Raw genomic sequence first — 142,510 nt, 5'->3', positions numbered from 1 at the left:
GCCAGCAGGAGCAGGGAGGTCATTCTGCCCCTGTACACTGCACTGGTTAGGCCACACCTCGAGTCCTGTGTCCAGTTCTGGGCCCCTCAGTTTAGGAAGGAGGTTGACTTGCTGGAACGAGTCCAGAGAAGGGCAACAAAGTTGGTGAGGGGTTTGGAACACAGCCCTATGAGGAGAGGCTGAGGGAGCTGGGGTTGCTTAGCTTGGAGGAGACTCAGGGGTGACCTTCTTGCTGTCTACAACTACCTGAAGGGAGGTTATAGACAGGCAGAGGTTGGTCTCTTCTCCCAGGCAACCAGTACCAGAACAAGAGGACACAGTCTCAGGCTGCACCAGGGGAGGTTTAGACTGGAGGTTAGGAGGAATTTCTACACAGAGTGATTGCCCATTGGAATGGGCTGCCTGAGGAGGTGGTGGAGTCACCATCATTGGAGGTGTTCAAGAGATTTGATAGATTGTGCATGGTTTAGTTGGCTGGGTGGTGTTGGATGATAGGTTGGACACTATGATCTTGAGGGTCTCTTCCAACCTGGTCTGGTCTATTCTACTCTATTCTACTCTACTCTATTCTATTCTAAATTCCCAGCAGCATCACCCATTTGAGCAACAGAGAGTACAGTCAACAAAACAAACAGAATAGAATACAGAATTAACCAGGTTGGAAAAGCCCTTTGGGATGATCCAGCCCGACCTATCACCCAACGCCATCTAACCAACCAAACCACGGCACCAAGTGCCTCATCCTCAACCTCTGGGTGGATTTACAGCAATGAAATCAACAGGGTGAACACGTAACCTTTAGGAGCAATCTGCTAAATATTTTATTGTGGTTTTCTTCAAGAATAATTGTGGTGTTTACTCAAGAAAGAAGATGTCAATGCGGAGAAGTTACAGCCATTCTTGCACAGCTCAGATTCCTAGAGCAGGGAAACACTGCGGAACACAGAGGATTCGCCACGTTTTCATCGCTGTGTGCAGTCAAACCAGCGTTGCTAATTTATTCAGATGCTTTCATGCATAATTACTAGAAAACACAAATCTGTTAGTCTGCCATCAGGAAGGGAGAAGCTATCCAGTGCAAATTTTTTTCAGTGGGGCTGGGGGATAAATAATTGTAAGTGTTAAATTATTAACCGTGACACGAGTACAGCATCTGAAGTGCCACTTTCATTTTCTTCATGTTTTCTTTTTTTCTTGGTTTTTCCTTTTTTTTTTTTTCTTCTTTCTATTTAGGCTGAGAGTGGGACTGGAAGGCCTGATGTCAAGCTTTGCCTACGCCACAGCAGATGACTTCTGGCACAGCAAGGCTTTCCCGGGATGCGACAGCGTGGAGATTGTAACGCCGTTGAGAAAGCAAAAGCCCTTTCTGAAGGACGTGCTCGGACTGCAGACCTGCACTCTTACTTCTAAAAGCTTGGGGCTTTGTTTTGGTTTGTTTTTCAAGGTGGGAGAGAGGTGCTGTTAGGTTTGCTGCATTGGTACAAAGCACCGCTTCCCTGTATTGACTCAAGAGAGCCAGCAGAACACACCTGCTTCTGTATCGGCAAAGGACCCTCCGGCTCCCAGGTGGTTTGTATCTCTTTTCTCAATATGTGTGAGCTAGATCTAATAAATGTTTCACTTCCCAAAAGGACTGCTTCCTCTCTTCCTCAGTGGGCTTTCACTGTTTTGATTCCAAGCCAAGGTCCTTGCAACTAGTAAGCAGTGTGTTCGCCACACAAAACAAACCACAACAAAAAGCGAAGGAGCATTAAAACCACAACAAAAAAGCAAAGGAGCATTAAGCTATGGGCCTGGTTTAGTCGTTACTAAATCAGCATTGATTTAAAATTCGATGATTATTAAACCATTTATTCAATTATTATATCATGTTATATATATTATTAATTCAAATGTAAATTATTCCACTTTCTGCTACACCCCACAAAAATCTCAGTGGAAAACCCACCTGCATTACAAATACCCTAGGAGGTGACTCCACTTGCTAGCAAAACGTTTCCATTTATAGCAACGGGAAGAAATCAGAGCTGTAGCCATAAAACATGACCAGAAAATGATGGAATTCATCAGCAATTGTTCCTGTTGCCAGTGCTGTGGTTTCCAGAGCTGACCCACTGCAAAGGGGGTATCTCCAGTCTCCTTTATAAGCTTCTCCCTTCAGAATATAAATGGCATTCGGAAGCTTGAAACCAAAACGGGGTTTTTTTTCCTTACCAAATGCTATTTTCCTTCATCCTATGCTGGGAATGAATGGCTCTTCTTGAACATTCAGCTGCTAAAGAAAAGAAAAAAAAAAAAAGAGCATGTATCAAATTTTCATTCTGTCCACTTTGACAAAGGCTTTCTCAGAGTCAGGATTAAAGGGAAAACAAAGATGCTAAACCTCAAAACACAGGTGCAGCCGGGCTGGCTCCCTCTACCTGCGCAGGTTCAGGATTAACTCCTTTCTAATGGATTTCTTGAGAGAAATGAGGTAAAGGAGAAATTATGCAGATGCATAAAGAGCAGAGTATACCACAGGGAAAATACTGGTAGGATAATGAGAGTTGGGATCCGAGCACACTCCTGTTTTGAATGTATTTTTTTGCCATGCCTGTCTTCAGCGACATCCCAGTCAACAACCGAACCCGGGACTGCTTCCTCAGCTGGCGTGTCACTGGGGATCGTCACCAGCGCCTAAGAGGTAAATTACCCTGAAGAAAAAGATTTAAAGCAGTTGTGCAAAACTTCCAATCACTTCTCTGGTTGTTTGGGTTTTTTTCTGGATGTAAAAATTCTCAGTAATATTATGGCTTGCTGAAATAAAACTGAGACATGAAAGCTACCTTGGATACGGAATATTCTGTTTCGTACCTGGCAACGGCACTTACCCGAAAGTACTCTAGGAAAAACAGATCACAAGGATGTCAGAGATAAGCTTATTACAGCTAAAACCAGTTTTAAGAGAGCACTTGAACCTTGGGCAAACTGCTTAGCTGGGCAGCCTTCCCTAAAGACGTGTCCACCACCTTAGGCTAGGTGTTTCCTATGAAACATCGTCGCGCTGAGCATTGGAAGTTTATGTAGAGAAACCACATTTTAGAGGCATTCAGTACTGCACGTGTTTTATTGGAGAAGGGATGAATGGATGAAAAACAGCCTCGCTAACTAAGCTGCTCTGGAAATAGTCATCAAGTGGAATTTTCAGGTGTTGAAGCAGGGCAGAGATTATAAAATGCGCTTCAGAAGTACCTTTAAGCTGACGTCGTTTCGTATGCATAGCTTTTAATCAAGTTCTGAAGCGCTTTGGGAGCTACTTTCTGAGTGTCTTCTCCGCACCACTGTTAACTATTGTGCAGAAGGAAAAAGAAAGGTAAAACTTCAAGCACTCTTTTACGGAAGGGGATTTTAAGAGCAAATGATGCATTGTACACAACACCAAAGCATTCACAAGCCGGTCAGCCGCCGCAGAAGAACGCTACCGGGCACAACACTGACGCATGCTAATTGTTACACCCTAACGAATGCACAAGAAGTAAGCAAAAGGCAGAAATCATTTTCAAGTAGCCGTCACCAAGTCTCTACTAAACTTCTGCTACATTTTCTACGATACAAAAATAACAATCTTTAAAATAACAGGTGTAGTACAACGGTTACACTCGTTCACTATACAAATACTCAGTCCATTGGTGAGAGAGGAGCGAATCAAGTCCTTGCCCCTCTTCACACAGCAGCTCTATAAACGCGTGGCTGTTATGCTAACACACCACGGAGAAATGTTTTCACTGTAGTTGCTTTCAAGTGTCTGTGAAACAAAACCCAGCAAACTGCCCAAGAAACCTCTTGGCTTGTACATATATTATCTGTTATGTTACAGGAGCGTCTGAAAGCGTGGATGGCGCTCTGCTTCCTCTTGGCACTGCACAAATGAAGTGTAAGCTGATAACCTCTGAGATGACCAACAGAACAAAGCACACTGCATAGCTATTGTGAATTCCAGCTTCTTACAGCAGCTATCTTGCATACACCAAGGACGAACGGTTTGCATAGTTGCACAGCAAGTTACTCACACCGGGGGTGGGGGGTGGGTGGTGGGTGTTTCACGCTGCTCTTAAAACATGGGCAGCAAACATTCAGACCAGCAGCCTGCTTTTTGAGAATCCACAGACTCAATTCATACACTGTTAATCAGATATTGCTCATACAGTTAAGCTTACAGCAGGAGGCACAGGCTATCACTTAACTTACATTACTTGCAAAATATGCTGACTTAATCAAAACATTGATTGTACTTAAGAATGCTTCCTCTTTTTTCACTTTTGAGGGTGAATGTACAAAACTCCGTTGCTGCTATTGAACAAAGCCAATTTAAAGCAACAGAACGTTAGTCTGGACCCAACTTGGGCTGCTCGCTTTTGCCTAAAGTTGCACGGAGAGAAAAATGCACTCGATTAATGCCGATGCCCAAAACACATTGTATTTCTTTTGATACTTTAAGGACTACTTTGTATTTATGAGCTCTCACCGAAGCTGTATATCTGTGAGAAAACTGTCACTTTTTGAAAGCAAAAGGACTAAGCCAGCAATTCTTAAGAGATGCTCAAGAGCTTCAAGTAACACAGACCATGGAAAAAAAGCTCCACAGATAGACTGATAGATACCGATTCACATCACACTTTCGCAGCTGGTGTGGTTTGGTTTTTGTTTTTTCTTCATTAAGAAGCTACAAATGGATTAGAAAAAGTGCATTAATTATTGGAGGCCATTGGAAGGCTCTTGCTAACCTTTTTCATTATGTCATCAGTTGCGTACTGAATGATGCATTTTTGATGTCTCCCTTTTGGCATGCTTTATCTATGTACAAGTAAATGCATTCCCAAGCAAGTAATAAGCAGAAGACACAATACTGAAATACACCTGGTTATAAACTTTTAAAGATAAATGTAAAGTTCCATCGAGTTACTTGATGCACTTCACCACAGAACCTCACAAGTACCAAGAGCTTCAAATGAAACAGTAAAAGCACTCGGTCGGTCCTGCGCTGATTCACAAGCCTGAAGCTCACCAACCACACGACTGAGCTGCAATTGATTCAGTTCAGAACATGAAGATATTTTGTGTTATATATATATATATAAATTCAATTCAGGTAAAATTTTCTTTAACTTACAAACTCTACAATGCAATTTGAATTTTTTATTTGGTAGAGAAGACCTTATGAAAATTCTACCAGCTGGTACCTTCCCAGCAGCTGCCTCAACGTTGTGCAGTCGGGTTTGAGAGCAGGCTGTGCCAAGGGAACCTGCTCTCCACGCTGATCCATGTAATTCCCCTACCATAGCCCACAAAAACCGTCAAGTATTTATGTCTTTAAAATACACAATTGTACAAAAAGATTTAGTCAGATCACTACTGCAGGGCTATTACTTCAGAGACTGGAAGTTATCCACATTCTTAGATGTCCGTAACGGCTCTCATGGAACAGCAAACTTCCAACACAACAGTTCCTGTAAGACTGTTTATTAAATTCAGCAGTTCCAGATGGGAGTTTAGATCCAGTCTGTATAGAAAAAAAACCCACCTCTCTCTTTTCAAGTAAACTGCAATCAAAACCAATTTTACAAAAGAGTAAGGGACTTACTGAGGTTGGAAGTTTCCTAACATGTAAAACTATATGTAAAGCATTTGTGCATGCTCACTCTTCGATTTCCTCCTTCGTAATGGAAGAGCTGCTAAAAGGAGTTCCTCTGTCGTTTTGCTTTGTTTAAATCTCAGGGGTGGTCTATGAAATGCAATTGCTGTCATCACAGTTCGGATATACAAGGTCAAAACTGGCACACAGGGACATGTATTTTTTTTCCCCCATCCCCCCACAAAATTTGAGGCAGCTTTTGTTGAATGGTGTGTGCATTGGTAATATTGGGTTTTTTTGTATAACATATAAACTCTGCTGGCTTTGGAGCATCAGAGAGAAGAGTTTGTGGTTTGTATTTTTGTTGTTGCTCCCACTGAGATCTTGGAAAAAAAATATTCTCACAAGTTCAGACTTGAGGGCAGGGAGGAAAAGCAGCAGCAGCTTGTTTCCTACACCATGTGCAGCTGCCCAGCGACTCAAAACAAAAATGAACTTGACATCACAGGGAGGCATATCCCCCCTCAAGTTATACACACGTCCGAGGTTGCTCCAAGAGGGGGAAGCAAGCACGAGGATAAAGCATTAAGTCTACTTTTCATGCATAGCTACTGTGCGCTGCGCCGGCTCCGCGGCGCTTCGTCAGACGTCGGAGTTGGAGCTGAGGTTTGTTAACCTGGGGTCTGCATTGATCTCGTATCTGTAGTGGTAGCCCTCCATGTGATCCCTACAGGCATCTCTGATGTTGTGCATCCACTTTTTGATTCCTTTCCGGTTCAAGTACAAAACCAGGAGGAAAATGGCCCCGATGAGAGCCAAGACTATCCCTAGGAAGACATAAGAAGTCTGTAGCTGGGAAGGCAAGTCTATGGGCTCGGAGCAGTTAAGGTCCGAGCCATTGATCTTCAGCAAAGTTTTGCCCAACACCTTGTCAGGGTGGGCACAGGTCAGGGCTTCTTTGCCCTCCCCTTGATCACTCTCCTTGAGCCAGGCCACCAGGTCCTCGACGGTGCAGTCGCAGACCCATGTGTTGCGGCCCAGGCCAACACGCCGGAGAGCAGGCAGACCGTGGACCTGGGCCAAGCTGCGGTTCCTCAGCACACCCAGGGAGCTGTCGCTGAGGTTGAGGCTCTGCAGCTGGCCCAGCCCCTGGAAGGAGACGTTTTGCAGGCCCACCAGAGAACTGTTGCCAAGGTCCAGCTGCCGCAGCGCGAGCAGAGTGGCAAACATGCCGGAGGGCAGCAACAGCAGCCCGTTGTCAGCCAGCTCCAGGTGGCTGAGGTTGCGCAGGACCCCAGACTGCAGCATGGCAGCCACGCTGAGGAGGACACCGTGGTCGCGCAGGGCTCCCCGGAGGGCCAGCTCCTCCAGTGGGCTGCCGTCCTCCCCGAAGGCCTGCGGGCTGAGGGACACCAAGGGGTTGCCGCTGAGGTCCAGCTGTCGCAGGGCGGGCAGGGCGGCGAGGGCGCCGGCCTCCACGGCCCGCAGGTGGTTGCCGCTGAGGTTGAGGGCGCTCAGGTCGGGCAGGCGCTGGGCAGGGAAGGCGCCGGGCGGCAGGCGGGCCAGGCGGTTGCCGGTGATGAAGAGGTTGCGCACGTAGGACGGCAGGTTGGGCGGCACCGCTGTCAGGTTCCTGTTCACGCACTTCACCGTCTTGGCTGCCTCCGAGCACTCGCAAGCGGCCGGGCAGCCGCCGGGCTGCTGCACCGAGCTGCAGCCCAGCAGGACGTGCAGCAGCAGCCCCAGGCACAGCGCGCCGCGCCCCGGCATCGCGCCCGGCCCGGTCCCGCACGCAACTTTCCCCTCCGGGCTCCTTCGGCTCTGGGCGGCGCGGAGAGGCGGGCGGCGGCTTCCGCCGGGGCACTGCCCACGCTGGGCAGCCCCTTCTCCGGTGGCAGGCGTTTCCCTCTGGCGCTGGCTCCGCTCCCCGCAGCGAGACCTGCGGCAGGGAGGAAAGAGAGAGGGCAGCGGCAGGGCGGCGCAGCTCTGCCCGCCCGCGCCCACCCACCTTCTCCCGGCTCCAGGGCTCGCCCCCAGCCCCCGACACGTGGCTCGGCCGGGCGGCCCCAGGCCCGCAGCTGCTCCGGGGAGCCCGCCGAGGAAGTTTTCCCCCACTTCCAGCACACGCTGCGCCTCCCCACCTGGCCGGGGGCTCCTATGCTGCAGAGGAGAGGAGAGGGGAGGGAAGGGTCTAACCCGCCGCGTCCCGCAGCTCCCCGCTTGCCACCCCCCGCTCCGGGGTTCTCCGCTTCGCACCACGACGCCTGCAAACTCCCGCCCGGAAAACCCACCGCTGAGCCTAGCCCTGCCCTGGTCCTCGTCCCTTACCTCCCGACCCGCGTCCAGAGCAAACTCCGCTGGAGAGAACCGCCGACTGCCCCCGGCCCCGCCGCCAACTCCGCGCCCACCCTCGCCGCGCCTGGCCCTGCCTCCGCTGACAGGAGAAACCAACGGCCACCCCGGCCGGGGGGAGCCGCCGGCTGCCCCTGCCCCGAGGGGCGGTGCCGTCACCGCCCGCGCCCCGCCCGGCTCCCGCCTGCCACCCCCGCACCCCTGCTTCCCCGCGGCCGCAGCCGCGAGGGTTTTGTCGGCTACGCGCTCCCCGCTGCCCTGGTGGTGCTTCCGCAGGTTCACCTTGCCGCTGAGCCGAGCCGAGCCGAGCCGCTCCATGTGGAGCTCTCTTCAGCGCAGCCGAGGAGGCAGAGCGCAGCTCGCTCGGCGCGGAGCGGTTCCAGACCGCCCCGCCACGGGAGAGCCGGGGGCCGGTGCTTCCGGAGCACAGTGCCCCGCTCCCCGCCTCTGCTGCGCCCTACCTGTGCTCGCCTCGACGGAGCCTGGCTGCTGGCTGCCGCTTTCCACAGTTTTCCCCGCTCGGCGCACTCAGACCGGCAGGACTGGGAAATCCCGAGGGATTTCCAGAGCGTCCCCCGCCCAGCGCAGACCCGCCCGAAGCCCGCCCTCCACCCGGGTGCGCAGAGGAGGCGAGGGGTCCGCGGACCCCGGCAGGTCTCGGTGTGGAGGTAGTGGGGTGAGGAGGCAAGGCTGGCATCTTCCCCGATCCATTCGTCCAGGGCAAGCGTTTTGGTGGCGGAGGGAGAAGAACCAGCAGCAAAATACACCGAACAAGCTCCGAAACTAAAGCGAAGATGCAGCAAATCAACGGGGATATCTTGAGAGGTCCTAAGATACTTAATTTTCGGGGGCGGGAGGAGGGGAGGAGGGGAAGGGGAAATAAAAGGAGCCGTAAATTGACAAGTCTGAGGTGCAAACATCTATCTGTATGGTTACCAGATTAAGTCACTATGGTTGTATTAGAACTGCCCAGGCATGGCTCAACAACCTGGGCAGTTCAAACGCCGTTTTGTAGATTAGTGACTCGCTTAGGATACTTGAGGAGGAGGTAGCAGTGGGAGCTATCATGGGGCCTGTATTGGACCACTGGCCCCTGTGAAGTGATTGAGATAGTTAAATATGATCCAATTAGTGCAGGAGACACTCCAATATATTCAAATAGGCACGGTTTCAGCAATGTGAAACACTTTGGGTCTGTGACTCCTTTGGACTTTCTTTACCCTTCTGATGACTGCTTAGAACAGATTTCCTTCTTCCTGTATGTCACAGTTGCACTCCTGCTTTCCTCATCAACTAGGTTTGTTCTTTTTGTTCTCTTGTCTTTCTCTTTTTTTTTCCACCTGAAGTCAGCAGAAATTGTGCAGCTGTCAAAAGCCATGAGGGCAATGAACAGATGAATCCAGGGTGAAGTCTTGAGAAAATCGACCCCAGAAGCTAGCTAAAGCACTGATTTCTGTAGGATTGCCCTCCCCTCTCTGGCCTGACAGTGCTATTATGTTGCAGAAAAGCCTGGTGGTGGGGTGGCAGGCAGGGGCTGCCCAGCTGATAGACCAGCATGCTCTCTATGAAGGTTATGAAGAAAAACAAACATGGACTGGCTGTACTAATAGCATTATGTGGCACACACGGGCCAGCAGTGTGCCCAGGTGGCCAAGGCAGCCGACAGCATCCTAGCCTGTATCAAGCATAGCGTGGCCAGCAGGACCAGCAAAGTGACTGTGCTCCTGTACTTGGCACTGGTTTTAGTCCCCTCTCTACAAGAGTGCTGGAGCGTGTCCAGAGAAGGGCAACAAAGCTGGTGAAGAATCTAGAGAGCAAGTCATGTGTTGAGTGGCTGAGACAACTGAGATTGTTTAGCCTGGAGAAGAAGAGGCTGAGGAGTGACCTTATTGCCCTCTACAACTACCTGACAGAATTCACACAGAATTCACATAATCAACCAGGTTGGAAGAGAACTCCAAGATCATCAAGTCCAACAGATCACCCAACCCTATCTAACCAACTAGACCATGGCACTAAGTGCCTCATCCAGGCTTTTCTTAAACACCTCCAGTGATGGTGACTCCACCACCTCCCGGGGCAGATGATTCCAGTGAGGTTGTAGTGGGTGTTGGTCTCTTCTCCCTTGTATCAGGTAATAGAATGAGAAGAAATGGCCACAAACTGCATCAGGGAAGGTTTAGACTGGGCATTAGGAAAAATGTCTTTACTGAAAGGGTGCTCAGGCATTGGAACAGGCTGCCCAGCAAGTGGTGGAGTCATCATCCTTGGAGGTGTTAAAACAGTAAATGTGTAGACATGGCACTTTGGGACATATTTTAAAGGCCATGGTGGTGTTAGGTCGATTGTTGACCTTAAAGGCTTTTTCCAACTGAAAGTATCCTATGATTCTATGAGATCGTGGACTCACAAGAAGTTCCAGAAACTTGGGAGGTTATTGCTTTGATGTTGAACTGGAAAACCAGTGGCATTATTCTGCAGGAGCTTTGAGTTTGTTACATGTATTTGTATTCCAGATCCAGGCACTTGTCTTAGAATAATCACAGAATCACCAACCTCTTGAACACCTCCAGGGATGGGGACTCCACCACCTCCCTGGGCAGCACATTCCAATGCCTAACGACTCTCTCAGTGAAGAACTTCCTCCTCACCTTGAGCCTAAACTTCCCCTGGCACAGCTTGAGACTGTGTCCTCTTGTTCTGGTGCTGCTTTGACAAGTAGAATTTTGCAAGAGAAAGAGATGTTCTCCTAGCCTATTCAAATTCTTTTATTATGTCAAAAGTGGGGGGGGGGGGGGAAAGGCACAAAGTTGGCCTGCTAGACCACAGTGAAATTTGGTGATCAGTTAAAGGTAGTTTCCAATAGGAGACAGCTTTTAAAAGTAAGTAACTGCAAATATTAATAAATAATGTGTGATAAATCAGAGAAAAAATACTTATTGAGCATACCCATAGCAACAGGCATCAGTACAGGTTAGGGGCTGCCCTGCTGGAATGCAGCTCCATGGAAAAAGACCTTGGAGTGCTGCTGGACAGCAAGTTCTGCATGGGACAGCAATGTGCCCTCGTGGCCAAGACAGCCAATGGGATCCTGGGGTGCAGCAAGAAAAGTGTGGCCAGCAGGGCTAGGGAGGTTCTTCTCCCCCTCTACTCTGCCCTGCTGAGAACACACCTGCAGCACTGTGTCCAGTTTTGGGCCTCCCAGTTCCAGAGAGACAGAGACCTGATGGAGAGAATCCAACAGAGAGCTACGAGGATGATTGGGGGACTTAAGCACTCCCTTATCAAGAAAGACTGAGAGCCCTGGGGCTGTTTAGTGTTGAGAAGAGAAGACTGAGAGAGGATCTGATCAATGTCTATCTGTATCTGAGGGGTGGGTGTCAAGTGGAGGGGGCCAAGCTCTTTTCAGTGGTGCATAGTAATAAGACAAGGAGCAATGAATTAGAATAGAATAGAATAGGAATAGAATAGACCAGACCAGACCAGATCAGACTGGGTTGGAAGAGACCTTCAAGATCATCATGTCCAACCTACCATCCAACACCACCCAACCAACTAAACCATGCAACCAAGCACCCTCTCAAGTCTCCTCCTGAACACCTCCAGTGATGGTGACTCCACCACCTCCCTGGGCAGCCCATTCCAATGGGCAATCACTCCCTCTGTGTAGAACTTCCTCCTAACCTCCAGCCTAAACCTCCCCTGGCGCAGCCTGAGATGGTGTCTTCTTGTTCTGGTACTGCTTGGCTGGGAGAAGAGACCAACCTCTGCCAGTCTACAATCCCCCTTCAGGTAGTTTTAGAGAGCAATAAGGTCACCCCTAAGTCTCCTCCAGGCTAAGCAACCCCAGCTCCCTCAGCCTCTCCTCATAGGGCTTGTGCTCCAAGCCCCTCACCAACTTTGTTGCCCTTCTCTGGACACGCTCCAGCAAGTCAACCTCCTTCCTAAACCGAGGAGCCAAACTTGTACATAGAAGGTTTCACAGTATCACAGTATCACAGTATAACTAAGGTTGGAAGAGACCCCAAGGATCATCAAGTCCAACCTGTTCCAACAGACCTCACAACTAGACCATGGCACCAAGTGCCACGTCCAATCTCCCCTTGAACACCTCCAGGGACGGTGACTCCACCACCTCCCTGGGCAGCACATTCCAATGACGAACGACTCGCTCAGTAAAGAACTTTTTCCTCACCTCGAGTCTAAACCTCCCCTGGCACAGCTTGAGACTGTGTCCCCTTGTTCTGGTGCTGGTTGCCTGGGAGACAGGCAACCTCATGTTCATGGTGAACCTCATGTTCACCTCAACATGAGAAGAAATTCTTCCCAGTGAGGGTGACAGAGCCCTGGAACAGGCTGCTCAGAGAGGTTGTGGAGTCTCCTTCTCTGGACATATTCATAACCCACCTGGATGCATTCCTGTGCAGACTCCCCTGGGTGATCCTGCTTTGCCAGGGGGGTTGGACCGAATGATCTCTGGAGGTCCCTTCCAACCTCTAATGTCCTGTGATACTGTGCTAACCATTTGTAATCAAATGTTTAGAGATAATGCCATTTTTAATGGAATAATACAATTAAGAATAATCACACTGACCTTCTTGTCATGCTGACCAAAGTTATCCTACTAGCTCCTGGCTCTCTGTGGCTGTTTAAATGGGTCTGGGCCACTTACCCTTTGGGCTGGGAGCCTGCTTTTGTTCTGTTTTTCCGGAGGGCTCCCTGACAGGTGCTTATATGTAACACAAATAGTGTTACGTACACAAATATGCAACACAAATAGTAAATAACAAATATTTCCTTGCCGCTTCCTTTTGTTTGGGTTGGAAATTGCACCTGCTAAGCCTGCTTAAGCTTGCAAGAGGAATATAAACACTTGCTAATCTGCTCTCTTCTCTTCTTGTTTAAATAAAACAACTTTTCTCAGAGGCATGCTCCAGAATGGAAACACTACTTTCTGGTGAATACTCTTATGCTGAGTGCATCTCCTGGAGGTGTTTGTAATCTGTTCTAGGAAAATGAGGTACAAAAAAAACCCCTGGGTGTATTTTCCGGTCAGTTTTGTTTATGATGATTGATTGATTTGTGGATTTGCATTGCCACAGGCTGTAGGCTCTCACCTCAGATGGGTTTTTTGCATAAGGTTTATGCAAAATGTCTTAGTTAATATGTAGTATTAAAATCAATGTCTTGTCTGGGCTAAAGGACTCAAATGGGAAGAGATCCTGGGCTGCATCAAGAGGAGTGTGGCCAGCAGGCCGAGGGAGGTGATTCTCCCTCTCTACACTGCTAAGGTGAGACCCCACCTGGAGTACTGTGCCCAGCTCTGGAGCCCCTATTACAGGAAAGATCTGGAGGTGCTGGAAGGTGTCCAGAGAAAGGCCACAAGGATGATCAGAGGGCTGGAGCTCCTCTACTATGGAGACAGACTGAGGGAGTTGGGGCTGTTCAGTCTGAAGAAGGTCTGCAGGAGACCTTCTTGTGGCCTTCCAGTACCTGAAGGGGGCTACAAGAAAGCTGGGGAGGGACTTTATAGGGTGTCAGGGAGTGATAGGACTGGGGGGAATGGAGCAATACTAGAAATGGGTAGATTCAGATTGAATGTTAGGAAGAAGTTCTTCCCCATGAGGGTGGTGAGACACTGGCACAGGTTGCCCAGGGAGGTGGTGAAAGCCTCATCCCTAGAGGTTTTTAAGGCTGGATGTGTCTGTGAGCAACCTGCTGTAGTGTGAGGTGTCCCTGCCCATGGCAGGTGGGGTTGGAAGTGGATGATCCTTGAGGTCACTTCCAGCCCTGACAATTCTTTGATTCTGTGATAAGGACATTGTTTTGTGGCTGATATCCCTAGGGGCTGACTGAGAAACTCATTGGGGTGGTGATGTCGAGGCAATGCTTCAGTCTTTTGGTGTCTTTTCTGCTCCAAGTCGAAGCTGGATAACATGGTGGTCATCTGTAATCATGAAGGAAACTTCTGCCTGTCTTCCTTCAGAAGATTAAAGCTTTCTTCATGTGACAGTTTGCTTTTGAAAGCCAGTACCCCATAATTTAAGTGCCCTCAAAGGGAAAATGTGACATCTACCTCAAGAACTGCAGAGTCATAGGGGCAACCTGTGAGAACTACACTGCTCAACATGTTTGGAGTTGCTCTACCCCTCTTAAGATTCTCACTTTTGCAAGCAATAATGTGGCATTTATTCTTGTGTCACTCCACTCACTGTCCTTAGGAAAACCTGGAAGAGGATTGTATTAAGGCATTTATTTATTTACTGAGAGGGATCCCATCCTGAATAACCTGGAAGATGATTTTATTAAGGCACTTATATACTTATTGAGATGGATCCCATCCTGAATAACCTGGAAGATGATTTTAGTGAGGCATTGGTTTATTTATTTAGGTAGATAGTTAATTATTGAGATAGATCCCATCCTAAATAATCTTCCCAAAGCCCCTCAGTCAGATGCTAAACAATGCTGGATGCCTCCCATAAAATTCTGAGTGGCCAGCTGATGTCTAAGCAGGTGGAATAGTGTAGAGTAGGACTCCATGCATCAGCTATCATCTTTTAAAAACATGTATTTTTTCCTTTACTGGCAGGGAAATCCATGTTTCTTAGGTGAAATGTCTCAATATTGCATGAAGGCACTCAGCACTTCCCAGGAAGTGCCCTTGGAAGGCTATTTATGGTGTGCTAAAGAGTATACACCAAGTGAGCAATAGTGCTGAGACCAGAATTCTTCTCTATTACCAAAAATATCTCCCCACAAAAGTGGAAGAACATGCTGCAAGTTCCATCTGCTTCCTCACATGGAGAGATCCAGCAGGTCCTCCAGAGGACACCTTCTGTTTCCTTTGGGCCTGGGCTTCATCTGAAGAAACACGTTTTGAAATTCTTAGGCTGGTGCCATAAAAATACTTAAGGCAACCAAATGCTGCCTTGAATTCTTGTTTGAGTGTTTTATTCAGCACTGACACCTTCACACCCATAAACAGTCCTGTGCTGGTTCTCCTCTTAGGTGCACTTAAACTTATGTGATAGCTTGAAATTCTTATAGAAGATGAAGCTGTACAGATGGCAATCTTTAACTAACTTGTATATCTATATATCATAGCAGCAGTAAGGTTGGAAAAGGCCTCAGAGATCATCAGATCCAGCCTGTCACCCAACACCTCGTGACTAACTAAACCATGGCTTCAAGTGCCACAACCAATGCCCTCTTGAACACCTCCAGGGACAGTGACTCCACCACCTCCCTGGGCAGCACATCCCAATGGCAAATTAATCCTTCTGTGAAGAGCTTTCTCCTCATTTCCAGCCTAAACCTCCCCTGGCACAACTCGAGACTGTGTCCTCTTGTTCTGGTGCTGATTGCCTGGGGGAAGAGACCAACCCCCACCTGGCTACAACCTCCCTTCAGGGAGTTGTGGACAGCAAGAAGGTCTCCAATGAGCCTCCTTTTCTCCAGGCTAAAAAACCCCAGCTCCCTCAGCCTCTCCTCACAGGGCTGTGCTCCAGACCCCTCCCCAGCTTTGTTGCCCTTCTCTGGACACCTTCCAGCATCTCAACATCTTTCCTAAATTGAGGGCCCAGAACTGGACACAGGACTCAAGGTGTGGCCTAACCAGTGCTGAGTACAGGGCAGAATGACCTCCCTGCTCCTGCTGGCCATGCCATTTCTGATGCAGGCCAGGATGTATCTCCATATATATATAGTAATTGTGTTGAAGTTCCATTGTGCACAAAGGCACCTGGTTGGTGTCTGGGTCCAGAGAGGGAAAGAGACTCAGTTCTTTTGAATATTCCTGTATCATGGAATTAGAGGCACAAACAAGGCCAAAATATCAACAGTGAGGCTGTTTATTACACAAATAAAGTGGATGGATCAGAAGGGGGGAGGGAGAAAATAGAGGGAGAGAGAAGAGGAGAGGAATTATATTACCACACACCTCACCCCCCAGGACAGTTTGAGTCTGTGGAGGAAAGGTGCTGCAGCTTTGGTTGTAGAAGAGATGATGTCCTCTGGGCAGCCTACTCAGCTCCATGAGTTGCAGCAGGCGGAACTTGGAGTCACCATCCCTGGAGGTATTCAAGAGGGGATTGGATGTGGCACTTGGTGCCATGGTCTAGTAGTCATGAGGTGCTGGGTGGCAGGTTGGACATGATGATCTTTGAGGTCTTTTCAACCTTATTGATTCTATGAACTTAGGACACAGATAAAGGGTTTCTCTTTGTCTACTTCTTCCAGGCTCCATGGTGATGTCTCTGTCCTCGTATTCTCTGTTTTTCCTTCTCAGCAGCATTGCCCCAGTCTTTTCCTTCTACTGAGCCAGTAGTTGCTCAGATCTTTTACACAGTTTTTAGGTATGCATAGGCCAGAGAGTATGGATAGCAGTGGCTTCTGTGCATTATTTCCAGGGCAGCTGCAGTCTGGTGAGCAATCCTTATCTATGCACCTTCCCGAGAGTCGTTCCAGTGGCGTCTGCCCAATACACATCAGCTGTTGTCTGGGCAAGCAGCAAAGGTGATTTTATCTTTGTTGAGTCACATCAAGGGAGACAAGCTTTAGTCTCACACAGTTGGGTGAAGGTGCTGGGCTCCAGCTCACATCTCCTCACGGTTTCTGGAGGGCTTCTAGAAGATAACATAGGTTAGGGCAGTTGCCTAGCTGCAGTGAGGGCAGGCAGGCAGCGCTGAAACACATCGCTTTCCCTCCCGGCTCCGGAAAGCAGAAACCCAGATCTGCAGGGAATCTGGGCCAATGTGTTCCTCACACTCCAGACGCCAGTCCCACTCATTCCTCGCTCTGCAGGCTGTGCTGAGGTTTCACAGCCACTCCTGGTGCCAAGGGTGTTTCCCGGTTTGCCCTGCTTCCCTGGTGCCTAAGAGCGGCTGGCTCCAGCAGGCAGGGCTGGGGGAGCTGGAGCCACGGAGAAGTGCAACTTGGGAGTATTTCCATGCAAAGCTTGGGGTTTTTTTATTCCCCCTACAAAACCACGTTCATCTGTTCATCTTTGCAAGCAAAACTTGGATTTGATGAATTCCCCATTAAAAAAAAACAACATATATAAGAGAAGCATATAAAAGGCTCAGCAGATTTGAGAACATATGGGGTTTGGATCTCCACTGTCTTACACATTGTGCTGTTGTTTATGAGTTGACAAAGCAGATGTAAAATGCAACCTCGCTGCCTGGTTAGGCTTTGCCTCCACTAAGTTACAAGTATGAGTGAATACACAAGGTTAAAGAGCCTGATGAATCAGTTCCCTGCTTCTTTTCCTCCATGATCATGATGCTTTGGTTGCTTGCTTTTGATCACTGTGGCACATGGAGGTTTATCTAAGTCCCCCAGGACTGAACTCTTCCTCTCTTGCTTTGCCTTCCCAGCTTTCTCCTGCTTATCTCAGGTCCTTGCAGCTTTCTGGGTTACTGCGTCCAAGGGGTTTGGAAACAGGTCTGCCCTGAGAAGAGGAGGCTCAGAGGAGACCTTATTGCTGCCTACAACTACCTGAAGGGAGGTTGTAGCCAGGTGGGGACTGGACTCTTCTCCCAGACAACCAGCACCAGAACAAGAGGACACAGTCTCAAGCTGTGCCAGGGGAAGTTTAGGCTTGAGGTGAGGAGAAAGTTCTTCCCAGAAAGAGTAATTGACCATCGGAATGTGCTGGCCAGGGAGGTGGTAGAGACCCCATCCCTGGAGGTGTCCAAAAAAGGATTGGACCTGGCACTGGAAGCCATGGTTTAGTTGTCATGAGGTATTAGGTAATAGGTTGGACTTGAAGATCTCTGAGTTTTCTTCCAACCTGGTTGATTCTATGACATGTGTGCATAGACATTAGAAGAAGGTGGAAAGAATAAGGGAGAAGGTGATATACTTATTTTTTGTGTGGGTTACACAATCTCTCAGCAAAGGAGGAAGATGATACTCTTCCTCCCCCTTAGCACCAGTTATTACTGTAAACTGGGAACTGATCACACTGGGTGTAGAGGCCTTTGGTGCATTTAAGCTGGGCTAAATCACAAAGCACAGAAACATTCAGGGTGGAAAAGACCCTCAGGATCACCAAGTCCAAACAACAACCCTACTCTACAAGGGTCACCCCTAAACCATAGCCCCAAACACCACATCCAAACCACCTTAAACACAGCCAGGCTTGGGGACTCAACCACCTTCAGCCCCAGTGAGGAAGCCCAGCCAGCACCCATGGATGATATTGGAGTGGTCATCAGTCATTGCCCTAACAACCGGGGGGCCACCAGGCCCCCCGGCCTTTGTTGTCACCACCACCAGCACCCAGTGATGTGCACCAGGGGCACTCACCAGTGATGAGAGGAGGATCCTCAGCCCAGATGGGCTCAGCTTAGGGCTGCTGCCTTTCCTGGGGAGGATTAAAAAGGGGAGTGGGTGGGGAGGGCCAAGTGGCCACACCTGGGGTGGGAGGAGACTCCAATAGAGCCCAGGTGCTCTGGGTTTGAGGGGAAAAAGGGGGGAAATGGGCTAGGTGGGGGACTCTTAAGGTGTGAGGACATTGGGTTAGATGTGTTAAATTTCCACTTCCCCCCCCCTTTCAGTATTTTATTTAATCCTCACTGTCAACTTATTCTTTTTGGTATGCTTGGACAAACTTTAAATTCCTGTACCTTTGCAGAGCTGCTGCAAGGCTGCAAACGGCACCAGAAGAGACAAGAGGAAAGAAAAAAGGGGCAAAATGCCTTCATTTGTTCCTCCCAGTGTCTTCAGCTGGAACTCAAAGAGTATTGCAGCAATAATAATCTCTTGCTTTTACATAAAGTAGAGGCATCCTTTATATATGCCATGACAGCTCCAGTCAGCTGGCATTTTGTCCAGCATCTAGTATCAGTTTGAAATATGCCTTCACTTTGCCAGCCTCACATTGCCAAGTCACAGAACAACAAAGGCAAATTCAATAGCTGGAAAACTACAAGAGAGAGAGGAAAAAAGAAAAGGCTGGCTTTGGACAAGATTTTATTTAATGGTGCTAGGAGCTCTAGGGCTGGTTAGAACTGTTTCAAAAACCTCTATTCTGCTCTTCCCTCAGGAAATGATTTGTTGGTGTACCTCAAACCCAGCAGAGCCACCCAAAGGAAAGCTAACTATGTGATGCACACACTGCCAGATGCTTGTAGCTGTGGTTGGAGCTACAAGTTTCTCAGTTAAGCTGCTCTGCCATAAGTCAGGTATTTCCAATCTTAAAGTGAAATCTGCAGTACAAAGCCCTTCTAAGTTTTGTCTCCAGAAGGGACTGATACTAAGAGGCCCAACTTTCCCAGCGTGGTGGGTTGAAATTACCTCCCAACATAAAATTTCCACACCAGCTCAGTTAGAAAGGAAATGAAGCTGTAATTGGAATGGAATGGAATGGAATGGAATGGAATGGAATGGAATGGAATAGAATAGAATAGAATAGAATAGAATAGAATAGAATAGAATAGAATAGAATAGAATAGAATTAACCAGATTGGAAGAGACCTTTGAGATCATCAAGTCCAACCTATTACTCAACACCATCTAATCAACCAAACCATGGCACCAAGCACCCCATCCAGTCTCTTCCTAAACACCTCCAGTGATGGTGACTCCACCACCTCCCTGGGCAGCACATTCCAATGGCCAATCTCTCTTTCTGGCAAGAACTTCTTCCTAACATCCAGCCTAAACCTCCCCTGGCACAGCTTGAGACTGTGTCCTCTTGTTCTGTAAGGACACATTTATTTTTAGCTTGCATGCAGGATGTATGCTTTTAAGGTGCAAACTCTGATATTTCCAGAACACATCCATTACTCTCATTGACACAGGTCTTAGAATCATAGAATAGGTTTGGGTTGGAAGGGACCCCAATGATCATCTAGTTTCAACCCTCCTGCCCTGGGCTGGAATACCTTCCAGCAGACCATATGTATATTGCTCAAAGTCCCATCCAACTTGGCCTTGACTGGTCTCTTCTCCCAGGCAACCAGCAACAGAACAAGAGGACACAATCTCAAGTTGTGCCAGGGGAGGTTTAGGCTGGATGTTAGGAAGAAGTTCTTCCCAGAAAGAGAGATTGGCCATTGCAATGTGCTGCCCAGGGAGGTGGTGGAGTGACCATCACTGGAGGTGTTTAGGAAGAGCCTGGATGAGGCACTTGGTGCCATGGTTTAGTTGATTAGATGGTGTTGGGTGATAGGTGTTGTAGTTTGAGCTGGGTGCCCCCCTGGTGCATTCACTTCCTGTGTCCAGAAGTCCAGCCCAGAGGGATGGACACAGGAAATTGTGTATTTCCTACCATAATTCTTTGCACCACTATAAGATCCAGTGCGGAGTCTGGCACTTCCTCTTTCCTTCCCTCTCCGAGACTTGGTAACTGGGGGAGAGATCTCCCGGCCATGGGCCTGATTAGGCCCAAGGCCACAGGGGGATGGGCAGTCTCAGGCCTGGCCAGCTGAGACTAGCCCAGCAGAGGGAGGGGGAAGAAGGAGCCCTGGGGGTTTTGCATGCACCCTCAGGTGGGGATGGGATCTTTCTTTGTCACTGCGCTTTGGGTTTTCTGTAACATTCACTGCTTTCTATTTAAACTTTCATCACCTTTGCAATCCGTTTGCCTGAGTCGTTATTTCTGCCTGTGGTGGGGAGGGGACCTACCCCAACCCATTACAATAGGTCAGACTTGAGGATGTCAAAGGTCTTTTTCAACCTAGTTAATCCTATCCTATCCTATCCTATCCTATCCTATCCTATCCTATCCTATCCTATCCTATCCTATCCTATCCTATCCTATCCTATCCTATCCTATTTCACCATCACTGGAGGTGTTCAGGAGGAGACTTGATAGGGTGCTTGGTGCCATGGTTTAGTTGATTAGATGGTGTTGGATGATAGGTTGGACGCGATGATCTTGAAGGTCTCTTCCAACCTGGTCTGGTCTATTCTATTCTATTCTATTCTATTCTATTCTATTCTATTCTGTTCTGTTCTGTTCTGTTCTGTTCTGTTCTTATTCTATTTCCAGGGATGGGGCATCCACAATGTCTGAGCAACATCTTCCAGGGTCTCACTGCTCTCACAGTAAGGAATTTCTTCCTTACATTTAATCTAAATCTACCCTCTTTTAGTTTAAAGCCATTACCCTTCATTGTGTCACGAAATGCCCTTGTAAAAAGTCCCTTTCCAGCTTCCTTGTAGGTCCCTTTCAGGTCCTGGGAGGCTTTTCTAAGTCTTTTCAAAACTCTCCTTTGTCCATACATCTCTATGATTTTGCAGATTCTTTGCATCATTCAAAAGATTCCTTTCTCCTATGTAAAGTTAATAAAGGGCTTCAGAAGCAGACACAGACTCAAACTTGGATCTTCTGGACTCAGTGTAGAAGTTTAAGTACCGTTAACATCACCCATGATGAACAGAGCTAAAAATCTCTCTTTAATATACAGCCAACAGAAAAAAATGTTGACTGTGTCATCATGGACCCTTTCTGGCTATGTATTGTCTGTGTTAGTGAATTTGTGACAGCAAGCAAATATAGCTTGCAACTCTTAGCCAGGTTCATTGTCTATATCTGCCTGAGAAGCACTGCAGTTCCTTGGGCATTTTGACAGCGAGAAGAGAAGAGAAGAGAAGAGAAGAGAAGAGAAGAGAAGAGAAGAGAAGAGAAGAGAAGAGAAGAGAAGAGAAGAGAAGAGAAGAGAAGAGAAGAGAAGAGAAGAGAAGAGAAGAGAAGAGAAGAGAAGAGAAGAGAAGAGAAGAGAAGAGAAGAGAAGAGAAGAGAAGCGAGGAGAGGAGAGGAGAGGAGAGGAGAGGAGAGGAGAGGAGAGGAGAGGAGAGGAGAGGAGAGGAGAGGAGAGGAGAGGAGAGGAGAGGAGAGGAGAGGAGAGGAGAGGAGAGGAGAGGAGAGGAGAGGAGAGGAGAGGAGAGGAGAGGAGAGGAGAGGAGAGGAGAGGAGAAGAGAGGAGAGGAGAGGAGAGGAGAGGAGAAGAGAAGAGAAGAGAAGAGAAGAGAAGAGAAGAGAAGAGAAGAGAAGAGAAGAGAAGAGAAGAGAAGAGAAGAGAAGAGAAGAGAAGAGAAGAGAAGAGAAGAGAAGAGAAGAGAAGAGAAGAGAAGAGAATTAACGAGAAGAGAATTAACCAGGTTGGAAGAGACCTCCAAGATCATTGAGTCCAACCTATCATCCAACACCATCTAATCAATTAAACCATGGCACCAAGTGCCTCATCCAGGCTCTTCCTAAACACCTCCAGTCATGGTGACTCCACCACCTCCCTGGGCAGCACATCCCAATGGCCAATCTCTCTTTCTGGGAAGAACTTCTTCCTAACATCCAGCCTAAACCTCCCCTGGTGCAGCTTGAGACTGTGACTTGGCAGGCAGTAACAGTTCCCCAAAATCACTGAAGCTTGTGCCCTGCCTTAACTCTCAGCACAGAATCACAGAATCAACCAGGTTGGAAAATACCTCAGAGATCATCAAGTTTAACCTGTTACCTAATACCTAGCATCTCATGACAACTAAACCATGGCTCCAAGTGCCACATCCAATCCTTTTTTGAACACCTCCAGGGATGGTGATTCCACGACCTCCCTGGGCAGCACATTCCAATGGCCAGTCTCTCTTTCTCCAAAGAACTTTCTCCTCACCTCCAGCCTAAACTTTCCCTGGTGCAGCTTGAGACTGTGTCCTCTTGTTCTGGTGCTGGTTGCCTGGGAGAAGAGACCAATCCCCACCTGGTGACAACCTCCCTTCAGGTAGTTACAGACAGCAATGAGGTCTCCCCTGAGCCTCCTCTTCTCCAGGCTAAGCAACCCCAGCTCCCTCAGCCTCTCCTCACAGGGCTGTGCTCCAGACCTCTCCCCAGCCTCATTGCCCTTCTCTGGACACGTTCAAATACATCATTTGGGATCTCCTAAATCGTTGGGGGAGGTGGGGGGAGGAAAGCAAACAAACCCTGGCTGTATGCTGCTTCCTTAAATATTTACCCTGGATGGTGTGTGATTATTTTTAGCAAGAGTTGGCCAGTGCAGAAAATGAGCCTGTGTGGGCAAAGGAAAACATGTGTTGAAAAACTCTCAAGGAAGGCCAGGACCAGCATTTTAACTGAGATTCTATGCTTCTGTGAGCATGAGACAGAAAATGCAATGAAGTCGTGGAAGCCATGGGTAATGTGACACTCTGCAGCTGGGTTCAATGGGAGCAGAAGCTCTTCAGAAGTGTTTGCAGCTGATGGCACAATTGCATAGGCTGCAGGCTCAGAATTAAACAGCTTTCCAATTCTGAGAGGACAAAGCCATTCCCAGCTGGGTTTTAGAATTGCTGTTTACACTGCTAGAGACATGAACATGAAAACTACAACAATCCTTTTCACAGTACAGTATCACAGTACCTTGGAGGTTGGAAGGGACCTCCAGAGATCATCCAGTCCAACCCCCCTGCCATGGGCAGGGACACCTCACACTACAGCAGGTTGCTCACAGCCACATCCAGCCTGGTCTTCAAAACCTCCAGGGATGAGGCTTCCACCACCTCCCTGGGCAACCTGTGCCGGTGTCTCACCACTCTCAAGGGGAAGAACTTCTTCCTAACATCCAATCTGAATCTACCCATTTCTAGTTTTTTTTCCACTCCCCCAGGGTAGTCTGCCCAGGAATTCATCCAGGTTGGTTTGGAAAGCCTCCAGAGAAGGAGACTCCACAACCTCTCTGGGCAGCCTGCTCCAGGGCTCTGTCACCCTCACTGGAAAGAAGTTTTTCCTCATGTTGAGGGGAAACCTTCTATGTTCAAGTCTGTATCCATTGCTCCTTGTCTTATTACTGTGCACCACTGAAAAGAGCTTGGCCCCCTCCACTTGACACCCACCCCTCAGATATTGATAGACATTGATCAGATCCCCTCTCAGTCTTCTCCAGACTAAACAGCCCCAGGGCTCTCAGTCTCTCTTCGCAGGGGAGATGCTCAAGTCCCCTAATCAATCTCGTGGCTCTTCATTGGACTCTCTCCAGCAGGTCTCTGTCTCTCTTGAACTGGGGAGCCCCAAACTGGACACAGTATTGCAGCTGTGTTCTCAGCAGGGCAGAGTAGAGGGGGAGAAGAACCTCCCTAGCCCTGCTGGCCACACTTTTCTTGCTGCACCCCAGGATCCCATTGGCTCTCTTGGCCATGAGGGCACATTGCTGTCCCATGCAGAACTAGCTGTCCAGCAGCACTCCAAGGTCTTTCCCCATGGAGCTGCATTCCAGCAGGGCAGCCCCTAGCCTGTCCTGGTGCCTGCTGTTACTCCTCCCCAGATGCAGGTCTTTATTGAACTTCCTGAGGTCTTCCTGCACCCAGCTCTCAGCCTGTCCAGATCTCACTTTGTTGTCTGCACCCTTTTTCAGCATTCTGAAAGGCATGTTAACTCATTTCATCATTTATTCTTCAGTTAAGGATTTTTATTTCCTTTGGGTTAATTGATAATAAGATAATGAATAAACCATCAGCATGTGAATTCAGATTCTGAGTGTGTATGAAGAGATGAATCCCTTCATTCAGAACCCTCCTCCCTCCCAACTTGAGCAAATGTGAGTCTCCTTGTGGTTCCAGGCATTTAATTTATTCATTTTAAAGTAATTAAATTCTCAAGTCAGGGCACTTTTTATGGCTTCTGGGGATTTTTTTGGCTACAGAGATATTCTCATCACCAACAGTCACAGCTGGTGCCTCTACAAGGTAAATTACCAAGCTAGTGGCAGGAGTTATCTGTTAGAGGGTAGAAGGGCTCTGCAGAGGGACCTGGACAGGCTGGGGAGATGGGCAGAGTCCAAGGGCAGGAGATTGAACACATCCAAGTGCCGGGTTCTGCACATTGGCCACAGCAACCCCATGCAGAGCTACAGGCTGGGGTCAGAGTGGCTGAGAACAGCCAGGCAGAGAGGGACCTGGGGGTGCTGGTTGATAGGAGGCTGAACATGAGCCAGTGGTGTGCCCAGGTGGCCAAGAAGGCCAATGGCATCCTGGCCTGTATCAGAAATAGTGTGGCCAGCAGGAGCAGGGAGGTCATTCTGCCCCTGTACTCAGCACTGGTTAGGCCACACCTTGAGTCCTGTGTCCAGTTCTGGGCTCCTCAATTTAAGAAGGACATTGAGACACTTGAATGTGTCCAGAGAAGGGCAAAGAGGCTGGGGAGGGGTCTGGAGCACAGCCCTGTGAGGAGAGGCTGAGGGAGCTGGGGTTGTTTAGCCTGGAGAAGAGGAGGCTCAGGGGAGACCTTCTTGCTCTCTCCAACTCACTGAAGGGAGGTTGTAGCCAGGTGGGGGTTGGTCTCTTCTCCCAGGCAACCAGCACCAGAACAAGAGGACACAGTCTCAAACTGCACCAGGGAAGGCTTATGCTTCAGGTGAGGAGAAAGTTTTTCACTGAGAGAGTTGTTAGCCATTGGAATGTGCTGCCCAGGGAGGTGGTGGAGTCACCGTCCCTGGAGGTATTCAAGAGGGGATTGGATGAGGGACTTGGAACCATGGCTTAGTTAGTCATGAGGGTGACAGGTTGGACTTGATGATCTCTGAGGTCTTTTCCAACCTTATTGATTCTATGATTCTATGATCCGTTCAGGTATTGGAAGGCAGCTGTAAGGTTCCCCCAGAGTCTTCTCTTCTCTAGGCTGCAAGATTTAAACCAACCCGGACTCTTCCATTGTATTCACCATTCATCACTTATGCTGGCTCCATGCCTCCTATACTGTTTGTTCCTTACCAACCTGCTGCAGCTATTTGCATAGCTTTTTCATACTAGGTTGCTTTGATTGTGCTAATATGCTGACACCCACGATTTTGAGAGGAGTGGAGTCATATTTTTCTTTTGCCTTGTGCTATCAAGAAGCCATAAAATGCCTGGCAGCCTGAGAACCCCAGAGATGCATTATGTGCAGTAAGTAAAAACCTGCTGTTGTTGCAATGGGTGGAAATCATTTCAGGTGCAGTGCTAAGTTGGACTTAGAGAGTGTGCTCTTCTGCTTGCAAGACAGTCTTTGTATAAACACAATCATGGGGAAATCAAGGGAAATGGTTATTTTGACAGCCCAAATGACTTGCTCCCTGTTTCCTTGTGAGAATTTAATATCCTTGGATATTTTTCACTTGTGTTGAGGCAGGTTTTAGCATGTTCTTTCATGGTTTTGGGTGTTTTGTGGGGTTTTTTTTTAATAGCACTTCTCCCACTTCAGCTCTGGCTCCAATTACAGTTACGATGAGGCTTAATTATAGAAAGGGAATAACTCTGCTGGGCTGGAATGGATTTGAAATTACAGAAGCTGCTTGACCAAATTTCAATGCTGGGTCTACAAACAGCTCCATATGTTCCATTTCCGTGCCTAGCTGAGCTCCTGCACTCCAAGCTGGGCACCAGAGGCAGGGAGGAGATCAGCCCTCTATTGGCTTTTGCACAAGCTGAAATATTTCTGCTTCCTTGTTATTCAGTGGAAGAGCAAAAGCACTCCAGATTCTTGGGATAATGCAGTGCTTATTTCTCACCCCATGAGAAAATTCCCTTTGGGAGTATGGGGATGGCTTTATAGGAAAGCTATCCTGCTTTGTTCCTCTGGAAGACACTGATTTCCATTCCAGCTGAGTTAGTGCTAACACTGATTTCCATTCCAACTGAGAGTTAGTGCTAAGCTCTCTTATAGAATCATAGAATTGTCAGGGTTGGAAGGGACCTCAAGGATCAGCCAGTTCCAACCCCCCTGCCATGGGCAAGGACACCTCACACTACAGCAGGTTGCTCACAGCCACATCCAGCCTGGCTGCAAAAACCTCCAGGGATGAGGCTTCCACCACCTCCCTGGGCAACCTGTGCCAGGCTCTCACCACCCTCACGGGGAACAACTTCTTTCTAACATCCAATCTGAATCTACCCACTTCTAGTTTTGCTCCATTCCCCCCAGTCCTATCACTGCCTGCACCTTAAAAATTCCCTCCACAGCTTTGTTGTATCCTCCTTCAGATACTGGAAGGCCACACTAAGGTCCCCTTGGAGCCTTTTCTTCTCCAGACTGAACAGCCCCAGCTCCCTCAGTCTGTCCTCATAGGAGAGGAGCTCCAGCCCTCTGCTCATCCCCATGGCCCTTCTCTGGACACCTTGCAGCACGTCCAGATCCTTCCTGTAACAGAGGCTCCAGAACTGGACACAGTACTCCAGGTGTGGTCTCACCAGAGTAGAGTAGAGAGGGAGAATCACCTCCCTCATCCTGCTGGCTCTGCTTCTCTTGCTGCAGCCCAGGCTCTGGTTGGCTTTCTGTGCTACAAGTGCACATAGGTGGCTCATGTTGAGCTTCTCATCCACCAGCACCTCCAGGTCCTTTTCTTTAGGGCTGCTCTCAAGCCAGTCCCTGCCCAGCCTCTGTTGGTGCTTGGGATTGCTCCAACCCAGCTGCAGGTCCTTGCACTCGGTGTTGTGGAACCTCATGAGGCTGTCATGGTTCCATTCCTGTCCTTTACTAGTTTCTACCTTCTATTTCTGGGAGCCTGATTAAAGCTATCCACCAGATCGCACTAGGCCACATCATTAGGTCACTGATCTTCCTCTTTGGTGCTTTGGCTTCCCAAATGTGTTTAGAACGTTCCTGGCTGATACTCCCCTCGTGGAACAAAGTAGCTCCTCAGCTGTTGAAAATGTAGATCATTGTGATGGGTTGAAATTCCACCCCATAACACAAACTACCACAACCATCCTGGAGATGTCCAATGCTTTCCTTTAACTCACCATAAAGAGCAGCCTCTGGGCAGGGTAACAGATGCATTAAGTATTAAAACTTTAACTGTAATCAACAGATTTATGAAGCAAGCTGAATCACTTCTCATTATTATCAGCACTTCTCACAGGGTAGCTTCAAAACCTACATTTGGAGCGAGCTGGAAGCTCTTGTGCAAACTTTTCTTCTCCTTTCTTTCATTTTTATCTAAACCTTTCATGTGGAGCATTGAGATTTATGTGTTTGTATGTATAATATAGAGTTGGGCATGGGAGAGAGATGTAACAGGAAACAAAAGAAGCATTCTGAGGCTTGTGAATGGCTGCAATACTTTGAGCTAGCCCAGCTGTTTCGCTGCATGTAGGAAGTCTGACTAGCAGGGGTGCATAGGATTATAAGATGTATGTATGTATGCCTGAACTCTGCTTGAACACAGATTTCACCTCAACATGAGGAGAAACTTCTTTACAGTGAGGGCCAAGAGAGCCAATGGGATCCTGGGGTGCAGCAAGAAAAGTGTGGCCAGCAGGGCTAGGGAGGTTCATCTCCCCCTCTAATCTGCCCTGGAATACTGTGTCCAGTTCTAGGCTCCCCGGTTCAAGAGAGACAGAGACCTGCTGGAGAGAATCCAAGGGAGAGCCACAAGGATGCTTAGGGGACTTGAGCATCTCCCCTGTGAAGAGAGACTAAGAGCCCTGGGGCTGTTTAGTCTGGAGAAGGGAAGACTGAGAGGGGATCTGATCAGTGTCTATCAATATCTGAGGGGTGGGTGTCAAGTGGAGGGGGCCAAGCTCTTTTCAGTGGTGCATAGTAATAAGACAAGGAGCAATGGATACAAACTTGTACATAAAAGGTTTCACTTCAACTTCTTTCCAGTGAGGGTGACAGAGCCCTGGAACAGGCTGCCCAGGGGTGTGTGGAATCTCCTCTGGAGACATTCCAAACCCACCTGGATGCATTCCTGTTCACACTACCCTGAGTGATCCTGCTTTGGCAGGGGGTGTGTGATGATCTCTGGAGGTCCCTTCAAACCTTCAATGTACTGTGATACTGTGATACTGTGATGCACAAACTCCATAAATACCTACTGCTGCCTGATTTTAGTACACATAGTGGTAAAAAAGGCCAATTGGACACACTGCAGAGCCACAGACCTGAACGTTTTCCAGCAGCTGTAGCTGTACGGGGAGGCTGTCACGTCCCCCAGGAGGCAGAGGACAGCAAAGGAACATTTTCCTCTCTCCTCACACAGGGAGCACAGGCAGCTGTTGACAGCCTGGCTGCTCTGTTCAGGAGCATTAATCTTTGCAGTACTTGTCTTGCAGCATAAAAGGTGCACTGGGAGGTGTTCTGTCTTGGGGTGAAAGAAGAAATTACCTCCCTACCAGCTTTTCAGGTGCATGAGGCAGGTGCCTAGTGTTGCAGTTATATTGTTGTAGGCATTGCTGTGCTTGCTGTCCATCAGTAAATACTGACAGGTGCCATGTGTGGTGGGTTGAAATTATGCCCCCCCCCCATACTAAAATTGCCAGACTAGCTCAGGGGGAAGCAAATGAAGCTGCATTTACAAGCAAAACTAGAATCTAAAATACAAAGTGCAATGAATACAGGTTGGACTTGATGATCTTTGAGGTCTCTTCCAAGCTTGGGGATTCTGTGATTCTGTGAATATGTACAACATATACAATATTTACAATTTATAAACAACACAAGAACCCCACCTGGACAAAGCCAGGGGGTTGCCAACAGCTTCCCCTTCTCTGCTCCCTTCCCCCCTGTACAATATCATAGTATCATAGTATCAGTCAGGGTTGGAAGGGACCACAAGGATCATCCAGTTCCAACCCCCCTGCCATGGGCAGGGACACCCCACACTAGATCAGGCTGGCCAGAGCCTCATCCAGCCTGGGCTTAAACACCTCCAGGGATGGGGCCTCAACCACCTCCCTGGACAACCCATTCCAGGGCTTTACCACTCTCATGGGGAAGAACTTCCTCCTCATGTCCAGCCTGAATCTCTCCACCTCCAGCTTCATTCCATTCCCCCTAGTCCTATCACTACCTGATGGCCTGAGAAGTCCCTCCCCAGCCTTCTTGTAGCCCCCTTCACATACTGGAAGGCCACAATTAGGTCACCTCAGAGTCTTCTCTTCTCCAGACTGAACAGCCTCAATGAGAGAGGAGAGCAGAGAGTAGCTTGTTAGTTCTTAGCCACAACAAGAATGCAGCCAAGGTCAGCAACAGCCATGCAAAAGCAACCAGCTGGTGTCTGCTAGAGTGAGGAAGCTGAAAGAAGGAAAGAATCATAGAATGAACCAGGTTGGAAAAGACTTCAGAGATCATCAAGTCCAACCTATTACCCAGCACCTCCTGACAACTAAACCGTGGCTCCAAGTGCCACGTCCAATCCTTTCTGTGAAGGACGACTTGAAGTTTGCACAACTAACTTTATGTTAGTCATCAGACCGCTGGGACTGTTTAGGCCTTGTCACTATTTCCCCTTTGACATCCAGTGGTAATTTATTCACATTCTACCACTTCCCTCCTGGATCTGTGGAGAATTTGCCTGGGCATCAGCCTGAAAGCACCGCACCACGTTAGCCTGCTGTCGAATGAATCACTCTGCGCTCTGCTGAACAGTCAGAGGATGACATCGGTTCAGAAGCTTCCCAGGGAAAAAAATAACCAACCCTGAAAACATTTCAATGGACTTCTCTTTTTTTTTTGTTATTATTATTTTTTCATTGCACACCTACATTTTGGGATCTGAGAAAAGCAATTATAGATGAAGTGTCTGGTTTTTTTTTGTTTCCCTGCTTCCTTGACTGATGGGAGAATAATAGTTTTGTTTGTCTTCTGCTGTCTCAGGCAGCTGGTAATTCCTATTCTCCTTTTCCCTCTAGATTGTTTTCTCTTCCCCCCCCTCTCCCCCCCAACCTTCTGCAGGGCCAAATTGGAACCACAGACCTAATCTTCTCCTACTTTATATCCCATGCAGCCACTTCCAGGTGTGTGCGTAGTGTCACCTTACCAAAACGGCAACGCTTTACAGAGGGATAAATGAGAAGGTACAGGCAATATAAGGAGCAAGATAGGAGATAATCAAGTCTCAGAGAGAGAGAGAGTGAGAGAGGGGAACTATGTTTAAGTGTTATACCATCTGGACATGACTTTTTGTTGAGTGCTGATGAGTTTAAAATATCTGTAGGTTCAGTGGCATGTGCCGTTTCTATGCGAGGAGCAGCTGAGTCCCAGATCAGAGATTTATAGCTGTTAAAGGGAGACACTCCTTAAGAGACAAATGAAGCCTCTCCCTTTGCAGACCCTGCCTCTGTAAGGAGAAGTTGCTTGTTATTTTCTTCCCCTCCAGCCTGTCCTTTGCATAAAGCTCTGCCTGCTTTGGTGTTTGGCTACGGGAGAGGACAGGGACAACGTGGGTGTGCAAGGATATTGCCTGTACTGGTTGTACAGAGCTCTTTGTTGGAAGGAGTTGAGAAAAAGCTGACTGTAATCTGCTCAGGCTGAAAAAGGCTGAGCACAAAGCTTTAAGTCATATAAAAGGAGACTGCAGAAAGAAAAGGACCCTGAGGAGAGCTTGTAACAGCAATGTCCTACAGAGTAACCAGTGAATCATCATGTTGACTACCTAATATCATTAAATCTCATCTATTTGGGCCTGTTCATTACAAAAAAATTGGGTGTTGTGTCTCATCCCTTTCACAGCTGGGCAACACCACTCACATGAAAATTCCTTGATGGGTCTCTAATCTCAGAATACCACCTCTGAGTATCTTTTGCCCCAGCCTTGTTTTCACTTGCTTTAGTGGAAGGATAGACTAATGCCACTTCGTGGAAAATGTGCCTTCACTGGTGAGAATCACAGAATTGTCAGGGTTGGAAGAGACCTCAAGGATCATCCAGTTCCAACCCCCCTGCCATGGGCAGGGGCACCTCACACTACAGCAGGTTGCTCACAGCCACATCCAGCCTGGCCTCAAAACCCTCCAGGGATGAGGCTTCCACCACCTCCCTGGGCAACCTGTGCCAGTGTCTCACCACCCTCAAGGGGAAGAACTTCTTCCTAACATCCAATCTGAATCTACCCATTTCTAGTTTTGTTCCATTCCCCCCAGTCCTATCACTCCTTGACACCCTAAAAAGTCCCTCCCCAGCTTTCCTGTAGCCCCCTTAAGATCCTGGAAGGCCACAATTAGGTCTCCTCAGAGCCTTCTCTTCTCCAGTCTGAACAACCCCAACTCCCTCAGTCTGTCCTCATAGGAGAGCAGCTCCAGCCCTCTGCTCATCCTCGTGGCCCTTCTCTGGACACCTTCCAGCACCTGCAGATCCTTCCTGTAATAGGGGCTCCAGAGAACATCATAAAGGTTTTGTTCTGCTGCCATATAGCCAAGCCAAGCCATAAGACAATGCTGAGGTGAGACATTGCTGTGAACCCTTTACTAAGGCAACTAAAAGGTAGGCAAAAAACAATCCCTCACAGGTCAGCTCATTAAGGATGCTACTGCAGTATGGGGAAAAACAGGCTCCTGAGGTCTTTTTTTTTTTTTCCCCCTTTCCTTTTCTCTTTTCTCCTTTTTTTTTTCTTTTCTTTTTTCCTTTTTTCTTGTGAGCTGAACCAAATTTGCTTAATGAGCTTTGGCATGAAAAATGATCTTTATTTCTTTCTTCCTACTATTTTCTATAAAAAGTAGAGCTGAGGGAGCGCAGAAGAGTACCTGGCAAACAAATAGAGAGAAATGACAGTTAGTGGGGATTGAAAAGTGCCAGAATAGCTCTTCCAGCTCAGCCCAACCCCCTCCTGGAGATAAGGCAAATGTCAGGGCACAGCAGGGATGTGGGCCAGGGCAGCAGGGGCACCCCTGGAATGAGCAGGGTCTTGAAGCAAGGGATCCCACTGTTTAAGCCAGCAAGAAGAGCAGACCCTTGGGGGGTTCACAGTTTCTCAGCTGGCATTACAGGGTCACAGGATGTTAAGGGTTGGAAGGGACCTACAAAGCTCATCAAGTCCTACCCCCCTGCCAGAGCAGGACTAGAGAATCTAGCACAGGAACACATCCAGATGGGTCTTGAAAGTCTGCAGGAAAGGAGGCTTCACAACCTCTCTGGGCAGCCTGTTCCACTGCTCTGGGACCCTCACAGTGAAGAAGTTCCTCTTCATGTTGAGGTGAAACCTCTTGTGCTGTAGTTTATATCCATGGCCCCTCATCAGGGTGCAAGTGAGCAGAGCCTGTCCCCTCTTGACCCTCAGCTCTCAGATATTTATACACATTTATTAAATCCCCTCTCAGTCTTGTCTTCTCCATCCTAAAAAGCCCCAGGGCTCTCAGCCTCTCCTCAGTAGGGCAATGTGCTCCATTTCAGGTCAGTTTCCTTGTTCTTGTAAGCTGCCTGCGCCAGGAGACAGTCCGGTGGCCTGCAGGTATCTTGGCAGGAGCGAAGCAATATTTAGCTCAAGGATAGCTGTTTAGATAACCACCAGACCAAACAAATGCAAGGAGCGTATGGACACATTCTGTGTCAGAAGGAGAGCTACATGTGACCAAGGGCTGATTTCAGCTTTCAAGGTCTAGAAACAGGATTGCACATTTGCTCTAGTCCAAATCAGATATCTGTGTGGAGACCTCACAACACCTTCAGGGCAATGAGAGACTTCTTATTCTCTTAGGTATTAGGAAACAAAGGGGGAAGAATGGTTCATCTTGTGGCTTCCTTTCTTTTTCTCCTGGCTGTTGCTTTTTAGCTGGTCGGTTTCAGCGTTCAAGGTCTAGAAACAGGGTTGAAAATTTGCTCTAGTCTCAATCAGATATCTGTGTGGAGACCTCATAATACCTTCAGGGCAATGAGAGACTTCTTATTCTCTTAGGTATTAGGAAACAAAGGGGGAAGAATGGTTCATCTTGTGGCTTCCTTTCTTTTTCTCCTGGCTGTTGTTTTTTAGCTGGTTGATTTTAGCTTTCAAGATCTAGGCACAGGATTGCAAATTTGCTCTAGTCCCAATCAGATATCTGTGTGGAAACCTCATAATACCTTCAGGGCAATGAGAGACTTCTTATTCTCTTAGGTATTAGGAAACAAAGGGGGAAGAATGGTTCATCTTGTGGCTTCCTTTCTCTTTCTCCTGGCTGTTGGTCTGTAGGTGTCTTCCACGTGAGAGGGAATAGCTGAGCAAGGACAGCATACACTCCCAGAGAAGAGGAAATTGGCAAAATGGGAAGAACTATTATTTTTTCCTGGGCAAATTAACTAGGAATCTCACACACTACCTTCTCTCCCTAATGCTGATTCCACAGCACCGGAACAGGCTTGTGATTAGGTGAAAGACATTCACTCTGTCTCTAAATGGTACCATAACTATTTAAAACAGCTAAATGCAAATGATCTCATTTACTTGCAATAGCCTGAAGAGATTTCTCCCCTCCCCCGGTTCTGCTTCAGGAAACTATACCACACTCGCTCGAATTTTTTTCTTCTTCAATTGTATTCTCTCCTCATGTTTTAAGAATAAGGCTTTCCGACATGCTGCTAGCTCGCCGTTGTTCAAATCTGGTTCTCCCCAGACCTTTGCAGCAGCAGGAGGATGAACAAACAAATGTATCTCGACAGTGTCATCTAGTGGCAAAACACCTGCCAGGCCCTTGAGAGGGCAGCAGCAGCTGAGCTGGCATGGGCTGAGCTGGCTGGAGCCAGCCCTTCCTTCGGCACGCTGATTAATGGCTGATCCACAGCTTTGTACTTTGTTGGAGGCCACCCTGCTGGCAACTTGAAGACATTTTCAATCCAGAACAGATGAGAGAGTGTTTATCTCAGTTTACAGAGGAGATCACAGAATCACAGAACGTTGGTTGGAAAAGGAACTCCAGAGTCCAACCCCCTGCCAAAGCAGGATCACCCAGGGTAGTCTGCACAGGAGTGCATCCAGGTGGGTTTGGAATGTCTCCAGAGGAGATTCCACACACCCCTGGGCAGCCTGCTCCAGGGCTCTGTCACCCTCACTGTGAAGAAGTTTCTCCTCATGTTGAGCTGAAATCTTCTATGTTCAAGTTTGTATCCATTGCTCCTTGTCTTATTACTGTGCATCACCCAAAAGAGCTTGGCTCCCTCCCCATACAGCTACAGCTGCTGGAAAACGTTCAGGTCTGTGGCTCTGCAGTGTGTCCAATTGGCCTTTTTTACCACTATGTGTACTAAAATCAGGCAGCAGTAGGTATTTATGGAGTTTGTGCATCACAGTATCACAGTACATTAAAGGTTTGAAGGGACCTCCAGAGATCATCACCCCCCCCTGCCAAAGCAGGATCACTCAGGGTAGTGTGAACAGGAATGCATCCAGGTGGGTTTGGAATGTCTCCAGAGGAGATTCCACACACCCCTGGGCAGCCTGTTCCAGGGCTCTGTCACCCTCACTGGAAAGAAGTTGAAGTGAAACCTTTTATGTACAAGTTTGTATCCATTGCTCCTTGTCTTATTACTATGCACCACTGAAAAGAGCTTGGCCCCCTCCACTTGACACCCACCCCTCAGATATTGATCGACACTGATCAGATCCCCTCTCAGTCTTCCCTTCTCCAGACTAAACAGCCCCAGGGCTCTCAGTCTCTCTTCACAGGGGAGATGCTCAAGTCCCCTAAGCATCCTTGTGGCTCTCTGTTGGATTCTCTCCAGCAGGTCTCTGTCTCTCTTGAACTGGGGAGCCCAGAACTGGACACAGTATTGCAGGTGTGGTCTCAGTAGGGCAGAGCAGAGGGGGAGAAGAACCTCCCCAGCCTTGCTGGCCACACTTTTCTTGCTGCACCCCAGGATCCCATTAGCTCTCTTGGCCACAAGGGCACATTGCTGTCCCATGCAGAACTTGCTGTCCACCATCACTCCAAGGTCTTTCTCTGTGGAGCTGCTTTCCAGCATGGAAGCCCCTAACCTGTCCTGGTGCCTGTTGTTATTCCTCCCCAGGTGCAGGTCTCTGCACTTGTGTTGTTTATAAATTGCAAATGCATGTAAATATTGTATATTTTGTACATATTCACTGCATTTCATAGTTCTAGATTGTAGTTTTGCTTGTAAATATATCTTCATTTCCTTCCATCCCACTGAGTTGGTCTGGCAATTTTATTTTGGGGGTAATTGTCTCCAAATTGGTTGGGGGAGGTAATTTCAACCCACCACAATCTGGAAGTAATTTAAGTGATTATCAGAAACAAGAGGGAATGGCCTCAAGCTATGACTGGGTAGGTTTAGACTGGACATTAGGAAACATTTTTTCATGGCAGGAGTGGTCAGGCCTTGGAATGTGTTGCTGAGGGAGGAGGTTGGGTCACCTTTACAAAACTTAAGCTCAAACTTTAAGCACTGAAATAATTACCTTTACAAAACTTAAGCTCAAACTTTAAGCACTGAAGCATTTACCTTTACAAAACTCAATCTCAAAGGTTAAGCACTGAAATATTTACTTCTTCTTAACCAGTCTTCCATTCACAGGTTTCCACACACTTTGGAGAGCCCCCTTCCCTCCTATTTTGCAGGGGCATCAGAAACAGCTTCATACAAGGAACAACTGAAAGCAGGCAAATCAAGTTGCTGTTTTTCCAGCAATCCCAGTAGATCTTTATTCTGATTAGGTATGGAGACAGACCATGCTAGGAGTGAGGAAGGAGGAGTATTCTCCCCACTGCCACTAGTTCACTGCCTCAGCCTGCACTTCACAGCTTCTGAGTGTGGAGAAACCTGCAGTTTGGTGCAGAAATGCCTTGCTAAGGCTGCTAGCAGATAACCAACCCACACTGTGGTGTCATCTGTGTGCCGGCAGAGGTTTTCGACTCTAGATGGCACTGCAAGATAAGTGCAAAGGTGTGCTTCCTAGCTTCTGAAGCTGGTTTTTTGTCTCCCAAACACACTAAATTTGACAGCAAGGTTAAAAAAAGCCTCCAGAGAGGCTTTTCATGACCCGTAGAAGACCTAGAAAGAAGTAAAGAAAGGCCAAAGGAAAGCTGTCTGTGGCTGATATAAAAGGAATGCCATGCTATCCTTGCCCACATACTATTTAATGCAGGGCTATCCCCATTTTGGGAACCAACCCCTCCCACAACAGTGAATAGAAGAGAAGAAGAGAACAGAATTAACCAGGTTGGAAAAGACCTTTGAGATCATCGAGTCCAACCTATCATCCAGCATCATCTAATCAACTAAACCATGGCACCAAGCACCCCATCCAGTCTCTTCCTAAACACCTCCAGTGATGGTGACTGGTAAGGCACTGCAGAGATGGACAGGATTGGTGGATGCAGCTGCTCCTGGCATCCCTGGATCATGCAGCTGGAGCAAGACAGCTGGCAAGTACCCTGGCATCACTTCAGCTGGACCACAAACTGCTGAGAGCATGACAAAAGACAGAGAGCACTCAGAGAGACAGGCAACCTCCTAGGGTGCCCAGAGCTGTGAAGGGCATCCTGACCCATGGCATGCAGCAGTTGCTGGGCACCCTTTGCCACCCAGGCTGACTGAGGTTTTTGCAACCTTTCCCTTAGTCTCATGCCTACTCAATCCCACAGACTGAATAGACAGGGGCAGAATGTAAGTAAATTACCATTGGATGTCAAAGGGAAAATCATCATAAGGGCTAAATAATCCCAGTGGTCTGAAAACCAACATCAAGTTAGTTGTGTAGACTAACTGTCTTTTCAGCTTCTTCACTCTAGCAGATACTACCTGGTTGCTTTTGCTGACCTTGGCTGCACTTTTGTTGTGGCTAAGTACTAACAATCTTCTCTCTGCTCTTCTCTCTCTTTTACTTTGTACAGGGAGAAGGGAGCAGAGAAGGGGAAGCTGTTGGTAACCCCTCTGGTTTTGTCCAGGGAGGTTCTTGTGTTGTTTATAAAATGCAAATGTATGTAAATATTGTGCATTTTGTACACATTCATTGCATTGAATATTTCCAGATTTTAGTGTGCTTGTAAATACAGCTTCATTTGCTTTCAACTGAGCTGGTCTGGCAATTTTGTTTTGGGGGTAATTTCAACCCACTACAAGGTGTTACACTGAATCTTCATGCATTACAGAATACATAATTAACCAGGTTGGAAAAGACCTTGGAGATCATCAAGTCCAACCTATCACCCAACACCATCTAATCAACTAAACCATGGCACCAAGCACCCCATCCAGTCTTTTCCTAAACACCTCCAGTGATGGTGACTCCACCACCTCCCTGGGCAGCCCATTCCAATGGCCAATCTCTCTTGCTGGGAAGAACTTCTTCCTAACATCCAGCCTAAACCTCCCCCAGTGCAGCTTGAGACTGTGTCCTCTTCTTCTGTCACAGGTTGCCTGGGAGAAGAGACCAACCCCCACCTGGCTACAACCTCCCTTCAGCTAGTTAGAATCATAGAATCAGTCAGGGTTGGAAGGGACCACAAGGATCATCTAGTTCCAATCCCCCTGGCATGGGCAGCAGCACCTCACAATAGATCAGCCTGGCCAGAGCCTCATCCAGCCTGGGCTTAAACACCTCCAGGGACGGTGCCCCAACCACCTCCCTGGGCAACCCATTCCAGGGCTTCACCACTCTCATGGGGAAGAACTTCCTCCTCATGTCCAGCCTGAATCTCCCCACCTCCAGCTTCATTCCATTCCCCCTAGTCCTATCACTACCTGAGATCCTGACAAGTCCCTCCCCAGCCCTCTTGTAGCCCCCTTCAGATACTGGAAGGCCACAATTAGGTCACCTCTGAGCCTTCTTTTCTCCAGACTGAACAGCCCCAACTCCTTCAGTCTGTCCTCATAGGAGAGGTGCTCCAGCCCTCCGCTCATCCTCATGGTCCTAGTTGTAGATGGCAATAATGTCTGCCCTGAGCCTCCTCCTCTCCAGGCTAACACCCCTAGCTCCCTCAGCTGCTCCTCACAGGGCTCTGCTCCAGACCCCTCACCCAATGATGTCAGTAATAGAAATTTCCCAGTATTTTATATACATTTTTCTCAGGTTCATTAACCCAAAGTACCATGAGGAACTTCCTTAGTATCAGGAGAAGGCTAAACCTGAAGCTGATTAATTTTTACTTCATTGTTACTGCTGCCAGTAAGAATTATTACTCAAGGCTCCAGAGGACACTTTTAATAATTAGGCTGGCTAAGGCTGCTAAGTAGAAATTTGAAGGGGGTAAATCTGTCACTTGACACAGTAGAGCTGAAATGGGGGGGGTGGGAATTAATTATTTCCACTTTTGATATATAGACTGAACTTTTGGATTGAATGAAGTAATTATTGAAGCACTTGATGAAGTAATTACCATCTATTTTCCAACATTTGGAATCAATTTCAGAAATGTGCAATGAGATGGTTGCAGTGATAGCATAGAATGCAGAGTACATTTTTTTCCTTGCTGTTGCTTATATCTTTTCCTCTAGTTCCTCTAATAGCCTAAGATTGGTGCAGCAGACAAGGCATGGACCTTTACCTCAATATTTCTGCAGACCACTCTGGATGGATAGAGGGAGGGATAGGTTCCATAGGCTGACAGAAAGCTACCTAATGGGGTAATGTCCTCACTATAGCCTAGATTTATCTTCTCCTAAGCTTAAAACCTTCTGCTAACCTTGGCCTGGGTGGCCAAGAAGGCCTGTGGCATCCTGGCCTGCATTAGGAAGAGTGTGGCCAGCAGGAGCAGGGAGGTCATTCTGCCCTGTACTCAGCACTGGTTAGGCCACACCTTGAGTCCTGTGTCCAGTTCTGGGCTCCTCAATTTAGGAAAGATGTTGAGTTGCTGGAACATGTCCAGAGAAGGGCAACAAAGCTGGGGAGGGGTTTTTAGCACAGCCCTGTGAGGAGAGGCTGAGGGAGCTGGGGTTGATTAGCCTGGAGAAGAGGAGGCACAGGGGAGACCTTCTTGCTCTCTACAACTCCCTGAAGGGAGGTTGTAGCCAGGTGGGGTTTGTCTCTTCTCCCAGGCAACCAGCACCAGAACAAGAGGACACAGTCCAAGATGCGCCAGGGGAGGTTTAGGCTGGATGTTAGGAAGAAGTTGTTCCCAGAAAGAGAAATTTGCCTTTGGCATGTGCTGCCCAGGGAGGTGGTGGAGTCACCATCACTGGAGGTGTTTAGGAAGAGACTGGATGGGGTGCTTGGTGCCATGGTTTAGTTGATTAGATGGTGTTGGGTGATAGGTTGGACTTGATGATCTCTGAGGTCTTTTCCAACCTGGTTAATTGTATTCTATTCTATTCTATTCTATTCTATTCTATTCTATTCTATTCTATTCTATTCTATTCTATTCTATTCCATTCCATTCCATTCCATTCCATTCCATTCCATTCCATTCCATTCTAAATGACTACACATTTGGAGCACAGTCAATCTATAACCCTTCAACAGTCAAATAATGGCATACTTAGACAAAAGATACACTTTCTAGGCTAATTAAGCCTCTCAAATTTGCTGTTCCTCCTCAAGTTCTGAAGTACACTGTTTTTCATTTAAAAGTGATTATTTTTTGGGTTTTGCACTTTTTGAGGGGTTTCTGACTTGGAGTCTAGAGCTGCAATAAAAAGTATGAAAAAATGGTGGTCAGATACAATATTTTCCCCCCTATAAGATAATTACATGTTGATTTGCAATAATTCAGACCATTTCACCACCACTTGAAAAAGCAAAGATGTACAGTCCCTAATTGTCAAGCGTGCACTACATGCTCCAGGACTTCACAGATCATAGAATGATAGAATCATAGAATCAATAAGGTTGGGAAAAGACCTCAAAGATCATCAAGTCCAACCTGTTACCCAACACCTCGTGACTACTAAAACATGGCACCAAGTGCCACATCCAATCCCCTCTTGAACACCTCTATGGATGCTGACTCCACCTCCTCCCTGGGCAGCACATTCCAACAGCTAACAAATCTCGCTGTGAAGAACTTTCTCCTCACCTCCAGCCTAAACCTCCCCTAGTGCAGTTCCCTCCTGTCTACAATTTCCCATCAGGTAGCTGCAGAGAGCAATAAGGTCTCCCCTGAGCCTCCTCTTCTCCAGGCTAAGCAACCCCAGCTCCCTCAGCCTCTCCTCACAGGGCTTGTGCTTGAGGCCTCTCCCTAGCCTTGTTGCCCTTCTCTGGACACATTCAGGAGTCTCAATGTCCTTCTTAAACTGAGGAGCCCAGAACTGGACTCAGATCTGGCTCTTGGACTACCCAATTATACAAAACTTTTCAGTGACTTGTTACTGGCTGTGTCTGCTGCCTGTGATTTCTTCTGAAAGGCTTAAAAGAATGTATTTTCTCACAATGATGTTGTCATTTCCCACTGGTAAAAAAACAACAAACCACACTTAACCAAACCCAGTAATTTAAAGAGAGGCTCAAGTTAACCTGTTTTGAGCTATTTTTGTTTGACACTGTTGCCTCATCACCTCGACATCTCTGCAAATCAAACCTTGCCATCCTGGTTCTGTGAAGGGCATTCATTAGTTTGCTGCTTTTGCAGAGGCTGCACAAGACAGCAGGAAGTTCTTTCACTGACCTAATACAGGGGGACAATTAAAAAAGCCTGGACAATAAATAATAGGTAAATAGTTAATAGTCCTGCCAAGGAGATGAGAGTCTTGCACAAAGCCTGGAGAGCTGTGGCTAAAAGCTTTTGGTTACTCTGTCAAGGTTTTGGTTGACTCAAACTCCATCAGGTCCTATTCATGACTCAATATTATTTTCCATCTTTTCTGTGTCCCTTGCTGCAGTTTCCAATGCATTACAAAAGTCTTTTTTTCACTGAAGAGCTCAGGCAGTTCAGCTTCCTAAAAGTTACTTTTCTCATACAGAATGTATTGTTGTCGTGGACCTTATTCTATTTTAAGCCTCTTGACCTTTCCACCGTGCTGTTTACCTCTCCAAAGGACGCCTGTCCTGGCTAGTCACTTGAATTCATTACTGTACAACAAAGCATTGTTTATGACTGACTTCAGCTGTATTTGGACCTCCTTATCTCCCCAGATGGTCGTTACTGTTGTTAGGCCAGCTGGCAGCATACTTGAAGGAAGGCCACCTCTGAGGTATGCTCATGACTGAAGCAGAAAGAAGGGATCAGAGGGAAAGCACGCAGGGTTAGTTGCAATGGTGAATGGCTGCTGCCAAACCTTACAGTAACTGGGCCAGATGGTACAGGTAAGATTTTATTTAGATCCACCTACATACAGCTTCTGCTCAGTCTTCCCCAAATTGAGCTGCTGCTGAAGGACACAAGTAACTTCTTTCAACTTCAGAAGTTTTGTGGCTTAAAAAACAGTGGAGTTGTTTAAAGTCTTTCAGTGCTTATACAACACAAGGGATAAACTGCAGCTTTAAAAAGCAAACACACAGAAACTGGCCATTAACATCACAGAATCACAGAATGTTAGGGGTTGGAAGGGACCTTGAAAGGTCATCCAGTCCAACCCCCCTGCCAGAGCAGGATCACCTAGAGCAGATCACACAGGAACACGTCCAGGTGGGTTCTGAGTATCTCCAGAGAAGGAAACTCCACAACTCCTCTGGGCAGCCTGTTCCACCACCCTCACAGTGAAAAAACTTTTTCCTCATGTAATACATCATTAAAGCATCTCTGTATTTTGGCAAAAGTGAGGTATGATTTTTTTTTTCAGTCTATGTTTCATGTTGGGTATTGTTTGTCTTGGCTTCTAGCTTCCCACCCTAAAATACTACACCCTAATCTAGCTGCAGATTAATGTGCAATCTGTACCACCTATTACATCATCCATTAATTAAAAAGCAGAAGTGAATGAGCCCTCCTGGAGCTTAGTTGAAGCCCATATTAAGTGAACCATAGGTAATTACTTTACAAAAGCAATTTTTCCAATCCATGTGCACATACCAAATCTTGCCCTCTGAGCTGGCATTAAAAGCCTCATAAAAATGAAGCTGTGTGTTACCAATTAGGCCACTTGTTCTCTGAGAGACAAAAAGTACATTGGCTTAAGATAATGTGCCTCAACACAGCCTTCTGGTTACTTTCTTTCACTGATTTTCCAGAGACCTGCAGGCTGATTATTTAACATTAAGTTCAACAAGACCAAATGTAAGGTCCTGCATCTGGGTCGGGGCAATCCCAGGCACTGATACAGGCTGGGCAGGGACTGGCTTGAGAGCAGCCCTGAAGAAAAGGACTGGGGGGTGCTGGGGGATGAGAAGCTCAACATGAGCCACCAGTGTGCACTTGCAGCCCAGAAGAGCCTGGACTGCATCAAGAGAAGCACAGCCAGCAGGGTGAGGGAGGTGATTCTCCCTCTCTACTCCACTCTGGTGAGACCCCACCTGGAGTACCATGTCCAGTTCTGGAGCCCCTGTTACAGGAAGGTTCTGGAGGTGCTGGAAGGTGTCCAGAGAAGGGCCACAAGGATGATCAGAGGGCTGGAGCTGCTCTCCTATGGAGACAGACTGAGGGAGTTTGGGATTGTTCAGCCTGGAGAAGGCTCCAAGAAGACCTTATTGTGGCCTTCTAGTATTTGAAGGGGGCCTACAAGGGAGGGACTTTTGAGGGTGCAGGTAGTGATAGGACTAGGGGGAATGGAAAAAAACTAGAAATGGGTAGATTGAGATTGGATGTTAGGAGGAAGTTCTTCCCCATGAGGGTGGTGAGAGACTGGCACAGGTTGCCCAGGGAGGTGGTGGAAGCCTCATGCCTGGAGGTTTTTGCAGCCAGGCTGGATGTGGCTGTGAGCAACCTGCTGTGGTGTGAGGTGTCCCTGCCCATGGCAGGGGGGTTGGAACCGGCTGATCCTTGAGGATCCTCCAACCCTGACAACTCTCGAAGTTCTCCTAGGGAGGGGTTGCCTTGCCAGAAGCCATCCTCCTTCTCTACTACAGGCTACGCTGTTTCCTATTTGAAGGCTGACAGAAACAGGCATGTAACACCTCTGCTTGCTTCCCCCTTCTCTAGCCCGCCCGCCGCTTCGTCGCCCCCACACCCGAGCCGGCCACCTTGGTTTAAGCCTTGCGGCTCCTGAGGCAGGCGCCGCCCCCTCGCGCCTTTACCACCTGACCTAGCCCCGTCGGTCAATCCGGGCTCCGCCACGCAGTGGGGCCCCTTCGCAGCCAATCAGCGAGTGAAATGCGGCGTTGCCGCGGCCAATCGGCTCTTTGCTTCTTCGGAGGTGCGGTGGCTGCTGCTGTCTCTGCGCTCCGCTGTGCGCTGCCGGTACAGGCTGTCGCCGCCGCCGCCGCCTGAGGTACCGCGGTAGCCGCAGCAGCCTGGCCCTGCCCTGGTGTCACTGAGGATGAGCCCCCGCGCTGCCCAGCGCGCGTCCCGCCCTGCCCGCCCGAGTCCATTCATCTAGCGACTGGTGAGGGGCGGGCCGCGATCTGCTGATGTGTCCGGAGTGGGAGCCGGGCCTGGGGGAGGGGCAGGGTCATCAGTGGCCCTGCCGGAGGGGTCGGGACGCCAGTGTCGGGGTCTGTTTGAATGGGGAGAGCCCCAGGCAGGAGACCCAGGGGGGGTAAAGGGCAACCGGCCACATAGGATGGGAGGGGACCGGCTTCGAGGCGGAAGGAAAGTGGCTCGGCCACCTCCTGATAAGTCTCTTCTGTCGCTCCTCACTTCCCGGCTACGTGGACATGTGTACTGGCGCTAAGAACGGCCACTTAACCCTCAGCCTGCCCCTGGCCTGTGTCTGGCTCTTTGAAACACTTTAGACCTTGACACTGGTTCTTTAGCTTGTGATTCTTGGAAAGCTCGCCGTGTTTCTGACTTTCTTGGTCATATTTTTCTGTGGCTTTTGTTAGCAGCTGACCGTATTGGTGGCCTCTTAGCAGCGACGCAAGCACCAGAGGGCCGAAATCTCGTAGTTAAGGATATTTCCGTGCGGTTTTCTTTGGTGCCAACCACCTGATCTCTGAAATCTGGATATAATTTTTTTGCTGACGTGATCAGTACAGTTGTCTAGCTTCAGGGAAACTGACCACGGTTTGTGGTTTACAGCAGAACCCACTCACCCAGTTCTGATGTGGATACTCTTTAGTAACACCAGAACTTAAGAGTTCATTTAGAAAAGTCACTTTTCCTAAGGCTTGGTGTACTTAGTGGATATAGTTTTGTCTGGTGAAACGCTGTCACACCCTTGTGATTCGTTGTGCTTGCAGGTTATCTGTTTCAATTGAATATCTGGATCAGGGTCCCAGTGTGTTGTGGAATTCTCTACAACTGGCAGTTGCAGTAGTTTTGTCTGCATTTATGTTATGCTTTATGTCTGAGGTTTTTTTGGACAATGCCAGGTTACTAAATGGAAGTAGTTTGGGGCTATTTCTAGGTAAGCCAAAGGCAGTATTTCACAGCATACTGTTTATGTACTATGATTCCTGACTAATAGATCTGCTCTGACGTCCTGTAGCTGCATTTAGCTACCAGTGGTACTTTGGAGGGGTTTTTGGCAGTCGTCTCTGCCTCTAATTGGCAGCGCTTGTTAGCACTGTTAAGAGCAAATGGATTAGAGTTGTTGGATCACTAAATGTCTCATCCTGATAAGGATTATGTTGGTGGTGCTGTGAAGAAGGAAGTTCTAGAAAGCCAGGAGAGAACCTTTAAAGGTCACCTGTGGCAGGTTGTACCTGTGGGAAGCCGTGGCACAGAGGCCCAGGCGTGGTCAATGAAGCAGCTTGGATCTGCCATAGCCCAGGGGGTGTAGTGGGCATGGTGGAATGCCATGGCTTTTTTAAAGCAAGCTGGTTTTCCTTCATAGCTATACTTCTAGGTCACACTTATTTAAAACTCAAAACAGGTTGCTGGTTGTCTAGCCCATCTTGAGAGCCTCATTAGCATTCAGCTTATCATTTGAAACAGCTTTCTGACATACAGCCTCTTAGAAAATGTGAGCAAATGACTGCTTGTCCCACTGTCAGGAGTGAAATGTATGAGGGTTTTGATATTTGTTCTGTATGTAGCAGCTGTGCTATTCAAGGGCTCGGGGCAGTCTGAAGGAGAAAAGAAATCCTATATGCTCAGCCTGTACTCACAGGTTGTTTTGTAAACCTGGCTGCTCTTTGCAAGTTTTCTTCTGCTTACCTGCTTCTCTTAAAACTTGATGCCTCAACTAGAGACAGCACTCAGCATGATATTCGTTCTGAGTGGAAGACCTTGTTTGCTGTACCTTGTATTGCAGTGCCTCTGTAAGATAGTCAAGAAGAAGCTACTTTATAAAAAAGACTGGATGTGGGAATGTCTAACTGCCAACTACTCTAAGCTGCTGCAAAGCTTAATTTACCTTTTTTTCCTTGAGTATTCGATCACTTCCTCCCCTCCCTCTCTCCCCCACCCCCAAAATATATTGTGTTGAAATAATACTGCTTAAGGGATTTAAAAGCCTAGATTTATGCTCAGACTTCAATAAATGTGCAGGGAGTTTCTAAACAGGTTAAGTTCTCTGTGGATATGTGGTCTTCTGAGTAGAAATTAGTAATCTAGCTGTTCTTTGAAGCCTTGAACAATGTGCTGTTTATAGCTGAAGGGTGTGTTTGCTACTGCATATCTAGGAATTAATCTGCTTCTTTGAGGCTATGTTACTTGATGCCAGTGCTATGTTTATTATATTACAACCCAGTTTCAATTTGCTAAGTCACTTTTCTCGGATGCTAAACTACTACTTTAATATGTATTAGTGAAAATTGCTTTAAGATGAGACTACAGTCAACAGAAAATCCTGGGATCAGTAACACAATAGCAAATTCTTATCTCATTAATTCTTTACCTAGTGTGCAAAAGCCAACCAACACAGAGCCAGAGTAGTTGGTTTGTTCCAGATCTGCGCAGAAAAGGTTGCTAGGTGTTAATTCACAAAACTGGCACCCTGGCTGAAATTTGTGGCAGATATTTTATACAGTCAAATGTATTAACTGTGCCTCATGTCAGCAGCTACAGAATAGAATAGAATAGAATTAACCAGGTTGGAAAAGACCTTTGAGATCATCGAGTCCAACCTATCACCCAACGCCATCTAACCAACTAAACCATGGCAACAAGCACCCCATCCAGTCTCTTCTCAAACACCTCCAGTGATGGCGACTCCACCACCTCCCTGGGCAGCACATTACCAGCGGCCAATCACTGTCTATGAAGAACTTCTTCCTAACAGCCAGCCTAAACCTCCCCTGGCACAGCTTGAGACTGTGTCCTCTTGTTCTGGTGCTGGTTGCCTGGGAGAAGAGACCAACTCCCACCTGGCTACAACCTCCCTTCAGGCAGTTGTAGAGAGCAAGAAGGTCTCCCCTGAGCCTCCTCTTCTCCAGGCTAAGCAACCCCAGCTCCCTCAGCCTCTCTTCACAGGGCTGTGCTCCAAACCCCTCCCCAGCTTTGTTGCCCTTCTCTGGACACCTTCCAGCATCTCAACATCTTTCCTAAACTGGAGGGCCCAGAACTGGACACAGGACTCAAGGTGTGGCCTAACCAGTACTGAGTACAGGGCAGAATGATTCCCTGCTCCTGCTGGCCACACTATTCCTTATACAGGCCAGGATAGCATTGGCCTTTCCTTAGTTTGTTTCTTGCTTCATCTTGAAGATACAACTACCTTTAAATTCACTATACATGCTCAGAGGGGGCTTCTCTACCTAGGGCTGTGGGTTTTCACATTATGAGGGAAGTTCAAGATCAGGACACTGGTCTGGGAGACATTTCTGACCTTATCAAACAGTAGGCACTGAAATGGACTGTGTAGTGAGGTGGTGGAGTCACCATCCCTGGAGGTCTTCAAGAAAAGCTTGGATGTAGCTCTTGGTGTGGTTTAGCTGATGTCTTGGGATTTAGGTAATAGGCTGGACTTGATGATCTCCGAGGTCTTTTCCAACCTCAGTAATTCTGTGATTCTGAATGTTAGTCCTCAAGGATGCTGGTCCAGTGTTTTGGGAATCTCTGACCTTTCATCCTTGATAAGGTCCTCTGGTATCTCATCCCACTCTTATCTTAAGGTAGCCAGTCTTAGCATAACTTCATCAACTCCTCTTTCAGAGGCCACCTTATCCCTAAGGTAAGCAATGGCAACCTAGCTTTTAAACAGTCATCACCGTCTCTCCTCATTTAGCAGTTTACTAGCAAAAGGAGAAGCAAATGGACTTTGCATCTTCTGAGAAACAGTACTATTTACACTATTTTTTTTCTTTAAAGAAGAGGTGTTAGGGTTGAAAATAGAAACCATTCTTTAGTTCTAGCTTAGGAGAGTGAAATACTAGGTAATTTTTCACCAAGTGCATCCCAGGTGCAGTTGGTATTTAGAAGAAAATCAGTGCCCCTTAACTATACAAAAACCACACCAGAAAGGCAGTGAATGGAGTGAGATGATGCCAGTTTAAAGATCAAATGAGATCTTGAGACATACATTCTTAGTAAAACAGCCTAAAGCTGGGTTTCAAGGCTGTGTCCCCCATTTGAGTTTAGTTACCTTACTGCAGTGCACATTGCAGATGCAAAACTGTCCATCAAGTGGCACTGAATTCTAATAATCTCTTTTCTCTCCCACTTCCATGTGAGACCATTGCCTTTTGGATGAAAAATCCATAACTGCAGCTATTAACCAGTACCTTGGTACTGATATCCATTTCTATGTTAACCAGATTTTGCTGGTTCTCATACTGAGTGTAGGCTTTCTTTGAGAAGAATTTGGAAGGCTCTAAAGATATCAATTCTAATATCAAAAATAAACCTCTCATACTGGATGACAGAAAGTACCAGTGGTGTGGTAAGAGTTGGTTACCCTCCTGATAGGCCCTTGTACCTTTGAGCTAGGAACACACAACTTCTGTGGAGATACTTTCTAGAAAAAGAGAAAATTTGGAATGTGTTGGTGGGGAACATGATCCTACTGATGAAGGCTGAAGACTGAAAACCACTAACCCTTCTAAGCAGCTTGGATATGCAGAGAGATTTCTGGAACTCCACAGTGGGAAGCTTTTGCCAACTTAATTTTTCCTCACTGACTGAACAAGCAGTCTGGTGTTTTCCTTCCTTCAGCTTGTGATGCCTCTGTGCTGAATGTTAAGTTGGAAACAGCTCACTTCTGAGAAGAATAGAATAGAATAGACCAGCTTGGAAGAGACCTTCGAGATCGAGTCCAACCTATCACCCAACACCATCTAATCAACTAAACCATGGCACCAAGCACCCCATCCAGTCTCTTCCTAAACACCTCCAGTGGTGGTGACTCCACCACCTCCCTGGGCAGCCTGTTCTGGGCACCACAAAAGTCTGTGCTGAGTATGCTTTGCCTTCACTGTGTTTGTCTTTGAAAGATAGTGACTACAAACCAGTTCCATAGCAGAGGGCCCTGAAGCTGTCTTGATATCATCATATCTTTCTTCTGGTTTAATTTATTGTGATTTTATGAAGTTTCAGAATGCCATTGATTACATATGTTGTGTCTATTCTCAAAATCATCTTGGATAACAAAATTAGATAAACAGAACCCCTTGGATTGAAGACCACTAACCCTTGTGTGACCGTTTGAGGCTGTGCCTTTAAGAACAAACAGTGCTGAGACACTGGCTAAATGTTTTCGATACTAGAACCAAAACATTCTGATATTCTAAACGAATTTCATTGGTTGATAGACAAAAATGCAGCTTTAGATTGTGGAGCAGTTGGAAATTTTTTTTTCCTCAGTTCAGTTTCGTTTGGGAGTTGGGGGAGTTTGGGTGATCAGCCTGTTCACCCTGCCTGCTTCTCTGCGAACTGCTGGAGTTGGCCTTCAGATAAGCAAACACTAATCCTGCATGGGCTTGTGAAGCTTACTAACGACTCTTTTCCTTAGTAACTTGCCTTTCTCTCTCTCTAACCCCTTTTTGGGGAAAAAGGGAGGTACGTGGGGGATGAGAGAGGGGGTTCCAAGGAGGGGATCCCTCCCCCGGGAAGGGATTTTTGTTGTGTTATTTCTCTCTGCTGTGTATTTCTGTGTATATATTGTAAATACCTGTATATATTGTGTTATATATAACCTGCTTTCCATATATGCTTGTAAATATATAGCTTGCTCTTCGACTGGGCTAGTTGTGGTTTCTTACTCTGTGGAGGAGGGAGAGCTAAGCCCTCTCTCAACCTACCACACCTTGTAAGCAGCTTGGATATGCAGAGAGATTTCTGTGTAGTGGGCTTCTGATGCTCAATATCCTCCACTCCACAGTGGGAAGCTTTTGCCAACTTCATTTTTCCCCAGTGACTGAACAAAATTGCAAGATTTCCTATCTGCCCTCTGCTGTTTGCAGGAAATGAAACCTAGCACCATCGTACTTGGTTGCTAAGGTATTTGCCAGCTAAGTCTCACAGATATGTAGAACTGAGAGGTGTGACAGCTTTGATTATAGACTTTTTAGCATAAAAAAAGTGCCAAATCTTTGCTTATTTGTAGTGACTTCCTGAAAGAAACAGATTTTTGATGCAACCCCAGTAGGTAGAGAGCTGCTTTTTTAGCTGTAGGAGCTCTGTTTCCACAAGGTCAGATGGCACGTCTGACACACTGCTGCTTGAAGGGTGTCTGACAGCTGTAGTGCAGCAATGCTTTGCCTTGTCTGAGTGGAAGAGTTGAGTGAGAGGGCTGTCTGTACTCACTTCCAGGAGGCAGGATATCACAAACACTTTCTTACTATTTAGGAATTGCTTCCAATTTGGTTGCAAAATTTTCCTGGGGCTCTGAACGTGTAGCTTGTGTCTCAAAGGGAAAATCAAGAAATTCATTTGCTGCTGAAATAAACCATCATGGCATACTCTGAATACTTCCCCAGAGGGCTGGAGTGCCTCTCCTATGAGGACAGACTGAGGGAGTTGGGGCTGTTCAGTCTGGAGAAGAGAAAGCCCTGAGGAGACCTAATTGTGGCCTTCCAGTATCTGAAGGGGGCCTACAGGAGAGCTGGGGAGGGACGTTTTAGGATGTCAGGTCTAGGGGGAATGGAAAAAAAATAGGATAGATTCAGATTGGATGTTAGGAAGAAGTTCTTCCCCATGAGGATGGTCTGACACTGGAACAGGTTGCCCAGGGAGGTCCTGGAGGTTTTGAAGGCCAGGCTGGATGTGGCTCAGAACTTCAGGGTTTTGCTTAAGAAGCTCCTCTGTATCTAAAAACAATCAGATGTTGTAATCAGATGATAGTGTGTGCTGCTGGGGTTGCCAGTCTTCATTGTGGAAAGATGAGTACTTGATCTGCAGCCTTCTGTCTCCAAACTGAAGGTGGTATATATCAAGCACAAATATCCTAGCTAATGGTGCAATGTTTATAGTACGAGAGGGCTGGGTTAGAATGACTTACAGAACAATAATTCAGCAGAGTCAGATTTCACATAGCTGCAGTAAATGTCAGCATAATAGAGTCAGTGTGAGGTAGGCAGGGTTGTATTTGTACCTAATAGCAAACTTTTTAATGTGTAGCTTATTGCTCACAGTATTTTGATGTTTGGTGAGGCTGGAGCTCAGGTGCTTTAATGAAGTTTTCCTGTGGCCTCTTTATTCTGTTCTTGTAATGGCACAGATTTCTTTGAAACCTGGATTAACTTCCTTCCGAATCATTTCTTCTTGCACACCTATTTGAGACCCTGAAATGCATCTTCATGAGGGAGGGTATGACATGGGGAGTGGCTGCACTGCTTCCTTGGGGGGTGGTGGCATTTCATGCTAGTTTACCTAACAGATTAGCTGATTTTACTTTATGACTCTGACTAATCTTCCTTCATTTTCCTTTTGACTTCCTTTCTTTGTTGCACTAATAGCAATGTCTTAATGGTGGATTACATGGAAGATAATGCTTTACAAGGCATATGGGAAATGTGTTCTTCTTCCATGACATGATTTTATTGCTTAGTGACATACTGATGAAATGAAAGGTGACAAATTGGGCTGAGGATAATAGCACTTGTGATGCTTTTCCTGCAGATCTCCAAATAAATATATATATATACATACACACACATGTTATTACTACTCTTTAGGAGGGTGCTTGATGCACTGGCAATCTGCTGTAGTCTACTGATAGCTGTCACTTGTCATACTTTGATTCCTTAGAGCAGCAAGTCAGGCTGTGTTATGGAGTACTGCATCTAGTTCTGGAGCCCCTATTACAAGAGGGATATGGATGTGCTGGAATGTGTCCAGAGAAGGGCCACAAGGATGATCAGAGGGCTGGAGCACCTCTCCTATGAAGACAGACTGAAGGAGTTGGGGCTGTTCAGTCTGGAGAAGAGAAGGCTCCAAGGTGACCTAATTGTGGCCTTCCAGTATCTGAAGGGGACTACAAGAAGGCTGGGGTGGGACTTCTCAGGATCTCAGGTAGTGATAGGACTAGGGGGAATGGAATGAAGCTGGAGGTGGGAAGATTCAGGCTGTACATGAGGAGGAAGTTCTTTACCATGAGAGTGGTAAAGCCCTGGAATGGGTTGTCCAGGGAGGTGGTTGAGGCCCCGTCCCTGGAGGTGTTTAAGAGCAGGCTGGATGAGGGTCTGGCCAGCCTGATCTAGTGTGAGGTGTTCCTGCCCATGGCAGGGGGGTTGGAACTAGATGATCCTTGTGGTCCCTTCCAACCCTGACTGATTCTATGATTAAACTAGACCTTTTTCTGAGCTTGCAGCAGTAATTCACTTTTTTTTTTTGGTAGAGCAGGTGAAGTCCACATGGGTATATATTAAATTTCTTGTGTTACTGCAGAAGTTTGTGTGTTGGTTGTAAAAATGCCCTGCAGAGTGAACTGAAGCTTGCTGTGACAAACGTAAGCTAAACAGTTGTGGCCAGTTGTGGTCTCTGAAATGTTTCTAAATGCTCCTCCTGGTCAGGGATGAAAGCTGAAATGGTAGTGAGTAAAAACATACCCCCCCCACACACCCCCTTCCTCCCCCCACTTCATTTGCCTGCTGTTTGAAGTTGTTTTGAAGATGCATACAGAAAATCTTCTTATTTATCGGTTTCCATTCCAAGTACTTAATCCTGTCTGAATGATGTGGAAAAATAATTGTTGGAGGCTTTGTCAGGAGAGGCTGAAATTAATACTCTTGGATCAGAAATCTGAGTGGCTCTGGGGCTTTTTTTTGGTTTGTGTTCTCTAAAGTTTAGATTCCATTGCTAGTGTTTGCTCCAAACCAGTTGCTTTTAGCTTGGTGGCAACCTTGATGATGATTCCTGAAATAGCAGGAGGACTGGGATTTCTTCTTTCTTTTCTAGACAAAGTGGTCTGTCCCTGACAACATCTTTGTTAGATGGAGACATGAATAAAATATGGTTATACATTCAGTGTGGGAAAAGCAAGGGAAGCTAAGCTCAACAGGCTTTTTTTTCAGGGGGATGGAGGCCAAGGAGTGGGGTGTGCACATTTATAGTCACTGCTGAGCTGGAAAGACAGCAGGGAGGAGTTTTGTGGTTGCTGTTTGCTGTCCCTCTGAGGATTTGCTAACATTTTTCGTTTTCTTTGTTCACCTTCCTTTGGAATATTTTACTCAGGGGTAGAACAACTTTAAACAGAACGTTTTCAGAAGAAGCAAAAACTCCAAGGAGTGTAACATATGACTGAATACTGCTTCACTCAGTTTGCAACTTCTGCTTGAAAGATTGAAGCCTGAAGTTTTTGGGGACGGAATAAGTTCACAGTAAATTAGGCAGTGTGTCAGTGATGTACATAGTGGTTACTTTTTCTGGTTTAGATGCAATGATGTGTGATTTCTTTTCTACTGCTGCCTGCACTTGAGGTACTGTAGCTCATTTAAATACAACTGCACATAATGAATAGGCTGGAAGAGTGCTTCTGTCAGGCCTTCTGTATTTTTGAGCAGGTGGCTGCCAGAGAAAGATGGATATGCTAAAGATAAGCAGGCACAAATAAGCAGAAATGCTGTGTGCCCCGGAATACATTTTAACGAAGAAGAGTTTGTACCTTTGCCTCCTTTTCTTTCTTCTTCCCTTATCCCTTCTAACCTCCACCTTCACTTCTTCCTGCCCATTTCAGGCGTTTATACTGTAGCCCTGCAGGAGTGCTAACGGCCTGCATTTGCATCTCTTGTGCAAGCTGTCATCATTTGCTCTGTCGCTCACCTTTGTCAGTGTTTGCAGGAGGGGTGGAGTGGAGACTTCCTGATGATTCCGCAGAAGACAGTAGGGAGATGGCTAAGCATTCAAGCCAGGGAAGAGGAAGTGAAGCATGGAACTGGTGGAAGGGAAGGGAAACACTTCATCGTTATAGGTGTGACTGACAAGGCTGTATTTTTGTTGGTGGGGTGTGGGGTTTTTTGTGTTTTGTTTTGGTTTTTTCCCCACTGGGAGTCTTTTAGTTCACTTCTTGCTTTCTGATCACGAAGTAATCGTGGAGAGCAGCCAAACAGAAAGGGACCTAGGGGGTACTGATTGACAGCCAGATGAACATGAGCCAGCAGTGTGCCCAGGTGGCCAAGAAGGCCAATGGCATCCTGGCCTGCACCAGAAATACTGTGGCCAGCAGGAACAGAGAAGTCATTCTGCCCCTGTACCCAGCACTGGTTAGGCCACACCTTGAGTACTGTGTCCAGTTCTGGGCAATTTAAGAAAGATGTTGAGACACTTGAATGTGTCCAGAGAAAAGCAGCGAGGCTGAGGAGGGGCCTCGAGCACAAGCCCTATGAGGAGAGGCTGAGAGAGCTGGGGTTGTTTAGCCTGGAGGAGAGGAGGCTCAGGGGAGACCTTCTTGCTCTCTACAACTACCTGAAAGGAGGTTGTAGCCAGGAGGGGGTTGGTCTCTTTTCCCAGGCAACCGGCACCAGAACAAGAGGACACAGTCTCAAGCTGTGCCAGGGGAAGTTTAGGCTTGAGGTGAGAAGAAAGTTCTTCACAGAGAGTTGTTAACTGTTGGAATGTGCTGCCCAGGGAAGTGGTGGAGTCCCCATCCCTGGAGGTGTTCAACAGGGGATTGGACGTGGCACTTGGTGCCATGGTTTAGTAGTCATGAGGTGCTGGGTGACAGGTTGGACTTGATCATCTCTGAGGTCTTTTCCAACCTTATTGATTCTGTGATATAATTAGGCAGTAAACTATCAGGGTCTTAAGGACCCGATGATATTGAAGGTCTCTTCCAACCTGGTTTACTCTACTCTACTCTACTCTACTCTACTCTACTCTACTCTATAGCAAATGTTCTTTTTGATGTGTCTTCAGATGACCTCTTTGAATCCAGCTCAGTGTATAGCCTCAAAGATTTATGTCAGAAAACAGGGAGGAGGTTCCTTTGGGGACTGGGGTGGAAAAGAAGAGTCATGGGTTTTTAAACTGGCTGAATGCCTGAGGATAAACTCAGATGGCATGGGGAAGGTCAGTTAACCCTTGCCACACTGTACCTGTACTAGCAAGCACTACTTTGGTATGCATTTAAACTGATGCAGGTGCTAGGGAAAAGAATTTTTGTTGACTAACCTGTTCTGATTTGTTCTCTTTCAGGTCTCCCTTGCAATTATGGAGTTTTAGAAGAATCAAGTAGTGTGGAGGGGGAATCCCCCTCTGCACGCTTGAGGTAGTTCACGTCTGGCATTTTCTATGGACAAGAATATTTGTTACAGAAGATGGTGAAATAAGACTTCTACAAATACATACCTATATATATTTATAAATATTTATTTGGATCAAGTGCCAAACACAGCAGTACAAAGATTTCTAATGGCAGCTCAATAAAACTGGAATTACAAAGTGTTTGTTTGTTTTTTTTAAGGCACTGTGTTGTGTACTGAATCGGAGTGCCTTGAGACACTTAAGGGTCGTTCCCCTTAAGGAGAGGAGCAGCTTTAGAAGTGAAGATGAGTTCTCTCTTGCCAGACTGCACTTCAAAGTGTCGATCTCTACAGCATGCTTTGGATGTTATCTCTGTAGTAACCAGAGGAAGCGAAGGCCAGATCAAGGCCTTTCTGTCTTCTTACTGCTACAATGCTGCAACTATCAAGGATGCCTTTGGTAGAAATGTTATACATCTCGCTTCATCCTGTGGCAAAAAAGGCGTGCTGGACTGGTTGGCTGAGAGCAAAGGAGTCGATCTCTTGGCGAAAGACGAAGAGTCTGGTTGGACAGCTTTGCACAGAAGTATATTTTATGGATACATTGACTGTGTTTTGTCCTTGCTGAAGGTGAGTGGTCTGCAGCTGTAGTTGTCTTCAGTTTCCACAGTTTTGACAGTTCCATTGGTTATGTAAAAGTGAGTTTTTTTAAAGTTGACCCAAGGCCTCTTGAGGGATATCTTAATAGTGTGTTTAGATCACAGTGCACTGATGAGCTTGAAGATTGTCCCTCTATTCATAAAAGAGGTTTGCCTTTGCCCATGCAGAAATCAGCACTGAGTGAGGATCTCTGATTAATTGTGGACTTGAAGACTGGCTTGTGTGAATGCTATCAGGGTCAGGATCTTAAAAGTGGAGAGTGATCAGAGTAAAGATAGATAGACTCTTCACTACTTATACCAATTACTGCTTTTAGAGAGCATAAAATAACAAAAGCTTAAATGGATTTATAATTAGAAATGAATCATGCACTTGAAAGAGAAGCACTTCAAGATACCACAGAGTGCTTTATTAAGTGAATCCCTATTTCATTCATATGTAACCAGGGCTTTTGCTCTGTCCCCCTTGTTCATTTCTTGCAATTGCTGTTTCTTCCCTACCACTTAATAAGTTGTGTCTATTCTTGATTGCTCTTTCTTCCATCCCTCCTGTCTCAAGTACGGCAAAGGGAAGAGCTATATATGGCTGAGATGTTCAGGGTCCCTTAATAAGTTGTGGTTCAGGGCTACTTAAAGCAAACCTTTTAAGGCAGAGAGTTTTCCATTTTAAGTTCAGCCTTTTGAAATTGCAATGACTAGCTGTTTGTAAACATGAATCCTTCTGGTTTTAAGCAAAATGGTTGTGGATCCAGTATTGAAGTTCTGATAACTGTTAAATATGTATTTCATGTGCTGTACCCGTGCACAGGGAGGAGGTTTCTATTGAACTTGACAGAAGTAGGTGTTTGGGTGAGATGTGTACATGATTATGTTTCCTAGAAAACTGGGAACTGTGTATAGGATAGGCTCTGGCCAGCCTCATCTAGTGTGGGGTGTCCCTGCCCATGGCAGGGGGGTTGGAACTAGATGATCCTTGTGGTCCCTCCCAACCCTGATTGATACTATGATACTATGAAAAAGTGATCAGTCCTCTAGTCCTCAGTGTGTCTGTATCCTTGATGCTTGCATACAGGAGGCCTGTACTGATTTACCCAGATCTATTATAATTTTATGTCAGTTGCATAAATGAGTGAGGCTTTTTCTGGGGCTGCTCAGTCTGGAGAAGAGAAGGCTCCGAGGAGACTTTCTTGTGGCCTTCCAGTATCTGAAGGGGGCTACAAGTAAGCTGGGGAGGGACTTTTTAGGGTGGCAGGGAGTGATAGGACTGGGGGGAATGGAAAAGAAATAGAAATGGGTAGATTCAGATTGGATGTTAGGAAGAAGTTCTTCCCCATGAGGGTGGTGAGGCACTGGCACAGGTTTCCCAGGGAGGTAGTGGAAGCCTCATCCCTGGAGGTTTTTCAAGCCAGGCTGGATGTGGCTGTGAGCAACCTGCTGTAGTGTGAGGTGTCCCTGCCCATGGCAGGGGGAGTGGAACTGGATGATCCTTGAGCTAACTGCTGTGATTCTATGATAGTTAGACTCTGCTGATAATCTTCTAAGAAGCAGAATGAAACTGTCTATGGAGAGTCCTCTGCCTCCTAGTTCCTTCACTGAAGTCTCTCTGCTGTGCTGTGTTATAAAAAGGATATGTTCTGGGGGTATTACAGCAGCAAGGAGAAGGGATTATAGAATAGAATTACAGAATAGCTGAGCTAGAAAGACCAACCCCTTGTGCCCAAGCAAGGTCAGCTAGGGCAGATTTCCCAGGACTGTGTCCCGTTGGACTTTTGAGTGGAGGCTCAGACATCTCTGTTCCAATGTTTTCATACCAGTGCAGTAAAGACCAGGTATTCATTACACACATTGATAAGAAGTGCCCTCTCTTCCAACCCTGGACCTTGTCTAGGGTAAGGAGGTCAGCTCTCACAGCCTGAACCTAGCACTCCAGTTGTGGCTTGCCAGTGCTGAGTAATGTCTGCTGGCAGCACTCTCACATGCAGTCCTGGATGCTTTCTCCATTCTTGACTGTAAGGACACATTGCTGGCTTGTGGTCAGCTGGTTGTCCAGCAGGAGCCTCAGGTCCTTTTCTGCCAAGCTGTTTTCTAGCCAGTTGGCCTCCAGTTGGTGGACTGGACTGTTCCTCCCAAGGGCCAGGATTTGCATTGCCCTTTGTTAAACTTCATGAGGTCCCTGTCAGTCCATTGCCTGTTAAGGTCCCTCAGTGACAGCACAGCCCTCTGGTTTACCAGCTACTCCTGACCTTGCATCTTCTTGCTGGGTGTGCAATCTGTCCTGTCACCCAGGTCATTAGTGAAGCTGTGAAACTTTATCAGCCTCAGAATCAATCCCTGGAGTACTGAGCTAGTGTGGATGACAGACTTTTGGTTTGGGCTGGAGGCAGTTGTGACTTATTCCCAGGTCTATATCTAAATACAGGTTTTGCCTCTGAGCAGCTGGGGTTTCCTTTTACAAATTCAGACCACATGAATATTACTGCAGCCTCTGTTCTGCTTGTAAATTGCCTATACAGCTGCCAAAGAGAAGAATATCCAGCTGAGTGATAAATCATAAAAATAGGTTGGTCTTTCTGTCATGTGGTGAATTAATACACAGCTACACAATACTGCAGCTACCTGAAGGAAGGTTGTAGCCAGGTGGGGGTTGGTCTCTTCTCCCAGGCAACCAGCACCAGAACAAGAGGACACAGTCTCAAGCTGTGCCAGGAGAGGTTTAGGCTAGATGTTAGGAAGAAGTTCTTCATAGAAAGAGAGATTGGCCATTGGAATGTGCTGCCTAGGGAGGCGGTGGAGTCACCGTCACTGGAGGTGTTTAGAAAGAGTCTGGATGGGGTGCTTGGTGCCATGGTTTAGTTGATTAGATGGTGTTGGATGATAGGTTGGACTTGATGATCTCAAAGGTCTTTTCCAACCTGGTTAATTCCATTCCATTCTAATATCAGCACTGTATTTGTAGAGCTGCCTTCACCATTTGGGAAATACATGTTGTGGCTCTGGCTAGTGGCTTTTGCCACTGAAGTTACAGGTTGAAATCCCTCCTTCAGCTGTGGCTAGCTGTCCTGTCATGCTTGAATGAATTGTATTCCCTCAATTTTTCCATTTCACGTGTTTACTCCTTAAGTGTGAGATTCTGTATGAGTTTCCTTTGTGTTAGCCATGAACTGTATTAGCCATTACAGTCTGCTTGAGGACACCTGCAGTTCTTCTCTTCAAGGATGTCATTGGTAATACTTGACTCCCTTAAAACCAGTGTTGAGGTAGCTCTACTTTTGTGCTGAGAAAGAGAATATCCCTAGCTCCGAGTTCTGAAGAATGACCTGTTCAAACCTTTGTGCTTTGTCTGGTTGTTATGTCCCCTTGCTTTTTCTCAGCAACTGAGAAGCAGTATTCCTTGCTTGTCAGAGCCAGAATATTCACATGGTATTCAATCAGTACTCGTACAGCAAAATCCCACTTGGTAGCTCGACATGATTTCTGCATGGCTGAACAGAATGGCACTGCTGTTTTCAGATCTTCTCACTTTAGAATCATAGAATCAATAAGGTTGGAAAAGACCTTAAAGATCAAGTCCAACCTGTCACCCAAGACCTCATGATAACTAAACCATGGCTTCAAGTGCCACGTCCAGTCCTTTTTTGAATACCTCCAGGGATGGTGACTCCACCACAGTATCACAGTATCACAGCATCACCAAGGTTGGAAGAGACCTCAAAGATCATCAAGTCCAACCTGTCACCACAGACCTCATGACTAGACCATGGCACCAAGTGCCACGTCCAATCCCCCCTTGAACCCCTCCAGGGATGGTGACTCGCACCACCTCCCTGGGCAGCACATTCCAATGACGAATGACTCGCTCAGTGAAGAATTTTCTCCTTACCACGAGCCTGAACTTCCCCTGGTGCATCTTGAGACTGTGTCCTCTTGTTCTGGTGTGGGTTGCCTGGGAGAAGAGACCATCCCCCATCTGGCTACAACCTCCCTTCAGGTAGTTGTAGACAGCAATAAAGTCTCCACTGAGCCTTTTCTACTCCAGGCTAAACAATCCCAGCTCCCTCAGCCTCTCCTCATAGGGCTGTGCTCGAGGCCTCTCCCCAGCCTTGCTGCCCTTCTCTGGACACGTTTAAGTGTCTCAATGTCCCTCGTAAACTGAGGGGCCCAGAACTGGACACAGGACTCATGGTGTGGCCTAACCAGTGCTGGGTACAGGGGCAGAATGGCTTCCCTCCTCCTGCTGGCCACACTATTTCTGGTGCAGGCCAGGATGCCATTGGCCTTCTTGGCCACCTGTGCACACTGCTGGCTCATGTTCTGCTGGCTGTCAATCAGTACCCCTAGGTCCCATTCTGTTACTTGAATCTGGAGGTTTTATTTTATCAATATTAAACTTCATTGAAAGACTGATTTGGTTTGTCAAACGCTTACCTGTCTTACTTCAAGCTGTGAAGTTAAAAATCAACTTCTTTTACCCTCCCCTTCTTCTCTTTCAGCATGGCGTTAGTCTCTATGTTCCGGATAAAGAAGGCTTATCAGCCCTGGATCTTGTCATGAAGGATAGGCCAATCCATGTGGTGTTCAAGAAAACTGGTAGGAAATCAAGCAGTTTATATTGTATTTTACAAGGGGATGTGTTTCAACCATGTATTAATGTACATAGCCATGTGGACTATATTCTGTTTCTAATTAGGACTGTGTAGATTTTGTGATGGCTAAAGGTACAGGGTCCTAAATACCATAAGACAGCAGGTGCAGAACCTTGATGTAGCAAAAGTGAAGGAATGATGAGTGAGTGAGAGGTTTAAAAACAGCAGAAGCAAGTGATAGCATGGGTAACTGTAATGGGTTGGGGCAAACCCCCTCCCCACCACGCACAGAAATAACGACTCAGACAAACTGATTGCAAAAGTAGGGGAGAGTTTAAATAGAGAACAGTGAGTGTGCACAAAAGGAAACATAGTGACAAGGAAGAAACCAAAGTAAACCCAGAAAGACCCCAAACCCCACCTGAGGGTGCATCCAAAACCCCCAGGGCTCCTCCTTCCCCCCCCACCCTGCTATTAGGCTGGTCTCAGCTGGCCAGATCTGAGACTGCCCATCCCCCAGTGGCCTTGGGCCCAATCAGGCCCATGGCCGGGAGATCTCTCCCCCAGTTACCAAGTCTCGGAGAGGGAAGGAAAGAGGAAGTGCCAGACCCCACTGCAAAATTTCTAGTGGTGCAAGGGATCATGGTAGAAATACCTAATTTCCTGCGTCCACCCACTGGGATGGACTTCTGGACACAGGAAACACCCCTGTAGCAGAGGGCACCCAGCCCAAACTACAACAGTAACCCAGAGAGGTTGTGGAGACTTCATCCTTTGAGGTACTCAAAACCTGAGAGAACATGGTCTTGGCACAGCCTGCTTTAGCTCACCCTGCTTGAGCAGAGGTGTTGGACTAGAAGATCTGCTCAGATACTCTGTGCTTTTTCTCTGTTAATTCAAGTTGTCAGACAGACTTAGTGTCATTGAAGGGGATAGAGTAGTTTACACCACTTCTGTGAAAAGAGGGAGAGTATTTTTCAGGCAAGGTAGCTTGGTATAAGCTACTGACAGTCACTCTAAGTACATTTCATCCAAATAAGAAATGAGTATGTAAGAATATCTCTGAGCACACAAGTTTTTCTTTCATAGGGGAGTAGTTTTTCCAGTAGCTGGGTTTGTTTTGTTTGTTTCATTTTAGTGCTGTTCTGCAACTTTCTCCTCCCTTTCCCCCCCTTTTTTTTCCTTCCATGTCCCCAAGTCCAGTGTTTCTTATACAGTGAAACTGTTTCTTTTCAGCTTACTTTTAGTCAGTTTGATTTTGGTTACATAAATCCTGAGAGTGGTGCTCAGATACCACTGTAACTCAGAGGGTTTTAAAAAAGGTATGAGGTGTTAGTGTTGGGGCACACATCTGATTTGAAAGTGGTTATGGTTTTCATACATGACAGCACAAAACCTGGATAACCAAATGTAGTTATCTTCTCAAAACACAACAAATAAATAATCTGCTGCTGAGGCATGCTTGCATTTCCTGCAACTGGAAAGCACTCTCTTCTCCTTATGAGAGGAGAGACTGAGGGAGCTGCAGCTCTTTAGCTTGGAGAGGAGGAGACTAAGTGGTGATCTCATTTGTGTTTATAAAGATGTGAAGGGTGAAGCCAGGAGGGTGGAGGCAGGCTCTGCTCAGTGACACCCAGTGACAGGACAAGGGGCAATGGGTGGAAGTTGAGGCATAGGAAGTTCCATGTGAGCATGAGGAAGACTTTTTTCACTGTAAGGGTGATGGAACACTGGAACAGGGGTTTGTGGAGTTTCCCTTTCTGGAGATATTCAAAACCTGCCTGGATGTGTTCCTGTGAGATCTCTAGGTGTGATCCTACACTGGCAGGGGGGTTGGACTGGATGACCTTTCGAGGTCCCTTCCAGCCCCTAACATTCTGTGAGTCTGTGATGTTGATTGTGTGTACATTATTGTGGAACTATTTTATCACAGCACTCTCTTTCATAAGAATAAATATTTTTTAAATTCATCTTGGGGTAAAAAGCAACTTTCTTCTTGAAATGCTGCATAGCAGCAGCAGGAGTTGCTTTTCAAAGTCACCCTGTATGAGACCGGTACATTTACAAGCTGCAGAGAACATTTGTTCCATGGTTTAGTCACAAGGTCTGTGGTGACAGGTTGGACTTGATGATCTTTGAGGTCTCTTCCAACCTTGGTGGTTCTGTGATTGCAGATCCCACGGAAGTCTACACCTGGGGAAGCAACATAAACTTTACTTTGGGTCATGGTGGTCAACAGGGTAAACACCATCCTGAACTGGTGGACCTCTTCCCTCGAAACGGCGTGTACATCAAACAGGTAATGCTCAGTGCTTCGTGCGGGCACCTGTGGCTGTGAGCTTGGATGGGTGTGTGAGGGCCAGCAAGTACTGAAGATGTTAGCATGCTTTGAAAATTAGCATGGGGTGGGGGAAAAACACAATTGTAGTCTGTGGTTTCTTGTTGGGTTTGGTTTTGATGGTTTGTTCGGTCTGGAGAAGAGAAGGCTCCGAGGAGACCTAATTGTGACCTTCCAGTATCTGAAGAGGGCTACAAGAAAGCTGGGGAGGGACTTTTGAGGGTGTGAGGGAGTGATAGTAGGGGAAGTGGAAAAAAAAATAGAAATGGGTAGATTCAGATTGGATGTTAGGAAGAAGTTCAGTGGTGACAGACTGGCAGAGGTTGCCCAGGGAGAAGAGAAGAGAATAGAATAAACCAGGTTGGAAGAGACCTTCAAGATCATCGTGTCCAACCTATCACCCAACACCACCCAACCAACTAAACCATGCAGTCAAGCTCTCTGTCAAGTCTCCTCCTGAACACCTCCAGTGATGGTGACTCCACCACCTCCTCAGGCAGCCCATTCCAGTGGGCAATCACTCTCTCTGTGTAAAACTTCCTCCTAACCTCCAGCCTAAATCTCCCCTGGCACAGCCTGAGACTGTGTCCTCTTGTTCTGGTACTGGTTGCCTGGGAGAAGAGACCAACCTCTGCCTGTCTACAAAGGTGGTGGAAACCTCATCCCTGGAGGTTTTTAAGGCCAGGCTGGATGTGGCTCACAGCAACCTGATGCAGTGTGAGGGGTCCCTGCCCATGGCAGGGGTGTTGGAACTGGCTGATCCTTGAGGTCCCTTCCAACCCTAACAATTCTATGACTTATTTGAAAGCAGCATTTGCTGTTAAGCATGCTTCCTGTAGCAGTAGTTTTGTCCCTAATAATTTCTTGGGACTTGAGTTTAAGAATATTTGAAAGTTTAAAGTACAACTTGAACAAGCATTCAGGGCAGGTAGTCTGTGCTGCAATCTTCTCCTGTTTCCTTCAGCTCTTTGCAGGCAGTATTGCTGCCCTTAAAACTCAATATTTTGAGCTTCTGTTAGCCTGTAGAGCAATACTTGAACTTACTTAAATACAAACTGTAAGTCTCAAGCACAGGCCCTATGAGGAGAGGCTGAGGGAGCTGGGGATGCTTAGCCTGGAGAAGAGGAGGCTCAGGGGAGACCTTGCTCTCCACAACTCCCTGAAGGGAGGTTGTAGACAGGCAGAGGTTGGTCTCTTCTCCCAGGCAACCAGCACCAGAACAAGAGGACAATGTCTCAAGCTGAGCCAGGGGAGGTTTAGGCTGGATGTTAGGAAAAAGTTCTTCCCAGCAAGAGAGATTGGCCATTGGAATGTGCTGCCCAGGGAGGTGGTGGAGTCACCATCCCTGGAGATGTTTAACAGGAGACTGGATGAGGCTCTTGGTGCCATGGTTTAGTTGATTAGATGGTGTTGGGTGATAGGTTGGACTCAATGATCTCAAAGGTCTCTTCCAACCTGGTTAATTCTAATCTATTTTATTCTCCAAGTAGGTTAAGGCAGTACAGCATGAATTTAAAGCCCATTTTTTTGTGTTCCTTGGGACTTGATTTATCAGTCCTGTGTTTTTAATGCAGTGTCTTACTCACGTGTTCTTGAACAGACCTTTAGTAAAGCTGGGCTTTGCAAAGTAGCTTTGACAGGTGTTTTCAAATTATCCAAGAAAATTGCCCTGCACTGCTTCTTCCCCACTCTTATTTTGCCCTTTTTCTTTCAGGTGGTCCTCTGCAAATTCCACTCTGTGTTCCTTTCCCACAAAGGTCAAGTTTATACATGTGGACACGGACAAGGAGGACGCTTGGGTCACGGTGATGAACAGACATGCCTGGTATGCCATCCTCTGTGACCTCCTGAAGTCTGGCATGATGTTTCTTTCATTCCAAACAGTAAATCTCCTAAATGAATTAGAGTTTCTGTGAGTGCTCTGTGAAAATGAGTTTGCTGTTGATTTCAGGGAAACACCCTTGGTCCCCATGGAATAACAGAAAAAATCCTCTCCAGCACTGCCAATGAGGTGACAGAAGAAGAACGTGCTTTTAAATACATTTCAATTTAAGATACCTAAATGGCTGTGGTCTAGTTACAGCTGAGTTGCTTTTAAAGGCTAGCTGATGCTGGATGAATGGAAGAAAATGGTTTGGGTCTGTGATGGCCTCTTAAATAGGTTTTTGAATCCATCTGATGAGCATCAAGCCTGGCAAAAGGAATCATAGAATCAAGCAGGTTGGAAAAGACCTCAGACACCATCAAGTCCAACCTACTGCCTAATACCTAACACCTCCTGACAACTAACTCAAGCTCAAGCTGTGCCAGGGGAGGTTGAGACTGGATGTTAGGAAGAAATTCTTCACAGAGTGAGTGATTGCTCATTGGAATGTGCTGCCCAGGGAGGTGGTGGAGTCGCCATCATTGGAGGTGTTTAGGAGACTTAATAGGGTGCTTGGTTGCATGGTTTACTTGATTAGGTGATGTTGGATGATGGTTTTGACACAATGATCTTGAAGGTCTCTTCCAACCTGGTCCATTCTAGTCTAGTCTAGTCTATTCTAGTCTATTCTAAACCATGGCTTCAAGTGCCACATCCAATCCTTTTTTGAGTCCATCACCTCCCTGGGCAGCACATTCCAGTGGCCAGTCTCCCTTTCTGGGAAGAACTTCTTCCTAACATCCAGCCTAAACCTCCCCTGGTGCAGCTTGAGACTTAGTCCTCTTGTTCTGATGCTGGTTGCCTGGGAGAAGAGACCAACCCCCTCCTGGCTACAACCTCCCTTCATGTAGTTGTAGACAGCAATAAGGTCTCCCCTGAGCCTCCTTTTTTCCAGGCTAAACAATCCCATATTGAGTGCTCAAATGCATTTTCTTCTGTAGCTCAGTATTTGAGCATAACTTTCATAACTTTGTGTCTGTGTAACTTTGGTTTCCTAGATAGCTACTGTTTAATATGAAACTAACTCATTTTTACATGCTTTTATCTTGTTCAGATTCCAAGACTTGTGGAAGGCTTAGCTGGCCATCAGTGCTCTCAGATAGCTGCAGCTAAGGATCACACTGTTGTGCTAACAGAAGATGGATATGTTTACACATTTGGTTTAAACACTTTCCATCAGTTGGGTATTCTTCCTCCTCCTGCCAACTGCAATGTTCCTAGGCAGGTAAAATAACATCAGTCAGAGCTTAATTGTTTTAACAGAAGGTAAAATGTGAAGGTTGTGAAAAGAACTTTTGAACTTTTTTCAGGACAGTAAGGCCCATTGTGAGTTCTGATTAAATCTTGATGCTGTGTCATCATACACTTCAATCTTAAATACTTACCTGTGTCCTGATAATTGTCTTAGTTTGTAACCTGAACTGTGCTAAAGTTTCTGGGGCTAAGTATGGTAAAAGTTACAATAGCCAAACCCCTTTTCTTCCCCAAATTGCTTTGTAGCTGAAATGATGTAAAAGAAATGGGTATGGGTATGTGTTAGCTGAGATTGATTCTCTGCTCCCTTTGAATTACTGGATGATGGATCTCAGGATTTGATGGTTGTGTCCATCCCTGAGAGCACTGTTGGTTCTGGACTCTGAGAAGGATAGCAACATGGAAAAGAGCATATGAGCATCAGCAACTTGACTATAGTTCTGTGCTCAGTCTCTAGCTTTTTTCTATGTTTTTTCCCCAAGTAAATAAGAGTTACATTGCTTTTTATTGAAAGGGAGGGGAGTGGAGCTCCACTGGAGTGTTGTTCCACTGGAGTGGAACAGCATTGTACTACCAGTGCTGTAAAAGCTGGAAAGAGAAACTGGCCAAAATTCAACAGCATAGTGTTTTGGGGTAGGGTGGGCTGCTTCTCAATAGTGTAATGATAGCTGTGTGTATCCACAGTATTTGCTTTGGTCTTCATCTGAAAAAAATCCAGTTAAATTTGAAGTGTGGAGTTAGCACTAAAGTGTTCTGCATTGTGTCTAGGGCACAAGCTGAAATTTTTCAGCTGACCCTTTTTGCACCACCTGAGTCGTCTTTGGCTGTGTAATACACATCCTGAGCAGTCTTCTTCAACACCTTGCATGTGAATAGTGCCTGAGGAGATTTGATTCTGATTAGATAATGTAAAGAGCTTACCTGATTTTGGCACTAGTGCACCACTGGACAAACTTCTGAAATAACCCTGGGCTGCATGTGGATTGGTACCAGTGCTTCATTCTGAATGCCTGTGGGAGCTGAATGTTGGCAGAAGTCTGTACATGTGAAACTCACCTGTTGCTGCTTAATATTAAGATGTACTTTGGATTTGTGCTTAGGTTCAGGCAAAAAACCTGAAAGGTAGAATGGTGATTGGAGTGGCTGCAGGCAGATTCCATACAGTGCTATGGACTAAGGAAGCAGTGTATACCATGGGGCTGAATGGCGGCCAACTAGGTAAGGTAGAAGCATGCTGGAAGTAAAACCCAGCCATTGAAAGATGTTATTTTGTTATCTGCTTCTCACACCAGAAGCTTTCTCTTCTCTCTTAATTTTCTTTCTTTTTTTTCTTTAACTAGTCTGATGACAACATCTCTTTGCACAGAATTGTCAGGGTTTGAAGGGACCTCAAGGATTATCTAGTTCCAGCCCCGCTGCCATGGGCAGGGACACCTCACACTACATCAGGCTGCTCAGAGCCACATCCAGCCTGGCCTTAGACATTTTTATCATGCAATAGGCATGCTTTCAAATTCTTTTTAAAACCTAATTCCTAATGAACATCATTATAGAAAAACAGTCATCAAATGGAGGATTTGTTTTAAATGATTTTAAACAGCAGCCTGCTGAACATATTATTTTAGAGTCATAGCTTGTTAGGGTGGAAGGGACCTCAAGGATCATCTAGTTCCAACCCCCCTGACATGAGTAGGGACACCTCACACTACAGCAGGTTGCTCACAGCCACATCCAGCCTGGTTGCAAAAACCTCTAGGGATGAGGCTTCTACCACCTCCCTGGGCAGCCTGTGCCAGTCTCTCACCACCCTCATGGGGAAGAACTTCTTCCTAACATCCAATCTCAACCTACCCATTTCTAGATTTTTTTTCCATTCCCCCCAGTCCTATCACTTCCTGACACCCTAAAAAGTCCCTCCCCAGCTTTCTTGTAGCCCTCTTCAGATACTGGAAGGCCACAATTAGGTCTCCTTGGAGCCTTCTCTTCTCCAGACTGAACAGCCCCAACTCCCTCAGTTCTGTCCTCAAAGGAGAGGAGCTCCAGCCCTCTGCTCATCCTTGTGGCCCTTCTCTGGACTCACTCCAGCACATCCATATCTTTCTTCCAATAGGGTCTCCAGAGCTGGGCACAGTACTCCAGGTGGGATCTCACCTTAGCAGTGTAGATCCTCTATCAACCTGCTGGCCACACTTCTCTTGATGCAGCCCAGGATTGTGATTGGCTTTCTGGGCTGCAAGTGCACACTGGTGGCTCCTGTTGAGCTTCTCGTCCACCAGTACACCCAAGTCCTTTTCTTCAGGGGTGCTCTCAAGCCTGCATATACCTTCCTTGACGTTTTGTGTGTCAAATCTTGAATGTTTTCTGGTGTTTGTGGTCAGCTGACAAGCCTTTGTGGTGGCTCTCTTCTCTGTCAAATTGTTTTGAAGGCTAAGTTTTTGACTACCTAAAAAATACTTTAGAAGGTAAAGGTCCTTTGACGGTAGCCTAGTGACGTGTCCTTTAAAAGCACAGTGTGTGGAACAGCAAGTAATGTCTGTGGGGTGTGTTGTGTTTTCTAGGTTACCTGCTGGACCCCAATGGGGAAAAATGTGTGACTGTACCTCGGCAAGTTTCTGCTCTACACCACGAAGATATCGCCGTCTCCTTGGTCGCCTCGAGTGACGGCGCTACAGTATGCGTCACTGAGAGAGGAGATATCTATTTACTTGCAGACTATCAGTGCAAAAAGATAGCTTCAAAGTATGTGTAACTTTCCTACTTTGTCATGAAGAACAGTAGGTGAAGGTCTCACAATCCTCTTACACTTGCAAGCTGTTATAAAATAAGCTTGGGCTTTCTTTTTTGTGCGTCAAGTAGCATTAAAGTGCTCCCCTGAGGTTCTCATCCTGTGCAGCTCTTCTAGATGAGCTGCAGCTGTCTTGTTGTGTTTCTCCCTATCTGTTGTTCAGAATCACAGAAACATTCAGGTTGGAAAAGACCCTCAGGATCACCAAGTCCAGCCCAGGTTCACCCCTAAACCATATCCTCAAGCACCACATCCAAACAACCTTTAAACACCTCCAATGATGGTGACTCCACCACCTCCCTGGGCAGCACATTCCAATGGCCAATCTCTCTTTCTATGAACAACTTCTTCCTAACATCTAGCCTAAACCTCCCCTGGCACAGCTTGAGACTGTGTCCTTCTGTTGTGTTGCTGGTTGCCTGGGAGAAGAGACCAACCCCCACCTGGCTGCAACCTCCCCTCAGGTAGTTGTAGAGATCAATAAGGTCTTCCCTGAGCCTCTTCTTCTCCAGGCTAAGCAACCCCAGCTCCCTCAGCCTCTCCTCACAGGGCTGTGCTCCAAACCCCTCCCCAGCTTTGTTGTCCTTCTGGACATGTTCCAGCAACTCAACATCTTTCTTAAACTGAGGGGCCTAGAACTGGATGCAGGACTCAAGTAAAGCCTGTTGAAGAAATGGCCCATGACTCAGAGACTTGGGGAACTATTTAATCACTTTCCCTCTTACTGGTTTACAATAACAGATTAGAAGAGGTAATTAGGGTTTCCCCCAGCTAACTCTTCATTAGCTTCTCAGCTTCACTTCCATTTATTGCAATGTTACAGCTTAATGACTGCTTTACACTTCATTTTCTACGTGGTTGTAAGAGAAGGTGCTGGCACTTGCAGAAACTTACTGCCGCAATTACTGTGCCCTCACACTAAGAAACTGAAAAACAGATAAGGTGCATAGCTTTTGATCAGGTTTTTACCTGATCATAGAATCATAGAATTGTTGGGGTTGGAAGGGACCTCAAGGATCATCTAGTTCCACCCCTCCTGCCATGGGCAGGAACCCCTCACACTACATCAGTTTGCTGTGAGCCACATCCAGCCTGCCCTTAAAATACTCCAGGGATGAAGCTTCTACCATCTCCCAGGGCTACTTGTTCTAGTGTCAAGTAAACCTGAGAAATGGCCTAGTGGGATGGGATAGGTCTTTTAATATATATATATAAAATCATTTAGCTGTTTGTAACTATAAGTAATAGAATAGAATAGGATTAACCAGGTTGGAAAAGACCTTCAAGATCATCGTGTCCAACCTATCACCCAACACCATCTAATCAACTAAACCATGGCACCAAGCACCCTATCAAGTATCTTAAACACCTCCAGTGATGGTGACTCCACCACCTCCCTGGGCAGCACATTCCAATGGCCAATCTCTCTTGCTGGGAAGAACTTTCTCCTCACCTCAAGCCTAAACCTCCCCTGGCACAGCTTGAGACTGTGTCCTTTTGTTCCAGTGCTGGGCGTCTGGGAGAAGAGACCAACCCCAACCTGCCTACAACCTCCCTTCAGGTAGTTGTAGACAGCAATAAGGTCTCCTCTGAGCCTCCTCCTCTCCAGGCTAAGCAACCCCTAGTTCCAGTTATGGAATGTTGTGATGAGCCTGTGGATATGATGTGACTTACTGAAAAGCAAAGCAGATTGCAATGTACTAGTAGCTTTTTAATGGCTGTGATGAGAGTAATACCAGTGGGGAGAAACTGAAGTAACTTTTTAGTGTCACTACCTCAACTGTGGGCTTTTGGTGGTTTGGTTGGTGTGTTTTTTTACTGCTTCTATAAATGAAAAAGTGTCATAGAAGCAACAAAAGTATACAATGAAGAAGTAAGAGTTTACCATTTTCTGTCCTTTCAGACAACTAAACCTCAGGAAAGTTCTTGTTAATGGGGGACGCTTGGAATATAAGGTGGATACCCAGCATCTTGAAGACAATGGGGGTGAGAAGATCTGCATTCTAGCACTGGATGAAGCTGGAAGAGTAAGTTGTGTCCCTAGAAATCATGATGATGCAGTGAGCTGCATCAACATGAATCAACATGGAAACATAAGACAGGACAAAGTTGCACATAGGAAGTACCCAGTTCATTTCCTTAGAGCTGATAGTGATTTTCTTGTTTTTAATGTTGTTTTTTTTAGGGCCTATGGCAAGGTTCCTAGAGTGTTGTACACTAATTTTAAAGCTGTGAGCATCCCAGGGCTTCTTAATGAAGGTGTGACTCCTTTTGTTTCAGTGGTTGAAGAGTGTACGTGGCCTTACTGCTGCCTTGCAGTACTTCAAGGGGGCCTCTAAGAAAGATGGGGACAGACTTTTTAGTGGGGCCATAGGACTGTAGAATCAATAAGGTTGGAAAAGACCTCAGAGATCATCAAGTCCAACCTATCACCCAACACCTCATGACTAACTAAACCATGGCTTCAAGTGCCACATCCATTCCCTTTTTGAACACCTCCAGGGATGGAGGCTCCACCACCTCCCTGGGCAGCACATTCCAATGGCCAATTACTCTTTCTGGGAAGAACTTTCTCCTCACCTCAAGCCTAAATTTCCCCTGGCACAACTTGAGACTGTGTCCTCTTGTTCTGGTGCTGCTTGCCTGGGAGAAGAGACCAACCCCCTCCTGGCTACAGCCTCCCTTCAGGGAGTTGTAGACAGCAATAAGGTCTCCCCTGAGCCTCCTCTTCTCCAGGTTAAACTTCCCCAGCTCCCTCAGCCTCTCCACATAGGGATGTGCTCCAAACCCCTCCCCAGCTTTGTTGCCCTTCTCTGGACACATTCAAGTGTCTCAATATCCTTCCTAATTTGAAGGGCCCAGAACTGGACACAGGACTCAAGGTGTGGCCTAACCAGTGCTGAGGACAGGAGGAGAATGAGCTCCCTGCTCCTGCTGGCCACAATATTTCTGATGCAGGCCAGGATGCCATTGGCCTTCTTGGCCACCTGGGCACACTGCTGGCTGGTTGCAATAGGGCAAAAGTCTCTGAGTTTGGAGCTCTTGAAGCCTTTGGTGAAAAGCAGATGTTCTGTAAGTGAGGTCTCCCTTCTGCTGGTGCAAAATTACATCTTAACCTGGTAGAGTGTTTTAGTTTTTATAAGTAAGTGTAGGCACTCTGTTGCCTTTAGATCTGGAATACTGTAGCAGCTTGTTTTCTGCCCTCCCCCTTCCCATAGAATTGACAGGTTGTAAGAAACATTTAAAACTGGTCTCGTGGAGAGCTGCTCACTGGGAGACCTGAGCCTTCGGTGCCATCTAGTGGTGCTTGCAAAAAGGTTCTGTTTCTGAAACGCTACTGCTGCCTTGCCGCTGCCTTGCAGTACTTTAAGAAGGACGGGGACAGACTTTTTAGTGGGGCCATAGAATCGTGGAATCAATAAGGTTGGAAAAGACCTCAGAGATCATCAAGTCCAACCTATCACCCAACACCTCGTGACTAACTAAACCATGGCTTCAATGCCACATCCAATCCCCTCTTGAACACTTCCAGGGACTCCAGCACCTCCCTGGGCAGCACATTCCAATGGCCAATTACTCTTTCTGGGAAGAACATTCTCCTCACCTTGAGCCTAAACCTCCCCTGGTGCAGCTTGAGACTGTGTCCTCTTGTTCTGCTGCTGGTTGCCTGGGAGGAGAGACCAGCCCCTGCCTGGATACAACCTGCCTTTGGGCAGTTGTAGAGCAGCTCATTGGCCTTCTCTGATTGTGCTGCAGCACCTCAAGGTCCTTGTAGTGAGTGGCCTAGAACTGAACACGGTACTGGAGGCCTGGCCATGTTATACCTGTGGGTACTTTGTCATCACACTTGAGGGTATAATGTTGAAGATTGCCTTTCTCTTTTTATATGCCACTTTGAGATGCACAATCTGCCATTGGAATGGGCTGCCCAGGGAGGTGGTGGAGTCACCATCACTGGAGGTGTTTAAGTTCCAGTGGAGGCCAGGGACAAGCAGAGTCCCTCAGGGATCAGTCCTGGGACCAGGCTTGTTCAACATCTTTGTGGGTGCCATGGACAGTGTCATTGAGTGCACCCTCAGCAAGTTTGCTGATGACACCAAGCTGTGTGGTGCAGCAGACAGGCTGGAGGGAAGGGATGCCATCCAGAGGGACCTGGACAGGCTGGAGAGGTGGGCACAAGCCAACCTCATGAGGTTCAACAAGACCAAGGGCAGGGTCCTGCATCTGGGTCAAGGCAATCCCAGGCACAAATCCAGGCTGGTCAGTGACTGGCTGGAAAGCAGCCCTGAGGGGAGAGACTTGGGGGTGCTGGTGGACGAGAAGCTCAACAGGAGCTCTCAGGGTGCACTTGCAGCCCGGAAAGCCAATCATATCCTGGGCTGCAGCAAGAGAAGTGTGGCCAGCAGGTCAAGGGAAGTGATTCTCCCCCTCTGCTCAGCTCTGCTGAGACCCCACCTGGAGTACTGCCTCCAGTTCTGGAGCCCCTATTACAAAAGGGATCTGGAGGTGCTAGAAGGTGTCCAGAGAAGGGCCACAAGGATGATCAGAGGGCTGGAGCACCTCTCCTATGAGGACAGACTGAAGGAGTTGGGGCTGTTCAGTCTGGAGAAGAGAAGGCTCTGAGGTGACCTCATTGTGGCCGTCCAGTATCTGAAGGGGGCTACAAGAAGGCTGGGGAGGGACTTGTCAGGCTCTCAGGTAGTGATAGGACTAGGGGGAATGGAATGAAGCTGGAGGTGGGGAGATTCAGGCTGGAGGTGAGGAGGAAGTTCTTCCCTATGAGAGTGGTGAAGCCCTGGAATGGGTTGTCCAGGGAGGTGGTTGGGGCCCCGTCCCTGGAGGTGTTTAAGCCCAGGCTGGCTGAGGCTCTGGCCAGGCTGATCTAGTGTGGGGTGTCCCTGCCCATGGCAGGGGGGTTGGAATTAGATGATCCTTGTGGTCCTTTCCAACCCTGACTGATTCTATGATGCTAAGAAGAGCCTGACTGGATGAGGCACTTGGTGCCATGGTTTAGTTGATCAGATGGTGTTGGGTGATAGGTTGGACTTGATGATCTCAAAGGTCTTTTCCAACCTGGTTAATTCTGTGCTATTCTAGTCTATTCCATTCTTGTCTTTTAAACAGTAGTGTGTAATACATAATTGCTTTTCTGTGATGAGAAGATTTCCCTTTTTTCTCTGAAAAACTGATACTCTAGGTGTTCTGCTGGAAGTCATCCAGCAGCTCCATGAAGCAGTGTCGTTGGGTGTACGGCCGGCAAGTCTTCATGTCTGATATTGCTTTAAATGGGAGTGAAATAATGTTTGTCACACAGGATGGTGAAGCCTTTACAGGGAAGTGGCTGGAAGAAGAGAAAAAAATCTCAGAAAAGAAAGGTTAGCTATGATTTCTTCATGGTTTTTAAGTGCTTCAAATCAGCATAAGACCTTAATTGAATCTTTGCAGTCCCTGACATTATTACATGGTGAGTTTGTTCTCTCCTCCGTGGCTGACAGTTGGTGGAACAGTTGCTGTTCTCTTTCCTCAGAAGTACTAAGATTTATTTGTTTTGCAGCCTTGAGTTAACCTTTAGGTGGAGATTTCCAAGAAGAAAAGTACTTCTGAAGAGTAATAGTAGCACAGGGGTCCTGGGTAATGATTTTGTTACATACTAGTTGAGCAGTCCTAGGAGACTGGTATTGAACAAAAGAAGGATCACTGTACTTGCACTGGCTGGGAAATGTTTCCTATTTCCCAGACTGTTATCTATACATAACACAGGGTCTGGATAAATCTCTGCCTTACTAACTTGGCTCATCATACTGCCAGTAGGTCCTCATGAGTTGTTTCCCTTGGAGGAAAATAGCTGCCTTCTATAGATCAGCTTTTTAATCAGACCTCTGAGCTGTGGTCATGTATGGGCCTTAAAAGTCTATGGAAAGAAATAGATTTACTTCTAGCCTGGGGAGGCATTTGAGCATTATAGCTTTATGTTGCAATTCTACTTCCTTTGATATTGAGATTCTTCAATCTTATCAGTCCATTTTGGCATTCTTTCACAGCAAAAATTCTTTCCTCTGTTGCTCAATCCAGACTTGCCTATTAGTTTTACTCTGTTGGTGTTTCCTTTTATTCTCCACATCACATAACAGTTCCCTCATTACAGAGGCACCAAACATCTTTTTGCTGTTTGACCTGGTGCTGCTGTATCTGTGTAAGCACTGATGGTTGGTTTTTTTTAATGCTTATTACTCTCCTTTTGTAGCTTCAGTATCTCCAAGGAAACTTCAGAATCCAGACTGATCCATCACTGATTTGAAATGAAAGGTTTTAATGATTGTGGTGTGTGGTGTGCCTGTATTCAGCCACCCAGTTCTTGAAAAACAACCCAGCATTCAGAGAACATCACATCTTTTCAGCAGCACTTTGTTCATTTGGGTATAATTTGAAAAGACAGAATATGAAGTCTGGAGGCAATTTTATTGAATCTGTGTTAACTGATACAACTGATACAACAGGGCAAGAAAATCACTGTGGTATGCTGATGCACAGCTTCTCTTGCTGCTCATTGACTGTTAGGTGTCAGTGTTTTCCCTTACATGAAGAAGTGACAAAACACTTCCACAAGAGCTTCTCTCCTGTATGTAAAGGCTTATTCTTAAAACATCTTCCTGCATTTCAATCAAGTGAGCTGAAATCTGCAGCTTAATGTAGCCTTATTCAGTGGCTCACAGAATCACCAAGGTTGGAAGAGACCTCAAAGATCACCAAGTCCAACCCGTCACCACAGACCCCATGACTAAACCATGGCACCAAGTGCCACATCCAATCCCCTCTTGAACACCTCCAGGGATGGTGACTCTACCACCTCCCTGGGCAGCCCATTCCAATGCCTAGCAACTCTCTCAATGAAGAACTTTCTCCTCACCTCGAGCCTAAGCTTCCCCTGGCACAGCTTGAGACTGTGTCCTCTTGTTCTGGTGCTGGTTGCCTGGGAGAAGAGACCAACCCTCTCCTGGCTACAACCTCCCTTCAGGTAGTTGTAGACAGCAATGAGGTCTCCACTGAGCCTTCTCTTCTCCAGGCTAAGCTACCCCTGCTAATATTTACTTACCACTTTTCTACTCAGCTCCACTGATGGAGGTGAGTCATGAGGTCTGTGGTGACAGGTTGGACTCGATGATCCTCGAGGTCTCATCCAAACTTAGTCATACTGTGATACTGTGGTGCTGTGACTTTCAGATGTAATTATTTACATATAACTTTCTTTTTAATTAGCTGGGCCTTACTATATTTATGGGGTTTTGTGTTGTTTGGTTTTTTCTAACAGAGCTTGTATCAAGCCTTCAGAATTCTTCATGTGATGTGTCTTGTGAACATGATTCAAACAGTGTGTATGAAAGAATTCGCCTGCAGAAGCTGACTTTTGTCCACCGAGCTGTCAGTATTGCCACCGATCCCAATGGCTGCAACTTTGCTGTTTTGCAGTCAGATCCTAAAACAAGGTAAGTTGAAAATACCAGGAGCTGGCTTTTGCCCTTTTTTATGTGTGTGATTTCAAGTAAATCATTTTGTATGAGCCAAAAGGGAGGTTTTGAAAAGCAGAAGTCACAGTAAAGGCCATTAGCCACACTGCAAGAGAATAGTACTTGTTAGTAGACAACTGTGGGGAAGTTATCCAATGACCTCATCTTAAATATTAGCATAATTAGTATTAGTGGTGATGTGAAGTGTGATTAATGTGATATGAAGTCTTTGAGGCGAGGATTTGTGATGCACTCCTTAACAGACTCAGAGCTCTAAATGCTGTAGAAACTTCCTCATTTAGTATTCATCAATGATCATCTTTCAAATAAGTGAGAAGTGGTTCTTCATTTGTTTGGGAACAAAGTGTTTAAAGGAAAATCAATAAACTAGAGTAGAATAGAATTAACCAGGTTGGAAGAGACCTTTGAGATCATCGAGTCCAACCTATCTCCCAATAGCATCTAATCAACTAAACCATAACACCAAGCACCCCATCCAGTCTCTTCCTAAACAACTCCAGTGATGGTGACTCCACCACCTCCCTGGGCAGCACATTCCATTGGTCAATCTCTTCTTCTGTGAAGAACTTCCTCCTAACTTTTGTGTCCAGTTCTGGGCCCCTCAATTTAAGAAAGACATTGAGATATTTGAACATATCCAGAGGGCACCGAGGCTGGGGAGAGGCCTCGAGCACAAGCCCTTTGAGGTGAGGCTGAGGAAGCTGGGATTGCTTAGCCTGGAGAAGAGGAGGCTCAGGGGTGACCTTATTGCTCTCTACAACTACTTGAAGGGTGGATGTAGCCAGGTGGGGGTTGGTCTCTTCTCCCAGGCAACCAGCACCAGAACAAGAGGACACAGTCTCAAGCTGCACCAGGGGAAGTTTAGGCTTTAGGTGAGGAGAAAGTTCTTCCCAGAAAGAGTAATTGGCCATTGGAATGTGCTGCCCAGGGAGGTGGTGGAGGCCCCATCCCTGGAGGTGTTCAAAAAGGGATTGGACGTGGCACTTGAAGCCATGGTTTAGTAGTCAGGATGTGTTGAGTGACAGGTTGGACTTGATGATCTCTGATGTCTTTTCCAACCTTATTGATTCTATGATTCTATGAGCTAATAATAGTAGGACAAAAACTGTTTAGTAGTCCAGCAGTGTAAGGGAAAACACAGACAAGCCCAATGGGAACAATCTCACCCTGTTTGTCCAACACATTACAGAGAATTTTATTCAGTGGCTCTTTTTGATGGATTTGCTTTTGTTCCAGCCTCTATGAAATTCCAAGTGTGTCATTATCAAGCTTTGGGGAGGATTTTGGCAAACTGCTACGTGAAACAGATGAAATGGACAGCATCCACGACGTGACTTTTCAGATTGGCACCAGAACCTACCCCCTGCACAAATACATCTTGGCTGCGCGCTCTGACTTCTTCAACGAGCTGTTTGCTGCCAGCGACAACCAGTTAGACACGCCGGGTGTCTACCGTAAAGATGAGGATGCTGTCGGCTGTGATCTGTACATCATAGAGAAAGTCCACCCAGATCTGTTTGCCTACCTTCTGCAGTTCATATACACTGATACCTGTGATCTCTTAACCCAAGGATTCAAGCCAAAACTCCTGCCTAAAGGAAAGTCGGAGGAGTACCAAGACACTTTAATTTCTAACCTGAGCAAAATGAGTTTTGAGGACGACGTGAATGGAAAGGCTGCCTTTGAGATTTACAGGAATAACCAAGTGCAGGTTATACATGAAAAACAGAAGGGCAAATCTAAAAAAGGCAGAGTGGGTGGTGAGGAAGCCAACCTCATAAAAATGGTGCAGAGTGCAGCGAAGAAGTTTGGACTCAGCAGTTTGAGTGAAAGGTAGGTGAAAGGAAGTAGGTTTCTGAGCTCTTTGTGGAGCGTTGGATGAGGTGCTGAGAAATCTGGGTTGGTGGAGGGTGTCCCTGCCCATGGCAGGGGGATTCTTTTAAGGTTAATTCCTTTAATTGTAACTAGCCAGCAGGAGCCAGGAAAGTCATTGTGCCCCTGTACTCGGTGCTGGTTAGGCCACACCTTGAGTCCTGTGTCCTGTTCTGGGCCCCTCAGTTTAGGAAGGAGATTGAGACACTTGAATGTGTCCAGAGAAGGGCAATGAGGCTGGGGAGAGGTCTTGAGCACAAGCCCTGTGAGGAGAGGCTGAGGGAGCTGGGGTTGCTTAGCCTGGAGAAGAGGAGGCTCAGGGGAGACCTTATTGCTGCCTACAACTACCTGAAGGGAGGTTGTAGCCAGGTGGGGATTGGTCTCTTCTCCCAGGCAACCATCACCAGAACAAGAGGACACAGTCTCAAGCTGTTTAGGCTTGAGGTGATGAGAAAGTTCTTCCCAGAAAGTGTAATTGGCCATTGGAATGTGCTTCCCTGGGAAGTGATAGAGTCACTGTCCCAGGAGGTGTTCAAAAAAGGATTGGATGTGCCACTTGGAGCCATGGTTTAGTAGTAATAAGGTCCAACCTGGTTTAGTTGTCAGGAGGTGTTAGGTATTAGGTAATAGGTTGGACTTGATGATCTCTGAGGTCTTTTCCAACCTGGTTGATTCTATGATTCGATGATAAAGTAGAAAGCACTTTGGGGTTGAGAAGTTTACATTTTTTCACTTGTTTTATTGTTTATAAGTTTGAAATGATTCTATGATTCTAACTGTATTAGAATAGCTTCCAACTAAGGTAATAAACAAAGTAGCTAGACTGTAAAAAGGGTGTCTTAAAAATTACAGATTAACCAGGTTGGAAGAGACCTTTGAGATCATCAAGTCCAACCTATCACCCAACACCATCTAATCAACTAAACAGTGGCACTAAGTGCCTTGTCCAGTCTCTTTCTAAACACTTCCAGTGATGGTGACTCCACCACCTCCCTGGGCAGCACATTCCAATGGCCAATCTCTCTTTCTATGAAGAACTTCTTCCCAACATCCAGCCTGAACTTCCCCTGGCACAGCTTGAGACTGTGTCCTCTTGTTCTGGTGCTGGTTGCCAGGGAGAAGAGACCAACCCCCACCTGGCTACAACCTCCCTTCAGGTAGTTGTAGACAGCAATGAGGTCTCCCCTGAGCCTGTTCTTCTCCAGACTAAGCAACCCCAGCTCCCTCAGCTGCTCCTCACAGGGCTGTGCTCCAAACCCTGCCCCAGCTTTTGAGCAACTCAACATCTTTCTTAAACTGAGGGTCAGTTACACTTTACAGTTGCAGTCAACGCTTTCCAAGTTGTCTGTGATGAATGATTTTGGTCCTTTTTCATATTTGTGATCTGAGCCCACTGAAGTGTTGTGACTTTGTGAAGTTGCTCCTCTTAGTGGTTTGAACTGTATAGAAATTCTGTCGCTTACTACTGATGTTCATGCTTTGCAGGTTGGATGGAGTCAGGTTGGAAAATGGGAAAATTCATGTTGTCAACAAGAAGAATGGGAACAAACCAAAGTTACATCAGAATAAATGGTAAACTTATTAAAATCATGCTTCCCATACCATCTTCCTCTTACATCATTTCTTTAAGTGTAGGCTAAGAGTGATTAGCTCTATTTTATCTCGTGGTGTACAGTTGTCTCTTTCACAGGAGCTCATGTTTGGAGTTGCCAGACTGAGGTAGTAATCTAGGATAGATGTGTATGGTATATTCATGCTTTTTAAACTGTTTTTTTCTATGCATCAGTATGGTTTTGGCTTAACTGTATCATGGATGAGCCATCATTGGGGGCGTTTAGGTGGAGACTTGATGGGGTGCTTGGTTGCATGGTTTAGTTGATTAGGTGGTGTTGGATGATAGGTTGGACATGATGATCTTGAAGGTTTCTTCCAACCTGGTCCATTCCATTCTATTCTATGCCATGCCATTCTGTGCCATGCCATTCCATTCTGTGCCATGCCATTCTATCCTATGCCATTCCATTCTATCCTATGCCATTCCATTCTATCCTATGCCATTCCATTCTATCCTATGCCATTCCATTCTATTCTATGCCATTCCCTTCTATTCTATGCCATTCCCTTCTATTCTATGCCATTCCCTTCTATCCTATGCCATTCCATTCTATCCTATGCCATTCCATTCTATCCTATGCCATTCCATTCTATTCCATGCCATTCCATACCATTCCATGCCATTCTACATTCAACTACCTTAAGGGAGGTTGTAGACAGGCAGAGGTTGGTCTCTTCTCCCAGGCAAACATCACCAGAACAAGAGGACACAGTCTCAGGCTGCGCCAGGGGAGGTTTAGGCTGGAGGTTAGGAGGAAGTTTTACACAGAGAGAGTGATTGCCCATTGGAATGGGCTGCCCAGGGAGGTGGTGGAGTCACCATCACTGGAGGTGTTCAGGAGGAGACTTGATAGGGTGCTTGGTTGCATGGTTTAGTTGATTAGGTGGTGTTGGATGATAGGTTGGACTCGATGATCTTGAAGGTCTCTTCCAACCTGGTTTATTCCATTCCATTCCATTCCATTCCATTCCATTCCATTCCATTCCATAGAATACTAATGCCAGGAGAAATCTTATGGGTCATCCAGGCAAAAGCAGTCTGACTTTTGCAGATGTGCTTGCTGTGGCCATAAGGCTGCATGGACTGAAAATCAGCAAATATGTAATTATATTTATTTTTTAAATTAGGAAACTGTCTGGAATATCTTCAAAAAGAAAAATTCCTTATCCTTTTATCAAGTGGTGCTAAGGTTTTAACTCTTTGGTGTGCCTGGGTTATTTATACCCAAAGGCTTGAACAGTCTATGTGAGTAGTAAGAGCTGCATTTGCACATGAGTAGCTTTTTCAGAGTCTATGCAAGTAGTAAGAGGTACATTTGCACATGAGTGGCTTTTTCACAGTCTGTGTAAGAAGTAAGAGCTGCATTTGCACTTGAGTAGCTCTTTCACAGTATTTGGATTACTTCATTCATAAAATGCATTGTCAAAGCTTATAGCTGTTTGTACTCTAAAAGAAGTAACTTGCCTAAAGTAGACCATTTAAAATGGACTAAATTTAGGCACAGCTGATTGATTTGGTCAGAGCAGTTTTGAGACAATAATGGTGAGGGACTTTTTAGGGTGTCAGGGAGTGATAGGACTAGAGGGAATGGAACAAAACTAGAAATAGGTAGATTCAGATTGGATGTTAGGGAGAAGTTCTTCCCCATGAGGGTGGTGAGACACTGGCACAGGTTGCCCAGGGAGGTGGTGGAAGCCTCATCTCTGGAGGTTTTTGCAGCCAGGCTGGATGTGGCTGTGAGCAACCTGCTGTAGTGTGAGGTGTCCCTGCCCATGGCAGTGGGGTGGGAACTAGATGATCCTTGAGGTCCCTTTCAACCCTCACAATTCTATGATTTTATGGTCATGTTTTGAGAGAAATACTTCAGATGGAATATTAAGAGCTCAATTTTGGATACAAGATTTCTCTCTTGAAACTGTCCTGCCAGTACTTTGAGATTCATTTTACATGATGCTGTCATGGTTCAGGTTTGCCTTTATTTTAAAGGAGAAATCCTAACTGCTAAAGAAGGGCTTTATTTGTGGAGTTTACAACTTGCAGCTCTTCCTCACAGTCACAGTTCTGCTCCTGTTCAATATCTTTCAGCTCCTACCTCTGCGATGTGACCCTGAAATCATTAGACGGAAAGGAATTCCCGTGTCATAAGTGTGTGCTTTGTGCAAGACTTGGTATGTGTGGACATTTTTTTCTGCATACATATAAATTATAAGTAGTATTGTCTTTTTTTAACTGACATTTTGTTGCATCATGAACTGAAATGCCTTTCTTTACAGATTATTTTCACAGCATGTTAAGCAGCTCGTGGATCGAGGTAAGCGTGCTAATAAAGACGTGGTGGTTCATTTGGTTGCATCAAATAAGTGACAGCTCTGCAGTTTTACTTTGAATAGCATATCCTAAGAACTGGGGAAAAGAAAGGCTAGGTTCTTGGATCCTGTTGGCAAGACAAAAAAGAATAAGAATAGAATAGAATAGCATAGAATAGAATAGAGTAGAATTAACTGGGTTGGAAAAGAACTTTCAGATCATCAAGTCCAACCTATCATCCAACACCATCTAATCAACTAAACCATGGCACCAAGCACCCCATCCAGTCTCTTCCTAAACACCTCCAGGGATGGTGACTCCACCACCTCCCTGGGCAGCACATTGCCCATTGGGGCAATCACTCTTTCTGTGAAGAACTTCTTCCTGACATCCAGCCTGAACCTCCCCTGGTGCAGCTGGAGATGTTGTCCTCTTGTTCTGGTGCTTGTTACCTGCCACAATTTTGGTTACTCTATCTTTGTACTATTCAAATTGTGTATTAGATGAGACTAATTCATGTAATATGCCATGTAAATGCCATGGTTTAGTTGATTAGATAGTGTTGTGTGATAGGTTGGACTCGATGATCTCAAAGGTCTTTTCCAACCTGGTTTATTCTATTCTGTTCTATTCTATTCTGTGGAAGAAAATTAAGAGGTTTACTTTGAAGTAGTTCCTAGATTCATAGAAACTATAGTTATGGGATACTGCTTTGGAAGAATTTGGATCTTCTTTTTGTGAAAGATCTTACAGTTGAAGTAGTGTGGATTTGGTTTTCATAGGTACTGAGTGAAAGATACAGCAGAATTGAGAATCAGTGTTACTGAAGAATATAGTTGCCCAGGGAGGTGGTAGAAGCCTCATTCCTGGAGGTTTTTAAGGCCAGGCTGGATGTGGCTGTGAGCAACCTGCTGTAGTGTGAGGTGTCCCTGCCCAAGGCAAGGGGGTTGGAACTAGATGATCCTTGAAGTCCCTTCCAACCCTGTCAATTCTATGATCCTGTGATAGTAATGAAATATTTGATATTCAGAACTATTCCACTTAGTCACCAGCTGCTACTCCAAACAGTGTAAATCTTTTTTGTGTGTCTTGGTCCCTATTTGCTATCTGTGTCTCAATGGCCTGGTTGTTGCTAGATATCTTAATTTCACTACATGCCTCACTTTAAGTATCTAAATAATTACAATAGTGTTTGTTGAAAGAGAGAAGAGTGGAGAAGCCTTTTTCAGAGGCTGAAAGCTGAAGTCATGTGCAAGAGTTCTCAACTATCACAGCTTTTGGCAAGATGTAGATCATAGAATCATAGAATCATAAGGTTGAAAAGACCTCACCTCCCCACCTCCAGCCTAACTTCCCATGGTGCAGCTTGAGACTGTGTCCTCTTGTTCTGGTGCTGATTCCTAGAGAGAAGAGACCAACCCCTTCCTGCTACAACCACCTTTCAGGTAGTTGGTACAGACAATGAGGTCTCCCCTGAGCCTCCTCTTCTCCAGGCTAAACAACCCAGCTCCCTCAGCCTCTCCTCACAGGGCTGTGCTCAAGGCCTCTCCCCAGCTTTGCTGCCCTTCTCTGGACACGTTCAGTGTCTCGATGTCCCTTCTTAAACTGAGGGGCCCAGAACTGGACACAGTACTCAAGGGTGTGCCTAACCAATGCAGAGTACAGGGGCACAATGACGTCCCTGCTCCTGCTGGCCACACTATTCATAATGCAGCCAGGATGCCGTTGGCCTTCTTGTCCACCTGGGCACACTGCTGGCTCATGTTTTAGATGGCTGTCAATCAGCACCCCCCGGGAGGTCCCTTTCTAATGGCTAATGGTGTCTGCTGAGACCAAAACTTTGCCTCAATGGTTAGGATGATTCTTCACATGGAAGGTTTGCTGAGGACCTTGTTTTTCTGAAGGGTTATCAGTGATAGCTGCTTTCATGTTATTCTTCCACAAAACCTTGTGATTTCAATAGATCTTTTACCTTGAAAAGAAAGCAGTTCAGTACTTGTGTAGGGGGTTCCTGTAGCTCCACTTGTAGGCAAAGGCAAATAATCAAGGGGGATTGTGAGGGAAGACACTCAGATTGATGAGAAAGTGAACTGTTTCGTGGCCATGTGGGCAGATTTTCATTGCAGTGCTACAATCGGTTCTTAATTGAGGAACTTGAGCAGATTCTGTGCACATGCTTAAATAAGCATTTGAAAAGGTGACCCTCAGTCTGAGTCACTGGCTAAATATAATTGCTGCCTTAATTTTGTATCTGATTTCAAGCAGTCAATTTATTTTACTCTTGTTTGTTTGGGGTTGGTTTTTGTTTTTAAATCCTTTTGCTTTTCAGGCTTCCTGTTGTTCAGCTCTGGAAATGCCAATCCATTCTGACATCCTGCAGATAATTGTAGATTACCTGTACACAGATGAAGCTCTTGCAGTAAAAGGTGCCATTCATGTGTTTTCAGCTCAGCTGTAGCTCCTGCAGTTCTCATAATGTTTTTTTAAACAGAAATTTGCTACTTGTTGTGCTTGCTTTGAATTTTCATGCGGAAAATCCAAAGGTCTGAGACCCATGCTTCAGATTTGAAGTGACAGCTGTATCCCAGAGCTTTCTGTGCCTTTGCTTTAGTTTGCCTAACTGCCATTTTAATTTGCTTTCCTTCTCTTGCTTCAGAAAGTCTGTCTTCCTTTAAGCTCTTCCTTGTGCTGTGAGAATGCCTTCTCCTTCTCTTTCCATCTCTTGCTTCAGAAAGTCTGTCTTCATTTAAGATTTTCCTTGTGCTGTGAGAATGCCTTCTCCTTCTCTTTCCTTCTCTTGCTTCAGAAAGTCTGTCTTCATTTAAGCTCTTCCTTGTGCTGTGAAAATGCCTTCTCCTTCTCTTTCCTTCTCTTGCTTCAGAAAGTCTGTCTTCCTTTAAGCTCTTCCTTGTGCTGTGAGAATGCCATAAAAGCTTGCAAAGCCCTGAGACTTGCCCTTTGGTAAAATCTCCTTGCAGCTGTGTATGTTGTAGTTGCTTTTGACTTTTCCCCCCCAACCAGTGTTCACACACAACTTCTGTTTTCCAGAGTCTCAAAATGTGGAATTCATATGCAACGTTCTGGTGGTAGCAGACCAGCTTCTTATAGCCCGGCTCAAAGAGATCTGTGAAGTAGCCATTGCAGAAAGACGTGAGTTCTTCCCCTTGTATTATGGAATGGAATGGAATGGAATGGAATAGAATGAAATGGAATAGAATGGAATGGAATAAAGTAGCATAGAATGGAGTAGCATAGAACGGAATAGTGTGGAGTGGAGTGGAATGGAATGGAGTGGAGTGGAATAGAATAGAATAGAATAGAATTAACCAGGTTGGAAAACACCTTTGAGAACATCAAGTCCAACCTGTCATCCAACGCCATCTAATCAACAAAACCACGTGCCTCATCCAGTCTCCTCCTGAACACCTCCAGGGATGGTGACTTCACCACCTCCCTGGGCAGCACATTCCAATGGGCAGTCTCTGTGAAGAATTTCTTCCTAACATCCAGTCTAAACCTCCCCTGGCACAGCTTGAGACTGTGTCCTCTTGTTCTGGTGCTGGTTGCCTGGGAGAAGAGACCAACTCCCACCTGAATACAACCTCCCTTCAGGGAGTTGTAGACAGCAAGAAGGTCTCCCCTGAGCCTCCTCTTCTCCAGGCTAAGCAACCCCAGCTCCCTCAGCCTCTCCTCACAGGGCTGTGCTCCAGACCCCTCCTCAGCTTTGTTACCCTTCTCTGGACACGTTCCAGAAACTCAACATTTTTCCTAAACTGAGGGTTATACAGGGTTAGAGAATAAAAATACCCCTATTTTTTTTAGATGTAAGTGTTCTAGCCTACTTCAGCACAGAATCAGTTGTGTGTATTCCTTTGCTTGGATTACCTTTGGCTGTTCGTTGTGTAGCTGTTAAAAGTTGCTTCTTTAGTCTGGGTGATGTTCTAGGTTAGCATAATCTTCCATTCCTTATGCACCATTATCTTATCTCATGCTTTTTCACAGAATAACAGAAACATTCAGGTTGTGAAAATCAACACTGCAGGCTTGACTGATGCAGTAATGAAAAACTGGTTATTGATTTTTATCTGTAGATGTATCTACTTAGGACAAAGGAGCAGTACTGTGATAGGCTGCACTTCGTCTTGCCTGGTGTCCTGTCTCTTGATGGTTGTCAAGAGGTTCAGGAAAGGCTGAATCACAGAAACATTCAGGTTGGAAAAGACCCTCAGGATCACCAAGTCCAACCCAGAGCCCTACTCTACAAGGTTCACCCCTAAACCATAACCCCAAGCACCACATCCAAATTACCTTTAAATGCACCCAGAGCTGGTGACTCAGCCACCTCCCTGGGCAGCACATTCCAAGGCCTGACCACTCTTGCCATCAAAAAATGTTTCCTAAAGTCCAGTCTAAACCTACCCAGCCACAGATTGAGGCCATTCCCTCTTATTCTATCACTAATCACCTGTGAGAAGAGACCAGCACCAGCCTCTCTGCAGTGTGCTTTCAGGTAGCTGTAGAGAGCAATGGGGTCTCGCCTCAGCCTCCTTTATTCGAGACTAACCATCCCCAGCTCCTTCAGTTGCTCCTCATCAGATTTATTCTCCAGGCCCTTCCCCAGCTTCCTTGCCCTCCTCTGCACTGGCTCCAGCACCTCCACATCTCTCTTGCATTGAGGTGATAAAAACTGGACACAATACTCCAGGTGTGGCCTCCCCAGAGCTGAGTACAAGGGGACAATCACCTCCCTGCTCCTGCTGGACACAGCACCAGAACAAGAGGACACAGTCTCAAGCTGCACCAGGGGAGGTTTAGGCTTGAAGTGAGGAGGAAGTTCTACACAGAGAGAGTGATTGCCCATTGGGATGGGCTGCCTGGGGAGGTGGTGGAGTCACCATCATTGGAGGTGTTCAGGAGGAGACTTGATAGGGTGCTTGGTGCCATGGGTTAGTTGATTAGGTGGTGTTGGGTGATAGGTTGGACACGATGATCTTGAAGGTCTCTTCCAACCTGGTCTATTCTATTCTATTCTATTCTATTCTATTCTATTCTATTCTATTCTATTCTATTCTATTCTATTCTATTCTATTCCCAGCCAGGATGCCACTGGCTTTCTTAACCACCTGGGCACACTTGCTTGCATGTTGATTAGAACCCCCAGGTTCTTTTTAATACAAGAAAAAGAAGAAAAGCAAAACCCCCCCAAAATATCACCCCCAAATCACTGCAACAGATAAACAGAACCTTTATTTCATGGAATTCCAACTCCTACAAGTTTATTTTTCCCTTTTCTTTTAGACTGCTGAATTTCCATATATTGAAACTCAATACATTTGTGGGTAGGGCTTTTCTGTTTCTGAGAAGCAACCACTGCATTCAAGCTGCTACAAAAGCAAAGCTTTTATGCAAAGCTGTCTGCAGTTCAGGGCTATTTGAGGAGTATCATTTTTCCTTGGAATGGAGAAGCCTGTATGTTGTATTTCAATAACTAGATAGTGCTGTGAAACTGGTGTAGGGAACTGCAGCACATTATCCAGCTTGGTTTGTTATCTCTCTTCTTTGCAGTTACTTTAAAGAATGCTGCTGAGCTGTTGGAGTTCTCAGCAATGTATAATGCTGAACAGCTGAAGCTGTCCTGTTTGCAGTTCATAGGACTCAATATGGCAGCTTTGCTTGAGGCAAGGTAAGGAGGAATGCAAATGGGTTCAGATGCTGGCTGTTGAATTCAAACATCCCCAAAAAGGCAGCAGGGTTGGAAGAACCAATGGGACTAATTGAAAGTTAAAATGCAGCTGAATGCTTCTAGTTTAAAGGGAGCCTCATTTTTCGTAGTATCATAGTATCAGTCAGGGTTGGAAGGGACCACAAGGATCATTTAGTTCCAACCCCCCTGCCATGGGCAGGGACACCCCACACTAGATCAGCCTGGCCAGAGCCTCATCCAACCTGGGCTTAAACACCTCCAGGGACGAGGCCCCAGCCACGTCCCTGGACAACCCATTCCAGGGCTTCACCACTCTCATGGGGAAGAACTTCCTCCTCACCTCCAGCCTGAATCTCCCCACCTCCAGCTTCATTCCATTCCCCCTGGTCCTATCACTACCTGAGAGCCTGAGAAGTCCCTCCCCAGCCTTCTTGTAAGCCCCCTTCAGATACTGGAAGGCCACAATTAGGTCACCTCGGAGCCTTCTCTTCTCCAGACTGAACAGCCCCAACTCCTTCAGTCTGTCCTCATAGGAGAGCAGCTCCAGCGCTCTGCTCATCCTCGTGGCCCTTCTCTGGACACCTTCCAGCACCTCCATATGCCTCTTGTAATAGGGGCTCCAGAACTGGAGGCAGTACTCCAGGTGGAGTCTCACCAGAGCTGAGTAGAGGGGGAGAATCACCTCCCTTGACCTGCTGGCCACACTTCTGATGCAGCCCAGGATCTGATTGCCTTTCCGGGCTGCAAGTGCACACTGAGAGCTCCTGTTGAGCTTCTCCTCCACCAGCACCCCCAAGTCTCTCTCCTCAGGGCTGCTTTCCAGCCAGTCCCTGCCCAGCCTGGATTTGTGCCTGGGATTGCCTCGATCCAGATGCAGGACCCTGCACTTGGTCTTGTTGAAGCTCATAATGTTGGCTTGTGCCCACCTCTCCAGCCTGTCCAGGTCCCTCTGGATGGCATCCCTTCCCTCCAGCCTGTCTGCTGCACCACACAGCTTGGTGTCATCAGCAAACTTGCTGAGGGTGCACTCACTGCCACCGTCCATGGCACTCACAAAGATGTTGAACAAGACTGGTCCCAGGACTTTTTGGTAAAGAGGGATAGAGAAACTACTTACAACTCAAGAGAATCATGGAATTGATTTGAACTCTTCATTAATACATTTTTTTGAGGTGCTAACATAAATTTGTATTTATTTTTTTAGGACTCTTGATGTCTTAAGTGATGAAGTTGTAAAGGACCTTTCTGTTTATTACAGGAAAATGGTAAGTTGTATAAACTGAGCATAACCTGTGTAGGTTTAAAATGAGAACAGATGAGTAACAGAATCATAGAATGGTTCAAAATGAAAGGGACCTTAAAGATCATCTAGTTCCAATCCCCCTGCCATGGGCAGGGGAACCTTTCACTAGGCAAGGTTGCTCAAGGCCCCATGCAGCCTAGCTTTGAACACTTCCACAGCAGAGGCATCCACAGCTGCTCTGAGCAGCCTGTTCTAGAGGCTCACTGTTAGGAAGAATTTCTTCCTAATAGCTAATCTAACTCTACCCTCTTTCAGTTTGAAATGGTCACCCCTCATCCTATCACTACAGTACCTGATAGTGTCCCTCCTGCCCATCCTTTCAGTAAGTCTCCCTTAAGTACTGGAAGACTGCCATAAAATCTTCATGGAGCCTTCTTTCCCCCAGGCTGAACAACCCCAGCTCTCTCAGCTTGTCCTCACAGGGAAGGTGTTCCAGCCCCCTAATCATTTCTGTGGCCCTCCTCTGAGCCCATTTGAGCATGTCTTATGCTGGGGGCCTCAGAGCTGGACACTGTAGTCCAGGTGGGGCCTCATGAGAGTGGAGTAGTGGGGGAGAATCACCTTTCTTGAGCTGCTGGCCATGCATCTTTTGGTGCAGCTCAGAATGCAATTGGCTTTCTGGGCTGCAAATGCACATTGCCAGCTCATACTCCCTTTTTCATCCCCTAACACTCCCAAGTCGTCGTCCTCAGGGCTGCTCTCAATCCACATTGCCCAGCCTGGATTTGTGCTTGGGGTTGCCTCCACACAGGTGCAGGGCCTTGCAGTTAGGCAGTTGTGTAATAAATAAATTGTTCAGTTTTATTAATTTATCTAATACATGCCTGTGGAGTCTGTAGATGACAGACTGAATGTGGAACATCTGACTCAAAAGCTAAGGTTAGCAACTGATATTATCACTCTTATGGAGCTCACATTTGATTATTCACTAGTCACTGCTGTGACAATATTACTGAATCACATAATTAACCAGCTTGGAAAAGACCTCAGAGATCATCAAATCCCACCTATTACCTAATGTCTTAACACCTCATGACAACTAAACCATGGCTTCAAGTCCTCATCCAGTCCTTCTTTGAACATATCCAGGGATGGTGACTCCACCACCTCCCTGGGCAGCACATTCCAATGGCCAATTACTCTTTCTGTGAAGAACTTTCTCCTCACCTCAAGCCTAAACTTCCCCTGGCACAGCTTGAGACTTTGTCCTCTTACTCTGGTGCTGGTTGCCTGGGAGAAGAGACCAACCCCTTCCTGGCTACAACCTCCTTTCAGGAAGCTGTAGAGAGCAGTAAGGTCTTCCCTGAGCCTCCTCTTCTCCAGGCTAATATTGTATCCTTTAATTAATAATGCATGCTAAATGTCTTAATGGTATGCAATTAACAGTTGTTGCATGAAATAAATAAAAGCAAAACCTGTGGAACAGAGCTTGTATGACTTGGGGACACAGAAGAAAGCAAATCAAACTTTGTGTAGAATTAAAGGTAATCATACAGACCTGAAAAGCAGGAAAAGTCACAGAACTACAGAATTATCTGGGTTGGAAGAGACCTCCAGGATCATCTAGTTCCAACACTCCTGCCAGGGGCAAGGACACCTTCTGCTAGATGAGGTTGTCCAGAGCCACATACAGCCTGGCTCTAGAAGCCTCATCCCTGGGTGGTTTTTACCACCTCCCAGGGCAACCTGTTCCAGTATCTCACTACCCTCACAGGGAAGAATTTCATCCCAACATCTGATCTAAATCTACCCTCCCCTAGCTTGGATCCATTCCCCCTGGTCATAGAATCATTGAATCACCAAGGTTGGAAGAAACCTCAAAGATCACCAAGTCCAACCTGTCACCACAGACCCCATGACTAAACCATGGCACCAAGTGCCATGTCCAATCCCCTCTTGAATGCCTCCAGGGATGGTGACTCCACCACCACCCTGGGCAGCACATTCCAATGGCTAACAACTCTCTCTATGAAGAACTTTCTCCTCACCTCGAGCCTAAACTTCCCCTGGCACAGCTTGAGACTGTGTCCTCTTGTTCTGGTTTATTCTATGTATTCTATGGTGCTGGTTGCTTGAGAGAAGAGACCAACCCCCTCCTGGCTACAACCACCCTTCAGGTAGTTGGAGACAGCAATATGGTCCCCCCTGAGCCTCCTCTTCTCCAGGCTAAACAACCCCAGCTCCCTCAGCCTCTCCTCACAGGGCTGTGCTCAAGGCCTCTCCCCAGCCTTGTTGCCCTTCTCTGGACACGTTCAAGTGTCTCAATGTCTTTCTTAAACTGAGGGGCCCAGAACTGGGCACAGGACTCAAGGTGTGGCCTAACCAGTGCCCAGTACAGGGGCAGAATGACTTCCTTGCTCCTGCTGGCCACACTCCTATCACTACCTTCAACTTTAATGCAAAGAGAAAAGCCAAGGCCCATTATAATCTAGTGTTCTTTAGCTGTACACTAGTAAAAGGTCAGGGTTTGCAAAACTTTGAAGCATTTGTTTTTCAGGAGTTACAGGCACCTGAAACATGCTTTCTCACTCAGTTAAAATAGTTTCTGTTTTGCTTAAAGACTTAACTGAAGTTCATAAGCTGGTTGAATAATTCATTACTTGATCTGTGATCAGTTTGGGCTCTTTTTCACAAGAGATCATATATATATCATGACCTCATCAATGTTTATGAATAGGTAAAGGGTAAGTGCCAAGAGGCTGGAGCCAGGCTCTGCTGGGTGATGCCCAATGACAGCACAAGGGGCAATGTGTGGATGCTGAGGCATAGGAAGTTTCATGTAAATATGAGGAAAAAATTTTTCCCTGTGAGGGTGACAGAGCCCTGGAAGAGGCTGCCCAGGGGGGTTGTGGAGCCTCCCTCTCTGGAGATATTCCAAACCCATCTGGATGTGTTCCTGTGCGATCTGCTCTAGCTGATCCTGCTCTGGCAGGGGGGTTGGACTGGATGAGCTTTCAAGGTCCCTTCCAGCCCCTGAGATTCTGTGATTCTGAAACTCTGTGATACATTTGCTAGTGTGCAACTTAAGAGAAACTTGACAACTTTTGCAATTACAGATTCCAGCTATGGTCAGGAGAGTAATTACTCCCTATCCAGATGGACCTGACATAAGTTCTTTTGAGCCTGAAGATGGAGAGAACTTTGTCTTTTTGAGGGATGAAATGAATGCAGAACAAAATACTCAGTAAGTGTCTTTTTTTTCATCCATATTTTAACTAAGTGAGCTCTAGATGATCTTTACCCCCCCCTTTGCATGGTACCTCAGGGTTCACAATGAAAACATTAACAGTGGGTTCACAATTAGAACATTAAGATGCAAGAGACATGAAGATTTCAGAGTCTGGTCTCAGTTCTCTTAAGTATTGTTACATGTTACAGAACTGATGCAGGAATGAGTAAACACATATGTAGTAACTCCACAAAAAGCCTCTCAAGGGAGCTTTTGGAAGGGGGGTTCCTGTGGCTGTGATTTGCAGCATTCTGGATTTGGAGTAGTTTTAGTGAAAGGTAAAAAAATGCCTTTCATTTGATTCTGCTCTTCCCAATATCATATACACACATGTGATATTTTGGTAACATGACTTGCTTTATTCTAGAAGTACTGTTACCTTCATGGCAATATTTAGAAGAGAATAGAATAGAATAGAGGAGAATAGAATAGAAGAGAAGAGAAGAGAAGTGACCTTCAAGATCATCGTGTCCAACCCATCAACCAAGCCAACCCACCTAAACAACAAATGAGGCCAGCTGTGGACTTTGTTGAACTTCACTGCTGAAGGACAAATCAGGGGAGGAAAATGTGGAGACTTGGATGTGGTTTTGCTTGATGTCATTTGCCTCACTGTGTAGCAAGTTTAATCTGACCTAGGTGGCAGTGCCAGCCTATGCAGCTGCTGTTTCTTACAGTGTCTCAGCAGAAGTCTTTGTGCAGCATACTAGACAAGGAGATTGATCTAGATGGAGAAGAATATTTTCTCTTCCTCCTGGATTTTGGCTGTTTTCCCCCTTCCAGATCATTTACTAATACTTAGGCCAGTGCCTAAGCAGAGCTGGAGCAAGCAACTGGTGACAGCTCACAGGAACAGGTTGCTTCCTTAAGTACAACTGCTGCTGCTGATTGAAAAACTTCACATTGGCACCTGCAGTTGGTTCTGAGGCTCAATTTCTTTGGCTTGGATCCGTCTCAGGGGTTTGTGTTTTGTTCTGTTTTTAATAGGGAAGCCCTTTTCAAAAAAGCCAAAAATAAGGCCAAAAAGAAGCCACGGAAACGGTCTGACAGCTCTGGAGGATATAATCTATCAGATATTATTCAGAGTCCAGCCTCTACAGGTCAGTGGGAAAGAGGCTTCTTGCAGGTATAAAAAGAGAAGATAAAGCTCAATGTGAAACACCACTTCCTTCAGGAAGGAAGTTTTGCAAAGGCTCTCCCTTTTTCTAGTGAACACCATGGCTGAATTTGAATGCTGAGTGCTTAACTTCCAGAAGGATATTTTGCCTCTTAAACTCGTGGCCAGGGCTCAGATTTCTGTAAAAAAGCATGTATTTTATCAAATAAAGTGAATGGGCACTTTCCATGTGGTTTTAATAAGTGGGAGCATAACTGCTAAGGTGTTTTGGTTTGGGGCTTGTTGGTTTGTGGGGGGGTTGGGTTGTGTTGGGTTTTTGCCCCCTCTTCTGGAATATAAAAGGGAAATTGGTCACTCTTTATTAAAAGGGTGGTTGAAGCCTCAAATTTTCACTGGAAAGTGTCAGTGTTACTTCCTGAAGTGTGTGTTTTGAAACAGAGAAAGAAAACTGGAAGTAATCTTACTCTGTCAAAATATTTAAGCTAGTCTTAAATTTGCTGATACTTTATTACAGTCTAATATACTGGAGTAGTTAAACTTCTGGGTACTCTGCATTTAGCATGTGGAGTGAATTAACTTCCAGGTTATTTAAGCATTGTTTAGTCAGGCTATCATAATTTCATAGTCCTGTCTTCTTTTCTTATTTCTTAGGCTCAGTAAAGTTGGATAAAACTAACTCTGTGGAATCACTTCCAGAGCTCTTAACGTCTGACTCTGAAGGTAGTTATGCAGGTGTGGGAAGCCCCAGAGATGTGCAGTCCCCTGACTTCACCAAAGGATTTCATCCAGAGAGGACTGAGGTTGGATTTCTTTGTTCCTAGTTTATCTTTTTGTTGGTTATTTAATCCATCCAAAGCATCCTGGCCTGTGTCAGGAACAGTGTGGCCAGCAGGAGCAGGGAGGTCATTGTGCCCTGTACTCAGCACTGCTTAGGCCACACCTTAAGTCCTGTGTCCAGTTCTGGGCATCTCAGTTTAGGAAAGATGTTGAGTTGCTAGAATGTGTCCAGAGAAGGGCAACAAAGCTGGGGAGGGGTCTGGAGCACAGCCCTGGGAGGAGAGGCTGAGGGAGCTGGGGCTGCTTAGCCTGGAGAAGACAAGGCTCAGAGGAGACCTTATTGCTGTCTACAACTACCTGAAGGGAGGCTGTAGCCAGGTGGGGGTTGGTCTCTTCTCCCAGGCAACCAGCACCAGAAAAAGAGGACACAGTCTCAAGCTGTGCCAGGGGAGGTTCAGGCTGGATGTTAGGAAGAAGTTCTTTATAGGAAGAGAGATTGGCCATTGGAATGTGCTGCCCAGGGAGGTGGTGGAATCACCATCACTGGAGGTGTTTAGGAAGAGACTGGATGGGGTGCTTGGTGCCATGGTTTAGTTGATTAGATGGTGTTGGGTGATAGGTTGGACTTGATGATCTGAAAGGTCTTTTCCAACCTGGTCTGGTCTGGTCTATTCTATTCTATTCTATTCTATTCTAAGCTTAGATTTTGGGGAGTTCCTGAAAAGCTGCTGTCCTTAAACCAGAGTAAACCAACTGTAGTTGTTTGTCTGATAAAGCAAATATAAATTGGTATTCCTTATTAAATTGAATCAGTAGAATTTATTCACCTGGTACTGCAGGAATCTTTATATGCTGTAGTGTTCAGAAAATGTCAAAATGAAAGCACAATTGTGTAGAGTCTTTGTCTGCTTCATTTGAAATGCAAAGTGGATCTGAAGTTCAGAAGCCAAAAAACCAGAAGCCAAAAGCCTCCAGACAAGTCTTGCAGTTCTTTGACTACTGTAGTTGTGCAGAGGTACTGTTCAGGAGACCTGAGCCATAACTGGCAAAAAGACAGGTTAAGTGTTAAAGTTTTAGAAGGGAATTGTTCACTATCAAGATGCATATTTCAACTGCAGTGATTCAGGGTACAGTGTAGAGGTACAAACAAAAAAGGGGGGGAGGGGGGAGTAAAAAGCTGCAAATAGCAACCTGACCAGGAATTGACTTTGTTATTAGCCTGCCCATGTTATTCAGGTTGTTTTTACTATCACTCTCTTTTTCCACATGAGAAAATGTGAGATTCTTTAACATTTCTCTGTCTATTTTTTTTCTTCCTCTTGGTTTTGTTTTTCAGGTGAAGGACAAAGTGTGCAGTCAGGGCGTTAAACTCCCTCAACCTACCAAGGAGACAAAGTCATGCAAGGGATCGTCAGCACTGACGCAGTCTGTTCCACAGTCCATCCCCAGTGCCAAGAACAACTCTGCAAGCTCTCCCAATTGGGTAGCAACCAGTTTCAGGTGGAGTAATAGTTGTGATGTCTACCTGACATAGAATCACTGTTCCAGGCTTGGTGGTGAGGGCTAATAACATTCTAGTCAAACTTTTTTTGTTAAGAATGGAATGGAATGGAATGGAATGGAATAGAATAGAATTAAGCAGGTTGGAAGAGACCTTTGAGATCATCAAGTCCAACCTATCACCCAACACCATCTAATCAACTAAAACATGGCACCAAGCACCCCATCCAGTCTCTTCCTAAACACCTCCAGTGATGGTGACTCCACCACCTCCCTGGGCAGCACATTCCAATGGCCAATTTCCCTTTCTGGGAAGAACTTCTTCCTGACATCCAGCCTAAACCTCCCCTGGCACAGCTTGAGACTTTGTCCTCTTGTTCTGGTGCTGGTTGCCTGGGAGAAGAGACCAACCCCCGCCTGACTACATCCTCCTTTCAGGTAGTTGTAGACAGCAATGAGGTCTCCTCTGAGCCTTGTCTTCTCCAGGCTATGCAACCCCAGCTCCCTCAGCCTCTCCTCACAGGGCTGTGCTCCAGACCCTTCCCCAGCTTTGTTGCCCTTCTCTGGACACTTCCAGCAACTCAACATCTTTCCTAAACTGAGGGGCCCAGAACTGGACACAGGACTCAAGGTGTGGCCTAACCAGTACTGAGCGCAGGGCACAATGACTTCCCTGCTCCTGCTGGCCACACTGCTCCTGATGCAGGCCAGGATGCCATTGGCCTTCTTGGCCACCTGTTCACACTGCTGGTTCATGTTCAGCCTACTATCAACCAGCACTCCCAGGTCCCTTTCTGCCTGGTTGCTCTCCAGCCACTCTGACTCCAGCCTGTAGCACTGCCTGGGGTTTAATCCTGTTCTTCAGAAGAGACAATCTCATTCAGCCTTCAGGAAAGAGCTATGAGCAATGCTTCTCTAGTAGGGAGCACCAGCAGTTGACTACTGGATTGAGGTCATCTATACTTTTTTTATATATATATATATATATATTTATTTTTTTTAAGTAATCACAGTTCACATCCTTTTTTGTTTCACAGTATAATGAGTCCTGCAAGTATTTTTAGTGTTCTTTTAAATATGTGTGCATTTATAAAAGCTTTGTCTGGAACATTCCATTTGAGGTTTGCCATAATTGAGGAAGCAGACATAAATTATACATCCGGTTACCAGCCTGATGTATGATTTAGAGGCTTTCAGTGAAGGCTGGAACTGTGGAATGTAAGAAAAGATGAGGGCCTTGCAAGGTAACTTCTTGGGTTTTTTTTGCATTTAGCCCTGCCAGCCCTCCTGCTATGGATCTGAGAACCATCATGGAGATTGAAGAAAGTCTGCAGAAATGTGGAACCATGCCAAAGGCAAATTCAGGGTTGGTAAAAAACCAAAATCTATAAAAGAAAAGTGTGATGGACTGGGTTATGATGAATTTACTTAGTGGTTCAGGCAGTACAGAGTTTAAAGGAGGCAGGGAAAAAAAAATCTACACTACTTTTTTTGTTGAATGGCTTTGTTTGCTTCATTATGCTGTCTTCTGTGAGCACAGGAAATTTATCCCTTTATTTTACTGTTAACCTTGGTTGGTCAGCTGCTGCAGAAGCTAGGTCTTGAGCTGCTGAAATGTGAAAGAGCAAGCTAGTAAACTGGTGTCTTCAATCAGTGGCCTGCTCTGCTGAGCTTTCCTCTTTCCAACCAAAGAGAGCTAATCCTTGGACGTTACTCTGATCCTGAAGTTTCTTTCTTGGCTCGCACTCTCTGACCTCCCCCAGCCCCCATGTGCTGATATTGGTAGTTCTCCCAGATGGAGGTAAGAGCAGTTCCTGATCAGAGAAGCATCCTGAAGACACAGAGATATAAATGTACTTTTTCAGGAGGCAGTGGAATAAACCTACTGTTTCCTACCTGGTGACACACAGAAGAGAACTGATCTTTGAAGCATGGTATTGTCGTAAGGGAAAGCTAGGATAGTAGTCATGGAGCCTAGGAAAGGGTTAGTGGCTGGGTGGATTCAGAAGCTGTGAACTAAACTGCCAAGATGGAAGAATTCAAATAACTTAGAAAAGGAATCAGGTCCAGATAGGAAAAAATGGCTACATGCTGCTGTATCCATTTCTTATGCAAGAATATTTTTGGTTTAAGGGAGCTAAGCTTGCAGTCTCTAAAGTTAAGGAATTAGGAAATAGTGTTTGTTCAGCTGGTGGTAGCCCATATCCATTTTGGAGACTTGATCCCTACTCTGCCTGTTCCATTTGTAGACATCTATATGAATAGATGCTTTTTTTTCCCTGTCATTTTTTCATGTTCATTGATCCTCCTTTTGCTCCCTAGCTGTCTAACCCTCCCCCCCACAACACCTATGATACACTTCTGGCCCTCTAGACAAACTATTTTGGACTGGGAAGGAAGCATTTCTTAGTTTAATTTGCAAGATAAAAGGTGAATCATCTCAAAGGACACTAACCTTACCTCTTCTCTCTTTGCCATAACAATTCACAGCAGAATGGCATCTCATGGAATCAAGCTCTCTCAGAAGCAAAGGAAAATGATTGCCCTGGCAGCAAGAGATAATGGATCAGTAACTAGCAGCGTGGAGCCTCCTGTGACAGCGCCCACACCACCTACAAAAGTTGCAAAACTAGGGAATGCCTGGTATGTTAAAATGGAATAGCACTTCTTGTTCTTTGGAGGGTTTTTATGTTGAAGTCTCTGAGAAGCAGTTGCTTAACTAAAAGTGGCCTGGGGTTCCGTTCAAAAAGATGAGCATTGAACTCGCCTCATCTACATTTGGGATTAATCTAGACATTCAGAGGAGGCAGGGAAGTGCAGTGGTTGCAGTTTAACAGCTCTTTGAGATTTTGCTGTAATGAGTCAGAAGGCTGTATCCCATCTGGTTCTTGCCTCTGTGTGATGAGGTGCTTGCAGATGGTGTCGAAGTGAAGCACAGCAAAAGAAGACTGAGCACAAGGCTCTGGAACTTCGTCAGCGGGAGGTTATTGAGAGCCGTGATGAATGCTGGTTTTTCTGTCAAGAGCATAAAGAAAAATGGTAGCCCTTCCTGGGAGAAAGGGCTGGAATGACTTTGGAGTAGAACAAAATTGACTGCAATTACAGATAACAAGGTTATCTGGCTGTCTAGGAGCTTGGAGGAGTGACAGATGCTGCTAAGAATTCTCCTGGTAGAAGGATGCATAATGGGTTTAAAATGCCTTTTAATGCTGATTACACACAAATGTTCAAGCTAATATCACTCTGTTGAATGGAAAAGTGATTTATCATCTGTTCAATGAACTAAGTTTACAGCAGTGAATGTAATGAGCTGCTAGCACGATTCATCTTTGTTCTTCACATTTACAGTTGGCTTGGAGTGAAAGCATAAAGGCATGAATGTGAAAGTTGCAAGCTGTGTGAGTTTAATGTGTTTAATTACTACAGAACACATACCCATGTGCATGCCCTCAATTTGAAGTAGATCCTGGGCAGTTCTCCCCTTTTCCCTGCTGGAGAAGGTCTATGGCAACTCATTTTTCTACTGGTATTCTAGAAGAATTTTGAGTCTCCTCTCTCTAGAGCATGCCCCTTTGTGCCTTGGTGGGAATAAAACTTGCTGCACACCCACCAGCCACTCTATTGTCAATGGTCTTTAGCTGTTTGAAATGCTGTTGTAGTAGTTTTCCTTTTGTATTGCATCACTTTCCAATGCAACAAAGCCTGAAGTAGGTTTTGAAAGACATTTGGGCTTCTTCACAGAAGTCTTCTTCCTGAAGTCCTGTTTTTCAGTGGAAGATAAATGGCTTTCTGGAAGTATTTGTCCTGGTTGACTGAAGCACATGAGCTAGATGCCTCTATCTAAATGATTTGCTTCTTAGTACAGGAAATAAGATATTAAGAGAAGCTCTGAGAAAAAGCCTATGAACCTTGATCTGACATCTGGAGAGTTTGGTTGTTCATCTGCTCTCTGATAGATAATTCTTTACTTACTGGATGTTACTTAATTTCAAGCTATGAACAGCCTGTGAACTGTTCCTCACATTTAAAAAGGAAGTATAGACTTAAAGAAGTACCTGGGCCCCTCAATTCAGGAGAGATGTTGAGTTGCTTGAATGTGTCCAGAGAAGGGCAACAAAGCTGGGGAGGGGTCTGGAGCACAGCCCTGTGAGGAGAGGGTGATAGAGCTGGGGTTGTTTAGCCTGGAGAAGAGGAGGTTCAGGGGAGACTTTATTGCTCTCTATAACTACCTGAAGGGAAGTTCTAGCCAGGTGGGGGTTGGTCTCTTCTCCCAGGCAACCAGCACCAGAACAAGAGGACACAGTCTCAAGCTGTGCTAGGGGAAGTTTAGGCTTGATCTTAGAAAGAAGTTCTTCACAGAAAGAGATTGGCCATTGGAATGTGCTGCCCAGGGAGTTGGTGGGGTCAAGGTCTCTTCTCCCAGGCAGCCAGTACCAGAACAAGAGGACACAGTCTCAGGCTGTGCCAGGGGAGGTTTAGGTTGGATGTTAGGAAGAAGTTCTATACAGAGAGAGTGATTGCCCATTGGAATGGGCTGCCCAGGGAGGTGGTGGAGTCACCATCACTGGAGGTGTTCAGGAGGAGACTGGATGGGGTGCTTGGTGCCGTGGTTTAGTTGTTTAGGTGGTGTTGGATTGGTTGATGGGTTGGACGCCATGATCTTGAAGGTCTCTTCCAACCTGGTTTATTCTATGTATTCTATTCTATGTATTCTAAGGTGTTTAAGATGAGACTGGATGAGGCACTTAGTGCCATGGTCTAGTTGATTAGTTAGGGTTGGGTGATCGGTTGGACTTGATGATCTTGGAGGTCTCCTCCAACCTGGTTGATTCTGTGGCTTGTAAAAGCAAGTCTCAGAAGAAAAGTATAGACTGACTTTTTTAACATGTTAAGTAAGAGTCTCCAGAAAACACATTGTGCTCTTAAGGTTCTGATTAAACAGCTTTTGAAAGGAGCTAGGCTCTACTGTGTTACCCTCTTGAGAGGAAAGGGCAGAGTATACTTCAGCAGGATGGAATCCGATCTAACGCTCATGTGGTCACCACGCATGATTCTGTGCATTCCCCTGCAGTGTTCCTCTGGCTGCCCATCTGGAAAATGCCAGTTGCTTAAGAGACCAAAGAAAGAACCAGTGGGAGGTATATGAATGTTTAAAATTATGCCTAGCTGCTGGAAGAGAGCATTTGTTAATAAAGTTTAATCTGCTTTAGGCAAGCCTTCAATTCCACGATTGCCCCTGCTCCTCCTTCCAGTTATTTTTGTATGTAACATGAAATAAGGTTTGCTCCTCTGCCCCAATGTTGTAGCTGCAGAGTTATATTCTTTAAATTCACAGTGGACTGTGAGATTGCACTTGGCAAGAGACTGAGCTTTCCATGCAGGCAATGTAGTTGAAGCCACAGAGCTTGTGTTCCAGGGAAATAAGATACTCGTCTTGGATGTGCAGCGAGCATGTTTGCCAGAAGGGTGTGGGACCCTCTGGCTCTTTTTTGGTTGACTGAAAGGCAGAGTCTGTCACAGAGTCACAGAATCAACCAGGTTGGAAAAGACCTCAGAGATCATCAAGTCCAACCTGTTACCTAAAACCTCATGACTAACTAAACCATAGCTTCAAGTGCCACGTCCGATCCCTTTTTGAACACCTCCAGGGGCACCACCTCCCTGGGCAGCACATTCCAATGGCCAATCTCTCTTTCTGGGAGGAACTTTCTCCTCACCTCTGGCCTAAACTTCCCGTGGCACAGCTTGAGACTGTGTCCTCTTGTTCTGGTGCTGGTTGCCTGGGAGAAGAGACCAACCCCCACCTGGCTACAACCTCCCTTCAGGTAGCTGTAGAGAGCAATAAGGTCTCCCCTGAGCCTTCTCTGGACATGTTCAAGTATCTCACACACAATGTCCTACCTTTTCCACCTCCACTTTCACAGTTTTTTAGGGACTGAACCTATGTTTCCTCCTTTAAAGGACAGTAGAAACTAAAAGGTGGGGAAGGAAACAACACTAGTAGTGGGAGTATATAATGGAAGAAGCTCAGTGTCAAGCTTGAACGTATCCAGACAATGGCAACAAGGCTGCTGGGGGGTTTGGAGCACAAGACCTATGAGGGGAGGCTGAGCACAGAAGTACTTATATACAGCTTATCTACAGCTTCAGAATACCTGAACTGTTTCCTACTTTCTAAAGCCAGGCTACAGGCTGGAGTCAGAGTGCCTGGAGAGCGGGCAGGCAGAAAGGGACCTGGGGGTACTGGAAGACAGTAGGCTGAACATGAGCCAGCAGTGTGCCCAGGTGGCCAAGAAGGCCAATGGCATCCTGGCCTGCATCAGGAACAGTGTGGCCAGCAGGAGCAGGGAGGTCATTCTGCCCCTGTACACTGCACTGCTTAGGCCACACCTTGAGTCCTGTGTCCAGTAGTGGGTGCTCAATTTAGGAAAGATGTTGAGATGCTGGAATGTGTCCAGAGAAGGGCAACAAAGCTGGGGAGAGGTCTGGAGCACAGCCCTGGGGAGAGAGGCTGAGGGAGCTGGGGTTGCTTAGCCTGGAGAAGAGGAGGCCCAGGGGAGGCCTTATTGCAGTCTACAACTCCCTGAAGGGAGGTTGTAGCCAGGTGGTGGTTGGTCTCTTCTCCCAGGCAACCAGCACCAGAACAAGAGGACACAGTCTCAAGCTGCACCAGGGGAGGTTTAGACTGGGTGTTAGGAAGAAATTCTTCCCAGCAAGAGAGATTGGCCATTGGGATGTGCTGCCCAGGGAGGTGGTGGAGTCACCATCACTGGAGGTGTTTAGGGAGAGACTTGTTGGGTAGCTTGGTGCCATGGTTGAGTTGATTAGTGTTGGGTGATAGGTTGGACTTGATGATTTCAAAGATCTTTTCCAACCTGGTTAATTCTGTGTTCTAGTCTAATTCTGTATTCTGTATTAGTTCTCCAGACCGAGTTTGATTGAGGGAGGGGGCTGTTGTTTCCTGTATTTTTATTTTTAGTAACTGAAAAGACCCTCTTTTCTGTCTGAATCATGGAATAATATGGAGCCCTGTAAAAAGCACAAGCATTGAATCAATGTTGTTCCCTTTGTTTCACTTTGAAAGGTCATCTTCATTGCATTCTGCTTTGCCAAAGTCATTCCGTGATCTTGTAATGGAAGAAGAGAAGTCTATGAATAATTCATCTGGTGCTGGTATCAAAAGAGCTGGATATAAAGGGACTGAGGATTCATCAGTCCAAAACACCACAAGGTAAGAGAGCACTCTTCTGCAAATCAACAACCATTGTACAAGAACCACAATCACTTGTTTAAATTCTGCTGAAATGAGAAAGGATGAAGTTGTCACTTAAAAAACAACCCTCCTCTGGTCATTCTTTTAATGATTCTGTTAAGAGGATTTTGTGAATGGAGTACTCTTGTGAACAGGAAGCATAAAGACTAGAAGGATTTCATGCCACTGATGATATTTTGAGGCTCTAAGTGCTTGTGTCACCAAGGCTGGGCAGAGGTCTGGAGTACAAGCCCTATGAGGAGAGGCTGAGGGAGCTGGGCTTGCTTAGCCTGGAGAAGAGGAGGCTTAGGGGAGACTTTATTGCTGTCTACAACTACCTGAAGGGAGGTTGTAGCCAGGTGGGGGTTGGTCTCTTCTCCCAGGCAACCAGCACCAGAACAAGAGGACGCAGTCTCAAGCTGTGCCAGGGGAAGTTTAGGCTTGAGGTGAGGAGAAAGTTCTTCCCAGCAAGAGAGATTGGCCATTGGAATGTGCTGCCCAGGGAGGTGGTGGAGTCCCCATCCCTGAAGGTGTTCAGAAAGGGATTGGACGTGGCACTTAGAGCCATGGTTTAGTTGTTAGGTATTAGGTAATAGGTTGGACTTGATCTCTGAGGTCTTTTCCAACCTGGTTGATTCTGTGATGTATGGGTATATGTGTAGATCCATGTATGTATACAGACACTTCAGGCTCCCAGCAGTGTCTGTGTGTGTATGTATAAAACTGAGAAAGCTTTCTTTTCTAAAGGCTGTAGAAATTCTATGTTCTTTAGTACTGAGCTATGGCATGTGTGAAATGGCATTCATTTGGGAGCATTTCTGTGTAACTGCTAAGTGGATTAAACCTGTTTGTTCACAGACTCACAGAATGTTAGGGGCTGGAAGGGACCTGGAAAGCTCATCCAGTCCAACCCCCCTGCCAGAGCAGGATCACCTGGAGCAGATCACACAGGAACACATCCAGACAGGTCTTGAACATCTCCAGTGAGGGAGACTCCACAACCCCCCTGGGCAGCCTCTTCCAGTGTTCCATCACCCTCACAGGGAAAAAAAATTTCCTTGTGTTTCAGTGGAACTTCCTATGCCTCAACTCCCACCCATTGCTCCTTGTGCTGGCATTGGGCATCCCCCAGCAGAGCCTGGCTCCAGCCTCTGGGCACTCACCCTGCACATCTTTATAAATGTGAATGAGGTCACCTCTCAGTCTCCTCCTCTCCAAGCTAAAGAGCCCTCAGCTCCCTTCATCTCTCCTCATAAGGAAGATGTTCCACTCCCTTCACCATTTTTGTGGCTCTGGACTCTCTCAAGCAGATCCCTGAGGTCCTTCCTGAACTGAGGGGCACCGAACTGGACACAATATTCCAGATGTGGCCTCACCAGGGCAGAGTAGAAGGGGAGGAGAACCTCTCTTGACCTACTAACCACAGCCCTTCTAATCCACCCCAGAATGGCATTGAGCACAAGAGCACATTGCTGGCTCATGGTCAGCCTCCCATCCACCAGGACCCCCTTATTCAAACACACAGAATCATAGAATTGCCTGGTTGGAAGAGACCTTAAGATCAAGTCCAACCATAACCTAACATCTCTCTGTACACAACTGTTAGTCCATGCACTGAAGCTCCTCATCCAAATGTCTTTTAAACACCTCCAGGGAGGGGGACTCCAGCACTTCCCTGGGCAGCCTGTTCCAGTGCCATCTTCTAAGCTGGCTTAATTGTTTGGGTGCAGTTTTTCATTCATTAAGAGGATTTACTGATGGATGGATGGGCTTGTTATGGCTGTGTATTACAGTGGGGAGGGCTGTAGTTCTAAGGACAAAAAGAACTTCTTCTGAGGTGCTTGTGCATGATGTGTGCAGTGATTAGACAATATTGCTCTTTAGCTGAGTTGTTTTAGCCATTCATCCTCTTGCTACCTCCAGTAAAACCTCTGGTTTTGATTGATACAGCTGTCTAAGCTGAGGTAAAGAAATCTCAGCCTTATTCCTGAAGGTTTGTATGAGTGAGTTGCCTGCCCACCTCCATCTTTTCCCACTGTCATCCTTAACTTTGAATGCTCTGCATTTCCAATATGTTTATAAGGTAGAGGGCCTGCAAATCCTACAGGCTTTCTCACCTACTGTCTGGAAGCAGTGCAGGCCCTCACCATGATTGGGAAGCCAAGGCTGGCAGCAAGACCAACTCCCTGGCAAGGTCACAGACCTACTTGCACTGGAGTGCAGTGAGCAGGACAGGCTCTGTGACAGAAACCAGGGTGAGCCACCATCAGTGAACACAGACAGGCCCATTGGGATGAGAAAGGGTTGAGGTCAAACCTGCAAGTCATTGTCAAGAGCAGCAGGGTTGGGCTGGGGCTTGCAGCATGGCTCAAGGCCTAAGACTGAGGCACTGAGCTCAGATGTGGCTCCTGAGTAAAGAAGGGAAGCCTCAGTGAGCCTTGGCACAACTCTAGTGATAGTGCCCTGGCTCAAGTTTACCCAGCTGTGCTGAGGGAGAAGAGTTTGCAGAGCCTGCTGGTGCACAGGGAGCCCTGACACTCATTTCCTTCTGTTGCTTTCTTACTAATTCCTGTCCTGTCCCACTCCAAAACCTGTCCCCTCCATAAGGAAGAGAAGGTCCTGCATGCAGGGTCTCCTGCTTGCTTGCTCAGCTTGTGTAGAAACTGCTACTGCCCTAGGACAGAAGTAATATTTGTCCTGTTGGTAGATAAAAACCAAAATGAAGGTAGAAATATGGGAGCATTGTGTGTGGGATGGTGATGAGAGAGGTAGGAGGGATTTGGAGAGTGTGTGTGACCAGTGGGTGTACTTCAGGAACAGGGATAAAGCTGGCAGCATCGTGGTGAGTGGAGATGTAGGGACACGAAGCACCAGTCTGCTGAAAAATAGGCAGCATCCATTTTCTTGCTGTCCAAATAACAAAGCTTTAGGTCATGTAAGAGATGAGAAGGGCTGGTGATAAGGGAATTTGCCCTGGATGCCATGAGTAGCTTTGTCATACCTGCTCTGACATCTCCATAAAGTAATTTCCTTTCCTTTTGCATTGCTTTGTCTAGTCTCAGCAGTCTAGCCAGTCTGCATGCTCTCAAAGTGGATTATTTGGGCTAAATCCAGGCCTAATATGTTAGTTGGCTGAAAATGATACATTAAGCTAGTGGCAGCCTAGATAACTAGATAGATGACTTGGAGGAGAGGGCACTCCCAGAGTTATTTGAAGGTGTTTGGAATTGTGTCTGAAGGTGCTTATTTCTCTCTGTTGGGTACAAAGAGCCTCAAGGACTAGTCCATCCATCTGAAAAAGTTAGGAGTTGAGTTTCTGGTCTGAGGTAATTTCATTCTTTGACTGCACAATTCCTGTCCAGGTAGGCTCTGATTTTTGTCTGTAGCACTCCAGGCCTATTTCTGTGGAGATTAGTTACCCACACCCTTACCTCTTCCTCTCTAAGGGAAGGAGATTGCAAATGCTTTGAGCACAAGGAATCCTCATCTGTTTATGTCAGGCTTGCTGGTGGGGTGCCAAAGGTTCTTGCATGGCTGCTGTTCCTGCTTTGTCTGTCTTCTTTGGACAAGCAGTGCAGTAATACATAGAATAGAATACATAGAATTAACCAGGTTGGAAGAGACCTTCAAGATCATGGCGTCCAACCCATCAACCAATTCAACACCACCTAAACAACTAACCCATGGCACCAAGCACCCCATCAAGTCTCCTCCTGAACACCTCCAATGATGGTGACTCCACCACCTCCCCAGGCAGCCCATTCCAATTAAACTGACAATGTTCTTAAGTCTCAGAATGAAGCTTTCCTGGTGGTTGCATGAACGCTCTTCCACACAGTGTCACCTTCCAGCTTAGGGAACCTTGACATTTTCTGTAGATGAACCATATCTGCTCTCCTCTGGTGAGACCTCATCTGGAGTACTGTGGCCAGCTCTGGGGCCCCAGCAAGGACATGGGTCCAGAGGAGGGACACCAAGATGATCAGAGGGCTGGAGCACCTTTCCAGTGAAGACAGGCTCAAAGAGTTGGGGCTGTTCAGCCTGAAGAAAAGAGGGCTCTGGGAAGACCTTAGACCTACACTTCAGTATCTGCAAAGGCCCTACAGAAAGGCTGGGGAAGGACTACTGAGAATAGACTAGACTAGACTAGACTAGAATACAATACAATTAACCAGGTTGGAAAAGACCTCAGAAATCATCAAGTCCAACCTATCACCCAACACCATCTAATCAACTAAACCACGGCACCAAGCACCCCATCCAGTCTCTTCCTAAACACTTCCAGTGGTGGTGACTCCACCACCTCCCTGGGCAGCACATTCCAATGGGCAATCACTCCCTCTATGAAGAACTTCTTCCTAACATCCAGCCTAAACCTCCCCTGGCACAGCTTGACACTGTGTCCTCTTGTTCTGGTGCTGGTTGCCTGGGAGAAGAGACCAACCCCCTCCTGGCTACAGCCTCCCTTCAGGTAGTTGCAGACAGCAAGAAGGTCTCCTCTGAGCCTTGTCTTCTGCAGGCTAGGCAACCCCAGCTCCCTCAGCCTCCCCTCACAGGGCTGTGCTCCAAACCCCTCCCCAGCTTTGTTGCCCTTCTCTGGACACCTTCCAGCATCTCAACATCTTTCCTAAACTGAGGGCCCCAGAACTGGACACAGGACTCAAGGTGTGGCCTAACCAGTGCTGAGTACAGGGCACAATGACCTCCCTGCTCCTGCTGGCCACACTGTTCCTGATGCAGGCCAGGATGCCATTGGCCTTCTTGGCCACCTGTTCACACTGCTGGCTCACATTCAGCCTACTATCAACCAGCACCCCCAGGTCCCTCTCTGCCTGGCTGCTCTCAGCCACTCTGACCCCAGCCTGTAGCTCTGCATGGGGTTGCTGTGGCCAATGTGCAGCACCCGGCACTTGGATGTGTTCAATCTCATGCCCTTGGACTCTGCCCATCTGTCCAGCTTGTCAAGGTCCCTCTGCAGAGCCTCTCTACCCTCCAGCAGATCAACTCCTGCCCCCAGCTGGGTGTGATCTGCAAACTTACTGCTGATGGACTCAATCCCCTTGTCCAGATCATCAGTATAAATATTGAACAGGACGGGGCCCAGCACTGATCCCTGGGGCACACCAGTAGTGCCTGGCTGCCAGCTGGATGTGGCACCATTCACCACCACTCTCTGGGCTTAGCCCTCCAGCCCGTTCCTGACCCAGCTCAGAGTGCTGGGTTTGTAGCAAGGGATGGGTTTGTAGCAATAGGATGAGGGACAATGCTTTTAAACTGGAGCAGGGTAGATTTGGGTTGGACATGAAGGAGGAAGTTCTTCACACTGAGAGTGGTGAAATACTGGCACAGGCTGCCCAGGGATGTGGTTGAGGCCCTGGCCCTGAAGACATTCAAGCTCAGACTTGACGTGGCCCTGGGCAGCCTGCTCTAGTTGGAGGCATCCCTGCTTGGTGCAGCAGGAGTTGGACAAGCTGACCTTTGAGGGTCCCTGCCAGGCCGGCGCGATCTGGGAACGTCGTGAACGCGCTGTGAACTGGATTCAGGCCAGAGGCAGATCTGCCCAAAGGCTGGGCTGTGTGCATGTGGCTGCATTGTTTCCAGGGACAGCTCAGCCTTGGGAGTTATGCTGTGCAGCTGTGCATGTGGAGCTCACAGTCCAAGCTGGAAACGTAGGCCTGACGTGACTGAGCTTTGTTGTGGCAGCCTGGGTTGTCCTCGCTCCGTTCCCCCAGGGAGCGGCGAAGAGGCTTAGTGGAAACAAGCCTCTGTGGCTCAGCGTGGGAATGGCCCAGTCCTGGCATGGCTAATAATGAGCTAGTAAGTAGTACATGACTCAAATGGTACAGTAAAACCCCAGAGGTTCTGCAGGAGACTGGGCTGTGTGTTCCATTTTGTGAGAGCACTCATTAAATCAGGGAGGCACCGGACCTGAACTGCCTTCAAATGAGCAGCTCCTCAAGAAACACCGGGGAGCTGAGTGCTGGGGCATCTTGGTGGCTGTGCAGGAGTCATGGCAAGTTCAGCCAACTGGAGTTAATCAAGTTGGTTGAGGACTGATGATACTTGGCTGGTCTGTTTCCATGCAGAACCACTTCATGTCTCTGCAGACCTCTTCAGTTTCCAAGACTTCCAGGTTTCCAATTTCTGTGATTTTTTTTTTGTTGAGGCTTTGTTTTCCCCCCTCCATTTTTCTGTTTCTGCTAGCTTCAGGTTTCCCATCTGTCCCATGTCTCCAGGTTATTTTCATGCCAGCTGAGGACTCAAATATAGCATAGTGAAATACCTGCAGTGGATTTAATGTCTGAACTGAGCATCTTGCTAGCGAGAAGCACAGGAGTACTTCTGTACAGCTTCTGTGCAGCTTCAGAATACCTGAACTGCTTCCTGCTGTCTAAAGCCAGGCTACAGGCTGGGGGCAGAGAGGCTGGAGAGCAGCCAGGCAGAAAGGGACCTGGGGGTGCTGATTGACTATGGGCTGAACATGAGCCTGCAGTGTGCCCAGGCAGCCAAGAAGGCTAGTGGCATCCTGGCCTGCATCAGGAACAGTGTGGCCAGCAGGAGCAGGGAGGTCATTCTGCCCTGTGCTCAGCACTGGTTAGGCCACACCTTGAGTCCTGTGTCCAGTTCTGGGCCCCTCAGTTTAGGAAAGATGTTGAGATGCTGGAAGGTGTCCAGAGAAGGGCAACAAAGCTGGGGAGGGGTCTGGAGCACAGCCCTATGAGGAGAGGCTGAGGGAGCTGGGGTTGCTTAGCCTGCAGAAGAGGAGGCTCAGGGGAGACCTTCTTGCTCTCTACAGCTCCCTGAAGGGAGGTTGTAGCCAGGTGGGGGTTGGTCTCTTCTCCCAGGCAACCAGCACCAGAACAAGAGGACACAGTCTCAAGCTGTGCCAAGGGAGGTTTAGGCTGGATGTTAGGAAGAAGTTCTTCCCAGCAAGAGAGATTGGCCATTAGAATGTGCTGCCCAGGGAGGTGGTGGAGTCACCATCCCTGGAGGTGTTTAAGAAGAGACTGGATGGGGTGCTTGGTGCCATGGTTGAGTTGATTAGATGGTGTTGGGTGATAGGTTGGACTCAATGATCTCAAAGGTCTTTTCCAGGTGGGGTCTCACCAGAGTGGAGCAGAGGGGGAGAATCACCTCCCTTGCCCTGCTGGCTGTGCTTCTCTTGATGCATCCCAGGATGTGATTGGCTTTCTGGGCTGCAAGTGCTCACTGCTGGCTCCTGTTGAGCTTCTCCTCCCCCAGCACCCCCGAGCCCTTTTCTTCAGGGCTGCTCTCAAGCCAGTCCCTGCCCAGCCTGTATCAGTGCTTGGGATTGCCCTGAGCCAGCTGCTGGACCTTGCACTTGGTCTTGTTGATCCTCATGAGGTCGTCCTGGTCTCACCTCTGCAGCCTGTCAAGGTCCCTTGAATTCTTTTAGCTTTCAATAGATGGGTTTTTTCCCCTCTTCCCCAAGTGTTGGTGACCACTTAGAGAGGATTACCAAAGCCTTAATGAAAATGGGCACTGATTTATTAAACCCCCAACCCCCCTTAGGGGTTTTATTGAACACTGCTATAGAGTAATTTAGAGCAGCCTGCCTGCATTTCTTGGTATGCTGTAACACTTCTCAGAGCTCTGGAAACGACTGCTGAAGATTCCTATGAAATGACAAGAACAGGTCTCTCTCTCTACTGCTGTAGGCTTGTCCTGACAGATACACTTGTCTCCTAAGGCATACAGGATGCCAAATGTGACTTCTTTTCTCTTGAGGGGTTGACATTTTGCAGCTGAAGGCAATAGCTTCCTGTGGGGAGCTCTGTTGGTATTGCAGGGATTTTGGTTTGCAGTTGTGTTCATTCTAGTCTGCTGCTCTTCTCAGGAATGTGGGAGCTGGCTGCAGAATGAGTGCTCAGAATCCATCATTTCTGATGCAGGATGTGATTTACCAGTGCTGCTGCAGCACTGCTTCCTTTACAGGCTATGCTCATTTTAGTACAGGACAATTGTGCTTGTGGTGTTTTGATCTTGGAGACATTCTTATAATATTAATTGCAGAGAGCCTAACTCATTTCATAGAATCACAGAATCAATAAGGTTGGAAAAGACCTCAGAGATCATCAAGCCCAACCTATCACCCAACACCTCATGACTAGCTAAGCCATGGCTCCAAGTGCCACATCCACTCCTTTTTTGAACACCTCCAGGGATGGTGACTCCACCACCTCCCTGGGCAGCACATTCCAGTGGCCAATCTCTCTTTCTGGGAAGAACGTTCTCCTCACCTAAAGCCTAAACTTCCCCTGGCACATCTTGAGTCCTCTTGTTCTGGTGCTGGTTGCCTGGGAGAAGAGACCAACCCCCTCCTGGCTACAGCCTCCCTTCAGGTAGTTGCAGACAGCAAGAAGGTCTCCCCTGAGCCTCCTCTTCTCCAGGCTAAACAACCCCAGCTCCCTCAGCCTCTCCTCACAGGGCTGTGCTCAAGACCCCTCCCCAGCTTTGTTGCCCTTCTGTGGGCACACTCCAGCAACTCAACATCTTTCCTGATCTGAGGAGCCCAGAACTTGACTCGGTACTCAAGGTGTGGCCTAACCAGTGCTGAGTACAGGGCACAATGACCTCCCTGCTCCTGCTGGCCACACTGTTCCTGATGCAGGCCAGGATGCCATTGGCCTTCTTGGCCACCTGGGCACACTGCTGGCTCACATTCAGCCTATAGTCAGCCAGTACCACCAGGTCCCTCTCTGTTTGGCAGCTCTCCAACCACTCTGATCCCAGCCTGTAGCACTGCATGGGGTGGTTGTGGCCAATGTGCAGCACCTGGCACTTGGAGTTGTTGAATGCCATCATGTTGGACTCTGCCCATCTGTCCAGCCTGTCAAGATCCCTCTGCAGAGCCCTTCTACCCTCTAACAGATCAACTCCTGACCCCAGCTTGCTGTCTTCTGCAAATTTACTGATGGCTGACTCAATCCCCTCATGCAGATCATCAAGGAAGATATTGAACAGGATGACTTCTTGTTAAAATAGCATGCCATTGTTCAACTGCTCACATGTTAGAAACTCAGCCTTTGTGTATTGCCTCTGTGGTTGGAAAAGATCTGCTGGACACACTCTGCTTAATGCACCCCAGGATACCATTGGGTGCATCCAGAGTGTAGCCAGCAGATCAAGGGAGGTTCTTCTCCCTCTCTGCTCTGCTCTTGTGAGGGCCCACGTGGAATATTGCATCCAGTTTTGGGCTCCCCAGTTCAAGAGGGGCAGGAGAGAGTCCAACAGAGGCATACAAGGATGATTAAGGGAGTGGAGCACTGCCTGATGAGGAAAGGCTGAGAGCCCTGGGGCTGTTTAATCTGGATAGGAGAACAATGGGAGAGGGTCTAATAAATGTGTATAAATATCTGAGGGCTGGGGGTCAGGAGGGAGGGGACAGGCTCTGCTCACTTGCACCCTGGGCTAGGACAAGGGGCAATGGATACAAACTACAGCACAGGAGGTTCCACCTCAACATGAGGAAGAACTTCTTTACTGTAAGGGTCACAGAGCCCTGGAACAGGCTGCCCAGGGAGGTTGTGGACTCTCCTCTGGAGATGTTCAAGGCCTGTCTGGATGTGTTCCTGTGTGACCTGGGCTAGATTCTTTGGTCCTGCTCTGGCAGGGGGCTTGGACTCAAGGATCTGCAAAGGTCCCTTCCAACCCCTAACTTCCTGTGATCATCAAATCCAACCATTACTGAACTTTACCAAGCCCACTACTACCCCAGAGGATGCCAGAATGAACACCCAGACTGGAAATTCATTAAGTTCTGGTAGCAGAAATGAGTATCAGTGTCTCCTGTAGTCACAGTATCACACCTGAAGACATCCTAATGCCTTTCATCTGGAAAAGCTCTACCTGTTTTTAATGGCTCTAAATTGGTAAGAGAATGCTCTGTTAGTGACATTCACTCTTCTTTCCTGTCTTTTATTCCAGATGCACCACTAGAAATAGCCCAGGTCTGGAAGACCACGTTCTGGATTCTCCACACCTGGAGAGCCACAAGTAAGTTTGACAGTGATTAGTTTCTGGGGCTTGATTTCTGCATGCTGTGCTGATCTTGTTCTTGATGTTGCCTCACAATGTCATTTGGGCTGTGGTTTTTTTTCTTTGCAGTCCTTGGCTAGCAGCATCCCCAGCCAGCTCTCCTGTCATAGCACCTGTCATGTTTTCAGCTATTGTAGAGGAAGAGCTCCAGCAAGAAGCTGCTCTTATTAGGAGCAGAGAAAAACCTTTGGCTTTGATCCAGGTAAAATGCTAACTTACTGCAGCTGCAAAGCAACAGGAAGAGTTTCCAGTGGATGTTTGAGAGATCAGTTGTGTGATTAGGCTGGAGGTGAGGAGAAAGTTCTTCCCAGAAAGAGGAATTGGCCACTGGAATGGGCTGCCCAGGGAGGTGGTGGAGTCACCATCCCTGGAGGTGTTCAGAAAGGGATTGGATGTGGCACTTGAAGCCATGGCTTAGTTAGTCATGAGGTGTTGGATAATAGGTTGGACTTGATCTCTGAGGTCTTTTCCAACCTTATTGATTCTATGGATTGGTACACTTAGTATCATTTACATAATGATATCTAACATAATGATATTTAATACCCTCTAATAATAACTTCACATTACTGTTTAATAAGGCAGGCCTGTAAGAACAGAATAGAGTAGAATAGAGTAGAATACAATAGAATTGAATTGAATTGAATTGACCAGGTTGGAAAAGACCTTTGAGATCATCCAGTCCAACCTATCACCCAACACCATCTAATCAACTAAACCATGGCACCAAGCACCCCACCAAGTCTTCCTAAACACCTCCAAAAGTCAAGTCAAAGTGAAAGTCAAGTGGACTGCTAAGTCCATGATTAATGCATTCACAGCATCAGAGAATGTTTGAGGTTGAAAGGAACCTCTGGTACCTGGCTAATCCAGACCTCCTGGAGTGCTTGTGTCCTGCTGTGTTGCCTTTCCACCAGCTGGTTAAAGTTCCCAGTGACCAGCAGGGCCTTCGAGTTGTCTGAAGGCCTCATCTATTACTTCTTCCTGGTTAGGAGGTCTGTAGCAACCATGCCAGCATCTGGGTCAGGGCAATCCCAGGCACTGACATAGGCTGGGCAGGGATCTGGCTTGAGAGCAGCCCTGGAGAAAAGGGCTTGGGGGTGCTGGGGGATGAGAAGCTCAACATGAGCTAGCAGTGTGTACTTGCAGCCCAGAAAGCCAATCACATCCTGGGATGCATCAAGAGAAGCACAGCCAGCAGGGCAAGGGAGGTGATTCTCCCCCTCTGCTCCACTCTGGTGAGACCCCACCTGGAGTACTGTGTCCAGTTCTGGAGCCTCTGTTACAAGAAGGATCTGGAGGTGCTGGAATGTGTCCAGAGAAGGGCCACGAGGATGAGCAGAGGGCTGGAGCTGCTCTCTTATGAGGACAGACTGAGGGAGTTGGGGTTGTTCAGACTGGAGAAGAGAAGGCTCTGAGGAGGCCTAATTGTGGCCTTCCAGTATCTGAAGGGGGCTACAAGAAAGCTGGGGAGGGACTTCTGAGGGTGTCAGGGAGTGATAGGACTGGGGGGGATGGAACAAAACTAGAAATGGGTAGATTCAGATTGGATGTTAGGAAGAAGTTCTTCCCCATGAGGGTGGTGAGACACTGGCACAGGTTGCCCAGGGAGGTGGTGGCAGCCTCATCCCTGGAGTTTTTGAAGGCCAGGCTGGATGTGGCTGTGAGCAACCTGCTGTAGTGTGAGGTGTCCCTGCCCATGGCAGGAGGGGTTGGAACTGGCTGAGCCTTGAGGTCCCTTCCAACCCTGACACTTCTATGATTTGTGCTTTTGGATCATAGTCATGCTGGTGGTGTACATGTGGCTCTGACACTGCCATCCATGTTGTTTTTCCCTTGCAGATTGAGGAGTGTGCCATTCAGGATCTGCTGATCCACTACGAGGCATTTGACAACCCTGATGAATTCGTGACGGTCGAAAGGGCTCCGCAGGGACCTATAGCAGCACCTATATGGAACAAGCACTGATTTGTAATCCTCACAGGCCACGCTGTATGTGCACCTCTGAAGTTCTGATCCTCATCAGACACAACTGGAGGAAGTGGAATCATGTCATTTTTAACATCAGCATTAAAGCCCTGCACATAGTCACTAGGTGTTGGTTAGAGAGAATGGAAATAATGCATTCACTGTGTCCTTGACCCACGGTATCTATCCTCTGTATGCTTGGAGAGGAATTCCTTAACAAGAGAGACTCTCAGCAATGCTCCCTGAGGCTGTAGATTGGAACTGCAGTTGCTAATGTTGAGGTGGGAGGAGGGGTTTCAGCTCAGCTCACGGGTGGCTGAAGAGCCGCCTGCCTGCTTTGCGATTGCACGTGGAACTCGCTCTGCACCATTGGACATCTGCAACGTTTTGGGGGTGCTTGCATTCTTCAGAGCTTCCTGGCAAACTGGCATTAGTGGCAAAAGTTTCTGCTTGAACTTTGTGTGAAAGTACAGTTTGATCATGCAGTTTTCCTTCAGTGTGCAGGCCCTGGCTCTCTGCTGGTTGTGGCCGGTACCTCTTACTGTCACGCTCCTTGATGGACTTCCTGTGCTGTGCTAAGTGCCCTGCCATTGCCTGCTCCCAGTGGAGGTGTGCATGTTTGAACACTGGGGTGAGACTGGCCCCTGAGCAGCCAGCTCTGGTGTGAAGTAAAGCATACAACTGAGTGGAAGGTGGTGGCACTTCACCAGCTCCTCTAGAGTCTTACTCTGGTAAATATGGTACAGTTGTAGAACCACTCTCTGGAAGGTACAATTCACTTGAAGTGCTGAGGGACTAAACCAGATCTCTCTGTTCATTGTGAAAGCTCACAGGGATGAATGCTTGCCTTGGGGAACCTGCAAACACCTAACTTTCAAAGGCTGTCATAGGTGGCTTTGAGTATTGTGTGTTCCAAAGTTCTCTGTGCCTGGTTTAAACAAATTTATACACATATATATATAAAAAGCTAACCCCCCCTCCCCTTACCTGCACTATTGTCTGGTTTGTCTGGTTGCATAGGTGTGTTTGACCTTGTATTTTTCAGTAGTGTTCAGTACTCAACCTCTGGAAACCTAGAATTGAAAGAGCTACAAGAAAATGAATGTAGAGAATGATCACTGTGTGATAAAAGAATCTTGGGGGGGGGGCAAGCAAAAAAAACACCCCACACCAAAACCAAACCTTCTGTAGAGATGTCTAATGGTTTCAGGTCAAGCTGCACCAAAAAAAGCAATCCCCCCACAAAAATTGTGAAGAAATGCAATAAAACCCTAAACTCTTGATTTACACCACCATGGTTGACTTCTGTGTGCTGTCCCTATGTGATCAGTGCTTTAGGTGACGGAGGAGGAAGGCAAACTTACTTCTTTAGTGCAGGGAACAAGAACTGGGTGATGGATGATTAGGGGGCTGGAGCACTGCCTTAGGGGGAGAGGCTGAGGGACCTGGGGCTTTGTAGTCTGGAAAAGAGAAGGCTCAGAGGGGGTTTAATAAATGTTTATAAGTATCTGAGGGCTGGGGGTCAGGAGGGAGGGGACAGGCTCTGCTCACTTGCTCCCTGGGATAGGACAAGGAGCAATGGATGGAAGCTACAGCACAGGAGGTTCCACCTCAACACATTGGGGGACTTCTGTACTATAAGGGTCCCAGAGCACTGGAACAGGCTGCCCAGAGCGGTTGTGGAGTCTCCTTCTCTGGAGACTTTCAAGACCCATCTGGATGTGTTCCTCTGTGACCTGAGCTAGATTGTATGGCCCTGCTCTGGCAGAGGGATTGGACTCGATGATCTGTTTGGGTCCATTCCAACCCCTGACATCCTGTGAGCCTGTGAACTGCAGGCATGTGGAAGCTGCACAGGCAAAAGGTGGTGTAGCTTTTAATTCTCTTGGAAATCCTACTGATGATTCATTCCCTGTACTGATGAGAATGCTTGCATTAAGGGCTTGACTTGCTGCACTGCAGGGCCTGAAGGCCTGCTGAAACAATCCCAGAATCACAGAAATGCAGGAGTTGGGAGCTCTGAAGATCATCAAGTCCACCCCTCTGCCAGAGCAGGATCACCTAAAGCAGATCACAGAGGAACACATCCAGGCAGGCCTTGAAAGCCTCCAGAAACAAACTCCACCACCTCTCTGGGCAGCCTCTATCCTTCTGAATGAAAAGAAATCTAATGTACTGTGAGAAGTAGCTGTAAAAGCAATGAGCTGTCCTGGGTTGAGCTGGGACTGAAGATAGTTTACCCCAAAGGAGTAGAAGGAAAACATTCATGCCTCACTTAGGAATGCATCCAGGTGGGTATTGAAGGTCTAAAGGGAAGGAGACTCCAGAGCCTCTCTGGGCAGTCTGTTCCAGTACTCCATCAACCTTCACAATGACTGTCACCTACAAGCTTAAGTGTGATGGTTCCACTCCATTGAGAGAGGCTCAACTAGTTGAACTGGTGGTGATGAATTCCTTGGGGAAAGGCAATCAAGGTAAGGCTAGAGGTAAGCTGAGCAGCACATCCTACTCTACAAGGGTCACCCCTAAACCATATCCCCAAGCATCACATCCAAACCACCTTGAAACTCAGCCAGGGCTGGTAACTAACCACCTCCCTGGGCAGCACATTCCAAGGCCTGACCACTCTTGCCATCAAAAATGTTTCCTAATGTCCAGTCTAAACCTACCCAGTGTAGCTTGAGGCCATTCCCTCTTGTTCTGTCACTAATTCCCTGTGAGAAGAGACCAGCAGCAGCCTCTCCACAATGTCCTTTCAGGTACTTGTAGACAGCAATGAGGTCTCCCCTCAGCCTCCTCTTTCCCAAACTAACCATCCCCAGCTCCTTCAGTTGCTCTTCCTAAGTTCTATTCTCCAGGCCCTTCCCCAGCTTCATTGCCCTCCTCCAGTTCTGGACCTGAATTTCATTTCTCAGAGGTTGTGTTTGTGTGTCTCCTGTAACTTGGAGCATGAGCAAGTCTCCTGCTTTGGTGATCAAAACGTAGCTCGCTAAGGGGATGAGATGTACAAAATTCCCCCCAGAAGGAGGAAGATTTACACTACCTACTGAAAAGGCTTTATGAAATCTCCATAACAAAAATAACCCCAGGCCATATCAGAGGCATCATCACTATGCACTGGCTCTCAAACTCCTTTCCCCTGCTGACTCTGGTGCCTGGCACTTGCTAGCCTTGGCACAGCAGCTGCACTGCTGGGTGTTTCACGCTGGCTCTGTTGACTTGTGAATATTTTAGTGGTTTTCTTCTGAAGGCCACAATGCTTCCAATCAGAAATAAAGCAGATGCCTATCCACTCTCCTGGGTCTGAGGCAAAGGAACCACAGAATCCACCAGCTTGGAAGAGACCTCCATGATCATCAAGTCCAACTGGTCACCCAAGCCTAACTAATCAGCTAGACCATAGAATCAAGCAGGTTGGAAAAGACCTCAGAGATCATCAAGCCTAAGCTGTGACCTAATACCTTACACCTCCTGACAACTAAACCATGGCTCCAACTGCCACATCCAATCCTTTTTTGAACACCTGGAGGTGTTCGTCCCTGGAGGTGTTCAAGGGGAGATTGGACGTGGCACTTGGTGCCATGGTCTAGTTGTGAGGTCTGTTGGGACAGGTTGGACTTGATGATCCTTGGGGTCTCTTCCAACCTTAGTTATACTGTGATACCTCCAGGGACAGCGACCATGGCACTAAGTGCCTCATCCAGGCTTCTCTTAAACACCTCCAGGGACATCAACCCCACCACATCAAGCAAGAAGCACCCCCTGGTGTATCAAGGAGGAGCTCCTCCCTTGGGTATGGCAGAGTCCATGCCCACCACAGCTTTATAAACCTAATGTTTTTATTTTCTTTCCTCTTCTCTTCAGTCTCAAGTGATACTGCAACAAAGGTTTGAAGCCCATTGCAGAATAAAGGTAACTACTGCACTACCTCTTAAATGCCTGCTGGCTCTGGTGCCTGGCACTTGCTATCCTTGGCACAGCAGCTGCACTGCTGAGTGTTTCAGGATGGCTCTGTTGATTTGTGAATATTTTAGTGGTTTTTTTTTTCCTGAAGGCTAAAATGCCTCCAGTCATAAATAAAGCAGATGCTTGCCCATTCTTGTGGGACTGAGGCAAAGGAACCACAGAATCCATCAGGCTGGAAGAGACCTCCAAGGTCATCAAGTCCAACCAAAGTGGTGTGTACTTGTGTGTACATTTGTGTGGTAGGGAAGAGTAATGAGGGAAAGCATCTCAACCATCCCTTGTTCTGAGCTGGCTTGTCTGAGCCAGTTGCTATTCCAGTCTCCAGACCAAGAACACACTGTCCATGCTCTGTGAAGACCTAGCTTGTTAAAGACTTTTTTTTGCTCTACCCCTCATTTCCTCTTGCTGCATTGCCATAAAACACACATGTTATCACAGAGTTGGCCAGGTTGGAAGAGACTTCCAGGATCATAAAGTCCAACTGATCACCCAACCCTAACTAATCAACTAGACCATGGAATCAGTCAGGTTGGAAAAGACCTCCAAGGTCATCAAATCCAACCAAAGTGGTGTGGACATGTGTGTTTGTGTGTGATAGGGAAGAGTAATGAGGGAAAGCATCTCAACCATCCCTTGTTCTGAGCTGGCTTGTCTGAGCCAATTGCTATTCCAGTCTCCAGACCAAGAACACACTGTTCATGCTCTGTGGAGAGCCTAGTTTGTTAAAGACTATTTTTTTTGGCTCTACTTCTCATTTCTATTTGCTAAATTGCTATAAAGCACACATGGCATCACAGAATCAACCAGGTTAGAAGAGACCTCCAAGGTCAAGTCCAACTGACCACCCAACCCTAACTAATCAACTAGACCACAAATCAACCAGGTTGGAAGAGAGCTCCAAGCTCATCAAGTCCAACTGATCACCCAACCCTAACTAATCAACTAGGCCGTAGAATCAGTCAGGTTGGAAAAGACCTCCAAGGTCATCAAATCCAACTGATCACCCAACCCTAACTAATCAACTAGGCCATGGAATCAGTCAGGTTGGAAAAGACCTCCAAGGTCATCAAGTCCAACCAAAGTGGTGTGTACATGTGTGTTTGTGTGTGGTAGGGAAGAGTGATGAGGGAAAGCATCTCAACCATCCCTTGTTCTGAGCTGGCTTGTCTGAGCCAGTTACTATTCCAGTCTCCAGACCAACAACACATTGTTCATGCTCTGTGGAGACCTAGCTTGTTAAAGACTTTTTTTTGGCTCTACCCCTCATTTCCACTTGCTGCATTGCCATAAAACATACATGTTATCACAGAGTTGGCCAGGTTGGAAGAGACTTCCAGGATCATAAAGTCCAACTGATCACCCAACCCTAACTAATCAACTAGGCCATGGAATCAGTCAGGTTGGAAAAGACCTCCAAGGTCATCAAGTCAAACCAAAGTGGTGTGTACATGTGTGTTTGTGTGTGGTAGGGAAGAGTGATGAGGGAAAGCATCTCAACCATCCCTTGTTCTGAGCTGGCTTGTCTGAGCCAGTTACTATTCCAGTCTCCAGACCAAGAACACACTGTTCATGCTCTGTGGAGACCTAGCTTGTTAAAGACTTTTTTTTGGCTCTACTCCTCATTTCCACTGCTAAATTGCTATAAAGCACACATGGCATCACAGAATCAACCAGGTTAGAAGAGACCTCCAAGGTCAAGTCCAACTGACCACCCAACCCTAACTAATCAACTAGGCCACAAATCAACCAGGTTGGAAGAGAGCTCCAAGCTCATCAAGTCCAACTGATCACCCAACCCTAACTAATCAACTAGGCCATGGAATCAGTCAGGTTGGAAAAGACCTCCAAGGTCATCAAGTCCAACCAAAGTGGTGTGTACATGTGTGTTTGTGTGTGGTAGGGAAGAGTGATGAGGGAAAGCATCTCAACCATCCCTTGTTCTGAGCTGGCTTGTCTGAGCCAGTTACTATTCCAGTCTCCAGACCAAGAACACACTGTTCATGCTCTGTGGAGACCTAGCTTGTTAAAGACTTTTTTTTGGCTCTACTCCTCATTTCCACTGCTAAATTGCCATAAAACACACATGGCATCACAGAATCAACCAGGTTAGAAGAGACCTCCAAGGTCAAGTCCAACTGACCACCCAACCCTAACTAATCAACTAGACCACAAATCAACCAGGTTGGAAGAGAGCTCCAAGCTCATCAAGTCCAACTGATCACCCAACCCTAACTAATCAACTAGACCGTGGCACTAAGTGCCTCATCCAGGCATCTCTTAAACACCTTGAGAGATGTCAACCCCACCACATCAACCAAGAAGCATCCTGGAGCTTCTATCTTGGGTGTGGTGGAGTCCATGCCCACCACAGCTTTAGAAACATAATAGGATTTATTTTTTACCTCTGTTTTCTTCTGTCTCAAGTGATGCTGCAAAAAAGGTTTGAAGCCCATTGTAGAGTAAAGGTAACTACTGACCTGGTGCAAACATTTCCTTACAGCATGATGTTGGTTTTGCAACGTGTTAGGAGTTTCCATAGAGAGATCTTTACTAACACTGTAACACCTGGCAGAATGTTTGGGTATTTCTGTGTCTCTGAGGCAGCCCTCAGTGTAGATTTCATTACCTACTCCTGAGCTTGCTTGGGCTGAGCACAAGAGGGACTTAGAGGTGCAAGTTACAAGGACTTTCTTCTGATCACAGAATCACAGAATCAGCCAGGTTGGAAAAGACCTCAGAGATCATTGAGTCCAACCTGTCATCCAACCCCTCATGACTAAATAAACCATGGCACCAAGTGCCACATCCAATCCCTTCTTGAACACCTCCAGGCATGGAGGCTCCACCACCTCCCTGGGCAGCACATTCCAATTACCAATTACTCTTTCTGGGAAGAACTTTCTCCTCACCTTGAGCCTAAACCTCCCCTGGTGTAGTCTGAGACTGTGTCCTCTTGTTCTGGTGCTGGTTGCCTGGCAGAAGACAGCAACCCCCACCTGGCTACAACCTCCCTTCAGATAGCTGTAGAAAGCAATAAGGTCTCCCCTGAGCCTCCTCTTCTCCAGGCTAAACAACCCCAGCTCCCTCAGCCTCTCCTCACAGGGCTGTGCTCCAAACTCCTCCCCAGCTTTGTTGCCCTTCTCTGGACATGTTCAAGAGTCTCAATGTCCTTCTTAAATTGAGGGGCCCAGAACTGGACACAGGACTCAAGGTGTGGCCTAACCAGTATGGATCTTGAACATGTAACAACCAAATAGTTTTCTCTTCTTGATGTTATTACCTTATTGCTGTCTACAGCTACCTCAAGGGAGCTTGTAGCCATGTGGGAACTGGTCTCTTCTCCCAGGCAACCAGCACCAGAACAAGAGGACACAGTCTCAAGCAGTGCCAGGGGAAGTTTAGGCTGGAGGTGAGGAGAAAGTTCTTCCCAGAAAGAGAGACTGGCCATTGGAATGTGCTGCCCAGGGAGGTGGTGGAGTCTCCATCCCTGGAGGTGTTCAAAAAGGGGTTGAATGTGGCATTTCAACCCATGGTTTAGTTACTCATGAGGTACTTGATGATCTCTCAGGTCTTTTCCAACCTTATTGATTCTATGATTCTATGAGACCAGACACCAATTTGCCAGCCCTATTTCCAGTGTATCTGTGCCTTGAATATCTCCAGAAAGTCCGGCTGCCTCTTCATGTCCTCTCCTGTGGTGATGCAGCTGTGCAGTGGTTGTAGACACAATACATCAAGCTTGAGCCTTTGTAACATTCCTGGCATCCTTCTATTGGTTTAATGCATTTTGGATCAAGCTCAGAGGAAGACAAATAAAATCCAGTTGCATGTACTTCAATGTGTTGTGCAAGTCTGACTGAAACACTGCCTTGCCAACAAGTGGGTTAAGTTTGTCTGATTGATATTTTGGCAACAAGTATAAATATTATTATAGAATCATAGAATCAACCAGGTTGGAAAAGACCTCAGAGATCATCAAGTCCAACCTATTACCTAATACCTCATGGCAACTAAACCATGGCTTCAAGTACCACATCCAATCCTAGATCTTCCCCAGCTTTCTTGTATCCCCCTTAAGATACTGGAAGGCCACAAGAAGGTCTCCTTGGAGCTTTCTCTTGTCCAGACTCATTAAAATAGAATAGAATAGAATTAACCAGGTTGGAAGAGACCTTCGAGATCATCGTGTCCAACCTATCATCCAACACTACCCAATCAACTAAACCATGCAACCAAGCATCCTGTCAAGCCTTGCCCTGAACACCCCCAGGTACGGCGACCCCACCACCTCCCCAGGCAGCCCATTCCAGTGGGCAATCACTCTCTCTGTGTAAAACTTCCTCCTAACCTCCAGCCTAAACCTCCCCTGACGCAGCCTGAGACTGTGTCCTCTTGTTCTGGTACTGGTTACCTGGGGAGAAGAGACCAACCTCCACCTCACTACAACCCCCCTTCAGGTAGTTGTAGAGAGCAATAAGGTCTCCCCTGAGCCTCCTCTTCTCCAGACTAAGCAACCCCAGCTCCCTCAATCTCTCCTCATAGGGCTTGTGCTCCAAGCCCCTCAAACTCAACAACAACAAACAACAACAAACTCAACAGTGCCAGCTCCCTCAAGGCTGTCTCCATAAGAGTGGTGCTCTAGCCTTGTGGCCCTTCTTTGGACTCATTCCAGCACCTCCAGATCCTTCCTGTAATAGGGGCTCCAGAACTGGAGGCAGTACTCCAGGTGGGGTCTCACCAGAGCTGAGTAGAAGGGGAGAATCACCTCCCTTGAAGTGCTGGCTATGCTTCTCTTGCTGCAGCTCAGGCTCTGGTTGGCTTTCTGGGCTGCAAGTGCACACTGGCAGCTCCCATTGAGCTTCTCATCCCCCAGCACCCCCAAGTCCTATTCTTCAGGACTTTTTAGGGTGTCAGGAAGTGATAGGACTGGGGGGAATGGAAAAAATACAGAAATGGGTAGATTGAGATTGGATGTTAGGAAGAAGTTGTTCCCCATGAGGGTGGTGAGACACTGGCAGAGGTTGCCCAGGGAGGTGGTGGAAGCCTCATCCTTTGGGGTTTTGAAGTCCAGGCTGGATGTGGCTGTGAGCAACCTGCTGTAGTGTGAAGTGTCCCTGCCCATGGCAGGGGGGCTGGAACTGGCTGATCCTTGAGGTCCCTTCCAACCCTGGCAATTCTAAGACTGTATGATCTGTTGCTAATGAAGCTGATGTGCAATCCAGCAGCTCATTGCTTTTTGCTAGAGGGGTCCTCCTGCCCTGTCTGGCTGATCTCACACTGTATCACAGTATCACAGTATCACTAAGGTTGGAAGAGACCCCAAGGATCATCAAGTCCAACCTGTTTCCACAGACCTCATGACTAGACCATGGCACCAAGTGCCACATCCAATCCCCTCTTGAACACCTCCAGGGATGGTGACTCCACCACCTCCCTGGGCAGCACATTCCAATGATGAATGACTCTCTCAGTGAAGAACTTTCTCCTCACTTCGAGTCTAAACTTCCCCTGGCGCAGCTTGAGACTGTGTCCTCTTGTTCTGCTGCTGGTTGCCTGGGAGAAGAGACCAACCCCTTCCTGGCTACAACCACCTTTCAGGTAGTTGTAGAGGGCAATGAGGTCACCCCTGAGCCTTCTCTTCTCCAGGCTAAACAATCCCAACTCCCTCAGCCTTGCCTTTTCATTCATCACTGTATTTTTCAGGATGTGGTAGCTGGCTTCCAGCTCCTATCAACATTCAAGTCAGAGGGTGCTGAGGCAGTATCCTGTAGAAGCTTACTCCATTTGTTGTCTCAGGTGGTGAATGTAGTTGGAGATCACACATTATCATAGGATGATAGAATACTGGAGGTTGGAAGGGACCTCCAGAGATCATCCAGCACAACCCCCCCCTGCCAAAGCAGCATCACTTAGGGTAGTCTGGACAGGAATGCTTGCAGGTGGGTTTGGAAAGTCTCCAGAGAAGGAGACCCCACAACCTCTCTGGGCAGCCTGTTCCAGATCTTAAAGAAAACATCAGTCAGTTTAAAATCCTAATAATTGCTGCACTGATAATGCTAAGGGTGGATGGATATCTGCAGTAGGATTTTTATTTCTTCATGGTCAGTGGTAAGCAAAGGTATCACTTCTGAACTTGTCACTGGGGGTGTTTAGGAAGAGCCTGGATGAGGCACTTGGTGCCATGCTTTAGTTGATTAGATGGTGTTGGGTGATAGGTTGGACTTGATGATCTCTGAGGTCTTTTCCAACCTGGTTAATTCTATTCTATTCTAGTTTATTGATTTTCCTTTAAACACTTTTCTCCCCTCCCCTCCCCTCCCCTCCCCTCCCCTCCCCTCCCCTCCCCTCCCCTCCCCTCTCCTCTCCTCTCCTCTCCTCTCCTCTCCTCTCCTCTCCTCTCCTCTCCTCTCCTCTCCTCTCCTCTCCTCTCCTCTCCTCTCCTCTCCTCTCCTCTCCTCTCCTCTCCTCGAGTCTCCTCGAGTCTCCTCGAGTCTCCTCTCCTCGAGTCTCCTCTCCTCTCCTTGAGTCTCCTCTCCTCAAGTCTCCTCTCCTCTCCTGTCCTTGAGTCTCCTCTCCTCAAGTCTCCTCTCCTCAAGTCTCCTCTCCTGTCCTCGAGTCTCCTCTCCTCAAGTCTCCTCTCCCCTCCTCTCCTTCTGCCACAGGTTGCCCGGGAGAAGGGCCCAACCCCCACCCGGCTACAGCCTCCCTTCAGGGAGTTGTAGATGGCAAAAGATGTCCCTGTTCAGTGCAGAGGGGGTTGAACCAGATGATGTTCAAGGATCCCTTTCAATCTGATTCATCCTATGACTCCATGATTTCATGTATAGATTTCCACTAATGTATGGAGCTGTGTATTAGATGCTTGCCCACAGAGTGCCTCTTGCACTCAGAGGTCACAGCTGGAGCACCTCCTGCTATGCCTCTGCAGTAAAATATTACCTCTGAAAGTTGGCTGGACTTGCTTTCCTGTGCAGGTTTCTGGCTGTGATGGAGCTGCTTCCTGCCAGGAACCATTCCAGAGACAGAAAACCACCACTGAGGAAGGACTGGAACAAAGAAAGCTGTTTAGCCTCAAGAAAAGAATATTAATGGACTTGGGAAGGAAGAAAAGAATGTTATGGATTTGGGAAGGAACAACTCCATGCAGCAGTATAGGTTGGGGACAGACCTGCTGGAGAGCAGTGAAGGTGAAAGGTACCTGGAGGTCCTGGTGGATGGAAGGATGACCAAGAGCCAGCAATGTGCTCATTTGGCCAGGAAGGCTATTGCCATTCTGGGGTGGATTAGAAGGGCTGTGACTAGTATGTCCAGAGAGGTTCTCCTCCCCCTCTACTCTGCCCTGGTGAGGCCACAGCTGAAAGACTGTGTCCAGTTTTGGACCCCTCAGTTCAAGAAAGACAGCGAGCTGCTTGGAAGAGTCCAGCACAAAGCCACAAAGATGATGTAGGGAGTGGAACATCTTCCTTATGAGGAGAGACTGAGGGAGCTGAGGGCTCTGGAGCCTGGGGAGGAGGAGACTGAGAGGTGATCTCATTAATGTTTATAAAGATGTAAAGGGTAAGTTCCCAGAGGCTGGAGCCAGGCTCTGCTGGGTGATGCCCAATGACAGCACAAGGGGCAAGGGTGGAAGTTTAGGCATAGGAAGTTCCATGGAAATATGAGGAAGAATTATTTCCCTGTGAGGGTGACAGAGCCCTGGAAGAGGCTGCCCGGGGGGCTGTGGAGTCTCCCTTTCTGGAGATACTCAAAACTCACCTGATGCATTCCTGTGTGATCTGCTCTAGGTGCTCCTGCTCTGCCAGGGGGGGTGGAATGCATGATTTTCAAGGTGCTCCTCATCAGACAGTGCTCCACTCCCTCAATCATCCTTGGACTCTCTCCCTGTCCCTCCTGAACTGGGGAGCCCAAACCTAGACTCAGTATCCCAGGTGAGGTCTCAACAACTCTGTGCTTGAAGGCAAAACAATTGAAGAGCTGGTAGACAGCAAAACACAAATCTCACATGCTCTGGCTGAATAACAAGGTTTGACTATTCTTTTTCACTGCCCTGAAATGACTTTTCTTGGAACATAATCAGAAATTATTGGAATTATTTCAGTTTATTTATAAAGTGGCTTTAAATATGAATCTGTGTGCCTGAGGTGCCATTCAAGGCAGGTAGAGCTGGGTGCTGGCTCAATGAAAATAATACACTGGAACAGTGTGGCCAGCAGGAGCAGGGAGGTCATCCTGCCCCCGTACTCAGCACTGGTTAGGCCACACCTTGAGTCCTGTGTCCAGTTCTGGGCCCCTCAGTCTGGGAAAGATGTTGAGTTGCTGGAAGGTGTCCAGAGAAGGGCAACAAAGCTGGGGAGGGGTTTGGAGCACAGCCCTGTGAGGAGAGGCTGAGGGAGCTGGGGTTGCATAGCCTGGAGAAGACAAAGCTCAGAGGAGACCTCATTGCTGTCTGCAACTACCTGAAGGGAGGTTGTAGCCAGGTGGGGGTTGGTCTCTTCTCCCAGGCACCCAGCACCAGAACAAGAGGACACAGTCTCAAGCTGCACCAGGGGAGGTTTAGGCTGGATGTTAGGAAGAAATTCTTCATAGAGAGAGTGATTGGAATCATCATAGAATTGTCAGGGTTGGAAGGGACCTTGAGGATCGTTCAGTTCTAATGACCCTGCCATAGGCAGGGACACCTCACACTACAGCAGGTTCCTCACAGCCACATCCAGCCTGGCTGCAAAAACCTCCAGGGATGAGGCTTCCACCACCTCCCTGGGCAGCCTGTGCCAGGGTCTCACCATCCTCATGGGGAACAACTTCTTCCTAACACCCAATCTGAATCTACACATTTCTAGTTTTGCTCCATTCCCCCCAGTCCTATCACTCCCTGACACCCTCAAAAGTCCCTCCCCAGCTTTCTTGTAGCCCCTTTCAGATACTGGAAGGCCACAAGAAGGTCTTCTCAGAGCCTTTTTCTTCTCCAGGCTGAACAGCCCCAACTCTCTCAGTCTGTCCTCATAGGAGAGGAGCTCCAGCCCTCATGACCCTTCTCTGGACACCTTCCAGCACCTCCAGATCCTTCCTGGAATAGAGGCTCCAGAACTGGACACAGTACTCCAAGTGTGCTCTCACCACAGTGGAGCAGAGGGGGAGAATCACCTCCCTGGCCCTGCTGGCTGTGCTTCTCTTGATGCAGCCCAGGCTGTGGTTGACTTTCTGGGCTGCAAGTGCACACTGCTGGCTCACCTTGAGCTTCTCACCCACCAGACCATTAAGGATTCTCTTTGTATCGCTCTATATTTACCAATTCTGTAGGGTCCAAAAAAGGCTCAAACCATGTTTTCCCTGGCCCAGGAAGCAGGGTGTTTTTTTGCCCTCCATTGGAAAGTTCATGTTGGTCCAGGAAGCAGGATCTGGACTTTGTTTTGTTAGATAAACACCACCACCCCCCCACCCCACCCCGCCATGTTTTACTGCATTCTGAGTAATTTCCCTTGGCAAACCCCCTGCTTTTGAAAGAAAGGTGAATAATGCTCTGGGGAGCTTCAACACCTCTCAGGGGAAACCTGCCTCTCTTCATTAGCTTAGGAAAACATGACACTAGGAAATGCAGCCCTTGTGTTTGTGTGGATGGTTATACTGCTGTGAGCACAAACGCTGGCTGTGGCTCACAGCAACCATCGGCTCACCGCTGTTGATTTGTGTCAGCAGGCCACCCTGCTGTCTTGGGCCAGAGAGGGAAAGAGCCTCAGCTCTTATGAATAGTAGAATAGACTAGACTAGACTAGACTAGACTAGACTAGACTAGAATAGAATAGAATAGAATAGACCAGGTTGGAAGTGACCTTCAAGATCATCGTGTCCAACCTACCAACCAGCACCACCCAACCAACTAACCCATGGCACCAAGCACCCCATCAAGTCTCCTCCTGAACACCTCCAGTGATGGCGACCCCACCACCTGCCCATTCCAATGGGCAATCACTCTCTCTGTGTAAAACTTCCTCCTAACCTCCAGCCTAAACCTCCCCTGGTGCAGCCTGAGGCTGTGTCCTCTTGTTCTGGTACTGGTTGCCTGGGAGAAGAGACCAAGCTCTGCCTGTCTACAACCCCCCTTCAGGTAGTTGTAGAGAGCAATAAGTTCACCCCTGAGTCTCTTCTTCTTCAGGCTAAGCAACCCCAGCTCCCTCAGTCTCTCCTCATAGGGCTTGTGTTCCAAGCCCCTCACCAACTTTGTTGCCCTTCTCTCCCGTGTTGTGAAATGAGAGGCACAAAAGAGGCCAAAACATCAACAGCCAGGCTGTTTATTACATAAATACAGTGGATGGATCAGAAGGGGAGAGAGAGAAAATAGAGAGGGAGAGAGAGAAGGGAGAGAGAAGAAGAAAGGAATTATATTACCACACCCCCTCAAGACAGTTCGAGTCTGTGGAGGAAAGGTGCTGCAGGAGATGTTGGGTCTGTAGAGGAAGGGTGCTGAGGCTTTGGCTGGAGAGGAGATGTGTTCCTCTGGGCAGCCTGGGTCTGTAGAGGAAGGGTGCTGAGGCTTTGGCTGGAGAAGAGATGTGATCCTCTGGGCAGCTTCTTCAACTCCATGAGTTGCAGCAGGAGGAACTTAGGACACATAGAGAGGGTTTGGTCTGCTTCTTCCAGGCTCCATGGCCTCTTTTCTTTGGAGCAGCATTGTCCCAGGCTTTTCCTTCTCTCCTGCTTTCCTTCTCAGCAGCATTGTCCTTCTCCTGTGTTTTCCTTCATCTGTGTTTTGGTTCCATGTTTTTCTTCTGCCAAGCCAGTAGTGGCTCAAGTCTTTTATACAGTTTTTAGTCCTTATCTATGTGTCCAAGCATTGTCCCTCAGGAAATCAGGGGCCAGGAAATCCTCCTTAGGTAAGCATCCAGGTATCGTTCCCCAGGGAATCTTTCTGTGCATTCCTGTGTCTTTGGGCAGGGGTCTGGATGAAGGGGGGGACTGCTCCTTCTCCATCTACCTGCCCACACACTCATTACACATCAGGAAACAGGTGGTGAAACCACTGTCTCACCATCCTCCCTTTCCAGGGCACTCTTACGCATATTCCCGACGGTGGCCTCGGCCCATTGTTGTGAGGCCAGCTGGGGTCCAGTGAGCAATGTTATCTTTGCACCTTCCAAGAGTCCTTCCAGTGGCTCTGCCTAACACACATCAGCTACTGTCTGGGCAAGCAGCAAGTGATTTTATCTTTGTTGAGTCACCCCAGGAGAGACAAACTTTGAGTCTCTCACACGTGCATTGGTGGCTAAAGTGCTGAGATGGGGTTGGAAGTGAACTACTAGAGAGTGGTGGTGAATGGTGCCACATCCAGCTGGCAGCCAGGCACTAGTGGTGTGCCCCAGGGATCAGTGCTGGGCTCCATCGTGTTCAATATCTTTATTGATGATCTGGATGAGGGGATTGAGTCAGCCATCAGTAAATTTGCAGATGACATCAAGTTGGGGGCAGGAGTTGATCTGTTAGAGGGTAGGAGAGCTCTGCAGAGGGACGTTGACAGGCTGAACAGATGGGCAGAGTCCAACAGGATGGCATTCAACAAGTCCAAGTGTCGGGTGCTGCGCTTTGGCCACAACAACCCCAGGCAGTGCTACAGGATGGGGACAGAGTGGCTGGATAGCAGCCAGACAGAAACAGACTGGTTGATAGTAGGCTGAACATGAGCCAGCAGTGTGCCCAGGTGGCCAAGAGGGCCAATGGCATCCTGGCCTGTATAAGGAAGAGTGTGGCCAGCAGGAGCAGGGAGGTCATTGTGCCCCTGTACTCTGCATTGGTTAGGCCACACCTTGAGTCCTGTGTCCAGTTCTGGGCCCCTCAGTTTAAGAAGGACATTGAGATGCTTGAATGTGTCCAGAGAAGGGCAGCAAGGCTGGGGAGAGGCCTTGAGCACAAGCCCGAGGATGAGGCACTTGGTGCCATGGTTGAGTTGATTAGATGGTGTTGGGTGATAGGTTGGACTCGGTGATCTCTGAGGTCTTTTCCAACCTGGTTCATTCAGTTAATTCTGTTAACTGTTGTGGTAGAAAGGATTTATTGCCTTAGCCACACGAGTGGCTCTCTAGCCAACTCTGTTGAAACAGTGACATTGCTAAACTTGCCAGTTGGCACCAGCCAAGCAAATGCCAGGAAACTGCTTATGTCCTTAGAGGCACAAGGCTTTTGCTTTGAATTTCCTGTAGAAATTCTTTATAAACAAGCTCCCTCAATGATTTACTGGCCTGAAAATCTAACTTTTTGTTTGTAGCAGGTTGGATAGCTTCAAATAGCTGACTGAAGAAAAAGCAAAGCCTTTGCTCTTTCTAAGGTGGAGCATATTTTACTATTCCTATTAAAGAATAGAAATGGGCAGATTCAGATTGGATGTCAGGAAGAAGTTCTTCCCCATGAGGGTGGTGAGAATCTGGCACAGGTTGCTCAGGGAGGTGGTGGAAGCCTCATGCCTGGAGGCTTTTAAGGCCAGGCTTGGATGTGGCTGTGAGCAACCTGCTGTAGTGTGAGGGGTCCCTGCCCATGGCAGGGGGCTTGGAACTGGCTGATCCTTGAGGTCCCTTCCAACTCTGACAATTCTGTGATTCTATGACCTGCTGATGTGTAGGCTTTGGGAAATTTGGCATAGCTCAGTGCTACCAGTGCCCACATACCTGCAGCTGGGCAAGGAGGTCATTGCCCAGAGGCTAGTTAGATGGCCCTGAGGGATGAGGCAAACAGAAGCCCTATGAGGAGAGACTGAGGGAGCTGGGATTGTTTAGCCTGCAGAAGAGGAGGCTCAGGGGAGATCTTCTTGCTCTCTACAACTCCCTGAAGGGAGGTTGTAGCCAGGTGGGGGTTGGTCTCTTCTCCCAGGCAACCAGCACCAGAACAAGAGGACATACTCTCAAACTGCACCAGGGGAGGTTTAGGCTGGAGGTGAGGAGTAAGTTCTTCCCAGCAAGAGAGATTGGCCATTGGAATGTGCTGCCCAGGGAGGTGGTGGAGTCACCATCCCTGGAGGCATTGAAAAAAGGATTGGCCATGGCACTTGGAGCCATGGTTTAGTAGTCATGAGGTGCTGGGTGATAGGTTGGACTTGATGATCTCTGAGGTCTTTTCCAACCTTATTTATTCTATGATTCTCAGATGTGATGTGCCACAGAGAAAGTACAGGGATTTCCCAATGTGTCTCTGGAGAAATTTTTTCTCAGCAACAAATCCTGCCCTGGAAAAAGTCCTGAGCAAGGAAGCCAAATCTATTAGCTAAGTGCACAAACAAGTGGATCCTCAGAGTCAATGGCTGGCCCCTCTGCTGTCTTTCGAGCTGCACTTCCATGCTGGAAGGGAGAGATGCTTGCTGCTTGCCTGCTTCCTCCCTGACAAGTGCACACACTTCTGCACTCCTGTTGCTCTGCTGCAGGTATCTGTGCTCCTCCTAATGCACATCACATTAGGAGTGAGCCTCCTTGTAGGTATTGAAGGCCTTGCCAAAGTAATTTGTGGTGGGAAGGGAAGGGAAGGGAAGGGAAGGGAAGGGAAGGGAAGGGAAGGGAAGGGAAGGGAAGGGAAGGGAAGGGAAGGGAAGGGAAGGGAAGGGAAGGGAAGGGAAGGGAAGGGAAGGGAAGGGAAGGGAAGGAAGGGAAGGGAAGGGAAGGGAAGGGAAGGGAAGGGAAGGGAAGGGAAGGGAAGGGAAGGGAAGGGAAGGGAAGGGAAGGGAAGGGAAGGGAAGGGAAGGGAAGGGAAGGGAAGGGAAGGGAAGGGAAGGGAAGGGAAGGGAAGGGAAGGGAAGGGAGACCTTTGAGATCATCGAGTCCAACCTCCCTGAGCAGCACATTCCAATGGCCAATCTTTCTTTCTATGAAGAACTTCATCCTAACATCCAGCCTAAACCTCCCCTGGCACAGCTTGAGACTGTGTCCTCTTGTTCTGGTGGTGGTTGCCTCAAGGATCAGCCAGTTCCAACCCCCCTGCCATGGGCAGGGACCCCTCACACTACAGCAGGTTGCTCACAGCCACATCCAAGCCTGGCCTTAAAAGCCTCCAGGGATGAGGCTTCCACCACCTCCCTGGGCAACCTGTGCCAGTCTCTCACCACCCTCATGCTGAAGAACTTCTTCCTAACATCCAAGCTGAATCTACCCATTTCTAGTTTTGCTCCATTCCCCCCAGTCCCTGACACCCTCAAAAGTCCCTCCCCAGCTTTCTTGTAGCCCCCTTCAGATACTGGAAGGCCACAATTAGGTCTCCTCAGAGCCTTTTTCTTCTCCAGACTGAACAACCCCAATTCTCTCAGTCTGTCTTCATAGGAGTGGAGCTCCAGCCCTCTGGTCATCCTCATGGCCCTTCTTTGGATATGCACCAGCACCTCCAGTTCCTACCTACAATGGGGGCTCCAAAACTGGACACAGTACTGCAGGTGGAGTCTCACCAGAGCAGAGTAGAGGGGGAGAATCACCTCCCTCGACCTGCTGGCCACACTTCTCTTGATGCAGGCCAGGATCTGATTGGCTTTCTGGGCTGTAAGTGCACACTGCTGGCTCACCTTGAGCTTCTCATCCACCAGCACATCTTCAGTGATGGAGTATTGTCCCAGAGTTACCAAGATGGAAACTGAACTCTGTCCTAAAAGAAACATAGACACAGATAAGAGGAAGTCTCACCCCCTCTGCCATTGGGAGTTATGTTCAACCTCTGCAGGCATCAGTGGAAAGATTCTTCTTTTTGAAAGCCCCACTGAATCAAACCATTACTCAGAAGGCCAAGTCACACTTAAGTCACTCGCACCACTTTTTATGTTTTCCTTGGGGAGATGAGCCATCAGACCTTCCTGGAGTAGATGATGCCTTGAGATGCTGGAAGAAGATAGCGTAACCCAGTGACCAGCTGTGTCATACATCCTTCATCCGCTGCTGAGGTTGCTTAATCCTAGCCAGTAGTGATGAATCCATGACAGATTGCTAGTAATTTAGCTGCATATTTTGTACCTAGCAGGACCCTCATGCAGCCCTGTTTACAGCAGCAGCATGCAGCCCTGTTTACAGCAGCAGCATGCAGCCCTGTTTACAGCAGCAGCATACAGCCCTGTTTACAGTAGCAGCATGCAGTCCTGTTTACAGCAGCAGCATGCAGCCCTGTTTACAGCAGCAGCATGCAGTCCTGTTTACAGTAGCAGCATGCAGTCCTGTTTACAACAGCAGCATGCAGCCCTGTTTACAGCAGCAGCATACAGCCCTGTTTACAGTAGCAGCATGCAGTCCTGTTTACAACAGCAGCATGCAGCCCTGTTTACAGCAGCAGCATACAGCCCTGTTTACAGTAGCAGCATGCAGTCCTGTTTACAACAGCAGCATGCAGCCCTGTTTACAGCAGCAGCATGCAGTCCTGTTTACAGCAGCAGCATGCAGTGGTGTTTACAGCAGCAACATGCAGCCCTGTTTACAGTAGCAGCATGCAGTCCTGTTTACAGCAGCAGCATGCAGTGGTGTTTACAGCAGCAGCATGCAGCCCTGTTTACAGTAGCAGCATGCAGTCCTGTTTACAGCAGCAGCATGCAGTGCTGTTTACAGCAGCAGCATGCAGCCCTGTTTACAGCAGCAGCATGCAGCCCTGTTTACAGCAGCAGCATGCAGCCCTGTTTACAGCAGCAGCATGCAGCCCTGTTTACAGCAGCAGCATACAGCCCTGTTTACAGTAGCAGCATGCAGTCCTGTTTACAGCAGCAGCATGCAGCCCTGTTTACAGCAGCAGCATGCAGTCCTGTTTACAGTAGCAGCATGCAGTCCTGTTTACAACAGCAGCATGCAGCCCTGTTTACAGCAGCAGCATACAGCCCTGTTTACAGTAGCAGCATGCAGTCCTGTTTACAACAGCAGCATGCAGCCCTGTTTACAGCAGCAGCATACAGCCCTGTTTACAGTAGCAGCATGCAGTCCTGTTTACAACAGCAGCATGCAGCCCTGTTTACAGCAGCAGCATGCAGTGGTGTTTACAGCAGCAGCATGCAGTGGTGTTTACAGCAGCAGCATGCAGCCCTGTTTACAGTAGCAGCATGCAGTCCTGTTTACAGCAGCAGCATGCAGTGGTGTTTACAGCAGCAGCATGCAGCCCTGTTTACAGTAGCAGCATGCAGTCCTGTTTACAGCAGCAGCATGCAGTGCTGTTTACAGCAGCAGCATGCAGCCCTGTTTACAGTAGCAGCATGCAGTCCTGTTTACAGCAGCAGCATGCAGTGCTGTTTACAGCAGCAGTATGCAGCCCTGTTTACAGTAGCAGTATGCAGCCCTGTTTACAGCAGCAGCATGCAGTCCTGTTTACAGCAGCAGCATGCAGCCCTGTTTACAGCAGCAGCATTCAGCCCTGTTTACAGTAGCAGCATGCAGTCCTGTTTACAGCAGCAGCATTCAGCCCTGTTTACAGCAGCAGCATGCAGCCCTGTTTACAGCAGCAGCATGCAGTGCTGTTTACAGAAGCAGCATTCAGCCCTGTTTACAGCAGCAGCATTCAGCCCTGTTTACAGCAGCAGCATTCAGCCCTGTTTACAGCAGCAGCATGCAGCCCTGTTTACAGCAGCAGCATGCAGCCCTGTTTACAGCAGCAGCATTCAGCCCTGTTTACAGCAGCAGCATGCAGTCCTGTTTACAGCAGCAGCATGCAGTGCTGTTTACAGAAGCAGCATGCAGCCCTGTTTACAGCAGCATCATGCAGCCCTGTTTACAGCAGCAGCATTCAGCCCTGTTTACAGTAGCAGCATACAGCTCTGTTTACAGCAGCAGTACGCAGCCCTGTTTACAGCAGCAGCATGCAGTGCTGTTTACAGCGCCAGCATGCAGTCCTGTTTACAGCAGCAGTATGCAGTCCTGTTTACAGCAGCAGCATGCAGCCCTGTTTACAGCAGCAGCATGCAGTGCTGTTTACAGCAGCAGCATGCAGCCCTGTTTACAGCAGCAGCATGCAGCCCTGTTTACAGCAGCAGCATGCAGCCCTGTTTACAGCAGCAGCATGCAGTCCTGTTTACAGCAGCAGTATGCAGCCCTGTTTACAGCAGCAGCATGCAGCCCTGTTTACAGCACCAGCATGCAGCCCTGTTTACAGCACCAGCATGCAGCCCTGTTTACAGCAGCAGCATGCAGTCCTGTTTACAGCAGCAGTATGCAGCCCTGTTTACAGCAGCAGCATGCAGCCCTGTTTACAGAAGCAGCATGTAGCCCTGTTTACAGCAGCAGTATGCAGCCCTGTTTACAGCAGCAGAATGCAGTCCTGTTTACAGCACCAGCATGCAGCCCTGTTTACAGCAGCAGCATGCAGTCCTGTTTACAGCAGCAGCATGCAGCCCTGTTTACAGCAGCAGCATGCAGTGCTGTTTACAGCGCCAGCATGCAGTCCTGTTTACAGCAGCAGTATGCAGTCCTGTTTACAACAGCAGCATGCAGCCCTGTTTACAGCAGCAGCATGCAGTCCTGTTTACAGCAGCAGCATGCAGTCCTGTTTACAGCACCAGCATGCAGTCCTGTTTACAGCAGCAGCATGCAGTCCTGTTTACAGCAGCAGCATGCAGTCCTGTTTACAACAGCAGCATGCAGCCCTGTTTACAGCAGCAGCATGCAGCCCTGTTTACAGCAGCAGCATTCAGCCCTGTTTACAGCACCAGCATGCAGTCCTGTTTACAGCAGCAGTATGCAGTCCTGTTTACAGCAGCAGCATGCAGTCCTGTTTACAGCAGCAGCATGCAGCCCTGTTTACAGCAGCAGCATTCAGCCCTGTTTACAGCACCAGCATGCAGTCCTGTTTACAGCAGCAGTATGCAGTCCTGTTTACAGCAGCAGCATGCAGTCCTGTTTACAGCAGCAGCATGCAGCCCTCTTTACAGCACCAGCATGCAGCCCTCTTTACAGCAGCAGCATGCAGCCCTCTTTACAGCAGCAGCATTCAGCCCTGTTTACAGCAGCAGCATGCAGTCCTGTTTACAGCAGCAGCATGCAGCCCTGTTTACAGCAGCAGTATGCAGTCCTGTTTACAGCACCAGCATGCAGTCCTGTTTACAGCAGCAGCATTCAGCCCTGTTTACAGCAGCAGTATGCAGCCCTGTTTACAGCAGCAGCATGCAGTCCTGTTTACAGCAGCAGCATTCAGCCCTGTTTACAGCAGCAGTATGCAGTCCTGTTTACAGCAGCAGTATGCAGTCCTGTTTACAGCAGCAGCATGCAGCCCTGTTTACAGCAGCAGCATTCAGCGCTGTTTACAGCAGCAGCATGCAGCCCTGTTTACAGCAGCAGCATGCAGCCCTGTTTACAGTAGCAGCATTCAGCTCTGTTTACAGCAGCAGCATGCAGCCCTGTTTACAGCAGCAGCATGCAGCCCTGTTTACAGCGCCAGCATGCAGTCCTGTTTACAGCAGCAGTATGCAGTCCTGTTTACAGCAGCAATATGCAGCCCTGTTTACAGCAGCAGCATGCAGTCCTGTTTACAGCAGCAGCATGCAGCCCTGTTTACAGCAGCAGCATTCAGCTCTGTTTACAGCAGCAGCATGCAGCCCTGTTTACAGCAGCAGCATGCAGCCCTGTTTACAGCGCCAGCATGCAGTCCTGTTTACAGCAGCAGTATGCAGTCCTGTTTACAGCAGCAATATGCAGCCCTGTTTACAGCAGCAGCATGCAGCCCTGTTTACAGCACCAGCGTGCAGCCCTCTTTACAGCAGCAGCATGCAGCCCTGTTTACAGCAGCAGCATGCAGTCCTGTTTACAGCACCAGCATGCAGCCCTGTTTACAGCAGCAGCATGCAGCCCTGTTTACAGCACCAGCATGCAGCCCTGTTTACAGCAGCAGCATGCAGCCCTGTTTACAGCAGCATGCAGCCCTGTTTACAGCACCAGCATGCAGCCCTGTTTACAGCAGCAGCATGCAGTCCTGTTTACAGCAGCAGTATGCAGTCCTGTTTACAACAGCAGCATGCAGCCCTGTTTACAGCACCAGCATGCAGCCCTGTTTACAGCAGCAGCATGCAGCCCTTTTTACAGCACCAGCATGCAGCCCTGTTTACAGCAGCAGCATGCAGTCCTGTTTACAGCAGCAGCATGCAGTCCTGTTTACAGAAGCAGCATGCAGCCCTGTTTACAGCACCAGCATGCAGCCCTGTTTACAGCAGCAGCATGCAGCCCTCTTTACAGCAGCAGCATGCAGCCCTGTTTACAGCAGCAGCATGCAGCCCTGTTTACAGCAGCAGCATGCAGCCCTGTTTACAGCAGCAGCATGCAGCCCTGTTTACAGCAGCAGCATGCAGTCCTGTTTACACCTGAGGCTCTACACAAATGTGATTTTGGGGATAGCTTTAAAATTACCAAATGGGTTTTTTTTTCCCAAGGCTGAAGTTTCTTCTGAGGTGGCAGCTGCAATCTGCTGCCCACCCACATCTCAGGCAACCACTTTTCAAGTGCTTATCTGTTTGGCTGGATCCCACCCAAGCACGACAGCTGTGGGGAGAGCTGAGTCAGATTCTCTGGTGGCTCTGAAATTTGTCATCAGATGTGTCAGAGCTCTGCCACAATATCCCTCACTTCTCAGAATGGGTCACGTCCCTGTTTGATGGTCAGGCCTCCACACCACATTCCTGTAGCTTTAGATTTCATGCTAGATTTCTATGCTTTTCCCACAACGCTCAACAGGAGCCAGCAGTGTGCACTTGCAGCCCAGAAACCAACGGCATCCTGGGCTGCATCAAGAGAAGCAGAGCCAGCATGTTGTGGGAGGTGATTCTCCCCCTCTACTCCACTCTGGTGAGACCCCACCTGGAGTACTGTGTCCTGTTCTGGAGCCCCTATTACAGGAAGGATCTGGAGGTGATGGAAGGTGCCCAGAGAAGGGCCATGAGGATGATCAGAGGGCTGGAGTTCCTCTCCTCTCCTATGGAGACAGAGTGAGAGAATTAGGGAAGTTCAGTCTGCAGAAGGTCTGCAGGAGACCTAGTTGTAGCCTTCCAGTATCTGAAGGGGGCCACAAGGAAGCTGGGGAGGGACTTTCTAGAGTGTCAGGGAGTGATGGGATTGGGGGGAATGGAACAAATCTAGAAGTGGGTAGATTCAGATTGGATGTCAGGAAGTTCTTCCCCATGGGGGTGGTGAGAGCCTGGCACAGGTTGCCCAGGGAGGTGGTGGAAGCCTCATCCCTGGAGTTTTTTCAGGCCAAGCTGGATGTGGCTGTGAGCAACCTGCTGTAGTGTGAGGTGTCCCTGCCCATGGCAGGGTCATTGGAACTGGCTGAGCCTTGAGGTCCCTTCCAACCCTAACAATTCTATGATTCTATGGAATATAGCAGGAGGAAGGAATGAGATGCTAAGCATTATGTTGTTGAAATGATGTTTTGTTTCAGTCCTGTGCATGTCTCAGGCTGCGCCAGGGGAGGTTCAGGCTGGATGTTAGGAAAAAGTTCTATATAGAGAGAGTGATTGCCCATTGGAATGGGCTGCCTGGGGAGGTGGTGGAGTCACCATCACTGGAGGTGTTCAGGAGAAGACTTGATGGGGTGCTTGGTGCCATGGGTTAGTTGTTTGGGTGGTGTTGGATTGGTTGATGGGTTGGACACGATGATCTTGAAGGTCTCTTCCAACCTGGTTTATTCTGTGTATGATTTATTCTATGTATGTAAATGTCTGTCAGCCTTACTGAGAGATGTAATGGAGGCAGTTGCTGAAAACTTAAAATGGAAAGGCAAAGACAATCTGTAACCCTCTGCCAGGCACTGAGCAGCAGGCTCAGCAGAGCTCTGCTTTTCCAGCCAGTTTAATTAAAAAACCATAAACTACCAAGGCTCACTCACTTCACCCCAAAGCCTTTGCTAGAAAATCAGACAGCTTAGGCTTCCCAGGAGCAGCATTTCCCCCTTTGCCAGCACTGCATATCAGAACAGATTTTTACTGAAGGAGGAAGAAAGTAGAAAAGCTAGAGTGCAGTTTGGAAATGGAAACCATTTCTCCTCAGCTGAAATGTTCTGATCTCTTGTAAGGGCTGTGGGGTCCTCCTGGAGTAATCAGTTGTTCCTCTTCCTTCTCAAATGGGCCCCACTTGAAGTCTGCAGGGGATTATGATAGGTAAGAAGGGATGAGGCTTTCTGAAGCCTCTACAGCTCTCTCTGGACAAAAGGAGTCATTGCTCTCCAATTGGGGACAAAGTTATTGCAGTATCACAGTATATCAGAGGTTGGAAGGGACCTCCAGAGATCATTGAATCCAACCTCCCTGTCAAAGCAGCATCACCCAGGGTAGTCCACACAGGAATGCATCCAGGTAGGCTTTTAAAGTTTCCAGAGATGAAGACTCCACAACCTCTCTGGGCAGCCTGTTCCAGTGTTCTGTCATCCTCACTGGAAAGAAGTTTTTCCTCATGTTGAGCTGAAATCTTCTATCTTCAAGTATGCCTCCATTGCTCCTTGTCTTATTCCTGTGTACCACCCAAAAGAGTTTGGCCCCCCTCCACTTGACACCCACCCCTCAGCTATTGATAGACATTGATCAGATCCCCTCTCAGTCTTCTCTTCTCCAGACTAAACAGCCCCAGGGTTCTCAGTCTCTCTTCACAGGGGAGGTGCTCAAGTCCCCTAATCATGCTTGTGGCCTTGTTGAGGTGTAGTTGAATAGGAAACACAGAATAGTTGAGGTTGGAAACCCAACATATGCAGTCCAACCTCCCTGCAGAAAACAGAGATACCTTCAACTAGATTAGGTTAGGTAGAGCCCCATTCAGCCTGACCTAGAAAGAGACAGTCATGCTTGCACAAACCTTCCCTGGCCATTACTGCTGGTTGGGTCTGCCAGGGCTGCTTTGCTGGTCCTCAGCTAGCAGCGGTGTGTAGTGGATTTCAGCTGCTTTGGATGACCTTATTGCTGTCTACAACTCCCTGAAGGGAGGTTGTATCAAGGAGGGGGAGGGTCTCTTCTCCCAGGCAACAACCAACAGAACAAGAGGACACAGTCTCAAGCTGTGCCAGGGGAAGTTTAGGCTGGAGGTGAGGAGAAAGTTCTTTCCAGAAAGAGTTGTTGGCCATTGGAATGTGCTGCCCAGGGAGGTGGTGGAGTCACCATCCCTGGAGGTATTGGATGCAGCACTTGAATCCATGGTTTAATTGTCATGAGGTGTTGGGTGGTAGGTTGGACTTGATGATCTCTGAGGTCTTTTCTGACCTTATTGATTCTATGGTTCTTTAAGTGGAATAGCAAATGGCATCTGCAGAGTCTGTCTCAGAGGGGATGCTTCCTAAACAGGGTCTTTTTCACCCTGGAGAAGAGGAGGCTCTAGGGAGACCTAATAGCAGCCTGCCAGTGCTTGAAGAGGGCTACAAGAAGTTTGGGGAGAGTCTGTTTGCAAAGGCCTGCAGGGACAGGACGAGGGGCAATGGCTTCAAACTAGAGAAGGGCAGATTTAGATTAGATGTTGGGAAGAAGTTCTTCACTATGAGGGTGCTGGAACACTGGCACAGGTTGCCCAGGGAGGTGGTGAGGCTCCTTCCCTGGAGATATTCAAGGTGAGGCTCACTGAGGCCCTGGGCAGCCTGATCTAGTTGGGGGATGTCCCTGCTGACTGCAGGGAGGTTGGACTGGAGGGCCTTTGGAGGTCCCTTCCAACCCAGCCCATTCTATGATGCTGTGATTGATTCTTCCTTCCCAATGAAAAAGAATAAAGAGGAAAAAGCCAAGTGAGGTTTGAGGAATCTCCTTTCCTCAGCAAAAACTTTTCCCCCCCAATATTGATCAAACTGGCACCTATCCTTTGAGCTTCCACTGTGTTTGGATTTCCAGTGGTGGTTGTTATGTTTTTATTACATTTACAGCTCCTTCCCTGGCAAAACGCAGCTGATTTGAACAGGAAAAGTCACCAGTCTTTGCCAAGCATGGATATAAAAGCAACCAAATTGAGTCTGGCTTTTGGCACTCTGCTTTCCTTGTTTTCAATAGTGTCTTCTCCTCACTGGGAGTCTTTCTGGAGCAGTATGGATGCCTTAATCATTTCCTTCAAGCTTTAAGCAACCAGGCTCCTCTCCTAAGGCTGTGACTGCAGCAGTCTGCAAACTTTAAAGGGCAAAAGCTCTGGGTCAAACACCCATGATGAATCACCACAGGCTTCAGAAAATGAGACACCAGTGAGAGCTTTTGAGTTTGGCAAGCTTGTAAAACTAGGTGCTTTTTGCCTCAGTAAGCCAGCTCTTAGCCTTCATCTAACTGCTCTGGGATGGTCTGTGCTGCTGCCCCTGCAACCTGAGAGCCTTGACTGAGGTATCTAAGGGCCATGAGGATGATCAGAGGGCTGGAGCAACTCTCCTATGAGGACAGGCTGAGACAGTTGGGGCTGTTCAGTCTGGAGAAGAGAAGGCTCTGAGGAGACCTTATTGTGACCATCAGTACTAGAGGACACAATCTCAAGCTGCACCAGGGGAGGTGTAAGCTGGATGTTAGGAAGAAGTTCTTCCCAGCAAGAGAGATTGGCCATTGGAATGTGCTGCCCAGGAAGGTGGTGGAGTCACCATCACTGGAGGTGTTTAGGAAGAGACTGGATGGGGTGCTTGGTGCCATGGTTGAGTTGATTAGATGGTGTTGGGTGATAGGTTGGACTTGATGATCTCTGAGGTATTTTCCAACCTGGTTTATTCTATTCTATTCTATTCTATTCTATTCTATTCTATTCTATTCTATTCT

The 142,510-nt window shown here is 47.3% G+C and overlaps 2 protein-coding genes across 2 annotated transcripts; one reads left to right on the top strand and one right to left on the bottom strand.

Annotated features, from left to right (window-relative positions):
• Positions 1-5,868: 5,868 nt before the first annotated feature.
• Positions 5,869-8,281, bottom strand: TPBG (trophoblast glycoprotein). The gene is made up of 3 exons (XM_054162491.1): positions 8,137-8,281; positions 7,940-8,045; positions 5,869-7,550 (listed from the first exon to the last, which is right to left on the bottom strand). The coding sequence occupies exons 1-3, from the start codon at positions 8,279-8,281 to the stop codon at positions 6,254-6,256; spliced, it is 1,548 nt and encodes a 515-aa protein (XP_054018466.1). The 3' UTR covers positions 5,869-6,253.
• Positions 8,282-43,814: 35,533 nt separating this feature from the next.
• Positions 43,815-115,843, top strand: IBTK (inhibitor of Bruton tyrosine kinase). Its single transcript, XM_054162554.1, has 29 exons — positions 43,815-43,997; positions 55,067-55,743; positions 60,263-60,359; positions 62,530-62,654; positions 64,408-64,518; positions 65,672-65,842; positions 66,972-67,089; positions 68,430-68,610; positions 70,560-70,683; positions 73,854-74,031; positions 75,966-76,140; positions 77,419-78,015; positions 79,540-79,626; positions 81,755-81,837; positions 81,943-81,980; positions 84,306-84,402; positions 85,025-85,126; positions 87,542-87,659; positions 88,885-88,945; positions 92,040-92,167; positions 93,200-93,312; positions 93,981-94,129; positions 95,443-95,606; positions 96,880-96,972; positions 98,097-98,249; positions 102,691-102,837; positions 112,807-112,875; positions 112,987-113,119; positions 114,760-115,843. The coding sequence occupies exons 2-29, from the start codon at positions 55,420-55,422 to the stop codon at positions 114,883-114,885; spliced, it is 4,062 nt and encodes a 1,353-aa protein (XP_054018529.1). The 5' UTR covers positions 43,815-43,997; positions 55,067-55,419; the 3' UTR covers positions 114,886-115,843.
• Positions 115,844-142,510: the final 26,667 nt, after the last annotated feature.

The sequence above is a fragment of the Dryobates pubescens genome, chromosome 6 (assembly GCF_014839835.1).
Source record: "Dryobates pubescens isolate bDryPub1 chromosome 6, bDryPub1.pri, whole genome shotgun sequence".
In the NCBI taxonomy this organism is placed as follows: domain Eukaryota; kingdom Metazoa; phylum Chordata; class Aves; order Piciformes; family Picidae; genus Dryobates; species Dryobates pubescens.
This window is presented reverse-complemented; position numbering and strand designations above follow the sequence as displayed.

Coding starts and splice junctions, on each gene's coding strand:
- TPBG (XM_054162491.1), bottom strand. CDS start 8,281: ATGGAGCGGCTCGGCTCGGCTCGGCTCAGCGGCAAGGTGAACCTGCGG. Junction 8,046..8,136: donor GGGTGGCAGGCGGGAGCCGG/GCGGGGCGCGGG, acceptor TTCTCCTGTCAG/CGGAGGCAGGGCCAGGCGCG. Junction 7,551..7,939: donor CTCTGGACGCGGGTCGGGAG/GTAAGGGACGAG, acceptor TCCCTGCCGCAG/GTCTCGCTGCGGGGAGCGGA.
- IBTK (XM_054162554.1), top strand. CDS start 55,420: ATGAGTTCTCTCTTGCCAGACTGCACTTCAAAGTGTCGATCTCTACAG. Junction 68,611..70,559: donor TGCAAAAAGATAGCTTCAAA/GTATGTGTAACT, acceptor CTGTCCTTTCAG/ACAACTAAACCTCAGGAAAG. Junction 113,120..114,759: donor AACCTTTGGCTTTGATCCAG/GTAAAATGCTAA, acceptor TTTCCCTTGCAG/ATTGAGGAGTGTGCCATTCA.